We start from the raw sequence: 144,179 nt of genomic DNA on the forward strand, positions 1-144,179 counted from the left end.
ACTTGGGGTCAAGATGAAGGTCAACAAAGGTCACCTGCTTGACCTTCGGCATCCTTTTTGGTGACCTTCACCTTGACCCCGAGTGTTCATTTTCGATCTCGTCCAAGATTTTGGCCATATCTTGATACCCTGAATGTGTCATGTTGATAGCACAAACCTTTCATGAGATATCTTGTTTATTCACACACAAGCAAAGCCAGTCATTCAATCTCACAACTGAAAACAGTACCACCCTGCTCACTTTGGAACACAGGTGCTAAAGAGTGGTATGAGTGGAAAAGATTATGCACGACGAGCTGGGATGACGGTGTAGGGGAAACAGGGTGGAGCACACCAACAACAAATATTTAGCACACGTAGCTTCCATGCGCTATTGTAGCCAGGTTTAGTTATCCACCCTTGTCCAGCCAACCTTTGAATGTCGCTGCACCACAGTCGTGATCATCACAGTTGTCTGCTATACATTTCCCTCTGTTATAGCCCTTAAGCTCAATATCTGCTTTAACATATAAAACTGAAGTAATATCAATAGCGAGTACTAGACTCTGGTAACGTGATTATATAAAATGAAAATTTTAATAATGCATTGTCTCACCTATGCAACAAAGAGCATGGTGGAATGAAGAGGTGAGACAGGCTGTGGCACAAAAGAAAGCATACAATGAATGGATGAGAAACAGAGGCGTGGAAGAAGTTGAGAGGCAGAAGAGAGAGTTATATGTAGAAAGGAAGACAGAGGTGAAAAAATTTGTAAGAGTAAGAAGTGAGTGGATGAGGAATTTGGAGTGTAATGTGGAGGAACTGTAAGAAAATGTTTTGGAAAGAGGTGAACAGAGTAAGATAGGGTGGCAGTGAAGTTAGTAGGGGAGTGAAAGTTAAAAATGGTAGATTACTAGTTGAGAAGGGAGAAAAAGTGAGCAGATGGAGAGAACACGTTAAGGAATTGTTGAACATAGAGAATGGAAGTAATGCAAGAATAAGTGGCTGGGGAATGGCTGGGAGAAGGAGGAAGGTGAGAAGACAGGAAGAAATCAGTATGATAGAAGTTGTGGAAGCAATGAAGAAAGTCAAACTGGGGAAAGCCCCAGGAATTTATGGAGTGTGGTTGAAATGCTGAAGCATGGGGGAGAGATAATAATAGAATGGATGTGGAAGATGTGAAGATTGGCCTAGGAGGAAGGTAGAGTCCTGGAGGATTAGAAGTCAAGTATAATTATTCCCTTGTACAAAGCAAAAGGGGAAAAAGAAGTATGTGGTAATCATAGGTCTTATTGGTGCAATAGGAAAAGTGTATGGTAGGATACCTATTGACAGAGTTAGGCAAGTAACAGAGGAATTAGTTGGAGAAGAACAGGGAGGCTTTAGGAAGTGAAGAGGTTGTGTAGATCAGATATTCTTTCTTAGATCTTTAGTGGAAAAGTTTCTAGAGAAGGGAAAGAAGTTGTATATGGCCTTCATGGATTTGGAGAAAGCATATGACAGGGTGGATATACAAGGATTGTGGAAAGTATTAAGAATATATGGAATGGATGGGAAGTTGTTGAATGCTGTGAAGAGTATGTATGATGGTGCTAAGGCTGCAGTTCGTGTGGACGGTGAACTGAGTGAATTTTTCTCTTTGAAGGTTGGCTTGAAACAGGGATGTGTCATGTCTCCATGGTTGTTCAATCTGTACATGGATGGGGTAATAAAAGAGGTACAAGGTAGGGTAGTGGATGTTGGAGTGCCCTGGTGAGAGAGGGTAGTGTTTGGAAACTCCCTGTACTGTTGTTTGCGGATGATACTGTGTTGTTAAGTGAAGATGAAAGGGAGCTGCAAGGCTTGGTGGATGAGTTTGGGAGATTGTGTAAGAAATGGAATCTAAAGGTGAATGTAGGGGAGAGTAAAGTGATGGTCTTTGAGAGAGGTGAAGTCAGTGAATGTACAATGAGGTTGGATGGTGAAGAAATGGAAAATGTGAGTATGTTTAAGTACTTGGGTAGTGTGATGAGTAAGGATGGAAGTTTGGAGGGTGCAGTGCTTGAAAGGGTACAACAAGGAAAGAAAGGTTGCTGGTTTCTTGAAAGCAATGATAAGAAATAGGGAAGTGAGCATTGAAGTGGAAAAGTTACTACCTGAGAGTATTGTGATACCAACTCTAAAGTATGGAAGTGAAGCTTGGACGTTGTTGGAAGGACACAAGTCAAGAGTGAGAGCAGTGGAAATGAGTTATTTAAGAGGAGCCTGTGGAGTCACATGGAGAGACAGGCTGACAAATAAGGACATAAAGAAGCATTGTGGTGAGGATGTGGATGTGATAGGAAATGTTAGGAGGAGCTCACTGAGGTGGTTTGGCCATGTGGGGAGGATGGAGGGTGAGAGACTGACGAGGAGAATGTGAGTGAGGTGGAGGGGGGAGAGGGAGGGGGAGGCCGAGGATGGGAGGGGGGAGAGGGAGGGGGAGGCCGAGGATGAGATGGAGGGATGGAGTGGAGAGGTATATGAGAGACGAGGTTGTGAGTTGGGAAGAGGGTAGTGAAATGGCGTGGGACAGGGCGACGTGGAGGCGATTTGTTTGTGGTCACCCCGTACGGGAGTAAGGCGTCTGGCAATAGATAGGTAGATAGATTCACTTATATTACAGTTGGACAACAAACCGACATAAAAGCATAGATCTGACTCCCCTCCCCGGTTACCACTAGAGCTGAACCTTTCAGACATGACGAGTGAGCCGAGTCAAAAACCCTTGTCACACACAAGTGACTCAAGGTCCAACCGTGGCGCGAGTCACGGTCGTAACATATTTTTTCATTGATCCTCCCTTAATTTGCCACCAAAGCCCGGACTGTTCAGGACGCTGGTGAGCTGCTGGGACGACTCATCGGGCCTCACTACTTGCCAAAATTGTATCACACTTGCGTCGCAGTCAGGAGTGTCGTACATTGGTCATGAAGCAGTCTCAGCTCAATCGGATGCATCTTGTTGCGTGTCTTGATGCTGTCGCCGACAAAAAAAAACGTTACGACTGTGTGTCCCTCATCAACTGACTAGACACAGGAGAGATTCACGGTGATGCACTGGGTGTCATTGGTGGTACAGGTGTGATGCCCTTCCCCATGCTGGGTGTCATTGGTGGTACAGGTGTGATGCCCTTCCCCATGCTGGGTGTTGCTGGTGGTACAGGTGTGATGCCCTTCCCCATGCTGGGTGTCGTTGGTGGTACAGGTGTGATGCCCTGCCCCACACTGGGTGTCATTAGTGGTCCAGGTGTGATGACTTGCCCCACGGGTTGGTAGTCAGGAACTCCTGGGGGTTTCATGGGGAGGTCATGGTGCATTCCCCAAATGCGTCATGTAGTCATGTTGCATTCGTGGGGGGTCGTGTGAAGATCATGACTGACAAAAATCTGTTAGATTTTAAATTTGAAGACTCGTAGCTCCATCGCCTCACGGTCGCCTCACAATCTTGTTGCATTCTTGAGGACGTCACGACTGGTCGTGAGGCAGTCGTGATGCAGTCGTGAGCACAGCATACTCGGGGCCAGTCAGGAAACGTGGGAGTCAGCTAGGGCACAACTTTAAGTCACGCCGAGGTCGGCCCTTAAGTCGCGTATGTGACGGGCTTAAGGGTTGATGTCACACACACACACACACACACACACACACACACACACACACACACATACACACACACACACACACACACATACACACACACACACACACACACACACACACACACACACACACACACACACACACACACACACACACACACATACCTCGAGACCAATTTTTTCCCTGTCTCTCTCTGGAGGTTGCTTTGATTTGTGATGGAATGGTATGTTATATAAGAAATTCTATAGGTCGGATATTGATATATGAAGAAATGGTAGTTTATTTATTTATTTTTTTTATTACCAGACGCCATAATCCCGTAAGGGGCGGCCATTTGACTTTGAGTTATTTGTTTTACGGGGAGGGGCACTAACCCTCCACCAACCCACTTGCTGACACGCAGGGAGCACCTATGATTTGGTTATATGGTTACCACCCAGCATTGTAAATGGTTTCTTGGCTTACAGGAAACCATTTGGCTTGTCATTCAATGTAAAGCCACCTGCAAAGGAAAGAAAAGCAATAAGAAGTGAAAGGTAAGATGGGAGAAATAGGAAGAGAGGAGGGCAGGCACAGAAAAAGAATGATGTGATTTAGATAAATATAAAAGCATATGGCGGATGAAACTTCTTTTGACTAATTTTTCCACGAGGGATATACATTTAACGAGTAAAATATTCAGAAGTTAGCCGGACTCGTCCGGTGTTAGCCAGAGGAAAGACTCATACTTTAAACGATACCCTATTTATTGAGGTTTATTAATCTTGGTCAAACATGGCTTTTCCCTCCTTATGACAAAGTCATCTGGTGTTAACCTGAATAAATCTCACATATTTTATTTTGGGTGATAATTACTCCTGCAATGAGTAAGTCCTATGCCATTTGCCTAAATAAAAATCATTTAATTGTCCGGCAATTAAATTCCCCATAACGTGTAAAATCATTCGGCGATATCGTGAATCTCTTTTCCTTTATGGGATGCTATTGCCTGGTCTTAGAGACAAAGCAAACTTTTAAAGTTTCATAGCTGAAGACTGCTTAATTTCCTTCCCGGCTCCGTAATATTATCAAGTTTAGAGGAAGTTTTTAATAATTTTCAGAGTTACAGAATACTATATTTAAATTCCACAATTAAAAATGTCTGTTAGAAGCTGCAAAATTATGCATAGTAATACAAGAAGAAAATAGAATATTTTACCTTCCAGTTGCCAGAATATATTTTACGGCTAACTTTCTTTGGTTACGAGTCCCCTAGAAATTGTTTGGAGTCACCCAGAGCGAATTTAGTAATAAAAACTGAACACTTACTTGATGAAGGATAAAAATATTAAATGAATATAGTTTATTAAGATTTCTGTTAAAAGGGGAAAAAGAAGTGTGTGGTAATCATAGGGGCATGTGTCTTCTTAGTATAATAGGAAAAGTGTATGGTAGGATACTTATTGACAGAGTTAGAGAAAGAACAGAATTAGTTGGAGAAGAACTGGCAGGCTTTAGGAAGGGAAGAGGTTGTGTAGATCAGATATTCATTCTTAGATCTTTAGTGGAAAAGTTTCTAGAGAAGGGAAAGACGTTGTATGCTGCTTTCATGAATTTGGAGAAAGCATATGGCAGGGTGGATAGACAAGGATTGTGGAAAGTATTAAGAATATATGGAGTAGATGGGAAGTTGTTGAATGCTGTGAAGAGTATGTATGATGGTGCTAAGGCTGTAGTTCCTGTGGATGGTGAACTGAGTGAATTTTCCTCTTTGAAGGTTGGCGTGAAACAGGGATGTGTCATGCTCCATGATTGTTCGGTCTGTATATGAATGGGGTAATAAAAGAGGTACAAGGTAGGGTAGTAGATGTTGGAGTGGCCCTGGTGAGAGAGGATAGTGTTTGGAAACTCCTTGTACTGTTGTTTGCAGATGATACTGTGTTGTTGAGTGAAGACGAAGGAGAGCTGCAAGGCTTGGTGGATGAGTTTGGGAGAGTGTGTAAGAAACGGAATCTAAAGGTGAATGTAGGGAAGAGTAAAGTGATGGTCTTTGAGAGAGGTGAAGTCAGTGAATGTACAGCAAGGTTGGATGGTGAAGAAATGGAAAATGTGAGTACGTTTAAGTACTTGGGTAGTGTGATGAGTAAGGATGGAAGATTGGAGGGTGAAGTGCTTGAAAGGGTACAGCAGGGAAGAAAGGTTGCTGGTTCTTTGAAAGCAGTGATAAGAAACATGGAAGTGAGCATTGAAGTGAAAAAGTTACTACATGACAGTATTGTGATACCAACTCTAACGTATGGAAGTGAAGCTTGGACGTTGTTGGAAGGACACAAGTCAAGAGTGAGAGCAGTGGAAATGAGTTATTTAAGAGGAACCTGTGGTGTCACATGGAGAGACATGCTGACGAATGAGGACATAAAGGAGCGTTGTGGTGTGGATGTGGATGTGATGGGAAGCGTTATGAGGAACACACTGAGGTGGTTGGCCATGTGGAGAAGATGGAGGGTGAAAGACTGACGAAGAGAGTGCATGTGAGTGGGGTGGAGAGGGGAAGAGGGAGGGGGCGGCCGAGGATGAAATGGATGGTTGGGGTGGAGAGGTATATGAGAGGTGGGGGGTGAGTTGGGAGCAGGGCAGTGAAATGATGGGGGACAGGGCGACGTGGAGGCGATTTGTTTGTGGTCACCCCAAACGGGATTGAGGCGTCTGGCAATAGATAGATAGACAGAAGATTTCTGTTGAGCATGAAGTCGCCCCCCCCCCCCGCCATGCCTTTCCTTGAATAATTGCAAAACAAAACCATAAGTTCGGGGTTGGAGTGGGAGCCTTCGCTCGGTGGCATCCATATAACTGGGCTACAGAACTGTTATTTAAAAAATCAGTTAGTTCCCTTCCTCTCCTGTAAAAAGATGGTGTTGGCCTGTAGGAGAACGGGCAACTTTAGACTTTTGTCCATCGGGGTCAAGTATATTACGCCTGGAGCCACAACAACACCAACGAGAAGCGGTGCCCTGGCACAGCAAACCCGTCCCTGGCAATCATTCCAACCCTAGTGACATTGACCCCCCCCCTACCGCTAACCATGGGGTGACCCCCTGATGTAATGAAGCATATTAAAAGATGCGTATACAAAAGATGCACATTTAGGTTTTGGTTTCGTGTCTTATGTCGAATTTGAAAGGAGTCATGGCAAAAACAATTATTTTATCCCTTCCCCGTTTTTTTTTTTTCTTACATTTTTGGGCCTACAGCCTGGGCCTTGTCCCACTTTGCTCTAGCTTATTATCAGGAGGTCAGGTTATAGCCCAAAGTTCCTGTAATTTTAGTCAAAATTGCACTGTTAGTTTTTGCATAATGTTGTTAATGGAGAGACAGAATGACAGACAGACAGAGTGGAAACAATACCCGTCCCCGAGTCCCTCCCAGGTGGGGACGGGTAATAACCTGTAAGATCATGCTGTAAATCTTTAACAGGTCTGTAATTATTGTATACCTGCTCGTTAGGTGGTATAGCCAGTATTCATGATACACTGTAAAGGCCTTATATATTTAACCTAGAAAGATTATTCAGAGAGTGCAACACCCGTCACCTATATGATTTAAGGGTTGAATATTTGATATAGTTTTGTAGCCAAGATCTTCGACAGATTCTCTGAGAGAATAATTTCTGTAAGAAATTTTATCCACTATTTGTCTGATGACAGTTAATCTAAACACGACCAATACTATATTTAAATAATATGAGTCTCTTAGGAAATTCGGGTATAATTAATACTCCAACTCACCAGTAATTATCTCCTTGTATCCTAGCTGGTCCCTCCGATTTGGCCAAATCATAAAGGTTTCTTAGCTAGATACAGTCGGAATAACAGATGGCAACGGGTGTGAGGTCTCGGTCGGTTTGCCTGCAGCGTCCAAGCATCTTTACGTGCGTATTTTACGATGTGCAACTTGAACGAGTTTTGGGAACAGAGTGCAAAAATGGCGAGTCTCTCTTCCCTCAAAGGATTCAGAGATACCAACTATTTATTATTACAATTAGCTAAATGAAGTTGAATTGCTTCATGATATATACACGGTGAATCTAAGTTCATTTAATCTTAGTTTTAATTAAACTGAAGCCAAATATTCCCTTTATCTATGTAAATATGTATTAAATGCTTCCTCCATTTTCTCCTGAGGGTACACGTTATCCTACCATGCAGACGCAGTTAGCTCCATGGAAAATTCCTAAGTATTTACATTTATTTACAATATAGTTGTCCACAAGGGTTAAACACAGTAGCATTTAATTTATTAATAATAAGAATTATGAAACAGAATGTAATCTCTGGGTTATAAAATCGCTTGAATTAGTCATTAATGTTCTCCAGGTATTCCTCTAGTTTCAACAGCGACAACTATTTTCAAAGGTAAAGAGTGCAACCACTCTGGGAGAAAATATTTCCCATGGTTTTGGGGCCGGGAGAAAAATTATACACTGTGTCATGTAACGTGACCCTTAGCCAGGAGCTCTCTCCATAGATCTCGAGAACCCTGTGCTGCGGACCTTCTAGGTCTCGCATCTTGACCCAATTGCTTGCCACCATCCACTGTGTCCGGGGTAGCTGTTAACTCAAGGAGCACCAGTTTATCAATAATTTTTATATTGATATCCGTCTTGTAGGTCTCGAGACTGGTCTTGGACCAGTTTGATGTGGTCTTGGTCTTGATCTTGGTCTCACTTGATGTGGTCTTGTTCTTGATCTTGGTCTCAGTGTTTTGGCTCGAGACCAGGTCGAGACCAGCATTACGAAGTGCATTGCAGCTTGGGAAAGGTCGGAATTTATGATCATACACGGAGAAAAATCATGACTGATTCGATTTATGGCGCACCATACAGCGTTGTATTGTTTATAAAGACTGCCTGGCTAGTGCTACAGAGATGATGCATGAGCTGAGCTCCGCGAGCGCCAACAGAGTGCGTCCGAGATGAAAGAGCATGCATGACATGGCCATTCTCGCAGTGATAGTCTCCGTTTGCATGCATGCATGTTTGCAACTCTGTTCACCTCCATATATTTCATATACGTGCATGGTGTATGCAATCCTCGCACCCTTCGTACACGTACACCACAGGTTTAACTAGTTCGCTCGGAAAATGTAACGACAAATATTTCTATTTCCCTATGTTTCTGTCTTCATGCCAATGAAGCAATGAAAGCAGAAATATTTTACCTATATGTTCAGTTGTTCACATATAATAAATTTTGTAAATATATTTCTTCCCTTACACGGGCGAAGCCAGGATTCTGGAGTGATGGGGACCAAGTCAGACATCAGTGGCTTCCAACCGTTCGAGTTATGACCCTTCAGAGCTTCCAAATGGCTATCACGGAGGTCTACAGTGACTTCTGTGACCTTTTTAGAAGAAATCAGAATATTTTCTAGTGTTTCACAGCCACCCTCGTATTTCATACAACTTATTCACATATGAGCGGGGGGCCATGGCCATGTGGCCCAGTGGTGTTTCTAGCCCCACTAAAGTGGGGACGGCCACCTGGGGGCCGATAAATCATCTGTAGTAGCAAGAAGGGCAGTGAGCACACTCGAATGAGGGCCGCATTCAAGAGGGAAAGTTAGTGAAAACTGTTCACTTAAACAAATAGTGGGCAAGACCGTAAGAAGTATTCGGAGCACTTATAGAAGTAAAATATATATTTGATATTTATGAATTTTTTTTACTTCCCAGCACTGTCCCGAAACCCCTTCGGTCTCTTGCGTAAGTATTCTAAAAAATAGGTAGTCCCCCTCGACTGTTTACAAGAAACGAAAGATGAATATACTGTGTATGGAACGTTTGGGCACGGGTAAAGCTCAGAGAGAAGTGCGAAAATTAGTCTTCCGAAAACCACCTTTCGCATGAGGAAGTTACAGGTATGCATGAGTACGATGGCACTGACAAAGTATGCAACACAATACATTATAACATGAAAACCGTACCTTCATAAATTTAAAAACTTAAAAAACTTTCAAAAGCCGTAACATCAGTGTGCAGGGCCGTAGAGAGCTATGACCCTGCCCTGGGGTGCCTGGAAAATGTTTGACACGGACCAGAAAAAGAAGCAAAATTGTCACAGTCCTGGTGTGGGCCCTGGTCCCTCCATACTCTTGAGTTTTGGCCCCGGGGATCTCTCTCATTCTTCATAGTAATTGTCCTCCCAGAAACTCCTCGACCTCATTCAGCTCATGTGGGATAATCATATTCGTTTAAAAGGTGCTGAGTACAACATCGAAACATAATCTGCAACTGGGTGATTGGGGTACTAGTGCACTCACTCGAGGGGGCTAGACGCCCGTGAAAGCTGACCAGCAGCGCAGCACCTGCAGGCGGCAGCTACTTTTCATTCATTCAGCAGAAAAATAAGTTCTTGGTCTTGGTCTTGGTCTGGATCTCGAGGTGCCTGATTGATAATATGTCCCCTACATTTAATTTTTACAAGTCTCAGCACCCCCTGCGAATCTAGATGTGAGGAGATCACTTTAGCTAATGGCCATAGGGATCTTGGTTGTTCTGGTTTTTACTAAGACTACATCTCCTTTGTTTATGAGTGACTTGTTCCTGGCAGCCTAAGACCCATAAAATCTTTCTCTTAGGCTCAAAAGACATTCTTCACTCCAATGTCTATTCCAGGTGTCCAATACTATTTTTCAGACGTTGGTATCCCTCACGCAGATGTTGTCCTAGTTCATTATTTTCTATTGCAGGATCATCTACTTCCTGCTGGATCTCCACCCAAGGCACCGGAAGGAGCTTTCTGCCATACAACATATAAACCGGTGTCAATGCCTCTACTGAAACGCTAGTATCATCCAGATACGTTAAAGGTCTGTCATTAATCCTGGCCTCGGTTTCAGTTATCACCGTTCTCAGCTCTTCTCTGGTGATCTTAGTTCTGTGTAAGATTTTCCTAATGCAGTTCTTCACATTACCAATTATTCTTTCGGTAAATCCATTTTGCCATGGTGCTCTTGGAGCTATGAACTGCCAGATACAATTTCGGATTCCCAGCGCTGACTTAACCTTTGGGTCATTCATTATATTTAAAGGTAGAGGTGCTGCTCCAACGAAATTGGTTCCATTGTTGCTTATTAATTTACTAGGACAAGACCTTCTAGCTGCAGATCTTCTAAATACGTTCAGGAATGTCTCTGAACTTATATCTTCTGCCATTTCTAGATGGACTGCCCTTGTGTAAGTGCAAGTAAACAAACATATATACACCTTATGGGGAGTCCCCTCACCCGTAACAGTTATAGCCCGTGTAATCAACTCCAGTTACTTTGAAGGGACAACTTACATTTATTCTATCCTCTGGTAAAGAAGGTGGTCCTGGATAGTCATATGGTCGTTGTTCCTACCTCCTACACATAATGCAACTTTTACATCCCGTCTACCTTTAGGGATCCAATACCTTTCTCGGATTCGGGCCAAAGTCTGTGGCACACCTCCATGAAGAGTTAACTCATGGGCTTCCTTAAGAGTTAACTGTACAAAATAATCTTTCTTAGGTAGCAATATAGGATGTCTAGTTTGGAGAAGCAAATCAGCCTTTACTATTCTGCCATGGCATCTAATTAGACCCTTTCTGTCTAAGAAGAATCCTAAATCTCTTATCAGCTTATTATTATCTTTGCCTTGGCATAAAAAGTCAAAAATCGCTCCGTAACATTTTCTGTGAAGCTCTTTCAGCCAATATTCCATGGGATCAAACTCCCCAAACCCCAGTTTCCAATTCAAAAATTTTACAACTAATTTGATAGTGTTAAGAAGTTGTCATAATGATGAAACTTTACTAATGCCAGTCACATCTGACTCTGGTAATACAGGATCCAAGTTTACAACACAACCCTCAGCAATACTATATTGTTTCTGCTCAGGCCATTCCTTAGTAAGAAACCATTTAGGACCTTTAAACCATAAGTTATCTTTGATCAGTCACTTTACTGTCGACCCTCTCGAGAGCAGATCAGCCGGAATATGTTTGGAGGATACATGATAAATTTAAATTTGGAAGATAATTCTTTAATAGTCTTCACTCTGTTGTGGACAAAAGAAATTTTACTGTCTTCCTTTCCTATCCAGTAAAGAGAAATCTCACTGTCAGTCCATATATAAATATCCTCAAACTGAGTATCAAGAGTAGTAGTTAAATACCTGACCAATTTAGTTCCTACTATTATGAACGCCAATTCCATTTGAGGTAGGGTTCTTCCTTTAATTCCTGTAACTCTGGCTTTGGACATAATAATCTAACTATCCTTTCCTGTTGCACAACAATAAGCTACTGCCCCATTTGTCTTTTGAGAAGCATCACAAAATATATGCAAATGTGTCTTCTCATTACTGTATATTTTCTTAGGAATACACACACTAGATGTTTTTTCTCAAGCTCCTTTCTAATCTCTTCTCATTGTTCAGTATACATCTCACCTAATTCAGTGTCCCAGTCAAACTTTTCTCACCAAGACTCCTGCACTAAACATTCTACATAATAACCATAGGACTGACCAATCCCAATGGGTCAGATGACATGGAGTCCTCACTTAACAAGGACCTCTTGGAGAGAGACATCAGAGAATTTAACTGAATTTAAACTTATTTCATCAACCTTTGTATCCCAGTTAAGACCCAACACATTTTGAGCATTGGGAATGTCAGTATTTGGGTAGTCCTCTTGTATTCTATACCTTAAAAAATGTGAATTTGTATTCCAGCTCTGTAACGGCAAATTTGCCTTCCCACATTTGGAATTGGCTACTCTATAAACCTTCAATGCTTCCGATTCTGTATATGCAACATCTTGCAAATTATCTATATAAAAAGCCTGCCCTATTGCTGGGCATTTGTCATTTCCAAAATCATACTTCAAGGTGTTGCAAAGTAGGAAAGGACTAGCACAGGATACAGTAAGTTTTCAAGGGACTATCCTCATTTTGAGGGCTTTGAGGCCAGAGGAATTTTTTAAATTTCCTATCCTCCTCTCTCAATCCTACTCTGGGAAAAGCCTTACTAATGTCTGCTGTATAAGCATAAGTTTCTCTCTAAATCTTAGTAATACATTCGCTAACTTCTCAGTTAGTGTAGATCAAGAGTATAAGCAATCGTTCAAGCTAGCAAATCCTTTGGACGCTTTACTACTACAGTTGCAAACTATCCTTATGGGAGTAGTTACTGAATCCTTGCATACAGCATGATGTGATAAGTAGTGTCTTTCGTTATAGCTAACAGGGAATTCTACCTACTCTATAAAGTTCTTCTTCAATTGATCTTCTAAAATATTATCATATGTGATTAGATGTTCTGGTTTGTCTGTCAACTTTCTTATAAGAGAATTTAACTGATCATTAGCTGCTTGGTAATTTGTTGGTAACTACGAATGGTTTAGTTTCCATGGTAATCCTACCCAATACTGCCTGTCTCTAAATTTCACAGACTGGTTATACAAATCCAAAGTTATTTTATCTTCAGGGGTTGGTTCCTCAGAGTGTATTCCTACATTATCTGGGTCTCACAATTTGTGTACAGGTTCGATATTTTCATCCAGCAAATCGTTTATCTGAGTAGGTTCTAATTCTGCGCCTATTCTATCTACCATCAATGACTGTGTGGGGGAAACAAAGACTGAGTCTACTAGTTTGGCCTCTCATTTAGCTTGCTTTGAAAAAGGCAACTGACCCATAATAAGGTTACCTCCTGGACTCTCGAACAACTGTACTTTATTCTTCCTGAAAGTCATATGTAGGAATCTTCCAGAGTAATATGAACCAATTATCATTTTTATGGGACCCACAGTATCTGATTTCACATTCTGTTTTGCCAACCTTATCCCTGAGCTTTGCAGATGATCAGAGGATTCCCTCAGTCTATGTATATATATATATATATATATATAGATATAGATAGATAGATAGATAGATAGATAGATAGATAGATAGATAGATATAGATAGATAGATAGATAGAGAGAGAGAGAGAGAGAGAGAGAGAGAGAGAGAGAGAGAGAGATCCATCCATCATCCAATCCTACAATGCGCCATGAGGAGCGTAGGAGCCCGGGACTAGGCAGTTGGTCCCTACATTTAAGATGAAAGTGACCAGCCTCACTCATCCCTGAGTGGCAATACATGAGCAATGAACCCCAACCATCGCTTGGATATAAACCTTCACCGGCTCAATCCGATTGGAGCGTAATAATTACCCACTAAACCACCATTTGGTTACATGGTTACCAACCAGCGTAGTAAATGGTTTCCTGGTGCACAGGACACCATTTGGCTTGTCACTCAGTGAAGAGTCACCCACAGGCTGAAGGAAGTGGAAAGAATGAAGGAAAGGGAGACAGAAGAGGGAGTGTAAAGTCACCCGTAGGCAGAAGGACAAGGAAAGAATGAAGGAAAGAAAGACAGAAGAGAATGGAAGGAAAGAAGGATGGAGGAGAGGAAAGGGCAGATACCCGAGAGCAGCACTACATCGAGTGAGTGGTTGGTGAGCGCCCTCACCTACCACTATATATAGATATATATATATATATATATATATATATATATATATATATATATATATATATATATATATATATATATATATATATACTTGTTTCCATATTATCAAGTACAGCTCGTGCTATATGGCATTTATATCTGCCAAGTTGTATTACAGGTTTAACTAAATCAAAGGACTGAGCTTCTTTAATAGTTAAAAAACCCTGTAATGGCTACATTTACCTTATGATAGGTAACTTTAATTTCTTCACAATGTCTGCAGAAATGAAGGTTTTCTGTGCACCCATATCAAAAAGGGCGCATGCTAATATGTTTCCATTTTCTAGCAATACCTTCACATCTGCAATGGAACTGCAGCTGGCATTGTTACTGCTGTATTTGTTTTTGCAACTGTCATATTGACACTTGCGATTTTAGGAACCTCATATTTCATCATCCTTGGGCACAAAGCACTGTGATGATTGTCCTTTTTTCATTTGAAACAAAGATTTAGATCGATTTTACAGTCCGCGGAAGTCTGTCCAGAATTCATGCAAATCATACAACACCCCAATTGCTGAAGCCTCACTATTCCAGAAGTGTAATCAGGATAATGTTGACAAGATGCATTGGAATGTTGTTCACCACAAAACACACAGACCTTCCTGTCCTTTACAATGGACATTTTTACCTCCTTAATTTCATCAACTTGTCCATTCCCTGTCCTTAATGCATTATCCTTAGATTTTAAAGAGCTAAGAAATGTACCTATCTCTTCTTTAGGTACAGACTTAGCTGTCCCAGACTTAGGTTTCCCAGCCAGTTGGTTAGTGGTTCTTTTCCTTAATTCAGCCTCCTGTTTAATTTCAGCAGGCTTTACTGTTCGCCTTCAAATGTTTACAGAGTTGCATTAAGCCTTCCTCAATCTCCTCACAGAAGAAATAATCCTTTTGGTACCAACCATACCAGGCATTAGGTAGAAGCTTTAAGGACACAGTTCTAGAAAGCACCCAATCTGCTGCTTTAACATCTTCGTAAGTACCTAAAGCCTTAAAATTACAACTCACTGCAAAATTTTGCAACGAATCCTGTTTAGGTATGGGTGATTCAGTAAGAGCCTTCATTAATTGGGTAATGACCTTCTCTCTGTCTTCATAATGCTGTCCAAGGATAGCTAGTCAAAGCCGCCTCATAATTGTTTTCTTCCACAGGTAATTCCCTTATCAACTTGTAAGGCATCCCCTTGACCTGTCGTAACAGATTTGAGAGTTTACTCACATTGGGGAGATCTGTTCTGTCATGGACTAAGCATTTAAACTGATCCCAAAAGGAATTTCAATTCTGCTTCCCATCAAACTATGGGAGAGTAATTTGTGGTTGTGCAGCCTTACTCCACTGTTCCACAACTTGTGTATCTGTGGTAGTATTAGGAAATTTTGACTCAAACAGCTTCACAATTGTTATATGTTCCTCTAATTTAATTTCAAATTTGCTCGTCTCCGATTCCAAAAGATTTTAATCATCATCTTTCACTATTGCTGCTTCTAAATTAACGTAGCTTTCTTGATACTTAGTCCATCTGTCCTTTAGTATATTCAAAAGACTATTTAATTACTCCCTCGACTGAGGTATTTCGTCTAATAATTGCTTACAATCATTTAGGGCTCTCGTTACCCATCCTGCCTTACCATTGGATGACCTCTGTAACAAGGAAATAGACAATTTGACTGATTCCTAATTCACACGAATTACCATTAATTTCAATTTTACAACCATAAATATACCTGAGCTCCGTAACTATTAATCGTTTTAATTTTTTTAGAGTGTTGGGATTGGGTTTATGGTGTTAAATCTATCTCCCTGGGTTGTTAAACCTCTTGAGTTATGTCTTTATCCCCATTCTCATTTTCCAAAATAACCCAAATTTCTTTGAGCTCAGAACCAATTGGTATCTTAATGTAGCACAGGACCATCTAAAGCCTGTACAGCGTACAACTGTTTTTTCTTTAACTCAATGTAATTTTTTAATTTCGCCAGAACTGCTTCTCTGCCATGGTGATTCCAGTGTATACCATCAGCCCTTAGAGTTGCCTGAAAGGGTTGTGCATTAAAGTGGATAAAATCCTTTCCCTTTCGTATCCTCTGCAACTTCCTATTTACGGCCCTGCTAAAGAATTTACACGTACCGTAACGAACTGGCCAACCATATGGTAGGTTTCTAGGCTCAAGAAGGGTTATGGTTACCGGAGATACACATGAACCTTCACTGGCTCCTACCACGTCCAAAATGTTTTCAACAATTTCATTAGCTTCCACATCTTCATAAATATCATTTCTTCCCAGGAAAAAGATAGTACGATCATGCTCCCAGTCAAATACGGCATTTGGCCGCTCATCATCAGAAAAGGAACTTGCCCTTCCACCAGTAGCCCTGTGGATGCGTACTTCCGCGGAACGCGGAAGTAAACTATGTCCCACAAAGCCGACCTTGAACTCGTTCAGTGCCTCTGCACACATATGTTATCCTCACTCGAGACACCAAAATGTCAGAAATTTTATACACTCTTTGTCTGATGAGTGTTAGTCTAAACACGACCAGTGCTAAATTTAAATAATATAAGTCTCTTAGGAAATTAGGGTATAATTGATACTCCAACTCACCAGTAATTATTTCCTTATATCCTAGCTAGTCCCCTTGATTTGGCCAAATCATAAAGGTTACTTAGCTAGATAGAGTTGGAATAACAGATGACGACGGACGTGAGGTCTCGCTCGGTTTGCCTACAGTAGGACTTTCAAGCGTCCTTAGGTGCGTATTTACAACGTGCAGTTTGAACGAGCTTTGGGAACAGAGTGCAAAAATGGCGAGTCTCTCTTCCCTCAAAGGATTCAGAGATGCCAACTGTTTATGAATTACAGTTAGCTAGATACAGTTGAATTACTTGATGAAATATACACGGTGAATCTGACTTAATTAAACTTACTTTTAATTAAACTAAAGCTGAGTATTCCCTTTATCTATGTAAATATGCATTAAACGCTTCCTCGTTTTCTCGTGATGATACACGTCATCCAACCTCTCAGACGCAATTAGATCCATGGAAAACTCTCTTAGGTATTTACATGTATTTTTTTTTTTTTTTTTGGTTGCCCACATGGGTTAATGGCAGTAGCATTTAATTTACTACTAATAAGAATTATTAAACTGAACTAATTTATGGGTTATACAACCCGCCTGAATGAGTCATTAATGCTCTCCAGGTTTGCCTCTGCTTTCATCTGGGACAACTATTTTAAAAGGTAAAGAGCGCAACCGCTCTGGGGGAAAATATTTTCCACATACTGTATCTTTCCCTGACCCTCAAGCCTTGCACAAAGCTTGATCCACATCTGATCAAAACTCCTGATTAATAACCCTCCATAGATAAGGTGACCAGAGTCCCGCTTTTAGGCGGGACAGTCCCGCTTTTTTTTTTACGTCTGTCCCGTCTTTTAAATTGTGACTAAAATGTCCCGCTTTTTCAGTAAAGTATCTTAAATGTCCTGCTTTTATGAAATTATGATGAATTAGCAGATTTATGCACGATTCAAACCAAATGAAATACTGACTTCTTAATATAAAATGTGTAATACAATACTGTACTTACCAACTGGTAACTTTGGTTGGCCCATTCATCGTACCGTGCGGTATGTTCAGAGTTAGTGACGTTATGTTGATTAACAGCCTGAGGGTGAGGTGCAGCGCAGCATCAGTCGCTGTCACTCGCCTAAGTCAATATATATATATATATATATATATATTGGGTAGTGTGATGAGTAAGGATGAAGGTTTCGAGGATGAAGTGCTTGAACGGGTACAGCAGGGAAGAAAGGTTGCTGGTTCCTTGAAAGCAGTGATAAGAAAGAGGGAAGTGAGCATGGAAGTGAAAAAGTTACTACTTGACAGTATTGTGATACCAACTCTAACGTACGGAAGTGAAGCTTGGACGTTGCTGGAAGGACACAAGTCAAGAGTGAGAGCAGTGGAAATGAGTTATTTAAGAGGAGCCTGTGGAGTCATATGGTAAGACAGGCTGACAAATGAGGATATAAATGAGCGTTGTGGTGTGGATGTGGATGTGACAGGAAGGGTTAGGAGGAATACACTGAGGTGGTTTGGCCATGTGGAGAGGATGGAGGGTGAAAGACTGACGAAGAGAGTGTATGTGAGGTGGAGGGGAGAAGAGAGAGGGGGAGGCCGAGAATGAGATGAAGGGATGGAGGGGAGAGGTATATGAGAGAGGGGGATGAGAGTTGGGAGCGGGGCAGTGAAATGGCGGGGGACAGGGCGACGTGGAGGCGATTTATTTGTGGCCACCCCGAACAGGATTGAGGGGTCTGGCAATAGATAGATAGATATTTACACACACACACACACACACACACACACACACACACACGCGCGCGCGCGCGCGCGCGAATGTCCCGCTTTTAGCTCCAGCAAATTTGGTCACCTTATCCATAGATGGTGTTTGGTGTAAACTATGAGTTTAAGCTCAGGCCAACACTAGATGAGTGTGAGAAGCTTCTCATCATTTTACTCGTTGAATGGATGTCCCTCGTGGAACAATGAGTCAAAACAAGTTTCATGCAACAGGTACTTTTATTTTCAGTTTTCTAAAACACTTGCATTCCTTCTCTACATCAATATCCGACCTCTAGAAATTTTTACATAAAATACTACATCATCACAAATCAAACCAAGTTGCAGGGGGGGGGGGATAGGGAAAAAATGGTACCGATGTGTGTGTGTGTGTGTGTGTGTGTGTGATATCAAGGATTGAGTAATACAATGCTTTACTCCCAGTATTGCCCTTACCCTCTTTATTTCATAAATATTCAGTAGCACTTCAGTATTCTTTCACCCAACTGCTAATGGTAACAAATGAACCCTTCATCTCGGCTCACTCGTTGTGTCAGAAAGGTTCAGCTCTAGTGATAACCGGGGAGGGGAGTCAAATCTATGCTTCTGTGTCTGTTCGTTGTCCGACTGGAATATAAGTGAAAGAATGCATTATTTAAATTTTCTTTTTCATATAATCATTTTATCAGAGTCTAGTCCTCTCTGTTGATATTACTTCAGTTTTACATGTTAAAGTAAGTCTTGAGCTTAAGGGCTATAACGGAGGGAAATGTATAGCAGGCAGCTGTGGTGACCATGACTGCGGCACTGCCACATTCACAGGTTGGCCGCAATAGTACCTCATGTCTTGAGACACAGATGACAAACTGGGGTAAATGAATTCACCAAACATCACAACCTGTATCAAGAAACGAAAAGAATGAACATGATTAAAGACAAAAATGAACGACATCAAGGATCCAGTGATGTATTTCTTACATTTCTTAAATGCACTTAACTGTGAACCTAGAGGAAATAGTGGCTTTTTACCAAGGGAATGGCCAAATTTTGTGAGTGTTTAACTATTCTCTCACATATCCGTATAGCCACATAAGCCAATCGATCTCTCTGTGGAACAAAAGTAGGCAAATACTTAGGACAAGGGAAGATCCACTACTTTATTTGTATATGATTAAAATATACGTGATTAATAATTGTGATGCTTGTGAAACTTGTGGACTATGAGAGCTAACACGAGGAGAGTGAAACAGAGTTTCCGGTCCTAAGGGAAAAGGTGCAAGAAGGAGCTTTGGAGAGTGGGTTATTGTTTGAGTCATATTAAGAAGTTCCTAGGCTAGGCTGAGAAGTTTTGGACTTCATCTCTGGGTATTCCAAAGTCAAACTCTTGAATCCTGTGACATAATACTGTATACCATCTATAGACGGTAGTTTAGGAAATACACACCAGATTGGAGGGCTTCGTAGCATAAAGAAAATTGCCACCGGGCATTCCGAAAATAACCTCTTAAATCCTGTAAACGTATAATAATAGTATACTCACTAGAGTTATACTTTTTTTTTTTTCAAATAAACGATAACCTGTATCATAAACTGAAAAGCTTTTGTTTAAAAAACAAAGAAAAAAGCCCTTATTCCTCTCAGTTAAAAACAAAAAAGGCCACCCCCAAATCAAAATATGGATTACCATATATTTAATGTTACCACACGCAAGTTTTATCACTTTGTAAATCTTTACGTAGATTTTTTTTTAACTTTATAGACTTGCACAGATTTTAGAACTGTTTAGAGCTTTGTAGAACAGTTTGTAACGTTCTAGTATGGTTTACCATTGTTTAGAACATTCTAGAATAATCTAAATATTATAAAACGGGACACAGTATTAGCATGTAACAGCTATCTTCGCAGTTTCCAGGTGAACAGTCAGCAAAATAATTGTTTATTGTGTTACTGTTATACATTATCCCTTTTTTTCTCAGATAAGCATGATGTCGCACAGAAGTGATACTATCGTACAGGAGAACAAGGATGTCAGGACCAATAATTTGGTGCGGTTCAAGCAGTCACACAGAAAAGAGGAATTGTGCCTTTAGAAGAATCTTCTTGCTAAACCAAATGCAAAAGTTGTTGGACGTTACCAGTTTCTTGAAGCAAAAATCAAATTAAGAAAAGAACGAATAGTCGAAATTTCCAAAGAAGTTACAAAATTATGGGAGAAGAAATTGAACTTTCCTCATATGTCAGATCAAGCAATACAAGCAAAGCTTGACAAGGTGCTAAAATCTTACTATGAATGTGTCAAGAGGGGAAAGTATGATGTCCTAGGTAAACTTTTTATTGCAAAAGTAAATGGTCAGTGGATGTCCACTGAAGATAAACAACTCTACCACCTACAAGAGCAAAGCAGTGGAGAGGTGGGGTACTCAACAGATCAAGCTGCAAGTAAGGAAGCCATTCACCCTTCAAAAGGATGTAAACTGCCTGATGAACCTATGTTACCGTCAACATCTTACTATCTTTGATCTAGTGGTAGTTGCACCGAATGTGATGACAGCGAATATAAGGATGAAGAGACTATTCATCCACCAACCAGAAAACACAGAAGTAAAGTTGCAACTAACTCTGTGACATCCGCTGGACTATTGACAAATAAAGCTGCTAAGGTATGGAAACAGTTGTCACATGATGGTATTGACATTCCAGCACCAAGTCAAGCAGGAATTTACAAGTCAATATACAAAGAAGATGCAACACTGAAGGAGGAAATGATTGAAGAGTTACAACTGGAAACATGGTCTTTACATTTCGATGGAAGGTGGATTGATGAAAATGGGTACCAGGTAGTACTACTTAAAAATGAAAGAACCGAAATAAAATTGGATGCATTGCATTTGCAGAATGGCAAAGCTGAAATTATTGCTGAAGAAACTGCAAAATGTTTCATGAATACAACTTATGGTATGAAATAAAAAGGATCATTGCTGATACAACTAGCATGGACACTGGGAAGAAGAGTGGAGGTGTTGTCAGATTACAACAAATGTTCTCAGATGAGAGTTTCAGCAAACCACAATTTATCGGTTGTTAGCATCACATTCTGGACAGGATTCTCCGTTTGGTGATGGACGAAGAACTTGGCACTAACACCAATTCTTCAGTCATTGAATAGCCATTTGTGTCTCAACTAATAAGGAATTATGAAAAACTAAAATCACAGTTTGTTATTGGAACAGAAGAGATCCTCAATAAGTCAGGATGGAGAGATGACATGAAGTTTTTGTACCATTTAACACGAGTGTTTAGATTTTTTGAAGAAAAACGACTTTTTCCTTCGATTAATTTTCACAAAATTCCAAATATCAGTAATGCGAGGTGGAATTGAAGAGCATCTATTACTATCTTTGCATTCATTCTTATATGTACAACAACGAACTTTGGAGAAGATATGCAGATTCATTTATTACGAATGGGCAGAGTACTGACTTTTAAAAACTTGTCAGAAATATTGAAACCTTACAAAAAAGCACTAAACTCATTGCAGAATCACTAGAAGCAGGAGCCATCCTTACTCAAGACACCAAGAAGTAATCAGTGAGCAGAACGTGCAATCAAAGTGATGAAGGAACTTTATGCTGTCTGCAGAAGCAAAGCCAAAGTGCAATTTAGATTTTTTCTAGGTAATAAAGAGTGATTTTAAGTATTAATGCATTTGTATAGGCTCTTTTATTTATATTATACATCTTAATATAGATTTGAAAAAATATGTATTTTTTTTTTTTTTTATTTCAGGGTGACCTTTTTTTAAAATTGAGGAATAGTTTTTTCTTTTTTTTTTTAAGGAAAAGTTCATCAACTTGAGGTGCAGGAACATAAGGAGGTAAAAAAGTTATAACCTTAATACTCACTTTACCGCCATACGGTAGCTTTGGAGATACACATAATATTGGAGGGCTTCCTGCCATGAAGAAAATGGTATGATTATTGGAACGGCAGAATAGAAAAGACGTCACAGCATCGTATAGATTAACTGTTCATTATTGCTTATGTTCCTTTTCTTATATCTGTCTACTCGATATAGTAAATGGACATCTAGAATGGGATGGAGGGATATAATAATGTTAAGATGCGAGATTTGTCAGTTAGGTGCTCGAGAAGCATCCCGACTTTTCCCAATTTTTACAGTGGTTTCGGTACGAGTCAGAGTTGCCAGTTAGGCCGCTGTTTGTGAGTAGTTTTTTCATAAGTTATGCATTAATTTCTGTGCTCTTCTTCTCAATAATGTTTTAATTAAGTGATTGCTTGTTAAATTATGTAATTTAACCCGTCACGTCCCGAGGTTTTCCGCACCTCCGACATCCCCCAATCCCGAGCTATTTTGAAAATAAAATTTTTTGGCTAAAACTTCGGCTTTGGTTGAGAAACAAAGGAAGATCACCAAGAAAGGGCTTACCGTGGTCCATAAGTGGTCGGAACAGGTGAGGTCCCCCGCGCGCCAGGTATCGTATTCTATCATTGACGTGTGAGGCGTTCACGTTTTCTACGGTAGGAAATATTGGGAGAAACAACAAACAACACCTCTACATTCATTGAATTTGAACTAATAAATAATAGGAGTAGCAATATAATGAATTTCAAACACATATATATGAAAAACAAGCATTGTACCTTCGCGCGAGCATAGAGAGTTAGGTCCGACTGGTAACATGCTATGTGCTAAGTTTCTTGTGTCAGTCAACATATCATTTTTTCTACTTGTATACTTCTGTTTCATTGACAATTTACCTATTTTTACTGTTTGTAAATGTTTTCAGATGTTTTCATTCATTACGATGACATGCAGCATAAGTATAGCGCACATCGGCTTACTAAGTGCACTTGCTATGACTCGTATTTCAACATACCCAATTGTTTTATCACTTTCCTATTATTTTTTCCTTTACATAGAACCTTTCCTCCACCACTGTAAATGTTTTCAATTATTTACATTCATTACGAGGGCATTTAGCGAAATGCTAGCGCATATTCACGTGGCAAGCACAATCTCAAACACTCGTGTTTCATCTTCTACTTTATTTTTTCACCCCAATTATACTTTCCCACTTACATTACACACGTTTACACCCCTATACTGCACTATACATAGTTACTGGCATTATTTATTCAAGTGAGCGTCAGAATATCGCATGAAAATACCCAATACCCTCGCAATGAATGTTTCAACCAACATAATACTCAAACACTTACATACAAATTCTTCACATATTTTACACACTTACCCACTTGTTGACTTCTATTTTCATAATTACGGGTCTTATTCATTCCACTGAGCGTCAGGATATCGCATCTCTATACACACGCTAGGAATATTTTGACTTAGAATATATTTCAGCACTTACAATAATTTGAACTTATATTATACACTTTTGCATTTCCAATAATAATATTTACATATTTACGGGCCTTATTTATTGCACTGAGCGACAGAATATCGCATCAAAAAACCTTCGCTAGGTATGTTTCCACTTTCAGCATATTTTTACACTTACATACAATTTTTGCACTTATGTTATACCCGTATGCACTTTATACTAATATTTTCAGATCAACATGACTGATGATTTCACTGAGCGTCTGTTTGTCGCATTTACTTCATAGTTTCAGCGTCCTATCGCATTCACACCATATTAGAATTGCATCAAGGTGTGATATTCGCTGAAACTTGGGTGAGTACAGAGACCCACGTCACACTCGACGCACTCATAGCGAGTGTCCTTCCTCTGTGTCGTGAGTCTTACCAGGGAATTGCTACACACGTGACACCTGCGTTGGGGCCTAGGTCTGTTTGGCTGGGGAGGGATTGGAGTGGGGAAATGGCGGCCGGATATTCTCAGGGGAATTTGGGCAATAGGGGCAGTGCGGGTGCGATGTTGGGGCCTTTCAACAGCATACCGTGCAAACATCTCTCTTGTGAGCTTCCTCACAAACCCTTCAAAGGTTTCCTGAACTCTTGTTGTCATGGTGTGAAGGTGGTGGCAATTCAGAGCAGTGATGTCTAGCAAGTGAAAGAAAAGTTTCTTAAACCACTTCATCGTGGTCCTGGCACACACTACCGTCGATATCATGGAGTCTGACTGGTCCACGAGGCGCATGTTTATGTTATAGTCCATGACACACTCAGGTTTCCAAATGTGATGCCTGTTCTCGCTCCGGTAATCAACGGAATCAGTACGGTGCATCAAGGGGCGGTGAACCGTTGACAAGAGGTTTACTTCTCTATTATGGTTCCACACAGTTGCAAGGATGTTGTTGGCTCTGAAGAAGACAACCTCATTCCTGTCAAGTTTCCGCCCTACCTTGATCATGTGACGCCAGTTCACCTTCATGGTTCCACAGATTCCCGTTTCATGCATGTGTAGATAACGAGCGAGAAGAGGGCTAGTGTACCAATTGTCCAGGTAGAGGACGTGACCACGATGAAGGTAGTCTTCTATCATTGTCTTTACCACTGCTCCAGACAGTTCAATACTTCGATCTTCTATTATGTCTGTCTGTACACCGGTGTACAAGACTATGTCTTGCACATGTCCAGTCCTACAGTCGCACATAACAAAGATCTTGAACCCAAAACGGTGCCTTTTGCTGGGTATGTACTGCCTAAATGAAATATTACCTCTCCACAACACGAGACTCTCGTCTATGACGAGGTCTGTATAGGAATAAAATGACGAACGAAAGGTTTGCCTCAGGTGATCAAAGACCAACCTAATTCGCCTTATCTTATCTGTGTCGTTCGCATTTGCAGGATCATCAGCATCATAAAAATGGAGGCGACTTAGAATTTGTTGAAAGCGATTACGGCTCATGACTTGGCCAAATATTGGTGTAAACATAACAGGGTCCCTTGTCCAGTAAGCCGGAATTCTATTCTTTCGTATAATACCCATCAAAAGGACCAGGGCAAAAAATAGGAACATTTCTGAAAGGGAGACAGGGTAATCATATATGATAGAATGCCTGCTGTAACTTGCAATACTTTGGTGATAGAAACTCCGTGTACAAACAGCTAGTTAAGGAGTTTATTACGAGCTCTGACAAAAATAGTCTGCCCTTCTTGACTGTCTGCTCAGACCTGACGCAGTAACGCCTTCGCCCAGGCTTGGGCCCTGGGAAAGCGTGCTAGGTCAGCAAGTTTACTGGGGGCATGTATGCATTGGGGGGGGGACATATATACATCGGGGGTAGACATATTATAGGGGGGGTACACTACTCCCCCGGGTTAGCTGAGATGGTGTCTCCTGACACCAGGAGTTATATGGTGTTTGATTATATTACAAAGGCAGGGTCGGGGAGGTTTGTATAAGGGAAAAGTATGATACAGGGGCAGTAGGGGAGACATGGCCATGTTTAGGGGAGGGAATTAGAAAGATATATATACATATAAGATATACAAGGATTAATTGATAGGTATGTGCCCAGTAAGGGTCGAAGGTATACATAGACATAATGGGGATTATACAATAATATCTTGATACATGATAAACAAGGAGTAGATATGAGAATTCTTTTGTTTTTCTTCGTTAATTTTTTTTCTTTTGTTAGTTTCTGTAGGATACACTGTCACTCAATAATGCATTGAAGAAATACCATCATTTTCTAGTAGGAAGAGTTCTGTTCACAGTTTGGTTAATTGTCAGATTGCATTGGTAGTCACTGAATGTGAAGGCACTAAGTATGGGGAGTTTCTACGTCGTGTGTAGGGCGTACTATGTCTGTAGCGACTCTGATTACTTGGAGTTGGCGTTCCATTTTCCTGACACAACAATGCACTGCACATATGATGAGTAGAAAACCTATGAAAGCGATAACCACAGGGGGAAACACAACTGTTGGATGAACCCATGAACGGCTGAAGGCCAGAGAAAATTGATCCATAATGAAGTCACTGTCATTGAGGAATGTTAGCATGCGCAAGTTAGAGGAGGTGACGGTAATGTTGGCAGATGGCAGGGTTCAAGGCATGTCGATTGGTTGAAATATGTCATAGGAGTGTTTACGGACAGCTTGGTGATAGCGAGTGGCGTAAGTGATGACGGACTCTGATTTGACGGTACAATAGTCTGGTGCTTTGTAGAGACCACTAGCGGGGACGGATCGAACCGAAGAACCAGGACACATGATTGTGACAGATATGGGAACAGCAAAGAAGAAGTACTGGACATGGTTTAGGTGAGCATGGTGGACCGGTAGTTCAGGAGCTGGTACAAAGGAACAGGCCGAGTAGATGGAATGGTTGCGAACCAAAGCAGACTCACAGGGTGTAGCGCTACTAGGGAAGATAGTGAAAAGGTGGGGAGCACAGAGACGAGAGGTCGGAGTAAGGGAGGAACATTTCTGGAGGTCTGTGGAAGAAAGGAAGGCAACTGAAAGACGATTATGGGAGAGGAGGAAATATGCTGAAGGAACAGACCGAAGGTGGAGTAAGTCCATTCCAGGACAGAACGGAGAGCTGATACAGGTACTAAGTCGGCAGTGACACGTCCATTTATAGCATCGACCAGGATACGAACCAAGGTAGAGACTTGAGACAGGAGAGAGTCAATGGCCAGTTGGAGATTATCCATGTTGAGTTTGAGGTAGAAGAACTGAGAGATGACGTTGAGATCTGAAAGGTGTTGTCGTAAGATATCGGTGAAGTTGTTTAGAGTGGACGTTACTTCATTTAGGAGGGCCGTAATCTTCTGTAACATAGTGTGTTGGATTTTGATGACTCGGCATTGGGATTCTAGGGCTGAAGCTAAATGAACGAGATCAGATTTGAAGCCAGAAATGTCACGGGCTGTAGCAACGCCAAACAAGCCACTTAGAATCTCACCTCTGAAGTCGAAGAGACCTCGTTTCACACGAGAATGACCAACGGGTGTCTGAATGGAAAATGTGTCATTGAGCTCAGTGAATTTGTAACTTATGTATTGCAATTTGCCAGGAGAGTGGTAGGAAAAGGTTATAGAGATACTAATTTGGGTTGTGTGTCCCATGATGGCCGTGAGATGGGTCTTGATTCCATGGAGCTGGTGCACGTAGGCAGGTAGGGCAATGGCTACGTTGGCCAGGGGCGCAAGATCGTAGCGCAGGGAGACTACCTCGCCTCCTGAGCCGACCAAGGCCCCGGGACATACTCCACCATCGTTCTGACCCGACCCAGACCCCAGGAGGGTCAGCACTGCCAGCAGGTAGATTGCTAACATCGTACCTAGAAAATCAGGGTAGAGTTAATGGGAGAGGTCCTGAAGAGGTTAATGGGCAGAGTGCAGTTTGGACCGATATTGATTGGATGATGAATGAGTAGGTGTAGGTGGAGATGAAGGAGACTGAGGGATAGGTGGAGATGAAGGAGACTGAGAAATGTGTGGAGGGGAAGGGGGGTCAGGAGGTTGTTTAAGTGACTCTTCCAACACAAGGCCACGGGGTGCTCACTTTAAGTCATCGACGTGGACCCATCTGGTGTCCTTAGTGGACAGGTCCTGGAGGTGAAATTTGTTGCCTTGTTGAGTGAGGACGCGGTGGGGCCCTGTAATTTTGTCATCCAACTTAGAGGAACGCGTATGGGAATGAGCAAAGACAAGATCGCCTACATTGATAGTGATAAGAGAGGCGGATTTATGTTGGCGCTGCAACATGTCCTCCTGAGAGGAAGCTAAAGTGGATTGGACATACTGGTGGATTGTCTGGAAGTTGGCCAATTTTAGTTTAACATAATCATCCATGTTGTAGATGGGTTCTGGCTTTGAGGATAAGAGAGAGTATGGGAGGTCCTTGTCAAAACCAAAAAGGACGAAGAAGGAAGATTCGGCAATGGATGCATTGATGGAGCTATTGATTGAGGATGCCACTTGGGGAATCCAGTCATCCCAGGACGAACTATGGGAGCCTAGATGTCTAAGGCACTCTAAGATTTTTCGGTTGTGGCGTTCTACAAGGCCATTGGAAGCCAGATGGTTGGGCACGACATTGCACTTACTGATATGAAAGCGGCGACAGATCTCATCTAGGAGGCTATTGTTGAACTCTGTACCGTTGTCAGTAAGAATGGTATGAGGGGTACTGAACGGGCAAATTACGTGATCTACAAAGGCACGTGCAATGCTCTTCACGGTCTTGTCGGAGAGGGGTACCAGGACACAGTAGCGGGAGAAGTGGTCGACCGCTATGAGCAAGTACTCAGCGCCGGATTCCATGAAAGGTAGTTTTAAGAGATCGATTGAGACAGTTTCCCATGGTCGTGACGGGATTGGGTATTGTAAAAGCGGTGCAGGTAAGCTGGTTGATCCTTTGTGGCGGTGGCAGGAGAGGCAAGAGTCACAGTGGACATTGATATCGTGGCGCATGGTTGGCCAATAGTATTTGAGATGTGCTTGGTGCAAGCATCATCTTTACCTGGATGGGAAACTTGAGGGGTATTATGAACTATGTGAAGAACCGTTGGTATCAGGGCAGTGGGGACAACAAGTTGGCGTACCTCGCGATTGGGCATGTCTTTTCCTTTTAATAGTGTTTCCCTGTACAAGAGATTGTCATCTAGCATGAACTCATCTAGTGATACTGGCAGAGTAGGTAAGGTCGAGGCATCGCCAGATTCTAGGAAATAAATGACTTTCGACCACATGGGGTCTTAGCACTGAAAGTTTCGAACAACTTCTGCGTTAGTGTAGTGGCTGCAGTGATGTTATAGCTGCTGCTACGTGATGTGCGAGTGCGTCTGCCGCCTGGTACACATTGAAAAGTGGGATTGAAGTCCTGGATGATGAAGGACCATCTAGCTAGCCTACCTGTTAGGTTGCGGTTCTTGAACAAATCACATATTGGAAGGTGGTCTGTATGGATATGCACTGGATAACCATAGACTATATCTCTGAAATGTTTCAAAGACCAGACTACCGCTATCGGTTTGAGATCTGTGACACTGTAGTTACGTTCAGCGGTTGTAAGGGTGCGACTAGCATACGCTATTATGCGCTTCCTTGGTGCTTCATCGAGTTGCATCAAAACGGCACCAAGTCCAGTGCCTGAGGCGTCTGTGCAGAGAAGGAAGGGTTTGGTATAATCAGGGATTGCTAGAACAGGGGCATTTACAAGAGCTGTCTTTAGATTTTGGAAAGCCTGTGACTGTTCGTTAGTCCAAACAATGGGCACATTCTGCTTGAGTAAGTGGATCATTGGAGCAGCGAGCTTTGTATAATCTTGTATGAATCTACGATAATAGCCACTGAGGCCCAGGAAACTTCGTACAGCTTCAGTAGTGGTATGTTCTGGGAAGTTAATAATCGCTTTAGTTTTATCTTCGTTAGTATGAATGCCTTGTGCATCTACGACGTGGCCTAGGAATTTGATTTTCTTTCACAGGAAGTCACATTTACTAAGATTGGTTTTCAGGCCTGCGAGCTGGAAGCGTTCAAAGACTTGCTGGAGCTTGGTAAAATGGTCAGGGATGGATTTACTCACAACAATGATATCATCTAGGTAAGCAAAAAGAGAGTGTCCCATCATACCGCTGAAGACTGAATGGATAAGTCGCATGAACACGGATGGAGCATTTCTCAGACCAAAAGGGAGTCTCTTAAACTGAAAATGTCCGGAAGGGGTGCTGAAGGCTGTAACTGGGCGAGAGAACTCTTCCATTTCCACCTGCCAGTAACCGCTGAGGAGGTCTAAAGATGAAAAGACTACATTATTTTCACCAAGGGATTCTAGCAAATCATTGAGGACGGGTAATGGGAAACGGTCTGGAACGGTGACAGAATTGACCTTTCGATAGTCGACTACTGGTCTAAAGTTGCCATCCTTCTTTGGTACTAAGAAAAGTGGGCTATTCCATGGACTGACGGAGGGTTCAATAATGTCCTGGTCTAACATATTCTGTACCATTTGATCTGTTTGCTTTCTCAGGCTGTGAGGAAATCGATACGCTGGTATGTAAATCGGCTGAGTTCCTGGTAGTAGTTCAATCGTATGTTTGACAAGGTCTGTTCTGCCCATCGGTTCACCAGGTAAGGCAACCACGTTTCTGTATGAGGTCAGAAGGTCGAGGAGTTGTGGCGTATTTTCTGGGAAATCCGTGCAAGTGAGATGTGAGAGCATGTCGGGTGAATATGTCGGCGCAGATCCCGTAGAGTTAATTGTACATACACCGATTGGCGTACTATCATCAGTCTGAATAGTAGGAATTGAGGAATCCTGGCACACCTTTATGGCCGCTGGGTATACTAGGAAGTCTCCAATCTTTACACCACTTTTAAGTTTTAGTGGAGCATTTGTGACATTGAGCAAGTTCAGGTAGCATAAACTGTCCTCTAAGACTATGCACCACGCTGACTCATAAGTCAAGCCATTCATATAACATGTCTCAGGTAGTGTTAATACATCCACTCCTTCTTTCGCACCGGCAACACAAACAGAGACTTTGGTGAACTCACGCGGTAACAAAATTGTGCACGTATTCGTTACTGCACGTTTCGTCTCCGTGTTGGAGAAGATCATTCACACTGTGTGAGGTAGGTAACTGAGACATGTCTGAGTCAGCGATAGTGTTGTCGGGAGAGGAGGTAAGAGCCATTTCCAAAGGCTGAGTGGATGTATCAGGAGACATTGAGGAATTTATGTCCTTGCTCGCAGTCAGTAAAGGAATGATCTCTGTATTCTCAGATGATGATGGTGGTGGTTTGGGCTGGGTTGGACTTTTTGGTAGTGATAGGGACAGAGGTAATTGAAGGACTGATTTCATTGTAAGAACAGGACGGGGACATTCCCTACTGTATACTGGGAATCCAGAAATGTCTATACTACCACAGGCAGGTAATAATGCAATGGAGTGTTGTGCCATGGTGGAGAAACCAAAAAGAGCATCTGCGGGATACTGCAAGTCATTAGTGTCATGAAATTCAATTGGGATAGGGGGCAAATCTCTGTGTAGTTTGACTTCTAGGGTGACTCTTCTCTTAATCTTAAACTCTGAGCCTTCGACACCACATAGGCGAATGTCTGGTGGTTCTAGGAAACTGACGTGGTTATGATGTCGTTGAATAATATGTAAGCAATTGTCGGAGATCAGATTTACTATAGATCCTGTGTCCAAGAAGAGTGACGTTGGTATGTCATGACTGCATCCGAGAATGACTAAACCCGAGGATGGTATGGGACCAACATGCCGGATGGGGAGGTGGGTTTGTGGTTCTGCGTGATATGATACGGGCGCGGCGCTTCCCCCGACTGGTGGCGGTTGAGGTAACGACATTCCTCCGTGGTGTGAGTCGTGCTGGATTTGTGGTATTTGCATTTTGGACGACGGGAGCGGGAAGGCATACGCTGTCTGGTTTGGGAGTGAGGATGTCTGTATTTACGGTCGCAACTTGATTCTCGATGTCCAGGATGACCACAGTGCCAGCAAAGAATCAAAGATTGTCTGTTCCGTCGGACGCTAGATTGATCACGACCTGTGGTAGGAGAACGATGCGTGGCAGGTCTGCCGTGTATGGTGGGATGGGAGCGAGATTGGTCTGGGGTAGTGGAGGTGTGACAGACTGAGGAGGCCAAGGGTTGGGTGGTGCCCTGATGCGTGTAGTTCGAACCTGTTCTTTCATGAATGGCTTTAGTGACCTGAATAATTTTATCTCCTGGATTGAAACCTATTTCCAAGGCTAGCTCTCGCTGTTTAGGAGTAAGCCAGTGAAGGAATCTCAGGTAACCAAGTCAGCAAAGTTGGTGAGTGAAACCACTGGAACGCCATTTTTGTCTTCTAACTATTTTGTGCCTACCAGTAATTGGAGCATCTCACTACTAGTTGCTTTCATGGCAGCGGCAGCTTCACGGAGCTTGGCATGTTGCAATGGGACCCTCAAGTCCTCATCCATTTGGTTTAGGAGATTAATGAAACCCATGAGAGACGCGGTATTTGAATGCTGGCAACAAAGGCTAACGAGTTCCTTACGAAAATCAGCAAAGGTATTAATGCTATCGAAATGTCCTGCATGGATCGCGGATCCGATATCCGATTTGCCGTGGTGCAAGCGACCCATGAGGTAGGCTACTTTGAGCAATTCATCGGTAATCTGCCGATTGCGGATGTCAGTTTCGACTTCTCTGAGGAAATCATAGACAGACCAAGTTGGGTCCTGGCTGGTAAACTTGGGACGATTGGCATCGTCGAGATAGATAGACTGTGGAGGGGTGGCCATTGCTGAAAGTGCAGAAGTGGCGGAAGGAGAGGAGTGGGAGAGAGAGAAGGTAGTGATAGTTAAGGGCAAGCAACACGGGGTATGAAGTGAGGCAGGAGAGAGAACGATAGGGGAAGGAGTAGAAGAAGAAGAAGGGAGTGTAGAGGTAGGGGTAGAGGAAGAGGTTTCTGGATTTACGATTGTAAGATGGGTAGTAAGTGGTTCTGCGGGAAGGGAAACGGGAGTCTCAGGCATAGGTCGGTGGTACTCTTGCCACTTCTTAAGTGAGTGATCGTGTTAGAGTCGGCGGACGGTGTGTGATCAGGTGATGTTTCCAGGTCGAGAGGGCTGGTGTTAAGCAGTTGATGTTGAAAGTATGACATTTAATGCGGCAATGGAAGATGAGATGAAGGATGATGATGGATATGTAGGTGGAAATGTATAATATAATGATGAGAGAATGTAATACATGAGTAAGTGTGAAAACGAACGAAGGTGAGGGGATGGAGGGTTTAAATAAAATGCGAAGGATGAGATGGATAATAAATAACGTAGGTGAAGATGAAAACGGGGTAATGGAAGTGAGATAGAATATTTACAAAATATCCAATCTGTAGAGAAAATCGTGGATAATCTCTATAGAAAGGTAAGGTATACTATAGTTACACAGTAGAGACGGAATTGACGAGATGTATGACGTGCAGGTGTGGCTGGCCGTAGCGGGGCTGGGGCAGCGCTGAAGGGACAGCTGGTCAGAGAGGAGAGTGGCTGGGGATGAGACTGGAGCGATATATTGGATGAGTCTTAGAAGATGTGAAACCTCTCGCTGGGCTTAAGTCGAGATGGGAAGAGACGCTCCGATGAGTCACCGGCAGGGAGTTGCTGTCCTAGAAGGCTCACTTAATTCAGACCACATGTGAGGGCAGGGTGTGGCAGTGTCGGGGCCTGTGGTGGGGGTGAGGGCAGATGTTGATACAGTGCAGGTGTAGAGCTGTTGAGTTGCAAATTCAGAGAATGGCGGTGGGCAGACAGTGATAAGTGGCACCGTGGGGGCAGGATTTTTGATGAGTTCAGAACAGGCGCTGGGAACAGGTGAAACAGGTGCGTAGGTCGGCGATGGTGACACTTGCAGGCAGGAACAAGGTGTGTGGGTGAGGTTGTTTGAGAGGTGAGCACTGGTGAGAGAAATTGTACACCTGGAGGCACAGCCGGTTATTACACCACGAGAGGCATTAAGGGGGGGGGGTGAGGCTGTGAGATGCGAGACGTTGTGTACCTGTTGGTGTCACTAAATAGTGTAGGAGGCGGTCAGAATCTGATGGTCCGAAACACCGCTGCTACCAAATGTAACTTGCAATACTTTGGTGATAGAAACTCCGTGTACAAACAGCTAGTTAAGGAGTTTATTACGAGCTCTGACAAAAATAGTCTGCCCTTCTTAAGTGTCTGCTCAGAACTGATGCAGTAACGCCTTCGCCCAGGATTGGGCCCTGGGAAAGCGTGCTAGGTCAGCAAGTTTAGTGGGGGGATGTATGCATTGGGGGGGGGGGCATATATACATCGGGGGTAGACATATTGTAGGAGGGGTACACTGCTCCTTGTTCCCAATCTTTCACTCTCACGGTGCTGGGTGCTTGGAAAATGGTTGGTTTGGTCAACAATCTGCTCCATGAATGCCTCACTAAAAATCAGGTGGAAAAAATCCATCCTGGTGGAATTATGGTGAATTCTGGGAGAAATGCAGCCAGCGCGCCCCTGCTCAGTGAAGGGGTGAATGAGGGGGGGAAAATCACTCCCATCCTCCCAATTCCATCCCACTAATCCCTCATCCCCATCACCACCTTCGTCTAGGTGGGGAGGAGATGCTGGTGGGGGAGGTTGGGGAGAAGGAGTGTGGAGGGCTTCCCCACTCTCACTCCTCTTTCCTCTGCCATTACCCTTTCCCTTTCCCTTACCCTTACGACCTTGAGGAACATTAAGGGGCTGTGGGGATGAAGTTCGGGAATATTGGGGAGCATAAGACGTGCTGGGGAGTGGTTCCTCCCCACCTTCCCCCTCCATCACAACACCACGTGATTTTTCACGCACCCTAACTCCCCCACGTGTTTGGGGATATTGGGGAGCATAAGACGTGCTTGGGAGTGGTTCCTTCCCACCTTCCCCCTCCATCACAACCCCACGTGATACAGAATGCACCCACACTCGCCCACGTGATACACCCAGCCGCCTCACACTACCTAGGGAGAGCGATGACTCACGCCACTCTCACTTTCCAAACTCGTCCCTGCCTTTCCCTTTCACTCCCCACTCCCTCCATGGCACTTCCTACCTCCTCAAACAAAATACTAGGCCCATACCTGCTCGTCCGACGTGGTGTGTGCTCGGGGCCATTATGAGTAATCACCTCACGTCCATACCACGTGGCAGCACGTCCCATGGCTCCATCCTCGTCCTCGTCCTTGTCATCAGATTTGGGTTCCACATCACGTTGAGGCTGGGCATAGGATGTTGCACGTGGTTTTTTGACCGGCTACCCCTCTCTAGCAGCACGGTAAGTCACGTACTGCCACTTCCTGGGGAACGGGACTTCTTCATCACTGCTGGTGGTTTCCTCCTCCTCTGGCTGCACATAATCTTTGTCAACAACCTCATCGTCCAGTGGGGAATCACCGTCGCCTGTAAAGGCGTCCAGGGTGGCTTGAATTTCGACCTCTGAGAGACCTCTCGTCGCCATGTCTGAGTAGGACTTTTGCTAACAGGTGAGTGAACGAGCCACGGGTGAGCACGGATCGTGCGGGGTCGCCGAGTGGCAGGTAGGGGAAGGTCAAGCTACAATACGTACCGAAAATCAAGCGCGAAATTTGAAAATTGTGGAAATTATGCACTTTGCAATTGCACGACGTACCGGTACATTGCCGGGACTGGCAAATGCAAAACGTTGCAACGTACCCATATGTCGACAGGACGGGGAGGGTCAAGTTCGTCTGGTAAATGATTTATATTGTTATGTAATGTAAGACAGCTTTGGCATGTTTTAGTTGTCTCTGAATTGGCAACGGTTGCCTGATGAGAGTATACTCGAAGTTTCAAGAGTAATGCAAGCCTATATAAGGGTGGATAAGAGACTAGAAGGAGTCCAGTCGGTTTTGGTTAAGTTTGGGTGTAATGCAGTGCTGTCAGTGAAGTTTGTGAAGTGTTGCTGGCAAGCATTAAGTGTAATTGCTGTCAGTGAAGCTTATTTTCGGTACTTGTGTGGTAACTGTGAAGTGTTGTCAGGCATTAAGTGTAATAGCAGTTAGTAAAGTGTGTATAGTTCCACTGATTTTGAGAATAGTCAAGTGAAGTTGGAAAGCATTAAGTTTAACCATTTGGAAAATAAAGACAGTGAACTTTAAGAAGCCAGTGTTTATTTTACCCTCAGCTGATCTTGTGTACTGTACACCTAAAGGCTGATCATAGAAAGAACAGCTCACTGGGCAACGTCCTTCCTGTACTGAACTACTGCTGTTGTAGCCTGTGGCAATGTGGGGTGAGGACGTATCACTGGTGTCAGGAATGGGATAATTTCAGTGCTCTGCAGGGAGTCTAGCCTTCTACATGGAAGCAGAAGTTGTGAAGACAAGGTCTCGAGCTGGGCAGGAGGAGGAAATTGCCCTGGTGACAATCGTGAAGCTTATATAGGCACAAAATCAAGAGCTCAGAAACAAAATCAAAGAATAATTACAGGCACAGAATGAAGGACAGAAACAACTCCAAGAACAATTACAGGCCCAAAGAGAACAATGGAAAGAGCTACGAAACGAAATCAAAGAACAATTGCAAGCACAGAGTGAAGAACAGAAAGAACCATATGAACAGCTTCAAGAGGCTTGCAGGAGGAATAGAGGGAAGTACAACTGAGGGTGCAAGGACAGCTAGATGAATTCATGGGGGAAATAAAGGAAGAAAAGCAGCAGCAGCTTAAGCAGGAGGTATATGCTGAGCTACAGCAGCAGAAGTATGATGTAAAGAATAATGTGACCGAGTGCAAACAACATGTAGATGACCAGTTGAAGACAACTAGTGAGGAAATGGTGACAGAGTGCAGACAGCATGTTGATAACCAGTTGAACCATGTAGTCGACCATGTGAATCTAATTAGGGAGAAAATGGAGGCTATAGAGAAATATTGCACTGCTGAGCCTCAAGTTAGTGTACAGGGAGCATATGAAAGGATTGGACAGCATATGGTGAATCTTGACGGATCTCAGGCATGTAAAAATAGCATCACAGGGTTGAATAACCAGAATGTAGGGGAATTAAGTCCTGGTCTTAATTATGGCCCCAATTTTTAGGCCCCAAACCAGTGAAGTGCATGGCTATAATGGGGGTCTGATCAAAAAGAAACTCCAGGAATTTGATGGTAGAGTATCTTGGGAAGCTTACCGTGTACAGTTCGAGTTACTTGCGAATCAGAATGGTTGGGATGACAGGCAGAGGGCAGTGCAGCTTGCTACTAGCCTTAAGGGTGCTGCAGTGGAAATTCTGGTCTAGATGTCAGTGATAGAGAGGAACAGTTATCAGTCCCTAGTAGAAGTGCTGGAGCGTTGATACAGGATCACGTACCAGGCTGGGGTTTACAGAGCAAGATTCTGGAGCCGTGTACGGGCTTGAGGAGAACCACTCCAGCAGCTTGCTCATGACCTGGACAGTATGGCATACAAGGTGTACCCTGGAGCAGCACCTAATCTGTTGGCTAGTGAGGGACCAGTTCATCGATGCTTTTGACAGTGCAGAGTTGAAAGTGCAAGTGAAGTAGGCACAACCCAGAAGCATGCAAGAAGCACCAGCCAGGGCTCTAGAATTTGAGTCCTATGTCAGATCCAGTACATCCACTTTTCAGACAGGTCGTAGTGCAAGATACAAGGCAAGAAAGGGGCAGGTATGTGAAAAGGAAAAATTTGAGGGAAGTTGCTGGTACTGTGAAAAGCCAGAACACAGAAAAGAGGACTGCTACAAGTCGAAGAGAGAACAGAAGAAGACTGGAGGAGGCTACTGCTTCTGCGGGAAGTTGGGGCACAAGAAGGAGGATTGTCACAAACGGAAGAAGGAGCAAGAACAGAGCAGTGCAAGGAAATCTTCAATTTTAATAAAAGCATGTTGGACATTGTTATGTTAGGTGTTTTTAAGGCTGCTTCCCGTCCTACCAACACCTAAGGCATAGCTGGTTTCCCTTTCTAGACCGGAGCTTAGACACAGTATGAAAGAAACAGGGCATAAAAACACAGGACAACAATTTTACATGTATATTACAGAATTCTAGATACAGGGAAGCTAGACAATCCACGAGACTCTATCCACAGGCAAAAGCTGGAACTGGCAGGTATATATTACTGGTATCACGCAGAATACCGACATTCTCGAGAACAGACGGACAAATACTGTACTTACGTGGGGTTCGGATTACACTTTGTTCTAGGGCTGCATGTACTTTATGATAATTATACACATGTCCTGCATTACAACTGAATGGAGTAGGGTGGTGCAACACCGTTTATGTCTCATCTCACATTCAGTAGAGTTCTATCTATCTATCTATAGCCCGACGCCCTAATCCCGCAAAGGGTGGCCAGAGATAAAACGCCTCCAAGTCGCTCTGTCACCCACAGTTTGACTACACTCCACCCAACTCACCCCCCCTCCCTCAAATACCTCTCAACTCCATCCCTCCACCTCATCCTCGGTCTACCCTTCCCTCTCCCTCCCTCCACCTCACCTACGTACACCCTCATAGTCAGTATTTCATTCTCCATTCTCTCCACATGTGCAAACCACCTCAATGTATTTCTCCTAATATTCTCAACCACATCCACATCCACGTCACAACGTTCCTTCACTTCTTCATTCGTCAACCTGTCCCTCCATGTCACTCCACATGCTCCTTTCAAGTAGCTCATTTCGACTGCTCTCACTCTTGACTTGTTCCCCTCTTGCAAGGTCCACGCCTCGCTTCCATACGTCAGGGTAGGGATCGCAATACTATCATGCAGTGACTTCTTAACTTCCCTACTCACCTCCCTATTTCTCATCACTGCTTTCAGTGAACCAACTATCTTCCTTCCCTGCTGTACCCTTTCACGCACTTCATCCCCCAAAGTTCCATCCTTACTAATCACACTACCCAAGTACTTGAATGCACTCACATTCTCCATATCCTCACCATCCAACCTCACCGTACATTCTGTGACTTCATTCCTCTCAAACACCAGAACTTTACCTTTGTTTACATTAACTTTCAGCTTCCTCCTCCTACACACTGTCCCAAATTCATTCACCAAACCTTGCAACTCCCATTCATCTTCACTCAACAATACTGTATCATCAGCAAACAGCAACACCGGAATCTTCCAAATCTCATCCTCATTCATTAGAGCCACCCCCCCATCCACTGCCCTACCTTGCACCTCCTTTACAACCCCATCCATGTATATATTAAACAGCCATGGAGACATCACAGAACCCTGTTTCAGCTCCACATTGAGATCAAAGAACTCACTCAGCTCACCATCCACTCGCACCGTAGCCCTAGCTCCTTCGTACATACTCTTCACATCATTCAACAATTTCCCCTCCACCCCATATATTCTTAATACCTTCCACATACCTTGCCTATCTATTCTGTCATAAGCTTTCTCCAAGTTCATGAAGGCAGCATACACTTTCTTTCCCTTCTCTAGATACTTCTCCACTAAACATCTTAGAACAAATATCTGATCTACACACCCTTTTCCCTTTCTCAATCCCCCTTGATCTTCTCCAACTAGCTCCTCTGTCATATGCCTAACCCTATCAGTGAGTATTCTACCATATATATTTTACCAGTCATACTAAGAAGGCAAATACCCCTATGGTTACCACATACTTCTCTCTCCCCTTTTCCTTTGTATAAAGAGCAATTATACCTGATTTCCAGTCCTCTGGAACCCTTCCCTCTTCCCAAGCCAATCTACACAACTTCCATATCCACTCCACAACAATCTCACCCCCATACCTCAGCATTTCACAACACTGTCACTGTGCTCTGTAAACTGATAATCACTTTCACTTTCACCTCGCAGGCGTGGAGTCACAGTCAATGTAGGAATGTGGAGCAAGGGAACTGGCCGACCGAGGGGGAGGGGACGGCGGCTCACAGATGATGGCCGAGTGTCGGCTGCGTCCCCTTAGGGGTCCTTTCATCTAGGGGCCACAGGACTACTCATGGGGGCATCATCCTACAGAACCGGCTACTGTCAGGCGTGGTGAAGGGTCCTGCACTGGAGGGGATGGGTATAGGGCTTTGGCCCTTGGGACTGAGGCCAAATATCTACTCTCTGTGCTCCTGCAAGTGCCCGATTCGGGAAGGGCGTTTCTTCTTCTCGGGACTGGAGAGGTTGTACTAGGGGCGCCGTGGAGAGCCCGTCTGCTGCAGTCTTGCTCCCGTTGCTTCGCCGTCAGGGTAGGGCTGCAGCATTGCTGACGGCAGGAGTACAACAGGTGCTGTCTCCCTCTGGAGCCGGCTGGATGAAGTGCAGCCCTGAGGTCAGGACGGATCCTTTCCACCAGTCCTCTATCAGAAGGTTTTCATTCTGGAGGCTGCCTCTGTCTGGGGAGTTGAAGGTGGGACCTACTCTCCACCGGTGGGGCAGCTCGAGCAGGAGTCTCCCTCTGGCTGTGAAGTCACAGGGGGTGAGGGGCTTTTAGGGTGCCCCTCCCTGGTGTGGCTACTGGCTGTCGTCGAGGTCCCTTGGGCAATGAAAGGAGGGCGGCTACCTGCCGTCCCTTTCCTGTCAGTGTGGCAATCGGCCGTCACTAGGCATGATTTCTTGATGGGACCACAGACGAAAGGCAGCTACCGGCCGTCACCTGTCCATAGCCACAGCTACCTGCCTTCGCCAAAGTCCCGTATGAGGGGTGACGTGTAGGCAAGGGACCGCTACACGCTGTCCCCTGTCTAATGGTGTGGCTGCCAGGAGTCACTGGTATCGTGCCCCTCAAGGCAACTGCAGAAGAAGAGAGGGCGTACTGTTCTCTCTCCGCATTCGGCAACAGGCCGTCATGGGTTCTGCAGGGGGGGTGGGCAACACTATGAGCAGCGGCAGGCCGTCTGTTACAGGTGCAGCTACTAGCCGTCATTATTGCATGGTACAGGCCATTGCTTTTGCTATGCGGTTACCGGCCATCATGGTTGCACTGCTATGGGCCGTTGCAGGTGCACGGCTACAGGCCATTGCAGGTGCACGGCTACAGGCCGTTGCAGGTGCATGGCTACAGGCCACTGCTTTTGTTGTGCGGCTACTGGCCATCACTGGGGTGCTGCCTGGGGAAAGGTTATTAGCTCCACCATGATCCTGACGAAGGCAGGATCGGTTGGAGGGTAATGCACCCAGACTGAGATGTTCACGCTGGGTGCACTCCATGGAATAGGGGTGTGCAGCCGTATGGGATATACAGCTGCCATTATAGACATGTAGTGAGGTGGGACATTTCAGCTCTGAGTGTCTGAAGAAGAAAAAGGATGATAAGTTGAAGGTTGCAGAAGACCAGAAAGAAACGGGAAACTAATGGAGGCTGGTGTGAAGGGGCAACCACCAGCCCCACCATTGGAAAGATGCAAGAGGACGGATATCGACAGTGTGAGAATAGACGGAAGGATAGACGGAAAGAAGTGTCTTAAGAAGAAAAAGGATGATAAGTTGAAGGTTGCAGAAGACCAGAAAGAAACGGGAAACTAATGGAGGCTGGTGTGAAGGGGCAACCACCAGCCCCACCATTGGAAAGATGCAAGAGGACGGATATCGACAGTGTGAGAATAGACGGAAGGATAGACGGAAAGAAGTGTTCCCTGGTAATTAATTCGGCCTCAGAGCAGACGATTGTGAAGCCTTATGTGTTCCATTATCGGTATCTGCCTGAGTCATCAGAACAACTGTGTGGCATAACTGGGCACCATGTGGAACTGAGGGGACCCCTGGATGTCCGGACTGAAGTGGCAGGGCAAGAGGCTACTCTACCAGTCTAGCTGGCCAGCATGGAGGATCCTTGCCTTCTAGATCTGAACTACCTTATGTCCATGGGATGTGAGCTGGACTTCTGCTCCATGAAACTGAAGGTTCAGGGAAGGTCGGTTCTCATCACAGCAGTGGAACATACCAGTTCTGGTGGCGAGGTGAGGGCACTCAGCATTACGGTGATACCCCAAAAATTAGAACAGTGAAAGGTGGGTGGCTCTTTTGACAGCTGTGTAGAGCTAGTGGAGCCTGATGTACTGTGCAAGACAAAGGCCGAAGTGATGGTGGGGAGAACACTGGTGGAAACTGGCATAGGTGAAGTGCCGGTTGTGGTGGCCAATTTTTCCTGTGAGCCACAGAAGATCAACGAGGGAGAAATTCTGGGACTGTGCCAGGTGATTCACCCTGAGTGGCATCAGAGGAAGGCCTGTAAAAGGAGCGTAACCAAGGAAGACGGGTACGAGCCAGACCACCTACAAGATCTCTTCTCAAGAAGTTGCCAATGCCTGGATGGTTCACAAGTGCTGAAGCTGAGGCAGCTACTGACGGAATATCCTGATGTCTTTTCCACGGGAGACCTACACCTGGGGTGCACTGATCTGGTGAAGCATAGTATAGACAAAGGGGATCACCACCCAATTAACTCGCCCCTTCCTGCCAGATTTTTCACCAATGACTCCCCCAGTCCTGGCAGATTTTCGATATATATATATATATATATATATATATATATATATATATATATATATATATATATATTGTTACGGAACAGAGAAAGATAACGTACACTTTCAGTGAGAATGCTAAAAATCACTACTGTCCCGTAAAGTTCCAGGTTCAAAACAAAAGAGTTAGGTAAAATTACAAGTTAAAGTTTAATGCTTAAACTAACAACAAAACATTCAGGACTCATAAAGATAATGTAATGGCAAATAAACAGGTTAAATATATGGTTAACTGCAATAGCCTCTATTAACACGAAATTAGCAAGAGTAAATTTATCTAAGTCAGCCCTGATAAAATGAGATACCAGATAATACTCAGTGAATGCCAGATAAATAATTACAGATACAAACTATTATCAAAAATGACTGACATAAAGAACCCCACACGAATTACAAAAACTTCACTAGGCCTACAAATTAAACTTATGCTATACAGTACAAGAAAAAATGCAACAACAGTTATACTCAAATTACACACAGCTGCTAGATGTTTGGAGATTTCTTGAGCACTCACAATAATAATAATTGTACAGGGGAGGACAGAGATGTGAACAAAATGAGGAGCAGATCTAAGTGGCAATGATGCAGAGACTGAGCTCATTATATAGGGGCCAGGAGAGCTTGATACAACTTGTAATAAGGACGCGCAAATGAAGCGATGGGGACAAACGGTCGACAATCCCGCACTGAATAACAGAAAGGACGACTTACTCTACTATAACGGTAGAAGGGGGGGACTGAGGCAGAACACGCTCGTGATCAAACATGCAGCATACTGTGCGTTAAAATTACACAAAGGATGATGAAATCATAGGCTATGTAACACCTCCCCACAAAGAAAAAGAAATTTACAAAGGAAATTTCTTATTACTCTAAAACAATCTGTATATGGCATTACAGACCATGCAAAGGTCTTTCCTAATGTTACAAAAAATGAGATCTCCCTAGCACGTTCAGTCATAGGTATTTGCCAGTATCCCTTTAACAAATCAAACTTACTTATGTACCTAGCCTTTCCGATCTTGTCTGTGCAATCTTCCACACGAGGGAGAGGGTAAGTGTCTGTTTTGGTTATCTGATTAACACGTCTGTAGTCGATGCAAAGCCTCTGTGACCCACCTGGCTTAGGGACTAGAGTGACAGGAGAACTCCACTCGCTCTGACAGGGCTCAATCATCTTGTGGTCCAACAGGTAGCCAAGCTCCTTCTGGATGAGAGGAACTTTCACTGGGTTCACACGGTAAGGAGGCAATTTAATTGGCTTTGCGTCTCCAACATCGACATCATGCATCAACACAGTAGTTCTTCCTGGAGTGGCACGGAACACTTGCGGGTACTCCTGCAGTAATGCCGAAAACTCCTGCCTTTCCTTGGGTGGTAGATGAGAAAGCTTAGTCTGGAGATCATTCATGATATCAGGATTCTTCCCCAAACTATCACTCAGGCTCATACTGCATGGGAGAGCTTCACTTGCAGACTCGGGTGGAACAGCTACAGTGCAGACTGGATTATTTTCGTCCCGCCTGTGATATAACTTTAGCATGTTGATGTGACATAGTTGCTTGCTCTTTCTACGATCTGGTGTGGCGATGACATAGTTGACATCACTGAGTTTCTTCTCCACGAAATAAGGGCCACTAAACTTGGCTTGAAGAGGTTGCCCATGAACTGGTAGCAGAATCAAAACCTGATCTCCTGGCTGAAAGTGGCGTAACCTGGACTTCTTATCATACCAAGTCTTCATCTTCTCCTGAGCAGCTCCTAAATTCTCTCTCGCCAGCTGTAAAGCAGTGGACAGCCGTTCTTTGAACTTCATCACATACTCCAGCAGGTTGACGTCATCTTCCTCCGACAGCCAGCATTCCTTGAGTAACTTAAGGGGTCCTCTTACTTCATGGCCAAACAGTAGTTCAAAAGGTGAGAAGCCCAGTGATTCATTTGGAGATTCTCTTGCGGCAAACACAACGAATGGAAGACCTTTATCCCAGTCTTTCTGATGTTCCAAACAGTATTTCTTGAGCATCGATTTGAGTGTTTGATGATATCTCTCCAACGCTCCTTGGGTCTGGGGATGGTAAGCTGAAGACGTGATCTGGGTGATGCCCAACTCTTTCAGAGACTGCTTGAAAACATTTGACATGAAATTACTTCCTCGGTCTGACTGTACCTCCTTGGGCAGACCAAACTTTGTGAAGAACCCTAGCATTTCCTTAACCACGTTCTTTGCTGAGATATTTCTAAGTGGAATGGCTTCAGGATAACGAGTAGCCATATCAATCAGGGTCAACACATAAGAAAATCCTGAAGAAGTCTTAGGAAGAGGGCCCACAATATCCACCAACACACGGGTGAAAGGCGCCTCAAAAGGAGGAATGGGAACTAGAGGTGCAACCTTTTCGGTCTGATTACACTTTCCCACAACTTGACAGGTGTGACAAGACTTACAATACCAGGAAACATCCCTGAAGATACCTGGCCAGTAGAAGTGTTTCAAAATGCGTGCCACAGTCTTCCTCACTCCAAGGTGTCCTGCCAAACTGGAATCATGAGCCACTCGAATGATATCCTGCCTACAAACACGAGGGATGACAACTTGATGTACAACCTCCCATTCACAGTCGGCTGATGCTGTTGGGGGTCTCCACTTCCTCATAAGTACTCCTGACTTTACATAATAACAAGTAGAAGCACCGGCTGACTCTTCTTCACTGTAAGCAGAGTTAGCTAGACCTTTCAACTCAGGGTCAGCAACCTGCAACTCAACCAACTCTTGACGAGACAAATTATCAACACTACGGGGTACTGCCTCATCTGGTGAGTGGTCCAAATTAGCAAGAAAAGTGTCAGCTAGGATAACATCATCATCATCATTATCCTCTAAATCACCAGTAACTTTAGACTTAGCCCTAGTGACAGCACATGCAGGGAACACATCAGGGACATCACAATCCTGGGACGCAGCCACTGGCTCACTAGACAACTGAGGAGCTGGACACACTTGACTTCCACCAATATCATTTCCAAGTAAGAAAGTTACACCTGACATTGGGAGTGTCTCAACCAACCCAACCATAACAGAACCATTAACAAAACCAGACTCTAAATTCACTCTGCACAGAGGAACAGAGAAGTAATTATTCCCTACACCTTGTAAGATTACAGTTTCATCAGAGGAATTAACATTAGAGCCTAGAACACTGGTCAGCATAAGGGATTGGCAAGCACCTGTATCACGATATATTTGAACTGATTTCCTGTCATTACTGTCCAGAGGACTGACAAAACCATCAGACAGGAAATTAGCACATGAACTCTTGAGAGTGTCACCCACGTTACTGCTCAAAAGAGGAGCTCCATCATGAGAATTTAAGTTACCCCTCAAAGCAGGTTCAGTTAATTCAGTTAAAGAATTCTGGGAACTCTCAAGAGTGGACACTAGACCAATTGACTGAATGTTTAAAGACTCTTTTTTGTTCACATCACGCTGTCTCCTGAAACATCTCTCCGTAGTATGACCAAGCTTACTACAATAAGTACATTTACTTTTCTGAAATCTAGAGGTGAAGCTGGTATTTACTTCCTGAGAAACATCATCTTTATTCTCTTTCCTGTTACCTGTACTCTGAGTAGAGGCAACGTACTTACTCTCAGCTTTCCCTTTTTCTCTAGAATATCTCTTGTGAGTGAGAACATACTCATCAGCTAAAACTGCAGCATCAGACAAATTATCTATTCTTTTCTCATCAAGATATAGGCTTACATCTTTATAAATACACCTTTTGAAGTCCTCCAGCAAAATCATCTGCTTAAATTTGTCAAAATCAGAATCCACATTCTTAGAATTTAACCACTGCTCCAACAAATCTTCTTTGATTTTTGCATACTCAACATGGGATTTCTTATCTTGCTTGTAAGTTGTCCTAAATTTTACTCTATAGGCTTCAGGAACAAGCTCATAGGCCTTAAGAATCAAGCTCTTAACTACATCATAATTATCAGACTGATCCTGAGGCAAAGATACATAAGTTACTTGAGCTTTACCGGTGAGAACAGTTTGAAGGAGTACTGGCCAATACTCCTTAGGCCAATTAAAACCTGTAGCTACCCTCTCAAACAACTGAAAGTACTTTGTTAAATCAGATTCATTAAAAGGAGGGACAAGTTTAACATTTTTAGCCACATCAAAATCATCAGAGCTAGATGATCCAGTTCCACCTTGTTTCATGCGATACTCATGGTCTGCCTGAATCCTGGCAAGTTCAACTTGTGCCTCAGCCTCCTTAGCTTGTGCTTGAAATTCAGCTTCCTTCACACGAGCCTCCTGCAGGGCTAGCTGTAACTTAGCTAATTCAATCTGCGTTTGCTCATTTCGAGGAGTTACATTAAACAAGCTTTTATTAATCATGCCAACAATTTGATCTTTAGAATGATGAGAGTGAACTGCAATTCCCAATTGTTGAGCAACAAGCTTAAGTTCATTCTTTGTTCTGTTTTCTATATCACACACTGTTTGCACATTTGACAAAAAATCTTTGGCTTCATCAAGTGTAGAAATAGTAGCCATCATGAATATATCATAGTCACAAAATATCAAACAATATCCTTATGATAATATCCTGAATATCCTGATATGAGGTCGCCAAATTTATGTTACGGAACAGAGAAAGATAACGTACACTTTCAGTGAGAATGCTAAAAATCACTACTGTCCCGTAAAGTTCCAGGTTCAAAACAAAAGAGTTAGGTAAAATTACAAGTTAAAGTTTAATGCTTAAACTAACAACAAAACATTCAGGACTCATAAAGATAATGTAATGGCAAATAAACAGGTTAAATATATGGTTAACTGCAATAGCCTCTATTAACACGAAATTAGCAAGAGTAAATTTATCTAAGTCAGCCCTGATAAAATGAGATACCAGATAATACTCAGTGAATGCCAGATAAATAATTACAGATACAAACTATTATCAAAAATGACTGACATAAAGAACCCCACACGAATTACAAAAACTTCACTAGGCCTACAAATTAAACTTATGCTATACAGTACAAGAAAAAATGCAACAACAGTTATACTCAAATTACACACAGCTGCTAGATGTTTGGAGATTTCTTGAGCACTCACAATAATAATAATTGTACAGGGGAGGACAGAGATGTGAACAAAATGAGGAGCAGATCTAAGTGGCAATGATGCAGAGACTGAGCTCATTATATAGGGGCCAGGAGAGCTTGATACAACTTGTAATAAGGACGCGCAAATGAAGCGATGGGGACAAACGGTCGACAATCCCGCACTGAATAACAGAAAGGACGACTTACTCTACTATAACGGTAGAAGGGGGGGACTGAGGCAGAACACGCTCGTGATCAAACATGCAGCATACTGTGCGTTAAAATTACACAAAGGATGATGAAATCATAGGCTATGTAACACCTCCCCACAAAGAAAAAAGAAATTTACAAAGGAAATTTCTTATTACTCTAAAACAATCTGTATATGGCATTACAGACCATGCAAAGGTCTTTCCTAATGTTACAAAAAATGAGATCTCCCTAGCACGTTCAGTCATAGGTATTTGCCAGTATCCCTTTAACAAATCAAACTTACTTATGTACCTAGCCTTTCCGATCTTGTCTGTGCAATCTTCCACACGAGGGAGAGGGTAAGTGTCTGTTTTGGTTATCTGATTAACACGTCTGTAGTCGATGCAAAGCCTCTGTGACCCACCTGGCTTAGGGACTAGAGTGACAGGAGAACTCCACTCGCTCTGACAGGGCTCAATCATCTTGTGGTCCAACAGGTAGCCAAGCTCCTTCTGGATGAGAGGAACTTTCACTGGGTTCACACGGTAAGGAGGCAATTTAATTGGCTTTGCGTCTCCAACATCGACATCATGCATCAACACAGTAGTTCTTCCTGGAGTGGCACGGAACACTTGCGGGTACTCCTGCAGTAATGCCGAAAACTCCTGCCTTTCCTTGGGTGGTAGATGAGAAAGCTTAGTCTGGAGATCATTCATGATATCAGGATTCTTCCCCAAACTATCACTCAGGCTCATACTGCATGGGAGAGCTTCACTTGCAGACTCGGGTGGAACAGCTACAGTGCAGACTGGATTATTTTCGTCCCGCCTGTGATATAACTTTAGCATGTTGATGTGACATAGTTGCTTGCTCTTTCTACGATCTGGTGTGGCGATGACATAGTTGACATCACTGAGTTTCTTCTCCACGAAATAAGGGCCACTAAACTTGGCTTGAAGAGGTTGCCCATGAACTGGTAGCAGAATCAAAACCTGATCTCCTGGCTGAAAGTGGCGTAACCTGGACTTCTTATCATACCAAGTCTTCATCTTCTCCTGAGCAGCTCCTAAATTCTCTCTCGCCAGCTGTAAAGCAGTGGACAGCCGTTCTTTGAACTTCATCACATACTCCAGCAGGTTGACGTCATCTTCCTCCGACAGCCAGCATTCCTTGAGTAACTTAAGGGGTCCTCTTACTTCATGGCCAAACAGTAGTTCAAAAGGTGAGAAGCCCAGTGATTCATTTGGAGATTCTCTTGCGGCAAACACAACGAATGGAAGACCTTTATCCCAGTCTTTCTGATGTTCCAAACAGTATTTCTTGAGCATCGATTTGAGTGTTTGATGATATCTCTCCAACGCTCCTTGGGTCTGGGGATGGTAAGCTGAAGACGTGATCTGGGTGATGCCCAACTCTTTCAGAGACTGCTTGAAAACATTTGACATGAAATTACTTCCTCGGTCTGACTGTACCTCCTTGGGCAGACCAAACTTTGTGAAGAACCCTAGCATTTCCTTAACCACGTTCTTTGCTGAGATATTTCTAAGTGGAATGGCTTCAGGATAACGAGTAGCCATATCAATCAGGGTCAACACATAAGAAAATCCTGAAGAAGTCTTAGGAAGAGGGCCCACAATATCCACCAACACACGGGTGAAAGGCGCCTCAAAAGGAGGAATGGGAACTAGAGGTGCAACCTTTTCGGTCTGATTACACTTTCCCACAACTTGACAGGTGTGACAAGACTTACAATACCAGGAAACATCCCTGAAGATACCTGGCCAGTAGAAGTGTTTCAAAATGCGTGCCACAGTCTTCCTCACTCCAAGGTGTCCTGCCAAACTGGAATCATGAGCCACTCGAATGATATCCTGCCTACAAACACGAGGGATGACAACTTGATGTACAACCTCCCATTCACAGTCGGCTGATGCTGTTGGGGGTCTCCACTTCCTCATAAGTACTCCTGACTTTACATAATAACAAGTAGAAGCACCGGCTGACTCTTCTTCACTGTAAGCAGAGTTAGCTAGACCTTTCAACTCAGGGTCAGCAACCTGCAACTCAACCAACTCTTGACGAGACAAATTATCAACACTACGGGGTACTGCCTCATCTGGTGAGTGGTCCAAATTAGCAAGAAAAGTGTCAGCTAGGATAACATCATCATCATCATTATCCTCTAAATCACCAGTAACTTTAGACTTAGCCCTAGTGACAGCACATGCAGGGAACACATCAGGGACATCACAATCCTGGGACGCAGCCACTGGCTCACTAGACAACTGAGGAGCTGGACACACTTGACTTCCACCAATATCATTTCCAAGTAAGAAAGTTACACCTGACATTGGGAGTGTCTCAACCAACCCAACCATAACAGAACCATTAACAAAACCAGACTCTAAATTCACTCTGCACAGAGGAACAGAGAAGTAATTATTCCCTACACCTTGTAAGATTACAGTTTCATCAGAGGAATTAACATTAGAGCCTAGAACACTGGTCAGCATAAGGGATTGGCAAGCACCTGTATCACGATATATTTGAACTGATTTCCTGTCATTACTGTCCAGAGGACTGACAAAACCATCAGACAGGAAATTAGCACATGAACTCTTGAGAGTGTCACCCACGTTACTGCTCAAAAGAGGAGCTCCATCATGAGAATTTAAGTTACCCCTCAAAGCAGGTTCAGTTAATTCAGTTAAAGAATTCTGGGAACTCTCAAGAGTGGACACTAGACCAATTGACTGAATGTTTAAAGACTCTTTTTTGTTCACATCACGCTGTCTCCTGAAACATCTCTCCGTAGTATGACCAAGCTTACTACAATAAGTACATTTACTTTTCTGAAATCTAGAGGTGAAGCTGGTATTTACTTCCTGAGAAACATCATCTTTATTCTCTTTCCTGTTACCTGTACTCTGAGTAGAGGCAACGTACTTACTCTCAGCTTTCCCTTTTTCTCTAGAATATCTCTTGTGAGTGAGAACATACTCATCAGCTAAAACTGCAGCATCAGACAAATTATCTATTCTTTTCTCATCAAGATATAGGCTTACATCTTTATAAATACACGTTTTGAAGTCCTCCAGCAAAATCATCTGCTTAAATTTGTCAAAATCAGAATCCACATTCTTAGAATTTAACCACTGCTCCAACAAATCTTCTTTGATTTTTGCATACTCAACATGGGATTTCTTATCTTGCTTGTAAGTTGTCCTAAATTTTACTCTATAGGCTTCAGGAACAAGCTCATAGGCCTTAAGAATCAAGCTCTTAACTACATCATAATTATCAGACTGATCCTGAGGCAAAGATACATAAGTTACTTGAGCTTTACCGGTGAGAACAGTTTGAAGGAGTACTGGCCAATACTCCTTAGGCCAATTAAAACCTGTAGCTACCCTCTCAAACAACTGAAAGTACTTTGTTAAATCAGATTCATTAAAAGGAGGGACAAGTTTAACATTTTTAGCCACATCAAAATCATCAGAGCTAGATGATCCAGTTCCACCTTGTTTCATGCGATACTCATGGTCTGCCTGAATCCTGGCAAGTTCAACTTGTGCCTCAGCCTCCTTAGCTTGTGCTTGAAATTCAGCTTCCTTCACACGAGCCTCCTGCAGGGCTAGCTGTAACTTAGCTAATTCAATCTGCGTTTGCTCATTTCGAGGAGTTACATTAAACAAGCTTTTATTAATCATGCCAACAATTTGATCTTTAGAATGATGAGAGTGAACTGCAATTCCCAATTGTTGAGCAACAAGCTTAAGTTCATTCTTTGTTCTGTTTTCTATATCACACACTGTTTGCACATTTGACAAAAAATCTTTGGCTTCATCAAGTGTAGAAATAGTAGCCATCATGAATATATCATAGTCACAAAATATCAAACAATATCCTTATGATAATATTCTGAATATCCTGATATGAGGTCGCCAAATTTATGTTACGGAACAGAGAAAGATAACGTACACTTTCAGTGAGAATGCTAAAAATCACTACTGTCCCGTAAAGTTCCAGGTTCAAAACAAAAGAGTTAGGTAAAATTACAAGTTAAAGTTTAATGCTTAAACTAACAACAAAACATTCAGGACTCATAAAGATAATGTAATGGCAAATAAACAGGTTAAATATATGGTTAACTGCAATAGCCTCTATTAACACGAAATTAGCAAGAGTAAATTTATCTAAGTCAGCCCTGATAAAATGAGATACCAGATAATACTCAGTGAATGCCAGATAAATAATTACAGATACAAACTATTATCAAAAATGACTGACATAAAGAACCCCACACGAATTACAAAAACTTCACTAGGCCTACAAATTAAACTTATGCTATACAGTACAAGAAAAAATGCAACAACAGTTATACTCAAATTACACACAGCTGCTAGATGTTTGGAGATTTCTTGAGCACTCACAATAATAATAATTGTACAGGGGAGGACAGAGATGTGAACAAAATGAGGAGCAGATCTAAGTGGCAATGATGCAGAGACTGAGCTCATTATATAGGGGCCAGGAGAGCTTGATACAACTTGTAATAAGGACGCGCAAATGAAGCGATGGGGACAAACGGTCGACAATCCCGCACTGAATAACAGAAAGGACGACTTACTCTACTATAACGGTAGAAGGGGGGGACTGAGGCAGAACACGCTCGTGATCAAACATGCAGCATACTGTGCGTTAAAATTACACAAAGGATGATGAAATCATAGGCTATGTAACAATATATATATATATAGACGCGCTTGGAGGGCGTCCCTGCAGCTGTCCTGGCAGGGTGCCCCGAGGCCACTACCACAGCCACTGGTAAGCTGGTGGGCTAGGGGTCCCAGATCCATTGCCTGGACCTGGGATTGTGCGGTGAGTGGGACCTGTGCTGTGTCTGTCCCCATTTATTAATACTGAAGATGACAAAACAAAAAAGGTTTCAAAGCAAGCCTGAGGACAGTAAATCACCCATGGGGATGAGGGTGGGTTCATGGAATGTGAGAAGTTTGAGGGGAAGAGCAGGGGAAGTCGTTGAGGCATTCAGTAGGAGGTGGGTGGACGTGGCGTGTTTGCAGGAAGTCCGGTACAGGGGTGGATCAGCCAGAAAGATTGTTGGGAAGAACTGTTGCTATAAGTTGTTTTGGCAGGGGAGGACAGATGGATATGGAGGTGTTGGTGTGATGGTTGCGGAGAAATGGGTGGAATATGTTATGAATGTTTTGAGAGTAAGCGATAGGATATTGGTTGTGAAAATTCTGTTGGGAAGAAAGATAGCTGTGATTATATCGGCATATGCTCCACAGGCAGGATTGGATGAATCAGAGAAAGATAGATTTTGGGATGATTTAATACGTGTAGTGGGTGGTATGCGGGATGATGAGATAGTGATTTTGGGAGGGGACTTAAATGGTCATGTAGGTGAAGCAGCCCAAGGTTATGAAGGAGTGCATGGGGGCTGTGCATATGGTCTAAGGAATGCAGAAGGGGAAAGGATACTCGAGTTTGGGGAGGCAACGGACATGATTGTGTGCAACACATATTTTAGGAAAAGAGACAGTAGGTTAATTACGTATGAGTCTGGGGGAAATAGCAGTCAGATAGATTATTTTCTGGTTAGGAGGGCCGATAGGAGGTTAGTGAGGGATGTTAAAGTTATAGGAAGTGAGGAGTGTGTGCAGCAGCACAAACTACTGATTTGTGATATGGTGCTTAAAGAACAAATGATGAAAAAGAGGACTTATGTACCTAGGAGGAAAATATGGAAGCTGAAAAACCAAGTAGTAAGGGATGCCTTCTATAGCGAGTTGAGGAGAATGGTGGCTGAACAGGGAGCTGTAGACAGAGGAGTTAATGAACAGTACAGAGCCCTCAAGAACAATTTCTTGAGAGTTACTGATGTAACATGCGGCTGGACAAGAGGACCACCAAGACATAAAGTAACTTCATGGTGGGATGAGGGTGTAGAAGCTGCAATTAAGGAGAAAAGAAGGCTTTTCCGGGAATGGAAGAAGGGTGGTAGCAAAGAGGAATATTTGGCTGCCAAGCGTAGGGCTAGGAGAGAGGTATACAGGGCAAAGTCTGAGTCACAGAGACAATTACTTGATAACCTAAATCATGGGGAAAGGAAAAATATATTTAGGGTGGCAGGTCAGGTGAAGAGGGATAATCGGGATATCATAGGTGAGCAGTGTGTGAAGAATGATGAAGGAAGGGTAGTGGTGAACAGTGAGGATATTAAAGATGCATGGAGAGAGCATTATAACCGGTTGTTGAATGAGGAGTTTGACTGGGACAGGGAAGGTTTGGAGCCAGCAGATCCAGTGTCTGGCCCTTGGCCTTTGATTGATACTGCTACTGTGAGTGAGGCAATAGGCAGGATGAGGGTGGGGAAGGCAGCAGGTGTGTCTGGGTTGACTGCCGAAATGTTGAAGGCCTCAGGCGATATAGGGGTGAGTTTAGTCACTGACCTGATAAATAGGATTATATATGAGTGTGTTGTCCCAGATGATTGGCTGAAGAGTGTAATTGTAAATGTGTATAAAGGGAAGGGTGATGCCCTGGAAAGAGGGAATTATAGAGGTATAAAGCTTTTAGATCAGATAATGAAGGTAATGGAGAGAGTTTTAGAAGGTATGATTAGAGAAAGAGTGAATATTGATGAGATGCAGTTTGGGTTTATGCCAGGTAGGGGGACCACTGATGCCATATTCATTGTTCGACAGCTTCAGGAAAAATATATTGGTAGGAGAAGGGATCTTTATTTTGTTTTTGTTGATTTGGAAAAGGCCTTTGACAGAGTCCCTAGAGAGGTGGTGAAGTGGGCAATGAGAAAGCTTGGCTTGGAGGAGTGGCTGGTTAGGGTGGTTATGGCCATGTATGTGGGTGCTCACACCCAGGTGAGAGTGAATGGAGATTTGAGTGATGAGTTTTCCGTGAATGTTGGTGTGCATCAGGGGTCAGTCTTGAGTCCCATGTTGTTTATCATGGTACTTGAAGCCCTTTCACGTGACTTTAGAAACGGACTCCCGTGGGAGTTGTTGTATGCTGATGATTTGGTGTTGATTGCAGAGAATGAAAGGGAGGCGGAGGAAAGGTTTAGGAGGTGGAGAGATGGTATGGGGATAAAGGGTTTAAGGGTAAATACAGATAAAACAAAAGTGATGATATCTAGGGTTGGTGGCAGTACTGTCAAAGACGAGGGAGAGTGGCCATGTGCAGTTTGCCACAAGGGCGTGGGAAGTAATTCCATCTTGTGCGGTGTGGGTGATAAATGGGTGCATAAGAGATGTAGTGGTATCAGAGGTAGACTGCGAGATAATGCTGATTTTATGTGTACGGCGTGCCGGGGTGAGCAGGTGGAGATCGTCAGACGTGAAAGAATTGAACTTGCTGGTGAATCTCTTGAGTGTGTGGAAGAGTTTTGTTATTTAGGAGACATGTTGTGTGCTGGAGGTGGGGCTGGAGCTAGCTCTGTGGCTAGGGTGAGAAGTGGTTGGAAGAAGTTCAGGGAGCTCTTGCCTCTCCTGACATTGAGGGGGCTCTCCCTACGTGCTAAGGGGTCTTTGTATGCAGCGTGTGTTAGGAGTGTAATGCTGTATGGCAGTGAGACCTGGGCAGTGAAGGAGGAAGACATTCGCCGGCTCAGACGTACAGAAATGACAATGATTAGGTGGATGTGCAGTGCGTCCCTGCGTTCAAGGCCTGGAGGGGCTGGGTTTACAATGGAAGAGTTGAGAGGTAGGATGGGACTGGAGTGTATTGGTGTTGTGATGATGAGAGGTAGATTGAGGTGGTTTGGACATGTGGAGAGGATGGGGGATGATAGTTGGGTGAGGAAGGTGAGAAGTGTTAATATTGGGGGTGGGGTTATGAGGGGTAGACCGAGAAAGACATGGGACGAGGTCATTAAGTGTGACCTTAGGGTTAAGGGACTGAACAGGGAGGCTGCAATGGATCGTGCAGCATGGAGAGCCGCCATTAGGTGACCAAGGCCGACACATGCAAGCATGGTGGAGCCTTTAAAAACGAAAACGAAAATGAATATATATATATATATATATATATATATATATATATATATATATATTTATTTTTTTTTTTGGCTAAAACCTACGCTTTTTATGAGAAACATAGAAAATTCAGAAAGTACTCAGTTGAGTTTAGAAATACGGTAGGAGTAAGAGTATCTTTACCTTGTTACCGTGTTCTCTCAGGCCAGGCTCGAGAGAAAACGTTTTCTATGGGAGAGGTAGCTATTTCAAACCATTCATAACTGTTTAGATATTTTTTTTATTTGGTATGAATTTATATGTAGTACAACAGTATATTGGTTTTCAGACAATAATATAGGTGATATAAGCATTGTTCATTCACCAAAAACATGAACATATGGCACCTTCTTTTACAACATTACAGCCTCATCACTTCTTGTTTCTTCCTTTAGCTTTCTTCTTCCTTTGTCCTACACCTCAGGAATCACTTTCGCCTTGAATTTCATCATTGGAGAGACCATGGCATGACATGTCTTTACTGGCCAGTCACTGCTAACAGGTGAGTTGCCGAGAAAATGGCGTGTGGCGGGTGAGGGGGGGTCAGGTGGGGCCAGGCATTATCCCTGCCTGTCGTTGGGTACAGGAAGGTCTCCCACATATGGCTACCAAAAATCACCCATGATACATGAAAAATGTGCAGACAATGGACCTTGCAATTTGCAAAATGTATGGATACATCGTCGGGTGTCACCGTGACAAAACGTGATGACGTATCCATACATCGTCGGGACACCTTGGGTTAAACAGCCAGCATGGAGGATGGCACCAGCCCAAATGCAAGAAATGGAGAATGTGATGGAGAATCTCCACAGTCAAGGAGTAATAGAAGAGTCCAGTAGTCCTTGGGCATCAGCAGTGGTTCTGGTAAGGAAAAAGGATGGCTCAGTAAGGTGCTGTATAGATTACTGAGCCCTGAATAACGGTGAAGGATGCATATTCTTGCCAAGAATTGATGACACCCTGGATGCTCTGTCAGGTGCTAAGTAGTTCTCCATCCTAGACATGAAGGCAGGATACCACCAGGTCAATGTTGCAGAGAAGAACAAAGAGAAGACAGCCATTTCATTTGGTTGGGGTTTATGGCAGTTTAAAGTGATGCCATTTGGCCTATGCAATGCCCCAGCTACTTTTGAATGCCTCATGGACCACATACTTGAAAGCCTGCACTGGCAGATAGCTCTCATCTATCTGGATGATGTAACTGTGTTTCGACAGACTTTTGACCAGGAACTCAAAAGGCTGTCGGAGGTGTTGAACAGGATCCGCACAGCTCACCTCAAGCTGAACCCCAAGAAATGCTACTTGTTTCAGAAGGAAGTAAAGTACCTGGGACACACTGTAGGCGAGAGCGGAGTCTATACTGACCCAGAGAAGGTGGCAACTGTAGAAAACTGGCCAGTTCCAACTTGTGTGAGAGAGCTGTGGAGTTTCCAGGGCTTGTGCACCTACTATCGCCATTGTGTCAAAGACTTTGCAACGATAGCTGCACCTCTTCACAAGCTGCTGGGGAAAAGGCAGAAGTTTGCATGGACAGCAGAGACTCAGAAAGCCTTCGATGAACTGAAGCATGCATTGGCAAGCTCTCCAGTATTGCTTTAACCAGACCGGAATCAGCCATTTATCTTGGACTGTGATGCTAGTGACCATGGTATTGGTGGAGTCGTGTCACAGAAGAAGGATGACAAGGAGTATGTGGTTATTACAGAAAGAAGCTCAGCCCACCAGAATGGAACTACTGTGCGACCCATAAGGAGCTCTTGGCAGTGATGAAGAGCCTTGATTTCTTCCATCCCTACCAGTATGGGTCAAACTTCATCATCAGGACGGACCATGCGGCACTCAAGTGGCTGAAAACGCTAAAGAATCCAGAAGGACACCTGGCTTGCTGGCTCGGGAAGCTAGACCAACATAATTATGAGGTGCAACACCATTCTGGGTGGGTACATGGCAATGCTGACAGCCTGAGTCATCAGCCTTGTGATCCAGAGTGCCGGCAGTGTACTAAGAAGGAATATCATGTTAAGAAATGCAGGTGTACTGCAGTGATAGGGCCAGCATCAGATGAAGACCTGAAGAGGATGCAGATGGAGGATGCAGATTTACAATCAGTGCTAGAGTGACTGCAGCGGGGTACAGTGCGACCATCTTGGGAAGAAGTTTCCAGGTTATGCCCTGCAACCAAGAGTTACCGGAGTCAGTGAGGCATTTCTTCATCTGAACAACGGACAATTGGAGCGTTGCTGGGAGACACCCAATGGTCTCAGCAAGTATTGGCAACTGGTGGTTCTGAAGAAGATGAGGTCCGAGATCTTGGATGAGTCCCATAGTGAAGACAACTCTAAAGCAGCTGTGTCAGAGGTTCTACTGGATTGGCATGCGCCAGGATGTTGAAGAGTGGTGTCGAGCCTGTGGTGTGTGTTGTGCCAAGAAGGGACCCAAGAAACTTGGTTGTGCCCCTCTCCAGCCATACCAAGTGGGTGCACCAATGGAAAGAGTCATGGTGGACACTGCTGGACCTTTGCCACTCATATATATATATATATATATATATATATATATATATATATATGTGTGTGTGTGTGTGTGTGTGTGTGTGTGTGTGTCGCCATGGACTTCACAAAGTGGCCAGAAGCCTATGCCATCCCCGATCAAGAGGCCACAACTGTTGCTCAGGTGTTGGTTGACCAGTTATTCTGTTGTTTTAGGATGCCACAAGAGTTACATTCAGACCAGGGGAGAAACTTCGAATTTGCTGTGTTCCATGAGTACTGCAAGTTATTGGGGGTCAAGAAGACCAGGACGACCCCACTAAGGCCACATTCAGATGAGATGGTGTAGAAATTCACCTGGACCCTTGGACAAGAACTGGCCAAGTACTGCGTGGATGGACAAACGGATTTGGACCAGAAGTTACCTGCGTTGCTGATGACATATCGGTCTGCATTCCATGAGTCTGGGATGTCTCCGAGGATGTTGAGGAAGACCAAGGAACTGAAGTGCAAGAGGATGGTGACAGTTCCCCAAGAGAAGGAGCAAATCAAGAAGAGGACCAAGACCTTCCTGGAGGAGTGGACTGTGTGGAGGAGCAAGGACATCGTCAGAAGCAGAACAGAAGAAGGCCTGATAAGTTGAAGGATTATTTTGTGTATAGTTAAATGTTTCATAAAGATTAAGGTTTATGTTTGTATATACTGTGTAGTTATATTGGGACGACAAAGAACTAGGGAGGGGGTAGTGTTAAAAAGCGAGATTTGTCAGTTAGGTGCTCGAGAAGAGACTCGACGTTTCTCGATGTTTACAGTGGTTTCGGTACGAGTCAGAGTTGCCAGTTAGCCTGCTGGTTGTGAGCGTATTTATGTCGTAAGTTATGCATTAATTTTTGTTCTCTTTTTCTCAATAATGTCTTATTTAAGTGACTGGATGTTAAATTATGTAATTTAAGTTCGTATGGTAAATGATTTAGAGTGTTATGTGATGTAAGACAGCTTATTTTAGTTGTCTATGAATTGGCAACTGTTGCCCGTCGAGAGTATACTCGAAGTTTCGAGAATAATGCAAGCTTATAAAAGGACGGATAAGAGACTAGAAGGAGTCCAGTCGGTTTTGGTTCAATTTGGGTGAAGTGCAGTGCTGTTAGTGAAGTTTGTGAAGTGTTGCTGGCAAGCATTAAATGTAATTACTGTCAGCGAAATCTATTTTCGGTACTTGTGTGGTAACAGTGAAGTGTTGTCAGGCATTAAGTGTAATAGCAATTAGTAAAGTGTGTATAGCTCCAATGATTTTGAGAATAGTTAAGTGAAGTTGAAAAGCATTAAGTTTAACCACTTGGAAAATAAAGACAGTGAACATCAAAAAGCCAGTGTTTATTTTCGCCTCAGCTGATCTTGTGTACCGTACACCTAAAGACTGACCATAGGAAGAACAACTCACTGGGCAACGTCCTTCCTGTACTGAACTACTGCTGTTGGAGCCCGTGGCAGTGTGCGGTGAGGATGTAACAAATAGGATAGGTTCGATATGCATAAAGGATAAAGTCTTCAGTTCACCCTTTAACTGCAAAGTGTCAGAGGATATAATAATACTCAAGGAAAAGACGTACACACCCAAAACGTAAAAAACTATCAAGATGCTTATTCTAAGTTAAAAAATTACATGTTAATTTTTGCAGCTTTTGCTTCTTTATTCCCAGACACCTTAATCTCGGAAAGAATTGACAATCGCCTTCTCCTCTGCCGTTTGGCTGCCATCCCTCCACTTCACATCCCCCTCTTATATAACTATCCACTCTATCCCCTCCCCCCCTTCAAGCTAAAAAGACAAAGTTCTGTTCTGCTTATGGAACCTGACCACAGCCGAAGAATTAAATATTTGTATTAACTTTTGAAGGTGCAGCGTGTTTGTGGAGTTACCCTACAGCTCGGGAGACTCACAGCCACAAAAAGTTGCCTGGTGGACTCCCTCACGTGGTCTGGCTCCCACCTTCCTCCTCCCACTTTTTCCCGACAAGTTTTACAGGTGAGCGTACTGAGTGCGTTCTCTTCGTTACTAGGCTTTTACCTAAATTAGAGAAGAAACTAACATCAGCTGATTTCAGTAACAAATTCAACCTTTTCAATTCACTGAAGTCTTTATTATTTATACCTTCAGGCAAATTTATTCAGCTTAGAGGATTCACTTTGTTGTAAAGAGGCCAGTGAAAAAGCTACAACCGAGCCTTTAACAATGAACCATCCAAAATTATCCAAAACCGGATAAAAACGCACGGGGATGAGTAAGTGAATAACTTAACTCTTTCCTGGAGGCAAAACTGCCAACTTCTTGTGTAGCGGATAATTGTGAAAAAGGCGAGTATATAAAGGACAAAAGTTGACAATACCATAAGATAAAGGGATGAAAGTAAGATACTAAAACAACTAAGCATTAAATCTTACTAAGGAACTTGGGTGCCTCGACAAAGAAGAACGTTCCCCCTCTCATAGCAGAGACATCATCTCCAAGCATCTACGAAAAACGGTACAATCCCTCTCCTGCTATGTGTTTTGATCTGCCTGGAGATGGCAAGAATAAGAAACAAGTAGATGTCATCATTGTGAACATGTTATAATGAATGGTCAGGAGGTTTAGTCAGATAAACTTAAAATAATTAAGGAATAACCATTATATATACTCATGTCACTAAAGACGTATTTCTTCTTCTTAGAAGACTTTTTCTTCTTTAAGGCCTTTGAGATGTCATGGTACTACAATTAACAAACTTGAAGGCAAAGGGGTCGAAAAGACGGAATAGGGAAGAATCCTTGTGCATAATAATATAAATCCAATTATGAATTTTTTTTTTTTTGTGCAGCCGGAGGTCAGTAGTTCAGATAATATATGTGAGAAATTGGTAAGGGGTTCAAAGGGGAATATTAGGATAAAAAAAAATGATTTCCTTAATTAGTTTTGCAACCAACAGGCACAAATTTGAAACATGTTTATCAAACTGGTGCAGGATTTTAAAGATAGATAAGGGCTTGGCAACATTTGTTTCTTCATGACAAATACTGATCCTTTTCCTTAATGTCCCTTGCGCAGTCGAACCATAAATCTAAGTTTTCCTCTTCAGGTTGGCAAAAGATCCGCGTCTGCTGGTGGCTCATGTTCCAAAGTCGGTGTTCATAACAAAGGTGGTCGACGACCCTGACACGCCTGGGGGGAAGCGGGTCATCACCTTAAGCCCCAGAATCACACTGCTCGAAACTGTGTCAGAGGCTATGAACTTCACGTAGGAGATCAGACATGCAATGAATTGTGTGTGAGCGAGTGTGAGTGTGACGGTGACTGACTGTGTTGTGAGTTTGAGTGTGAGTGCGGGCGTGAGTGTGGGCGTGAGCCAAAGCTTGACTGGGTATGAGCGCGCGCGCGTGCGTGCGTGCCTGTACGTGTGTGTGTGTGTGTGTGTGTGTGTGTGTGTGTGTGTGTGTGTGTGTGTGTGTGTGTGTGTGTGTGTAGTAAGGTAATGACATGAATTCATTGTATCTTTCCAACAGCAATACGTAAATATTATAGATGGTTGTATATGAAAACACCCTCATATCAGCAGGTTGAACTGTTTCAGAAACCTTCAGCTTTAACAAATAATGTTAATGTGTCTTTCATTTTGCGTTCGCATGTGTGTTCTTTTATTAAAATGTTGACAGGGAATCAGGTAAAAAAAAAAAAAAAATCCTCATCCTCATCATTATCATTCCAAACGTAATTCCCATAAAAGAGGTGAGGTGAAATAGTATTCAGACCCTATTAAACAGACACCGCAAAAGTAGAAGTAGCACATAAAAAAGGTGAGGTAAAATAGTATTCAGACCCTATTATGTGTTTGCATGTGTGTTCTTTTATTAAAATTTTGACAGGGAATCAGGTAAAAAAAAAAATCATCATCATCATCATTATTATTATTATTCCAAACGTAATTCTCACCAAAGAGTTGAGGTTAAAAAGTATTCAGACTCTATTAAACAGAAACCACAAAAGTAGAAGTAGCACATAACATGGCCACTAAAATAAAAAACACAAATATTGACATATTGAAAACTTTGAACAAAAATGAATACACACATACTTTTGAATTTTTATTTATAAACGAGTTTCAGACACACCTGTGAAATAAGCATTCCAGTGACAACCAAAGTGAAAATGTGATGCCGCAGCTTTGGCAAGTGTCTCTTCTCACATACTTCATCCAATTTGAACCTCTGTCAGTTTCTTAGTTTTTTTTTTTTTTTTTTTTTAGTTTCCTTACATCATTTTCTTGTTTGGACACCTGCGCTGTCTAAATTGCTCGAAACATTGTAACAAACATTTATCAACATTTTATAATCTTGTTTTCGAATATGCTGCAAACATGTCCGTAGCAATGTTCCATGACAAATTTCGTGGCAACAGCTTCAGCATGTTCAAAACTGACATGCTGTCCACACAGACACATGTCTGAAGCAGTGCTTCCATTTTATTGGTGGGAGAAATTCTGTTGCTTGCTGTGCTTGCCTTAATTGTGATTTGTAGACAGGAAGCAAAACTTCTGGGCCGATATTAAGTATACCCTTCATGAAGGGTAGGAGTGGGCACAAACACAGTGTAATCAGTTATATAATACATGACGATACTGAACTTGTGCTGCACGGGTAAGGGAGAGTGGGTTATTCAGGAATTTTTTGAACCGAAGTTCAGCATCTAATGTAGTGCATGGTCTATTTTTGTCCAGCAGGAAGCTCTGACTTTTGAAGTAAACAATGAACCCCTATATACGACTTCTGCATCCTGGCATGATTTTATGTTTATTTATCTTTCATCAGAACTGTCCGATCAAAATATCGATCTTCATGACATCTGCACAATCCACCCACAGTGTGTGACTGATGTCCTTCCATGTTTCTAGTTTCTTATCCTCGTGTTTGTTTTCTAAGTCTGTCAGATCTCAGTACACACGATGTGCCTAATGAAGTTCTATTAATCATAACACCTGGCCCCTGGCCCACTTCATGATGTTGAGGCAATCCCTACTCACCATCTTTGGTACACAGTTAGTTTTCTAGCCAGCTACATTCATGCCCAGTGCTGGAAACGTCCACGCCAGGGATACAAACATGCTTCCAAACGACGTTATGAACATGTCCATGACAATCGTGCTTCGATCATGCATGCGAACTTAACCAAGACAATGTTTCATACATGTTCCAAGCACATGTGTCGAGCACTGGTATCTGGGTACAATATTCACTGACCTTCATGGTGTTCACTTCTCCCCTAATCTTATCATGTGTGTGAATGGTGAGCTCCCCTATCTATCACCTAAGAGGCTACTGTGTAAGGAAACTGGTGTCGAACTCTATCTATTGCCAGACGCCTTAATTTCATACAGGGTGGTCACAAACAAATCGCCTCCACGTCGCCCTGTCCCCTGCTATTTCACTGTCCTGCTTCCAACTCACACCCACCTCTCATATACCTCTCCGCTCCATCCCTCCATCTCATCCTTGGCTTCCCCTCCCTCTCTCCCCCTCCACCTCACTCATATACGCTCTCCTCGCCAGTCTCTCACTCTCCATCCTCTCCACATGGCCAAACCACCTCAGTGTGTTTCTTCTACCGCTTCCTATCACATCCACATCCACGCCACAACGCTCCTTTACATCCTCATTTGTCAGTCTGTCTCTCCATGTGACTCCACAGACTCCTCTCAAATAACTCATTACCTTTGCTCTCACTCTTGACTTGTGTCCCTCCAGCAATGTCCAAGCTTCACTTCCATACCTTAGAATTGGTATCACAATACTGTTATGTATTAGCTTTTTCACTTCCATGCTCACTTCCCCGTTACTTATCACTGCTTTTAAGGAACCAGCAACCTTTCTTCCTTGTTGTACCCTTTCAAGCACTTAACCCTCCAAACATCCATCCTTACTCATCACACTACCCAAGTACTTAAACGTAATCACATTTTCCATTTCCTTCTCATGCAACCTCACTGTATATTCACTGACTTCACTTCTCTTGAAGACCATAACTTTCCTCTTCCCTACATTCACCTTTAGATTCCGTTTCTTACACACTTTCCCAAACTCATCCACCAAGCCTTGCAGCTACCCGTTATCTTCAGGTAACAACACAGTATCATCTGCAAACAACAGTACAGGGAGTTTCCAAACACTGCCTTCTGTCACTAGGGCCACTCCAACATCCACTGCCCTACCTTGTATCTTTTTTATAACCATATCCATATACAGATTGAACAACCATGGAGACATGACACATCCCTGTTTCAACCCAACCTTCATATAGAAAAAAAAATCACTCAGTTCACTATCCACACGCACTGCAGACTTAGCACCCCCATACATACTCTTCACAGTATTCAACAACTTCCCCTCTGCTCCATATATTCTCAGTACTTTCCATAATCCTTGTCTATTCACCTGCCATATGCTTTCTCCAATTCCATAAGGGCCGCATACAACTTCTTTCCTTTCTCTAGAAACTTTTCCACTAAAGTTCCAAGAATGAATATCTGATCTACACAACCTCTTCCGTTCCTAAAGCCTTGCTGTTCTTCTCCAACTAATTCCTCTGTTATTTCCCTAACTCTGTCATTAAGTATGCTACAATATACTTTTCCTATAACCCTAAGATTACCACACACTTTTTTGTCCCCTTTCCCTGTGTACAAGTGAATAATTATACCGGACTTCCAGTCCTCCGGGACTCTACCTTCCTCCCAGGCCAGTCTACACATCTTCCACATCCTTTCTGCTACTATCTCTCCCCCATGCTTCAGCATTTCACCACACACTGCATCAATTCCTGGGGCTTTCCCCATTTTGACTTTCTTCATTGGTTGCATATGTTCCATCCTATTGATTTCTCCCTTTCTTCTCACCTCCCTCCTTCTCCCAGTCATTCCCCAGCCACTTTTACTCTCATTACTTTCATTCTCTATGTTCAACAATTCTTTAACCCCTAAACTGTGGGGTTGTTTTTGTTTGACTTGCGTGTCTCGCGGGCATATTCGCACTCCGACAGACTCTCTAAAAATATTTGCCAAAAATCAGTTATTAGTCCTTGAATATTAAATTTAGATATGCTTATGACACATACCTTCAGCTTTCTCCTGGGAAGTTTGTTGAGCCTTCATCAAGTACCGTAGGACTTGTGGAGACCTCTGAAGTTAGGTAACGAAGTCTTCACTTTACACTTCCTGACAACCCGTAATATGATTACCACACCTTGTTATTATCACTAGAAACACCATTCCATGATTCTTAAATAGTTTGGAATCCATACTCCAAAAAATATATACACTGTGAAAGCAATGAAAATTAAGAGCACGTATGACCTTCCCACTTGCACTCGTTCGCCGCTGGTGTTCTGTCATTTATTATTCATAAAAACACTCACACTTTATATTTCTATTACTATATAACACTCATATATATCTACAGTCTTTATCCATAAGTTTCCTTCAGTAATAGTAGTTTATTGTCACTGTAGGCATTCAATTTCTCTTTCAGCAAAATACGTAGCATTCACTTTCTTGTCCTGTTTACTAGTGTTGAGAGTGAATCTGTCACTTTCACTTCCACTTTCACAACTCATAGTATTCATACATGCTACAGTGAAACTTTCACTTTCATTACTCCTAGTATATATCCTCCTCGTATTCTTATATTACTACTCATTAACATTTCTATTTACACTCTATTTTATTTACATTATTTGCATTTCTACTTTATTTACACTGTGTTATGCACTGTCACTTGCAGTAACTTATAAAACCATTTTCCACTGTTCACTTACATTTACATTCATTGCTTTCACTTGCTGTTAACACATTATTTACACATTATTTACATTTCCACTTGCACTGTTTTACTCACCAGAAAGATCGTAGTCACTGTCTTTCATTTTCATTGACAAATTAGGCAGTTGATGTTCCACAGCAGTCACTTAGCCCTTTACCCCTTTCCACACGAGGTTTAGTAGGGGGTAAAGGTCACAGGGCCCTTTGCATGGGGCTAAAAAGTGGCGGAATTGGACAGGCACGAATCCGACGTGGTTTCACCTTGAAAGATGACAGTAAACTGAATACAGTGTGGTGGCCTAGGGGGAGTGCAATGTTGCCAATGTCAGCATGGTGACAGCTGCTAATATATACGCTATGAAATGATTAGCAGGAAATTTAGACAATACATAATAAATTAGGTAGTTCCAGGTGAATGTAAATATCACTTAGGCTTCTCCCTTACTTTCTTATATATATTTTTATTACGAGAATAGATTATACTCCATAATTCAAGGGGAAATCAACAGCGAAAATTAGCAAACGAGTGCACGTGAGGTGTTGTCAGGTGATAATTAGCCAATTCCAGGTGTATGGAACTATCACTTACCTTATTTCTTTTTTGTATATATTATTTGGTATAAGAATAGAGCATAGGGCTTATTTCAATCAATGAAATCAGTGGAAAATTCCAGGGAAGATTTACTTAACATAGCACGGCCATGGAGGCGAGAGGAGAGGGTAATGGAGGGGAGGTAGGGAGGGTAGTCAAGAACGGGGAGAAATGGGTAAATTGTCAACAATGGATGGGAGTACAGATGAGATTAGGAGTGCTGACTAGGTTGGACATTGGCAGTACTGATAGTTGATACAAGCCACCACTTGAAAGCCCGGGCGAATTCAAAATAACACAGAATCACAAAAGTGATGCCCCGCGGTGTGATCCCTTGCTCCCAAGCATCATGAAAGTGACGCCCCATGGTTAAGGGGTTAAAGTGTTCTCTCCATTTGCCCACTTTTTCTCCCTTCTCCACTAGTAATCTACCATTTTTATCTTTCACTCCCCAACTAACTTCATTGCCACCCTGTCTAACTCAATTTACCTCTTTCCAGATCATTTTCTTGCATTCTCTCCACTTTACACTCAAATTCCTTCCAAATTCCTCATTCACTTTCTTCTTACTCTCTCTCACTAATCTTTTCATCTCTCTCTCCTTTCTACATTTAAGTCTCTCTTCTGTCTCTCAACTTCTTCCATGCCCCTATTTCTCATCCATTCATTATATACTTTCTTCTTTTGTGCCACAGCCTGTCTCACCTCTTCATTCCACCATGCTGTTCCTTGCACCCCCTTTCGTCTTGTCTTCACCCCACACACCACCTCACATGCTGCACAGATTTCTTCTGTGAATATCTTGCACACACCTTCCACGTGTCCTATCTGCTCCAACCCATATTTAACCAATCACTCCTCCACTTTTCTTTTATATTCTTCCTTATTCTCATCCTCTTGTAACCTTTCCACTCTCCTTGCATCTACTCCTTCCTCCCGTCTTTCCCTTCTTCTATTTCCCCATTTTACTTGAACCTTAATTCTGACCACCACCAAGTGATGGTCAGAAACTCCACTCCCCAACCTCTAAAATAATGCTCTGGCATCCATTACACATCTTCACATTCTTTCATCTACACACACATAATCGATCATTGCCTTCCTTTCATTCACCTCACCACTCACCCTTCTCATCACTCGCTATGTATAATTATGGGTTATTTTGTGCCTCAAGAGAGTATTGGCTATCACCTACCCCCTCCCGGCACAAATGTCCACTAAAGCACTGCCATTCTCATCTATCTCAGCATGCACACCCCACTCAACAACTACTCCATCCACCTTCACATTCCCTACATTACCATTCATATCACCAATCAAAAACAGTCTCTCATTCCTTTCAAACTTTTCCATGCACACTTTCATATTTTTCCAAAACTTTTTTCTCACTCTGCTTGCACGATCTTGCGTTGGCACATATATATACACACACTCGCCCACATTTGTAGTCCAACTTTCAGTTTTACCCACACAATCCTTGAGCCAACTGATCCATACTCTTACATTCTCCTTCCATCTGTTACTCACAACACTACACACTCCTTCTTTTCCCCTCTCATTCTCACCTACTCCTGCACATATACCTCATCAATACTCCCATTCTCTCACACTCTCTCCTCCTCATTTAGTTTCAGTTAATCCACACACATCCACTTTCGCACCCTCAAGCACCTGGACAATCTCTCTTTCACCTCATGATTTGCACTCCTTACATTCCATGTTGCCATCCATATCATGTCCTTTGTTCGGTCCTTAGTCGTTATCATTTGGTCAGTCCTGGTCCGAGGCTTCTTGCTCGTATTTTTGGTTAGCTGTTTTCTGGGGAGGGGCACTAACCCTCCGCCAACTCACATGCAGTCAGGAAGAGAACACGTGTTGGTTGGTTATAAGGTTACCACCCAACGTTGTAAATGCTTTCCTGGTTAATAGGAAATCATTTTGTTAGCCATTCAATGTAGAGCTACCCTAAAAACAGAGTACCACTACACTAAGTGGGTGGATGATCGGTGCCCCCACCTAATACACAATCATGAATTGCCAATTAGTGTCCGTACTGTCTAACATTAGCGTGCAGACACACACACACACACACACACACACACACACACACACACACACACACACACACACTCATACTCACACACACAGGGGAGAGCGGGCATTCACACTCACACGCAGGCATGCAAACTCAGACGCGCGTGCACTTATACTGTCAATATTGTTTTCTATCTACAGTATATCAATATATATATATATATATATATATATATATATATATATATATATATATATATATATATATATATATATACTGTATATATATAAATATATATATATATATATATATATATATATATATATATATATATGAAATTAAAGTAGGAATGGTGTTTGATTCGTTTTCTGTCATTAACTTTGCAGATACGACTATGTGACCCCCGCTGATAGAGCGTGGGGAGTGGAACAGCTTGACGGATCCTGGACTGGCATGATCGGAATGTTAATACGGGAAGTAGGTCCATTGAGATCCTTGCATCGATATGTATCGGATGTGAATTAAAACACTGAATTTTCTGTATATTTTGCCATTTAATCAATTCATTGAATGTCAGCTTCATGGTGTCAGACTAAAATGGTATTAGAGATGCAAACACAGTCTGAAAGAAGGACAGATAGATGAAATGACCAGCACAAAGCAAACAGTCATCATAGACTGATATAAAGAAAGATAGTTTGGAAGGTATGTGTGATTTTGAGGTATCTGACAGCATTCCACTTCAGATACTAATCATCTCTTCATTTCAGGAAGTGGACATCAGCCTTGGCCTCTTTGACATGACACCCGCGAGAGCCAAGGTAGTGGACTTCACCTTCCCTGTCGACATCATGTACAACAGGATGATCGTGGGTCGTGGCAAGCCTGAGGTGAACCCCTGGAGCTTCCTACTACCCCTGGGTCCTCGTGTTTGGGCAGCTCTTCTTACGGCTTTGGTGGTTGTCCTTGCAGTAATGACAATATTTCCCTCCTGTCTACAAACCCAGGCTTGTCATCGTACAGGGCTAATGGTGAAGGCATCCAGCTGCGTTCGAGTGCTGTTACAACAAGGTAAGACCTGCACCTTGTCCTATATATTATGGTGGAAGTCGTCACTTTTAGTGTAGTACTGCCATCCTACCACCATGTGTGGTCGTACAGTTATAGTGGACTATTGATCATGGCATCTAATTGCATTTGCTCGGTCCCTTGCAACAAAGTCTTAACAACAAAATCTCATTACCTGCACTATTGCAGCAAGGTGTAGCACTTCTGTGTCCTAATTATAACAAGTCATTCCCTGCATTATGTTTTATTTCGATCTCAAGTGGTGGCAGGGATAAGAATAATTATCATGAATACCTATAATAATTTGCACACATATGTATGCAGAAGTCATTATTATTATTTAAAAAAAAAAACATTTCTACCACCAAATTATACTAGTGAGAATGAGAGAAATCCCTCTTGAGAAGACTCTCGAGATGGCTTCGTAGGTAATATTCGTAGCTGTTATTCACACTGTATGGAGTCCTGAGATCAGAATTACAAACAAACTGCTCGTTCAGCTGGAAAGTATCGTAATGAGTTGTAAGTCAGCCTTGATTTATGGTTACTACTTAGCAGCGTAGCAGGACAAAACTTGTGACAAAATTTGTAGTTAAACACCCAAAAGAAAAAAAATTTCATTTGCACTTCCAAAGCTGGGATATCATTTGGTTAAATAATAATAACATCACGTTGGTTTGTCTCTTGCTTACTGTTAACAGTTGAAGTACATCAAAACTAATATACATACAAATATTACCTAGTATCAGTAGGTTCTTCAATTACCATTCATGACAAACCCTAGCACTCTAAGGAAAGTTGTCGCTGAAGGCAATGTAGGACGGGTCCATGAGAGCAAAAGATTATTTTGATGCATATATGGATCGAAAATAATCGTATTAAGTATGATTACAGTAAGAGATAGGAAACAAGATACCACATATGAAAACTATCAGAGTGCAGTAATAACTCAGTAATACTTTAATTCGGAATAAATTCATGTGCTTATTTCAGATGTCAGCCCTGACAGGACATGGTGGGTATGGGAGCGTGTGGTGTTGGGTGTGTGGATGCTGACAACTGTGGTGCTGACACGTAGCTATGCAGGCAACCTGGTGTCCCTCCTGGCCATCAGATACATCCCAATGCCCATACAGTCTCTGAGGGACGTGATCGATAATCCTATAACATTTTTAATGCAGAAGGGAACTAGGCAGGCTTACACTATTCAGGTTGGTATCTACCTCATAATGGCTTGTATAGTAGCACATAACGACATTGGACATTGATGTATTACTTGGCTCTCTTAGTCAACGGACCTTCTGTGACTAAAGCCAGACACGTACATATTCTGAGGTAAATTGTCTGGCCATGTAGGTCACGATAAACGTAGGAAATTACCATATTCCGTATCAGTAGGTCATGTTCTGGGCAAGCCGTTCTCAGTACCAGACGTATTGCAGGGGACAATGAGAAGCCATATGCCAACAACGCGAACAGCTTATACGGGTTATTCTTCCAGTTATAATATAAACATACACTGTCGAGGAATTTATGTTGCAGTATGTCTCGTTCAGAGGTAACTGTAGAAAGGCTATATAAATCACACTTTAAGACATTCGTTCCATTACTTCCAGACGTTTAAGGTTGGTCATTCGGCGACATAAATACACGACGAGCACTTTACGTTATAATATGTCCAGCTTTAGCCTAGTAAAGGTGGGTCCTATAAATACCGCCTTTAAGACACTTATTTGCTACCTGCAGACGGCTGAGAGTGGCGTTTTACGAGACATAAGTAATCTGCAGAACGAAGGTAGATTTCAAACCTTCCACGTCTCTGAGCTGATGAAGAACCTGGATGTGAAAGTGAGGAGGGGGGACCACACCCTAACACAAGTGGAGGAGTTGACCAAGATGATTATGGCACAGGACTTTTCAGTGACAGGTGGGTTAGAAAGAGAGAGAGAGAGAGAGAGAGAGAGAGAGAGAGAGAGAGAGAGAGAGAGAGATTTTGTGTGTGTGTGTGTGTGTGTGTGTGTGTGTGTGTGTGTGTGTGTGTGTGTTCATCATTAAGTTACCCTTACACTAAGATATCTATATGAGATATTGAGTGTGTTATGTACCTCAGAATATTCACATAATGAAATACTGACTCACCTAAACTGCAAATAATGGCTCACCAGTATCAAGAATAGACGACAAAAAGGGTCATCTTAACTCTATTCCCGTAGAATAAAACATTTGCATATTGTTTTTTTCCTTATATTTTGGGAGCTGTCACACAATTTTCAGGTTGACCTTGACCTGGAAATATACATGTGTTCATTTGTTATTTACAAGTAAGAAAATGGGTGGGGGTGCACATCATCCACCCACTTAGTGTAGTGGTACTCTGTTTTTAGGGTAGCCCTACAATGAGTGGCAAGCTAAATGATTTCCTGTAAACCAGGAAAGCATTTACTACGCTTGGTGGTAACCTTATAACCAATCAACACGTGTTCCCTATGTGTCAGCAAGTGGGTTGGCAGAGGGTTGGTGCCCCTCCACGGAAAACAACTAACTAAAAATATGAACAAGAAGCCTCAGACCAGGACTGACCAAAATGTAACGACTAAGGACCGGACAGAGGACATGGTACGGATAGTTACTTGGAATGTAAGGGATGCAAATGATGAGGTGAAAGAAAGAGAGATTGTGCAGGTGCTTGAGGGTGTGAAAGTGGATGTATGTAGATTAAATGAAACTAAATGGGGATGTGAGAGTGTGAGAGAATGGGAGTGTGGATGGGGTATATGCGCGGGAGTTGGTGAGAATTAGAGGGCAAGAGAAGGAGTGTGTCTTGTTGTGAGTAATAGATGGAAGAAAATATATTCATCCAAAAGTTTATTTGGGTGAATAGGATAGTATGGGTAAGACTGAAAGTTGGACTACAAATGTCAGTGATTGTGTGCATGTAATCGCAAAGGATCGTGCAAGCATAGTGAGAGAAGAGTTTTGAACAAATGTGGAAGCATGCTTGGAAAAATTTGAAAGGAATGAGGGTTTTTTATTGGAGATATGAATGGAAAAGTAGGGAATGTGAAGGTGGATGGAGTATATGGTGAGTGGGGTTTGGCTGCAGAGATGGATAAGAATGGCTGTGCTTTAGTGGACATTTGTGCCAGGAGGGGGTTGGTGATAGCCAATACCCTCTTCAGGCACAAAATGATCAATAGGTATACTTGGCGAGTGATGAGAAGGTTGGGTGGTGAACTAAATGAATGGAAGGCAATGATTGATTATGTGTGTGTGGATGAAAGGATGAGAAGGTATATAACGGATGCAAGAGTATAATGGAGGTTGGAGGAGTGGATGTTCTGACCACCACTTTGTGGTGGTCAGAATCAAGGTTCAAAAGAAATAGAGAAATAGAAGAAGGGAAGGACTGGAGGAAGTAGTTCATGCAAGGAGAGTGGAAGGGTTGCAAGAGGATGGAAAAAAAAAAAAGGCAGAATATAAGAGGGAAGTGGAGGAGTGTGCAAGATATTCACATCAGAAATCTGTGCAGCATGAGAGGCGGTGTGTGGTTTGAAGAGAAGATCGATGGGGGAGCAGGGAACAGCATGGTGGAATGAAGAGGTGAGAGAGGCTGTGGCACAAAAAAAGAAAGCATATAGTGAGACGATGAGAAACAGGGGCGTGGAAGAAGTTGAGAGACGGAAGTGAGAGTTATATGTAGAGAGAAAGAGAAAGAGGAAAAGATTAGTATGAGACAGTAAGAAAAGAGTGGAAAAGGAATTTGCAAGGAATTTGTGTGTAAAGTGGAGGGAACGTAAGAAAATGTTCTGGAAAGAGGTAAAGAGAGTTAGATACGGTGGCAAAGAAGTTAGTTCGGGTTTGAAAAATAAATGTGGTAGTTTAGTAGTAGAGAAAGGAAAAAAAAGTGAGCAGATGGAGAGACCAGTTTAAAGAATTGTTGAACATAGAGAATAAACGTAATGTGAGTGTAAAAGGCTAGGGAATGGCTGGGAGTTGGAGGGATGTGAGAAGAGAGGAAGAAATCAGTAGGATGTAAATTGTGGAAGCAATGAAGAAAGTCAAAACGGGGAAAAGCCCCAGGAATTGATGGACTGTGTGGTGAAGTACTGAAGAATGGGGGAGAGATAGTAGTAGAATGGATGTGGAAGATGTACAGATTGGCCTGGGAGGAAGGTAGAGTCCCAGAGGATTGGAAGTCAGGTATAATTATTATCCTGTACAAAGGCAAAGGGGGAAAAGAAGTATGTGGTAATCATAGGGATATTTGTCTTCTTAGTGTAATAGGAAAAGTATATGGTAGGATACTTATTGACAGATTTAGGGAAACAACAAAGAAATTAGATGGAAAACAGGAAGCTTTTAGGAAGGGAAAGAAGTTGTACGCAGCCTACATGTATTTGAAGAAAGCATATGAAAGGGGGGGACAGACAAAGGTTGCGGAAAGTAGGTTATTAAGAATATAATTTGGAGTAGATAGGAAGTTGTGTAATGCTGTGAAGAGTATGTATGATGGTGCTAAGGCCGTAGTGCGTGTGGATAGTGAACTGAGTGAATTCTTCTATTTGAAGGTTGGATTGAAAGAGGGATGTGTCATGTCTCCATCGTTGTTCAATCTGTATATTGTTGGGGTTATAAAAGATATTAGACAGGGTAGTGGATGTTGAAGCAGTCCGAGTGAGAGAGGGCAGTGTTTGGTAACTCCCTGTACTGTTGCTTGCAGATGATAAGGTGTTGTTCTGTGAAGACGAAGGGGAGCTGGAAGGTTTGGTGGATGAGCTTGGTAAAATGTGTAAGAAATGGAATCTAAAGGTGAATGTACGGAAGAGTAAAGTTAGTGTCTTTGAGAGAAGTGAAGTCCGTGCATGTACAGTTAGACTGGATGAGGAGGAAATGGAAAATGTGACTGCATTTAAGTACTTGGGTAGTGTGATGAGTAAGGATGGAAATTTAGATGGCAATGTGTTTGAAAGGGTACAACAAGGAAGAAGGTTGCTGGTTCCTTGAAAGCAGTGATAAGAAACTGGTAAGTGAGCATGGAAGTGAAAAAGTTACTACATGGCAGTATTCTGATACCAACTCTGATGTATGGAAGTTAAGCTTGGACATTGTTGAAGGGACAGAAGTCAAGAATGAGAGCAGTGGAAATGAGTTATTTGAGAGGTGCATGTGGAGTCACCTGGAGAGACAGACTGACAAATGAGGAAGTGAAGGTGCATTGTGGTGTGGATGTGGATGTGATAGGAATCGTTAGGAGAAACACATTCATGTGGTTTGGCCATGTGGAGAGGATGGAGATTGAGAGATTGACGAGGAGAGTGTATGTGAGAGATGTGGAGGAGGGGAGAGGGAGGGGGAGGCAAAGGATGAGATGGAGAGATGGAGTGGAGAAGTACATGAGAGAGGGGGGTGTGAGCTGGAAGCAGGGCAGTGAAATGGCAGGGGACAGGGCGACATGGAGGCGATTTGTTTCTGGCCACCTCTTACGGGTTTAAGGCGTCTGGCAATAGGTATATAAACAGACCACGTAAGAAAGGAACTATAGTCAGCATTATTCCGAGACAAAGTTTGGTAGTTTCAGCGCCAGGACGGTTTGTATTTTGTTGACAATGATTACATTTTATATCCATTTTTTTCTTTTTGCCATAATTTTGCATCATATATTGTAACACCGCAGACCGATATTCCGGAAAGGTCATATAGTGGATTCATGGAGTTAATTTAGCCTATATTTAACAATTTATTTGGTGTCAACAGGAAAGTGTGACTTCTATCTAGCACGTGAAGAGTTCCTAACCTCGATGGGTGCCATGACGGGGCCCAAAGACAGCCCACTCATTAACGCTGTCAGCCGCAGGTCAGCTATCATACATCAGTTTTAACTGCTTGATCTGAAGTTACTTTGAGGTGATCAAGATCATTCTGCTTTATCAAAATTAATATTTAAAAAGTTTATTTGGATGAATAGGTTATCAGTTTGCTATTCTGTTTGTGCCTTAACCCTACTCGGTGCAACCCTTGGCGATTTCCCACACTTACGACCCTCGTATCGTGAAAAAAAATCTTGAGTAATGTTATTGGTTTGACGAAGTGAAAGGAACGCATTCGGACACGTCGGCGCCGTTGCAAGGCAAGCGCCGCCAAACATATCGTACCGCACCCACGCGCGCGCGCGTGCACACACACACACACACACACACACACACGTTTAACTATTATCAAATTTGAAATTAATGTAAATATCAAATGACCAAATATTTTACCATTCACCAACGCTTATCATGTTTGCCATATATAAAAGCTGTAGGCTATATTTTCTGTCTGAGGACTGCGTATCAATGAACCGTTTACTGTTGTCACACACACACACACACACACACACACACACACCATAACACGGAATTGATAGCTTACACATCTTCCTCATCATCATCACCACCCTTCCTCTCTCACACTCACCACCTCCCATCTTCCTCCCTCACACTCACCACCTCCCATCTTCCTCCCTCACCACCACCTTCCCTCCCTCCATCACCCTCACACTCACCACTATATTCCCTTCTACCCTACTCTCCCTGGCTCACCACCACCGCTTTTTTCTCACCACTCTCTCTCTCACTCACTCTCCACCACTAATACTCTCCCTTTCTCCCTCACCATCACAACTCCTAAACCCACTTTCAGTGGATTTACTTTTTCCACTACTAGGTAGACTAGTTGATGGAGAGAGAGGTATTAAGTCAGGGAAATCTAATAATGTAGGCATGTAAATAATTACTGGTTATACATATAAATATTTTGTTCATGCAAGAAAGAAGGAACCAAAGGGCAGGGCCTGCAAATTGCTCCCTCCAAGAAGAAAACAAGACAGCAGAGCCAAATTCAAGATCCATTCATATCGAGATGCCTGGACACACTGCGTATGAAAGACTGGAGACCGTAGGCAATAAGAAAAACAGAGATGGAGACAATTCCAGAGTTGACCTGTTGCATACATGAATGACTGGAGCAACGGTTAACTCTTGCATTAGAGAGTTGGACAGAAAAGAAAGGAGTTTGTTGGCTAGACGGGTGCTATGTGCCCGCCGTGGTGGTGGAGGGATTCAAGCAGACAGTTCAGAGGAGCAGTGACCATTGAAGTAGCGATAGAAAAGAGACAATGATGCAACAGTGCAGCGAAGAGACAGAGGCTGAAGGGAGCCAGTAAGAGGAGAGTTAATGAGACGAAAAGCCTTCGACTCCACCCTGTTGAGAACTGTGTGTGGGGAGCCTCCCCAACACATGAGAGTTGTGCTCTACACAGGGGCGAATAAAACCCGAGTATAAAGTCAACTGTGCACGGCCGTGGGTTAGGGCTTCCTGACTAAAACCTCCCTAAGTAAAGAGTCCAGTCCTGCTGTGGAGTAAAAACGGGAAGTACATAATGATGATGATGATGATGATGATGATGATAATACAACCTTTACTTCTTTCTAATGACTGAATACAATATTTAGCTAAGCGAGTTTCAGCCACACTCAAAAAAAGTGTTACCAGGATACGGGACGAGGCCCCAACTCGCTATGTATCCCACCAACCACTTTCCCCAACCTCCTTCCTTTAGAAAGTGGTTACATTAAATTTTCAAATGTCATTACCATTATATAATAATGAATTACAGAAGTAAAAGATTATCCTTATTAATTAATTATACACGTGTGTGGTGTGTGAGGACTGTGCTGGTGTGTGACGATAGTGTTGGTGTGTGAGGACTGTGTTGGTGCGTGAGGACTGTGCTGGTGTGTGAGGACTGTGCTGGTGTGTGAGGACTGTGTTGGTGTGTGAGGACTGTGCTGGTGTGTGAGGACTGTGCTGGTGTGTGAGGACTATGCTGGTGTGTGAGGACTGTGTTGGTGTGACGATAGTGTTGGTGTGTGAAGACTGTGTTGGTGTGTGAGGACTGTGCTGGTGTGTGAGGACTGTGGTGGTGTGTGAGGACTGTGTTGGTGTGTGAGGTCTGTGGTGGTTTATAAGGATTGTGTTGGTGTGTGAAATATAATCTATTCGTGAGAACAAAACAGACTCGACCTTTTCATGGACCCACTTCACGTGTAACTAAGGAGTGAGAGACAGGTAGACCTTTGTCATACAAATGGATGGCGAGTGAGAAAGGGCCGGGGAGAACAGGAGATAGATAAGGCACAAGGCGGTAGATGTACAGGACAAAAATGCTTGAAAAGACATAATAATTGCAAAATTCCACATCAACAGCCTTGTGACTTACCTACCTCCTGTTCTGCCCGCCCCTGTGTTGTATAATAAAGGTCTACCTGCTTCTCACTCCTTACTTACATCTGAAGGGAGTCCTTGAGAAGGCTGAATCTGTCACAAATATATTATATAGGAATTTCTAAATTCGAATACTGCAAATTGAAATTGAAGGGCACAGGAAAATATTCAGTTATAACCAAATATTCAGAGGGCACGGTAGCTCTATCTGCTCATGCAACGCCCCAAGGAGTATTCTGAACAATGCAATAACAAACATTCAATTATATATAGTTATATCCAAAATATCATCAGTATATATAAATTGTTACACAGTGAGGCAGTCAATCCCTAAATACCTACAACTCAGTCAGTAGACTGTCCTTCTGATGTCAGTTTATTAGTAGTTTCCCACTGGTCAATCACTAGTCTATCACTGAGACCTTTGTCGGTCAGCCAGTCTCTCCAGAAGTCAGTCCCTTGATCCTTTGTTACTAGTCACCACGAGGAAATGCAGCTGCCAGCCAAAGCTCCGTACATGTGAGGTCACCATTAAATTCTTACGAGTAGACTATTAACCCTAGAATACATATGCTACTTTTACTGCATCTTAATACATACGCAGGGTTTGATAAACCCATTTTTCGGAAAGTCATACACCTATGTGAAAATCAAATTTAGTAAAACCAAGTACATATATAAAACATACAAGCTTTGTACTTTCATTTGAACCTTATGTAAATGGGTTTGTACAATATCTTAGAGGTTAAGTGGTAACTTGAAAAAAAGTATCAAAAATGAGGAAAAATTTTGATGTAACTAAAAAAAAATGTGGAAAATTTGAATCAGGAGCTGCGGACTTCTGCACTTGCACACACACTCCTTGGTCATGGGCGCTGCAGCACATGGCACTCTAATCCTTACAGACTCACGGTGGGCCGTGGTGGAGGTAGACAAAAAATGGGGTATTTTTTTAGATTAAAAAAATGGAGTACGAAGATTGGCAATTTTTCATGCAATCCCAGACCCTTGAAATTGAACATTACATGGTATATGGACCTCTCTAAGGCTTTATCCAGTGATTTTGACCACTCACCCACCCCCACAACCTTGTTTTAGGGGGTAACTAAGAATAGAACTTACAATTATCAGGAAATGTAATTTCTTGAGTAGTGAATGTTATTATTTTACTACTGAAACCTCATAACTACAAAACACAGTGGTATGCAATCCAAAATATTTGCTATTTGTCATTTGTGGTGTATTTATGGCCGTGAGAAAAATAATTTGTTCGAATTTTCCTTGACAATTCTCAAAATCATGAGCACTTACTTGGACTCACAAACAATCACCACAGACAAGGTAATAATGCCCCTGGCAGACAGCCTTCTGACATTTGGTGCATCGGACGCATGTCTTCCTGTCAGTCCGAACAGGGCACTCCCGGCACTGGACAGGTGGACTCTGATTCTTAGCACCCAATGGTGTTCATTATTTTATCAAGTTCTTCATCACTCAAAAAATGGTGGGCCATGATTTCACAGTTCACAAAGAAATATCTGTGTTCTAAGAAATATTCACTTCCTGCAAGGAAAAGCACTTTAGAAATCATACTCAAACTACTTGCTGGATATGACAAACCCTGTGTCACATATGTACGGGAGTACATACGATGGGTGTGAGATACCCAAGGGTGCCGATATGGAAATTTCCTTCAAAGAGAGCAGAGCAACACTACCTCTCCCTACTAGGGCAACACGTGGAAGGAGGGTATCTGGGTGCCCAGCCGTCTCAGACAATAACCCACTCGGTGATCATGTGAACTCGGGTACGCATCGGGCGTGATACGCCCGCGTATGTATTTAAGGGTTAACCAGGAATCGTGCCAGTCCTTGGATTACTAAATCGCTTAGAGCAGCCTGTAGCTTTCTGGTTAAACCCTATATCTCTATTAACCGGAGAACAAGCTGTTCCCTGATTAATGCATAGGCACAGTGTGGATATGAGGGGGGAGGTCCAGAGCCTTGCCTGGCGCTTTCAAGGGAGACAGCAGTCAATCAGGCCCCAGCTCCTTCTCTCCACTGCGAGACCATGCTTCATTTCAGCTGATCCCACCCCCTGCAACATCGACCACTGGTACGTTAAAAAGATCCCAACGGGTGCCAATTAACTAACAGGGCCCTCAGTGACCCACAGCCCGTCACAGGTCGAAAGTAATAGTAGTAACCGTTAACTCGAGGCTATCCATGCATGTGCTCCTAGTCTATGCATTGTTCGACGGTATTTGATCCTACACACTCGAACATCCTTATTACTCTATACTTACAACTCATATAAGTAAGCTGGAGGATTCTTATGCTGCAAAATCCTCACCTTCCGTATCTCTATTTACATCTATCATATAAGGAAATTTTTTAAACATAAAAACATAATCCGTAATAATGTAAACTCAGTCATAATCTATACATATTCGCAGACGTGCACATTCATTCTTAATTTCCAAAATAAGACTTTCACTGATTGGGCATGTTACCATAGCATATCGTACATACTTTATTTATATGCTGATCACAGGTGTGCTTGTGACATACTTGACATTGTTTTGTGGACAATTTTACTTTAGGGCGATTCTGAGTGTATCCTGGACCATAAATAGACTCCAGGCATGAACGACATTTGCGCCGCTTCCCTGACCTATTCTCATGCGTTACTTCTGGGACGGCCTCCTCTACATCTCCCTGTCTGAGCATCAGATTCATCTTAGCTATTGTATTCCTGGTCAAACCACAAACCTGAACTTTTCGTCTTTCAATTTGCGGATTACTTAATGCCTTCACTAACTGCCAGCCATAGGAGATTGAAGCAATTTTTCTTGGGTCCTGATTATTATCTAATGAATAAATTGTCTGTGAATTTACTCTGGCAGTGTCGAGAATGTAGCAAAGGGCATTCACTGTCCATCTTCTAGATTTAGTGTGTACTGTATGAAAACTTATTCTCTGATCCACAGCCCGTCAGTGCCTCCTTTAGTGAAATCATACAATTTAAATAGTTTTTTTTGTTTTTGTTTTTTTCAAATCATCATCCTTGGTAATGCCTAATATAGGGGAGACTGTGCTCAGAAGTAACACATTTTTCTTACCATTGCTTTTTGTGGGTGTTACATAGGAGTTCAGTGTCATTTCCTCCCCGTGTTTCTTCCAGTAAACTTGGTATGACCTATCTTCCCTTTCTGTGACTGCCTTTATCTCTGTTGGTATGCCTTTCCTGGTAAAATCTATACTACCTAAGGCTGAGATACCTTGTGTTTGAAGCCACTCCAATAACTCTATACTGGTGTACAATCTATCCAGACTAATAATCCTACCTCTAAGGTCGAATGAGTCTTGTAACTGACTTACCAGAGTTTTCACTGTTGGGACTGTACTGCGTATGTAGTGTGGTCCTGGCTCTCCAGAAGGTTTACCTGAATATACAGCTGTCCTAAAGGTAAATGGATATCTAACTGCATTAATAGATTTATATAGGAGGCCGTAGCATACGGGTTTACTCTTATTGTACTGTCTGAACCCTATTTGTGTTCTACACCCATACAACGTTTCATCAATGGTCAAGAAGTTACTTGGCTCTAGCACTGAGCAACAACAATTACTGAACTGTTCAAAAAGCTCCCTAATTGCTGCAAAACGATCGTGTACCCATCTCTGGTGTCTGGTATCAATGTTGTCAAAAGTTATGTTGGCATGTAATAAACCAAATCGTTTTACATACATGACGGCTCCAAATATTGGGTGACCAAACCCTTCCATGATGAGACGTTTATAGCAATATTTATTTTGTCCCAACAAGCCTCTTGCATAGAGCATGCCAAAAAAGCTTTTCAATTCTATGGCATCAGTCACCTTGACGTGTGTGTTTCAGCATTGTCAGTATTAGAAATTTCGGTAATTATGCCTTGAATCTTATTGTTAGTATGGGTTACAATACCATCAATCATATTAGATGTTATGGACAACTACCATGCCATTATTTCTGTATTAGCTGACCTTGCCTCTCCTAACAAACATCCTTCACTGGGCAATATCTTCTCAACATGCCTACCTTCTGTATGAATGGTCCATGTTATTGACTTACCGACATCTGATTTTCTCTGGGGTTTCTCTAAAATGCAGGTATATTCCTTGAGCTCGTGTGGCAGGACAAATTCGTCATAATTTTGTTTGTTCAACCATTGGTCCAAAGAACTGATTAATCTATTTTTCACCAGTGGCTTTCTGTTTCTGACTGGTACCCACTCTTCTTCAACCATTATGTCATCATTCTGATCCTCATCTTCATCGTCGCCCTCAGCTACTCTATCCAAGGCAAGGTCATCATCATCATCATCGCCAACTATTTCTGCCAAGTAATCTTCGTCTGGGTCGTCAACATAGTCGAAAGTAAAAGCCATGACTGCGTCTGTCAGCACGTCCACCCCGTCCCCTAATTAATGCCTATACTAACTGTCCTACGACTCCTACGGTCCTACCCGAGCCGCGAGGTTTGTGTTGTGTGTGTGTGTGTGTGTGCACATTACAATGCACGTGTGCGTATCTGTGTGCGCAATTCAATGCACATGTGTGTATCTGTGTGTATGTGTACGAACAATCATTTCATTGGGTATGAGGAGACATAGAGAAAAAACAATGAATAATATAGATAAAATTAGTGCATGGAATAACCATTTCACTAGGTATGACGAGCCATAAAGGATGAACAATGAATAATACATAGAAAATAAAGTAGTTTTAATGAAAATAGGAAACGTATCGTACGTCTGGAAGCTGTGTTGATGCCCGTTAGGCTTGCGTAGGCTAAGGTCCCAGATATTCCACTCATCTTCGAGCGTTTTCTTTTTGTTTAGCGCTCTCCACGGGGAAAAATCGTTAATTTTAGAGAAAAGGCTCGTTTCAACCCAGTTTTTTCGCTCAGAATCACCATTTGTTGTGTTTCCAGTGATTTAATAAGAAAACAATCGTCAGACTATGCATTGCTTAAAAACTAGAGTTTATTGGTAAAAATTAGTTAGGGCGTATCAAAAATGAGACGGGTTGCACCGAATAGGGTTAACTTAGGCTAAATCTGCCATCTCAGCATTTTGAATGCACAATGGTAATTGTTACTTATCACTAGTATTGTGCTGGTTATGAAAGAGTAGTTACATGAACAAAGCAACAAAAGGACGAAAATCTAGGGCCAAGTTAAGGTGAAAAGTTTATCGCAGCACAATCATAATCACGTGCTTCCAGGATCATAACAGTGAGAGAAGCAGGTATCTATGACCACTGGATCAACAGCTACACCCCCAACATGACCACCTGCCTCAACCCACCCACAACCATGGCCGTCAGATCCTCACTCAGCCTTTCCAATATATGGGTAACTTCCTCATTGTGCTTTCGTGAACCATACTTTCTACTCATCCGTCCATCTATCCATGCACGTATCCATCCTTTCACGATCTATCCATCTCTCTCTCTCTCTCTCTCTCTCTCTCTCTCTCTCTCCGCTTATCTATCTGTCTGTCTATTTATGTATAGCCAATGTATTAAGTGAACCGGTAATAGTAAATATGTTGCAGTTTCCTAAAAGTATATTCTCTCACATTGCAGGGAACACTGGTGGTTTACGTGGCTGGCCTGGCAATTAGTTTTCACGTGTTCTGCTTCGAGCTCATCTACTCACACCTCCGGTAATGTGTCCGTGATGAAGGATGTGAGGCTGTTGGAGTGGCAGAGTCGAATCAGTTATCCACCGGCGTTTGGGGTTTCACAATGCAAGTTACTGACCACGTTGTATACTAGATATTTTGCAGACTTAATAATGTTGCGAGATCGAGTTTACAAGAAAAATAAAAACCTACATTTCTTCAACTCGTCTCATTTTTATTTCATTTTTGCTATTAAAGAAACTTTTATTGAGAGAAGGATGATCTCGAGTTGGATTGGACACATTCCGAAACTCTTCTAAGCTGACGGGAACCGTCTAGAAATTTCAAAGACAAAATAGGTGGAGGGGGTGAGAGGAAGGGTAAGGCCAAGGAGGAGATGGAGGGATGGACTGGCGAGGTATATGAGAGAGGGAGGTGTGAGCTGGGGGCAGGGCAGTGAAATGGCGAGGGACAAGGCGACATGGAGGCCATTTGTTTGTGACCACTCCTTACGGGATTAAGGTGTCTGACAATAGGTAGATGGACAGATATTTCAAACTTGCTGCAGACGATTTATTCACCTTACAAGTTTTTCGAAAGCAAGCGGGTTACATATGACCTTCATTAACCACTTTATCTTCGGCACGTCTCCCCGAAGCTGAATTAATCGTCCAGAGATTGCAGGAATAAAACAGAATAAAATGTCACTGGTCTGATCGGGTTAAAAAAAAACAATGGATGTTGTTTGTAACCTCTGTAGTACACGAAATGCTGTATATACTAAGATAAATAAAATAATTTAAAAATAACAAACATTTAATGAATGGTTCCATAATAAAGAGGACACCTGAGTTTCTTTATACTCCCTTCCAAGCGAGAGCTGTCTTAAAATTAACAGACTCATCAGAGCAAGGATCTCTGCATCTATATGTCTGTCTGTCTAATTATCTACTGTCAGACGCCTCAATCCTGTAAGGGGTGACCACAAACAAACCACCCCCAAGTCTCCTTGTCCTCTACCAGCACGCTGTCCTCCCTCCAGCTCATAACACCCTCTCTCATATGTCTCTACACTCCATTCACCCATATCATCCATGATCTCCCCCTTCTCTCCAACACCACCTTACATGCATACACTCTTATAGTCAGTCTCTTATTTTTCATTCTCTACACATCGACAAAAGAAACAATGAAAGCAGTGATGAGAAATAGGGAGGTGAGAATGGAAGTTAAGAAGTCACTGCATGATAGCATTGTGATCTCTACTCTGACGTATGGAAGCGAGGCGTGGACCTTGCAAGAGGGGAACAAGTCAAGAGTGAGAGCAGTGGAAATGAGTTCCTTGAGAGAAGCGTGTGGAGTGACATAGAGGGACAGGTTGACGAATGAAGAAGTGAAGGAACGTTGTGGGGTGGATATGGATGTGGTTGAGAAGATTAGGAGAATTACACTGAGGTGGTTTGGACATGTGGAGAGAATGGAGAATGAAAGACTGACTAAGAGGGTTTATGTAGGTGAGGTGGAGGGAGGGAGAGGGAGGGGTAGACCGAGGATGAGGTGGAGGGATGGAGTTGAGAGGTATATGAGGGAGGGGGGGGGTGAGTTGGGGGGAGGGTAGTCAAATGGTGGGTGACAGATCGACTTGGAGGCGTCTTATCTGCGGCCATCTTTTGCGGGATTAGGGCGTCGGGCTATGGATAGATAGATAGACTATATTACCTAATAATCTCAAAACATTTTATTCTCCAGCAAATGAAGCCTTTGCTATGTTGCATGAAAACGACTAGAGAAGAAAAGAATCAGCTGTGAAAGGTAATCGCATGCTGAAGACTCATGTGCTCTGGTACCCTGACTTGCTTTGCTCCGGCGAAAATTAAGTTATACTGTACAGTAACTACTTTTGTATGTTTTCAGAGATTTTGTATGTTTTCTTGCGGTAATTCATTGTATACAGTTATTTCTTCAGAATATTCAAATGCACACACACACACACACACACACACACACACACACACACACACACACACACGAACATTTGTAATATACAGTATTCAGACTACCAGAGAGGATATTTTACATTAGACGTCAAGTTATGGAACACAAATATCAAGGCAAATAGTCTAGCAAGACGATTTCTTCAGACAGAATCAGTGACATCAAATATAAGCCTCTCATTAAGCATCAGTTTATAAAGCAGTCTAGCAAAAATTTAAGCTTTCTGTATATTCAGTAAACATTGCAAAACCGAATACACGACTTAATCCCGCTGTTTTCCTAGGCTATTCAATATACCTTCAAGTCATACAAAAGTTAAGTTAATCATTTTTCATAAACATAATATTACTATATTACTATCTGGCTACATTTTACGGACGCCAATTTGGTAGTAGGCATATTTGAATTATTAAGGAAAGACTATTTGTGTTGGTGTTAAGGATCGATTCAGTCAAGAGGCACCGTAACGCCTCTTCCTAAGCAGTTTCTTTTACTTATTACACCCATAAAGTCTTGTCTGAGCAGTTTATATCACTTTCTAAAATGACATGCCTTCCATCAATGACGTATGGCGATATCAGATGGATTTATGTAAAACAGAATAGGGTTTGAAAGTGTAATAGGCAAAATAAATTCCTTAGGAAGAGATGTTAGGAAGCTCCCTTACCCGACGAGAATACTGGCGTGGATGACATTGTTGGTTTCGTAATAAGTTTACTAATGTTTAATAATTTGTGTAAAGGAACAATTATACCTGATTTCCAGTCCTCTGGAACCCTTCCCTCTTCCCATGGCATTCTACATAACTTCCATATCCACTCCACAACAATCTCACCCCCATACCTAAGCATTTCACCACACACTCCATCAATTCCTGGGGCCTTTCCCAACTTAATCTTCTTCATCGCTTCCACTACTTCCACCCTACTGATCTCTTCCTTCCTCCTCTCATCTCTTCTTCTCCCAGCCATTCCCCAACCACTTATACTCGCCCTGCTCTCACTCTCTACATTCAACAAATCCTCAAAGTGCTCCTTCCATCTCCTCAATTTCTCTCTCTTCTCGACCAACAAGCTATTGTTCCTATCTTTCACTCCCCTACTATTTCCCCTTTCACACTGCCTTACTTTCTTTACTTCCTTCTAAAACAATTTCTTACTTTCCCTCCATTTCACACTCAGAATCCTCCCAAACTCTTCATCCACTTTCTTCTTACTCTCCTTCACCAGTCTCTTAACCTCCCTTCTCCTGCTCACATATACATCTTTCTTCTCTATCTCATCTTCTCCCCTACCTCTACCCGCTAACCATTCACTATATGCCTTCTTTTTTTGTTCCACAGCTCGTTTCACCTCATCATTCCACCATGCTGTCCCTTGCACACCCTTGCATCTTCTCCTCACTCCACAAACCACCTCACACACTGCGCCTATCTCTTCCGTGAATATCTTACACACGTCTTCCACTTAATCCTGCATCATCCTTGAACATGCTTGGGGTTTCATTTACTCGGGACTTATCTTGGAAAGATCATATTACATCTCTTGTAAAATCTGCTTCCAAGAGATTGGGTGTGCTAAGCCGACTCCGTTCTTTCTTTACCCCTGCACAATTGTTGACTCTATACAGGGGTTTTATCCGCCCCTGTGTGGAGTACAACTCTCATGTGTGGGGAGGCTCCCCACACACAGCTCTTCTCAATAGGGTGGAGTCAAAGGCTTTTCGTCTCATTAACTCTCCTCCTCTTACTGACTCCCTTCAACCTCTGTCGCTTCGCTGCACTGTTGCATCTTTATCTCTTTTCTATCGCTACTTTAATGGTCACTGCTCCTCTGAACTGTCTGCATGCATTCCTCCACCTCTACGACGGGCGCGTAGCACCCGTCTAGCAGCAAACTCTCATCTCTTTTCTGTCCAACTCTCTAATGCAAGAGTTAACCGTTACTCCCAGTCCTTCATTTATGGAACGGGTCAACTCTGGAACTGTCTCCCTCTGTCTGTATTTCCTGCTGCCTATGATCTCCAGTCTTTCAAACGCAGTGTGTCCAGGCATCTCGAAATGAAATGAATGGATCTTGAATTTGGCTCTCTCTTGTATTTTGTTTTTCTCTTGGAGGGAGCTCTTATTGCGGGCTCATGGCCTTTGGTTCCTTCTTCCTCGCATGAAAAAAAAAATTATCCTCTTGTACGTCTCTGATGCATAAAATACCAATGTAACAACGATATAAAGCACTTTATTTTTCTTTTGAAAGGTATGATTTTTATGAAAAGGAAAAATTTTGCAATATACAGTGATCCATTGTTGACTGCTGCGTGTTGGCTGTGTGGTAGGGGAGTGTGGGTGTGCTGACACAGATAAATAATGAGCCTCTGGCCTGTCCCCCTCACTGGCCGCCTGACCCTGCGCGGCCGACTGCCTCACCCGCAGCTGCCTGACCATCGCCTCTCTGCTGGTAAGTCTTGAGAGTGTGGTGCCGTGCTGGTGTGGCTGACGGTGTTAGTGTGGTGGTGGTGTGGCTGATGGTGTTAGTGTGGTGGTGGTGTGGCTGATGGTGTTAGTGTGGTGGTGGTGTGGCTGACGGTGTTAGTGTGGTGGTGGTGTGGCTGACGGTGTTAGTGTGGTGGTGGTGTGGCTGACGGTGTTAGTGTGGTGCTGGTGTGGCTGACGGTGTTAGTGTGGTGCTGGTGTGGCTGACGGTGTTAGTGTGGTGGTGGTGTGGCTGATGGTATTAGTGTGGTGCTGGTGTGGCTGATGGTGTTAGTGTGGTGCTGGTGTGGCTGATGGTGTTAGTGTGGTGGTGGTGTGGCTGACTGTGTTAATGTGGTGGTGGTGTGGCTGACGGTGTTAGTGTGGTGGTGGTGTGGCTGACGGTGTTAGTGTGGTGGTGGTGTGGCTGACGGTGTTAGTGTGGTGGTGGTGTGGCTGACGGTGTTAGTGTGGTGGTGGTGTGGCTGACGGTGTTAGTGTGGTGGTGGTGTGGCTGACGGTGTTAGTGTGGTGGTGGTGTGGCTGACGGTGTTAGTGTGGTGGTGGTGTGGCTGACGGTGTTAGTGTGGTGCTGGTGTGGCTGACGGTGTTAGTGTGGTGCTGGTGTGGCTGACGGTGTTAGTGTGGTGCTGGTGTGGCTGACGGTGTTAGTGTGGTGTTGGTGTGGCTCACGTAGTGTGGTGCTGGTGTGGCTGAAGGTGTTAGTGTCGTGCTTGTGTGGCTAGCGGTGTTAGTGTGGTGGTGGTGTGGCTGACGGTGTTAATGTGGTGGTGGTGTGGCTGACTGAGTTAGTGTGGTGGTGGTGTGGCTGACGGTGTTAGTGTGGTGTTGTTGTGGCATTAGTATGGAAAAGCTTTTATGTAATACAGATATGGCTTGGAGTATCTGTGGAATATTTAAGTTGTGAACTACGTTTGTGGTCAAGAGACATTATTTAGCAAAAGTACATCCGAATTGTAGTTTAACGGTTTCTGTCGTATTAATTTTTCATATATTAACAACTGCGCATTAATGCAAGTATCAGAACAAAGAAATTTATTCCTCAGAACAAACAAATGTTTTTAATTGAAAATTCACTGACAATATCTTAGAGGACTGTCAGTATACTCTTTTTACTCTTATCTAGATTTTCGTGTCTTTGCAGTTTAATTCACATAATCTAGAATCCGAAAAAGACAATATTACGGCTATACGTTCTCTCTAAACTACTACTTTGTGACTCGCGCCGATTTTTTGTGTTCATTTCTCACTACGTCTCAGAAGTCAAGGTGGAGAGAGATCAGTTTTATGCCGGACTTGAATAACAACTGTATAGTCAGTATATGTATTAGTAATCAATATCGGAAAATATATAGTGCCTCACAAAAAGTGTAAACACATTTTGAACTTATTTTAGGGCTGCTTTTGAGGAATGAATTCAAGCAGCACATGATGGTCCACATTTGAAGAGAGCTACTTTTACTGGTGGCATTTTGGAAGAATTATGAGAGAGATTTCTTCGCCTGAATCATCAACATAATACCGAGTTATCATGGACACTGGTGAGTGGTGATTGTGATATCAGAACCTTACTCAATCGCAGGAAAAAGGTCCTAGGTTCGATTCCCGGAAAACCACGAGGCCTCTAGACAGGGTCGCCTTTATTCTAGTCTGTTGTATCTATAACTGAATTAGGGACCTGGATTTAAAGCGCCGGATGCGTGTCTTAATGTGGGGAAATGTTTTCGTGTTTTCCTTATCTGTCTTGCTCATGTGGATGTGTTTGTGCCTGACCCACAAAATACTGCAAAGACATATCAGGGCAATAAACCTAGTTCTTCCCATGGCATCCTCATTCTTTCCTTCATTCATGGCCTCTGGGGCTATCCTTCTCAGAAACAGCAATGGTGGTGTAATCGTGACCAAACCTGGGTTCCTCTTCTCGCCCGTTAAGGAAGCTCCCAAATACCTCTTATTTGTGCCTAAATTTTAATTGTGGCTAGTTAATATCCTTTGGTACGATATAAATGGAGAGCATGGTGATATTCGAAATATTCATCGCTTAGTTATAAATGCTAGAGTGCTTCCTCACTCCTATGATAATATGGGTCCTGGTCCGCAACACAATGGTCCCTGGTACTATTTCGTGGTTTACCAGACAACTGAGCAGGCTCTCCTTACCCTAGGCTGTTTGCGCTTAGAAATGAAAAAGTACATGGTTTTGTAAGGGAGCGTTTGTGTATTGTAGTCTGAGGGAATGGTTTTTGAGTGTTTTCCTTTTCACACACGCTAGTATGCAACTGTGTGTAAATGCTCCTTGCCCACATAATGTTGTAAACAAAAGTGGAGTTAAGGTTTGACACTCGTCCTCTGTCTTAAGAATCACTTCCTATCCAACTAATCCTTTTTCTAACCCCGGCCTTCATTCCGATTTAACGGTAAGCTTAGCAACAATTTTGGTGAGTGTTTCCTTCACAGAAACAGTCTCTTCGGCATGGTATCTTTACCTTACCCTGTTGGAACCTACAATTAAAAGAGGAGATCTAGTTTATAAACCAGCGTTTGTGTGTTGTACAAGGGGAGGTTTTTCTAGTGATTTCCTTGCCATTTACTCAGTAACGTTAATCTTTTACGAAATTAAAGTTCTTGTTGTCCCAGTGAGTGAACTGGATAATTATGAGGTATATTTTCACCCGTAAAGCAATCGGTAACTGTAGCTCCATAATAGCAATGTGGGGTTCATGCTAATATAGCATTTATCACTCGAAATTAGTGGCTGCAACAGCGAGGTGGATGTGTGTTTCTCTTGTTCAACATCTACATCGACTCTAAGGTTAGAAACGGAAGCTGCAGCTGTCATCAAAAGTGTGTGGTGGTAGTTTTTGTGTTGTAGGTGTGGACGCTCACCATCCACTCACTCGATGTAGTGCTGCTTTCGGGTGTCTGCCCTTTCCTCTCCATCCTTCTTTCCTTCCATTCTCTTCTGTCTTTCCTTCATTCTTTCCTTGTCCTTCTGCTTACGGGTGACTTTACACTCCCTATTCTGTCTTTCTTTCATTCTTTTTTTCCATTTCCTTCAGCCTGTGGGTGACTCTACACTGAGTGACAAGCCAAATGGTTTCCTGTGCACCAGGAAACCATTTACTACGCTGGGTGGTAACCATATAACCAAATTTTGGCGCCTGGTGGTTTAGTGGGCAATTACTGCGCTCCAGTCGGATTGAGCCGGTGAAGGCTTATATCCAAGGGATGGTTGGGGTAGATTGCTCATATAATGCCACTCAGGGATGAGTGAGGCTGGTCACTCATCTTAAATGTCGGGACCAACTGCCTAGCCCCGGGCTCCTACGCTCCTCATGGGGCAATGTAGGATTGGATGAAGGATGGATGGATGGATGGTAGTTTTTGTTATCACATTGTATACGTTCACAGTCCGTGGTTTCATATTGATGACACACACACACACACACACACACACACACACACACACACACACACACACAGCACCAATCCAATACATCAATTTCCATATGTAAGATTCTAACTACTGACACCAAGTCTCCATTCTTACTTGTCCTGCAAAGGAATGGGAAAGTTTTGGCTACCACTCTCCCTTCGACCAGCTTAGACCCTGAAGCAAATTTCATATGATCTGTTGCAGTACCATTATACTACACTCAAAACTGACCTTTGAAAACCGGCTTATGCTTGATAGCTTATACTTTCCACGGGATACCCAAATATATTATACATCTGCAAATAAGTTTTACGTCCGAGTCATCTATTCAATTATGATTTCTAGTTCAAGTGCTTTGATTTACACAGACGAGGATGCAACACCTCCGCACCTATAGGAAAACCGTGATTGCTGAACGAGAGATGTTTATATTGCTGTGGCTGAGTGGGCTGTCGTTCCGAATGATAGCGAAAAGGATGAGAACAAGCGCAACCACTGTGTGGAGGTGGGTGAGGCACTGGCAGTCGGAAGGGGACTTGCGATCGTCATTGGCAACGAAGTCAAACAACACGTCTTCTACTCAGCATTATTATCAGTCTCCAGCAACACCGTATTATTTCTGTAATATGAATATCGAAGTATCTGCTTTTGCTATAGGTTCCTGTCCAATAGCAAATGCTTTTAACTGCGCTTACAGTTACAAACACCATGCGACAGACATAAGATGAAGTTAGGTTTCAAGTTTCAACACACACACACACACACACACACACACACACACACACATTCACAAGTTTGTAATGTTTCACCAGTAACTAAAATAATATTCGGCTACATTTAAGGTCAAGTGACTGTATATTACACATAATAATTACCGTGCATTGATTACCAATCTTGAAAGTCTAGTACTGAAGTTAAAATAAACACGTTCCCATGTGATTTTCTTTTATCTAACCTAGAAAGTGAGGCTTACTTTGCAGGAAAAAGAAACCCTAATTTACGAATCTTACAGTTACAAATAATTTTAGATTCAGTGATACGATTTGATTTTCAGACTAGAAGCCATTGCGTGATGGGATCTCACTACTGGCGTAGCTTGAAAGTTTTTTTTTTTCTCGGCAAATAAGTTTGCACCTCCATTTCTGATTTGACGCAAATTCCGGCTGTAAAACACACACAAACAAAGCCAGCCAGCCACCCTCATAACTGAAAACATTACCACTCCTCTCGGTTCGCAGTGCAGGTTGTATGCAAGTGGAGCGGTAATGTTTGCAGTTGTAAGGTTGGCTGACTTGATTTGTGTGTGGATAAACAAGATGTCTCACGAACGGCTTGAGCAATCAATATGAAACGGTCATTGTATCAAGATATGGCCAAAATCTTGGACGAGTTCAAAAATGGGCACTCAGGGTCAAGGTCAAGGTCACCAAATGTCAACTAGTTGGGCTTTGTCATCCATTTTGGTGACCTTGACCTTAACTCCGAGTGCCCATTATCCAATCTGTCCAAGACTTTGACTATATCTTGATACCTTAAAAGTTTCATGTTGATAGCTCAAGCCGCTCTTGAGATGTCTTGTTTACCCACACACAAAGCCAGCCAGCTAGCCTCATAACTGAAAACGTTACCACTCCGCTAGCTTCGCTAAGCGGGTGGTAATAACTGACCAGCTACACGACCACATAAAAGACAATAATTTCTGGCTGATGTTTTAGAATGATTTTTTTTTTTTTTTAATAACAGAGCAGAGAAGAGAAAGACAAATAAAAAAAATAATAATTCCCCATATTACTGGAGTCCTCCATTCATAAAATATCTGTAACAGTTAGATTTGAACAGCTGTTGTTGAATTTTCCAGGGAGGCAAATCCAGGGAAGCAAGTTCCAGTGAGATGCAGTTTGGAGAATGAAAAAATTCAGAAATGCAGAATTTTTGCAATATGGCTGTGTGACATTCCAGTCATGATCGCTACCAGATGGCCGTGTAGCACGAGGGAAGGCATGGAGAGGTGGCACTAAGGACGCAACTTCGTCTGAGCATTTGCCGTAAAAGTATCTGTAAAATAATGCAAGGGATGCAAAATTTCTTTTTACTTGTAGGGGAGGCAGTATAGAGTAGCAGGGTTATTAATAACTCAACAGCTGTGTTCTGAATTTTGTCTACTTTTGGTGCAACCTCTGCACATCCATTCCACAACCCTTATAAATTATAGCTAAATGCTCGTCGGCGAAAAGGTTAAGGACTCTGTACAATAATCCAAGTTTCTTTGAGCTGGTTTTAGCATGCAATCTGACAAGAGAGGTCCAGCTTAACCTGCCTCATCCCGACGTTTTCTGGGCAGTGGTACGCCCCAGTCCCGACATTTTTGGACCTTTTCTTTTTTGGCTCAAACATCCACTTTTGGTGAGAAACATCGAAAATTCATAGAGAAATCGCTCACTTGAGGTTTAAAATACTCGATTCAGGTGCGAGTACCTCCTTACCTGGCTGGGTTTTCTAACAGGCTGGCACCAAAGAAAACGAGTTTTATGGGAGGGTAACTATTTTATCCACTCATAAACAGTATTTATTTATTTACTTGGTACGAATTTATACGTAGTACAAGAGTATATTGGTTTTCAAACAGTAATATAGGCATTATAAGCATTGTTTTACTCACTAACTCATCACCATTCATGACCTTTTTTTGCCACATTACCTGATCATCATTTCTGACTGTTTCTTCCTCTAATGCTATGTAAACTTTGTCCTCCACATTGTCATCGATTGGGGAATCACTCTGGCCCTGAATGTCTTTATTGGCCAGGTCACTGGTAACAGGTGAATTGCCGAGACAATGGCATGCAGGGGGGGGGAGAGGTTATGAGGTGTAAGGCATTGTCCCTGCTTGGCATCTTGTAGAGGAATAGAGGAAGGTGTCCCGTGTATACGTGCCAAAAATTACTCGCGAAATCACTGGCAAAAATTGAAAATTGTGCAAATTAGGGACCTTGCAATGTTCCCGCGTTAATTTACATCTCTGGGATATGAGTGCACATCATGTGAGGACGTGAATTCTCGTCTCCGGGATGCAGCGGGTTAAAGCATTGTTAAGTGAAACACCTAGAATTTCAAAATTTTTGGAGATGGAAATATTAGTAGCATTGAAGGTAATGTATGAATCTGGCAATATCTGTCTATTAGTAAAATGTGTATAATTGGTTTTACTAGCATTAAATAAGACAAGGTTATTTTGTCCCCATTCAATGATCTCAGATAATTTATGGCTTGATTTATGGAGATGGCTGTATTTAGTTATGGAGCCAGAGATAATGGATTTTATAAATGGGTGTTTGAGTATGAATGAACTGTGAAGTGTTGAGTCATCTGGATATGAATGGATGGGATTGTGAGTGGCAGATAAAAGATCATTAATCTGAACTAGGAATAGGATTGGCGCCAGAACTTATCCTTGTGGAATGCTGGTGTTGATTCAGAGGAAATTGGAATATACATCATCTACTTTTGTTTAGAACACTTACATCAATGAGAAGGATATTGCAAAGTTGTAATTTAGTTTTTCTGAAATTTTTTGGTATGAAAACATTACTGGGATGACCCGATCATTCAGTCGTACCTATGGATTTTCACACGCAAGGTAGTGAAGGTGGTGCACTATAACACATTATTCTTACACACAAGGTGATGTACTCCAACACAGGATTCTTACACATCAGGTGCTGTACTCGAGCGCAGGATTATTACACACAAGGTGGTGCACTTTAATGCTGGATTTTCACGTGCGAGGTGGTGCACTCTAACAATGGATTTTCATGTGCAGGGTTGTCCACTCTAGCGAAACCCAGTAAAGTCATTCATTTTCTCTCTGAAGATTTTCACGTGAAAGATGTTTCTCTCTAAATCCATAATGTTCTTTAATTTAACCCATATAGTGTTTAACTTTACCGAATACCTTTTCAATCCTAAATTATTTAATACTTCTGTACCTATTGCTCCTGTAGTGGCCCCTGACTTCCCTAACCAGAAATGCATCGGACCTCAGTATAGGATAGTTTAGTTCATCTGCCAGTCATTTAAAAGAAATTATTGTAATAGGAAAGAGGTACAGCTGGCCACATTAAAACTTTGGACAGTTTCTGTGTGACGTGGAGGCCTATCTAGAATTTCCGACGTTCATGCATCACCGTTATTTTGTAATTTCCTCTAATGTTTGATATGTTAGTGCAACCAATAAACAAGTGATTATGACAAGGTTCTCATGTGTACCAAATGCCAGACCTGTATTACACATTGATGCTGTCCCAAGCTCATATGTTGCCATCTGTTCATGATATTTGTGTGTTATGTTAAAAGAAACAGCATGACACCGGGAGAATTATGTGTGGGATGTAAATTGTCTCAGATCTGGTGTAAAATCTCTGATTAGTGTATTATTAATTTCAACTAGAATAAGAATCTGTGATGGCTATTATATCAGTGGAAAGGAAATATATTCAGATGTCAAGATGGGGTTAGGGGAGTTAAGGAAGACCAGAGCCCGTATCTCTTTCGGTTAAGCAAACTTCCTAACACCTCTCCCTATGCGATTTATTTTGTTTATTATACATTATTACCCATGTGATGAGGCCCGAATTCTGGCCAGTTAAGGAAGCACCATAATACCTTTTCTCAAATGATTTACTTTGCTAAGTATACGTTACTATCGCATTTTCTTGTTGCTTACATCATTTTAATACCGCCATACTTTCCATAAGTATGGTACAAAAGGATATTAACCAGCCTGATCCAAAAATAAATCATGGAGGAAGAGGTGCTACGGAGCCTCCTAGACTGACGAAAATATGGGCCTAAATCTACATCAAGTTCGAGGAGTCTCTCCTAAGCTGAATAAAGTAATACAGAAACAACAACAACAAAATACAAAACTTCTGTAACATGAAGGGGGCATTGCAGTCAGAATATGGAGAGCAGTGTCATTCGCCCCTTCATTCCAAGTACGTCCTCTGTATGGTGAAGATAATGGCTTGAAGAAAACAAGAACTATAATAAGACACGGTGCTGGAAAATAGTATGTAGTAGTAGTAGTAGTAGTAGTAGAAGTGGTGGTAGCAGTGGCAGTAGAATAGTAGTAATAGCTTGGAAAATGTGAAAAAGTTTTAAAATTACGGTGTGAGGGGGAGGAAAGGTGATGTGTGTGTGTGTGTGTGTGTGTGTTCTTACCTAATTGTTCAAACCTAATTGTATCTTTACAGGAATGAGTCAAGCTCGTACTGTCCCGTGTCTTAAACCATATTTATCGTACATATCCTTAAATTTGTGAATTGTTTTGACACACACTATTTCATTCGGTAATGCATTCCAGTGATCAATTGCTCTATTTGGGAAGCTGAATTTCCTTACGCCTTTATCACCTCTCTTCTTATGCAGTCCTCTTCCTGATGCTTCCCCATATGTTAAGTAATCATTTATGTCTATTTTCTCCTTCCCTGATATGCATTTATATAGCATTATCATGTCACCTCTTTTCCTTCTCTCCTGTAGTGTTGGTAGATTCAGTTTATTTAGTCTTTCTTCGTAGCTTAGATCCCTTAAGCTTGGTATCCATCTTGTAGCGGCCCTTTGAACTTTTTCAATCTTGTCTATGTGTTTTTTGAGATGAGGACTCCAGACTACTGATGCATACTCCAGGGATGGTCTGATGAATGATGTTATTATCCTTCTTAGCATGTCTTCATTTATGTATGTGAATGCTATTCTCATATTTGCAAGCAGTATATACATGTTCCGTACCTTCTCACTGATGTGGTCAGCCGGAGTTGGTCTGTTATTGATAATCACACCTAGGTCCTTCTCTCTTTCTGATGTGTGTAGGGTTTTATTTCCTAACGTATAATTCCAATCAGGTCTTTTTCCACTTTTACCAAACTTGATTACATGACACTTGTCCACATTGAATTCCATTTGCCATGTATTACTCCATTCATGAAGTTTATTTAATTCTTCTTGTAGCTCTTTACAAGAGTCTGTGTTAGTAATTCTCCTTTGTATTTTTGCATCATCTGCAAACATATTTAGATAGCTTTCATTTCCAGTGTTACTGTATATATCATTTATATACACTAAAAACATGATTGGTGCCAGCACTGAGCCCTGTGGTACTCCACTAGTCACTTCTTTCCATGATGAGTAGTTTCCCCTTAGTACTGTTTTCATTTCCCTTTTTATGAGAAAATCTTGCATCCAACAAAACAGTTTGCCTCGAATTCCTCCTTGATGGTACAGTTTCCATAAAAATCTTTGGTGTGGTACTGTGTCAAATGCTTTCTTGAAATCTAAATAGATACTGTCCACCCATCCTTCTCTTTCCTGTATTGTGTTTGTTACTCTGTCGTAGTTGCTCAACAGATTAGTAACACATGATTTTCCTTTTCTGAAACCAAACTCTCTTTCTGTTATCATATTGTGTTCTTCTAGATGATTTACCCAAGCTTTTCTTATAAGCTTTTCTAATACCTTGCTTACAACACTGGTCAATGATACTGGTCGGTAGCTGAGTGGATTTTGTCTATTCCCTTTCTTGAATAAGGGGACAATATTTGCTTTCTTCCAAATACCAGGTAGTTTACCTTGACTTAAGGATTTCTTGAAAATTAAAAATAATGGTTTACTTAACTCCTTTGCCCATTCTCGTAGTACCCAACTTGAAATTTCATCAGGACCACTTGCTTTTCCTCGGTCTAATTTACTTAACTCCTCCTGTATTACTTTTTCTGATATTTGTATATCTGGTAGTATGTGTGGGCATGCATGTTCCACATAATCCCTCTCAAAATTTTTTTCTTCTGTAAAAACTGATTGGAAATTCTTATTTAGTGCTTCACAAATATCTTTCTCTTGTGTATAGGTGATTCCCTCGTCCGTAATGGATTGTATTTTATCTTTTACTTTGGTTTTGCTTCTGATGTTGCTGTAAAATAGCTTCGGTTGATCACTACTTTTATTTATGATATCCTCCTTAACCTGTTTTTGGGCTTCCCTCCTTATTCTTGTATAATCGTTTCTTGCCTGTTTGTAATTATTATATGCCCTTTCACTATTGTGTCTTCTGTATCTATTCCACAACAAATCTCTTCCTTCTTTTGATTTTTTACATTCTGTATTGAACCATTTCTGTATTTTCTTATCTACTTCTTTGTGCTGTGGGATGTACTTCTGGACTCTTATTTCATAAAAATCACAGAATTTTTTATATACAGCATTTAAATCTTGTCCTCTAAGCTCATTTTCCCAATCAACTTCTAAGAAATAATTCTTTAGGTCATGATAATTTCCCTTTATATAGTTTAGACTCTTTTTGTAACTTTCGTTGCTGTTAACTATGTCATAAGCTATCCTGAAGTTGCAATTTAGTACTGCATGATCGCTTTTGCCGAATGATGGGTGATATATTAAATTGTCAATATCATTTTCTTGCCTAGTAAATATGAGATCTAGAATTAAAGGTACATCGAGTCCTCTTTTTCTGGTGGTTTCCCTCACATGTTGCATTAGGAAAAACTCTTGCAGGAGATCCAGGAGATTTTGGTCCCAACAGCTTTCTTGGCAAATTATATCTAGAGTATTCCAATTTATATTTGTATTAAAATCTCCAGTTAGTATAATTCCATTTTATGTAGTAATGCTCTTAAACTCTGAATTGTACTCTCTGCCAAGTCCTCATATTCGTCTCTTTCCCATGTGTTTGATCTGGGTGGCATGTACATATTGGCTACAATTACTTTCCCTTCAGATGTGTTGATCTCTACTGGAATCAGTTGTACTTGTGATGGTATATCTAGTTTTATCTCATTGACTTTTAGAATTTTCTTAGTTAACATTATAATTCCTCCTCCTTTTTTTTTAAACTTCTGTCTCTTCTCCATATATTATATTCCTCTAAGTTTAGTATGTCATTGGTGTTAATTTTGTTTCAGTTAGGCATATTATATGTGGTTCATTTTCTCTGACATAATCATTCATCTCTAATAATTTAGATACCATTCCATCCACATTTGAGTACATCAACTTAATCATCTTGTTTATATACTTGTCATGACATGGTTCTACTACCTTCCTCCTTTTTATTCCCTCCTGGTTATGTACCACTTTCGTACCTGCAATCCTATTACTTTGTAAAAAAATGTGTTCTTCTCCTCTGATCTTCCCTCATTTTTTGTTTTTGCTTCCTCCCTCTTCTCTTTCAGTAATTCCAGTTCCTCTTGTGTTAGGCATCTTTTTATCCATACATTTTTGATCTCCTCTTTTTCCATAAGATTCTTTACATTTTGTAGTATCTCCTCCACAGTGTTTACACTCTGGAAAGTCACCTTTAGAGGTCTTGACTTGCTTTTCTCGTATTTCCCTAACATTTTGTGTTCTTGTATGTCTTTACTAGAGATTTCCTCTGTTACTTCTTTCAGTATGCTTATTACATTTGCCATCTCGTTTTTGTCTCTTGTGATCTTGTTTTTTACTTCTTCCTCTTCTATATCAGTGATTACTATAGATTTGTTGATATCTACTGAATCTCTGACTAACTTTGGGTTGTTTTGGATTATTCTTTTCACTTCCTGTTTAACCCGCCCCATCCCGTCGATGTATGGGTACGTTGCAACGATTTGCATTTGCCAGTCCCGGCGACGTACCAGTACGTCGTGCAATTGCAAGGTCGCTAATTTGCACAATTTTCAATTTTTGCACGTGATTTTTTGTATGTATACACGGGACACCTTCCTCTATTCCTGTACAAGATATCAAGCAGGGACAATGCCTTACACTGCATAACCTCCCCCCTCCCCCCCTCACGACGTTGTCTTGGCAAAGGACCTGTTACCAGTGACATGGCTAGTAAAGTTATTCAGGGCTAGAGTGATTCCCCAATCGATGACAATGTGGAGGACAATGTTTACATAGCATTAGAAGAAGAAACAGCCAGAAATAATGATCAGGTAGTGTGGTAAAAATAGGTCAGGTATGGTGTAGTTAGTGAGTGAAACAATGCTTATAATGCCTTTATTACTGCTTGAAAACCAATATACTGTCATACTACATATACATTCGTACCAAGTAAATAAATAAATACCATTTATGAGTGGATAAAATAGTTACCCTCCCATAGAACTCGTTTTCTTTGGTGCCAGCATGTTAGAAAACCCACTCAGGTAAGGAGGAACTCCTACCTGGATTGGGCACTTTAAACCTCAGGTGAGCGATTTCTCTATGAATTTTCGATGTTTCTCACCAAAAGCGAAGGTTTTAGCCAAAAAAAAAAAAATCGAAAATACCTCGGGACTGGGGGATGTCGGAGGTGCGGAAAACCTTGGGACGTGACGGGTTAATGCTTTTTTCTTCCACCCTTGTTTCTAAGTCTTTCTTTACTTTCACCATAAGAGCATAAGTGGTTTCCACATCATTTTTGTAGCTTTGCACAACTTCATTCACCTGTGTTATCTCCTCAATATCACTGCTCTGGTCTATCAGACTGCTTACTTGCCTAATTGTCTCCATATCATTTTTGAACTCTTCCATAATACTCTCGTGATTGATTACTGTACTTGCCATTTCACTCATTTTCCTCCTAAGTGTACTCAATTCCACTGTTAATTCACTGATGGTTGTTTCTTTCTTGTTGACCTCCCTTCCTAATTTTTCTATTTCTTCCTTTTGCAAGTGCATCTGCTTCTTTATTTCATCAATTTCATTTTTGAAAGCCATCTCTAGTTTGTGTACACATTCAACCAGTCTATTGTGAGTCTCCATTTCAACCAGTTCTTGGTAGAAATCATCATCTTGCTATCTACCTTTATCTCTTTTCTTTTCCAAATTTGCTTTACTAAAGTATGTATCCATTTTGCAATACTAAAAGTACGGAGTACTTACATTCCCTGGGGCCTTTGTAGTCTAAACAAACATCAGCTGACTGAACGCATTCTTTTGCCGCTCGGTTCTCTTTTCTGTTTAAACAAGTCTTGTTTAAACTTTTTATTTTTTATTTCTTTTTTAATGATAAAAAACCATTTAGTCTAACTTGGTACAGAGCTTGACTCATATAGAGATACTAATTTAGGTAATGCCACTGGCCATGCTGGCTCGGTGAGCGCTGTCGGCGAACGTCTTCACTGCTTGGTGTCTCCCGTGTGTGTGTGTGTGTGTGTGTGTGTTTATTGACGGTTCGCGAGTAAGAGGTTATCTGGACTGCTGTCAACACCATACATTATATCATCAGCCACCACTGACCCACCACCACATGTGCGCTGACCACACATCCACAATAAGTATCCCCACCCTCAGTTACAAAATAAGTACCTCTCTGAAGCCTATTTTATAATTATTAATTTTGTCCACAAATAACAAGGAGAGGTGGGATGTCTGTCACACACCTCTTGCTCACTCCATTATCCTTCGAGCAGTAAGTCCATTTCCCTAACACATCAGTTTTTACCACACACTGAATATTACCCACTGATCACTAGCATACACACCACCTAATATGATTTATAAACACTGTATCAAACACCAAATATTAAAAAAAAAAACTACCACTAACTATACAATAACCTCTTACATACACATCACCAGCATGGCCAGGTGGTATAGAAGTGTGGCATACAAAAACATTTAGGTTGGCAAGCTTACACACACCTTAGTTGACACTATAATGTAAACACATCATAAATACAGACACACACACACAATGACTGTTCTTAAATTATTATAAAACATATTGTACATAAAGTATCACCATACATATATAGCCAATCACAGTAGATAAGTCAATAATATAATAATAATAGTATAGTAATTATTAGAACGCTAAATTTAATGTATATATAATTAATATATGTAACTTCAATTAAATAGCAAATTTAATCGTTGTACCCTAGTTTTCAATACACTATTATTATTATATACAGTAGTTTAAAGGGTAATTTTAATATAATTTCAATGTAATAGGGTTAATGTAAACTCCATAAAATTACGAACTAGAACTACTTACTCAATCCTCCCAAAATTCTCTGTCACAATCATGTAATTAAAACCAATACTAAACAAACCTTGTTAATGCCAATGTGCCTTACTAAACCAAGATACCTGCACCTTACTCCCACAACAAACCACAACATGACATTATACGTCACCTGTCACAACACCAGCACAGACACACTCACACTGTCCCAACACCACACACCACACCACTCTCACCCCTATGCAATAACGTCTGAAGATCCAATACCACACACACACACACACACACACACACACACACACACACTGCCACTACACCACACATCACTCTCACCCCTACACCGTAACGCCTGAAGACCCAATTCCACAGAATAAGGCTCCGCAGTATTGCACCACGCCCATTGGACACCTATTTAACTTTTAAACAAAGAAGCGTTGTTTTACTTCATTGCAAAACTTTAAATACATAACAGTATCAGTTCAGTCGAATATTAGTATAAGACAAACCAAATGGATATTAACTGATATGCAAAACTAGAGAAAAACGAACAAACTGCTTCATAACTTCATCATATTATTTGCAAAAATAGAAGTAAAACAAGCACATATTTCCATTTGCATCAAATCTCAATTTAAGAATCGTGTAGCAAAACAGTAGTTCTAGTAACATTATATGTAATTTTCATTTAAAAGTGCTACAAAAAGTGACCATAATTATTATTATTAATACTATACCACGGAATAAAAACTTTACTAACACCATGGCCATGTCACAGCATTGTAGTCAGTGCTCCAGTAGGCAGCATAAGTGTATCAGGTGCTCATGTGCAACAAACAGGTCGCCATGTACATTCTGTAGACTGGGACTTTTCTATACGAATGTGTTAGGGAATCACAGCCCACCAGAAGCAGCACTAGAGCACTTCAAACATGGCAGGCGACAGAATGGTGACATCGTATTTAATGAGGCGGTCACTAACAATATGCACGATCTCACGGACATGCGTGGAGGCAAAAGATTGCATGGTGAAGCGATGGACGCCAAGATACGAGAGATATGGAAGTGCTGGGTGAGTTAAATCACCATGGAGAGGTGAACAGTAGTGAAGTTGGGGGTGAGGAACATCAGGAAGTTTATTAAAGAAATGAAACTCAGGATGAAAACCACCATAGAGGAGTGCATGAAAGAGGGAATCATCCAGGTATTATACGTCCCCAGAACGGTAGTGACACAAACAACGAGGAAGCAGAACAACCTCACAGGTCTATGCAAGAAGGTCATCCCACATACTGGACGGGTAAATCCAGAGAAAATGCAGTGATCTGGGTGAATACCACGTATAGTGAAATTGTTGGCTGGTCATTAAATAACTTTTTCAAACCTCCCAAATGCAATGCTACAACTGACATGATCAAGGAAATCACTCGCCTAATAGCCAATTACAACAATAACTCACCCATTGCCTCATTCTTTCTTAGGGTCCTTGCACTGATATCACATCTCTTCCTCAACTAGACCCGCCCAAAAGCTAGCATTATGGAAAATATTAAGGCCATCCATAGGCGGGTTCAAACATGGAAAAGAGGTGAAATCGACAATCTACTTGAGGAAGCAAGGGCCTTACAGATGAGAATAAACAACCGAGGCAGAAGAAACCAGAATATCAACGATGGGGCAAGGATTCTTGGCAGCAAGATGAGACAGGGGAAGGTCTCGATGGCGACAAGATCCATGTCAGCTGAATCGCCAAACGGAGTACTTGACCTGACAGAAGAAACAATGCAACAATTAAAAGAAAAACACCCGACTGCACAACACGGAAGTGCCCGGTCAAAGCTTGACGGGAACTATACTCCTCCCAATCCCATGATATATGACAGGATAACTGGAGACATGGTGTTGCAGAATGCAATGGACACATAGGGAGGGGCAGAATGGACAGGCCTGAATGCAAAATCTTGGTGAGAAATCCTCAGTAACATCAAGTTTGCGGAGGCAGCAACAGACCTGTGTAACACCATTGCCTCACTGGCGAGGAAGCTGGCTTCAAGTCAGTGCAATAACATTGAAGCACTTACGGTTTGCAGACTAATCCCTCTTGATAAGAATCCTGGATGTACTGTAGGCCCATCGGGGTGGGTGAAGTCTTAAGACAGATTATAGGAAAATGCATCATGAAGGTGGTGAAAGATGATATGAAACAGGCAGTTGGCAACCTCCAAATGTGTGCAGGCCAGCAGGCAGGAGGAGAGGCAGCAGTTCGGTCCATGAAGAAAGTATATGAGGAAGCGGAGTGTCAGGCAGTGTTATTAGTTGATGCCTCAAATGCATTTAATTCCAATAATCAGGAGGCAACGCTGCACAGGATCAAGGTTAAATGCCCAGCATTTGCCCAATATGTGGAAAACACCTACAAAGAACAAGCAGACCTCTACACTGTGGGTAAGACAGCTGCTCACGATGTCGGTATAATCCAGTCCACAGAAGGAACTGCCCAGGGAGACCCCGTTGCCATGGCTATGTACCCCCTTGCTATGACAGTGCTGCAACAACAGATCAAATACAAGGCCACCAATGTAAAACAAGTAGCCTATGCAGATGATTTCATGGGTGCTGGCAAGGTCGAGGATGTGAGGAAATCGTGGGACTTTGTAACATCACGTGGCCCTGAAATGGGTTGCTGCCTAATGCAAGTAAGTCCATCTTGATCGTGAAACCAGCTTACTGTCAAGTTATACAGGAGGCCTTTAGAGACACAAACGTGATAGTGACTAAGGAAGGTCAGAGGCATCAAGGTGCTGTGATTGAAACTAAGGAATTCAAAGACCAGTATGTGAGTGATAAAGTAAAGACATAGGTAGAAGAAATGCATGTATTATCCAGCCACACAAAAACAGAACCCTATGCAGCATACAGTGCATTTATCTATGGTGTAAAGCACAAGTGGACCTTCGTCATGTGGACCATACCAGACATCGAGTTGCTGCTACAACCCCTAGAGGATGATATCCGAGATTCATTCCTCCCATCTCTAACCAATGCCCACATCCCCACACCAGAAGAGAGGGACGTTCTAGCACTACCACCCAGGATGTGAGGCCTTGGTATTATAAATCCAGCAGCCATGGCAAGCTACGAACACAGTAATTCGCCCAGACTCATCGAATCCTTGTCACAAAAGATTTGCACCCAGGATGAAACGAGTGGAATCGACCACCAAAGGCAGAAAGATATAAAGACACTGATAAGCAAGGAGCGAGAGGCTAGACAAAAGGAAGCTGCAGCAAATAACGGAACATCTAACACCATACCAGTGCAGAAGAGTTGAAATTGCACAGATTAGGGCAGCGAACTGGCTGACAACCCTGCCTTCCATTTCAACAAACAAGAAGTTATTGACGCCATAGCCTTGAGATATGGTTGGCCAATAGAGAACCTACCTCAACACTGTGCTTGTGGTACTGCCATTGATGCAAACCATGCAATAGTTTTTAAGAAGGGAGGCTTTGTTTGCATCCGACACGATGAAGTACGCGACCTCACTGCCAAAATGCTGCAGGAAATATGCCATGATGTCACGAATGAGCCAGCTCTACTACCCCTAGACGGCGAGCACTTCACCCACAGAACAGCAAACACATCAAATGATGCAAGAGTGGATGTCAGTGCTAGAGGTTTCTGGACACGTGGGCAGAGGGCATTCCTCGACACCAGGATATTCAATCCCATGGCAGCATGTCATATGAACTGTCTCTTGAAGCTCCACACAAAAGGAATTAACAAGAAAAAAATAACAGAAACTATCAAGAAATGATCCAACATGTGGACCACGGTCGATTCACTCCCCCCGTGTTCACAACATCAACTAGAATGGGTCTAGAGCCAGTGAGATTCTACTCGAGAAGAGGTTCTTTCTGAGAAGAAACGTCAACTGCAGAGTTCTGTTATGGCCTGGATAAGATGTCCACTGTCATTCTCCATCATGAGGTCTGCACTTCTATATCTCAGGGGCACAAGATCATCAGCCCTCAGGCCTGTCTCTCCGGCGGGTATGGATTACGAAGCAACTGTGGTCGAGAGTCGCATAGACCAGCGACTCCAATAGTTCAATGTCTTTATTTACTCTGTAACATCAATAATATAAAATAGAGTAATAATAGTAATAGTACATGGTTGGTAACTACAGCTGTTGGCATGAACTGTATTAGGAAGGTTGGTTTTGATCTTCACAATTCTCCAAAGGATGGAGGTGATTTGAAAAAAAAAAAGTAGTAGTAGTTGTAGTAGTAGCAGTAACAGTATTAGTATTAGTACTAGTATTATTATTATTAGTAGTAGTAGGAGGAGGAGGAGGAGGAGGGGGAGGAGGAATAGTCCTAGATTTATGCGAAAAAGAAGGCGATAGACTGGAAGCCGAAATTACCGTCCTCCCGCAGCTTACCATCCTCCTCTCGGAGGATAGAGAAGTTAGTGTGGGACGTTTGTATAACCGAGGGGTTCCGTCATCCAGTAATATCAGTGCCACAACGTGAAGGCTTCCCTCTTCAGCACCTGTTGCCAGAGGTAGCGAAGACAACCGAATTCCATCACTTCAATGGATTTCTCTAAAGGTAAACTAAAATTGGGTGGATTAGAATATAAATAAAAATCATGTGTTAATAGCCAGAGTGAACACTGGAAAAATATCCTTTAGCTAGGTTTTAATGAGAGCATGTAATATGTGGATGTTTGAGACAGGATGTAGAGAGAATACTGCGTGTGTGTGTGTGTGGGGGGGGGGAATCTGTGAAAGGTACACCTAAAGTGACCTGGCAAATGACATGGACGAGTCCGAAGGTGTCTCTCATATAAAATAAAATTATTCAAATCTGCAATTGCCTTCAATTCTCCCGTTCTAACTCCCTGTGAACACATGACTCTTCAGCTCAGTATTTCCAGGACTCTTGCTCTGAACGGATTTTAATTTTGGCTTTCTTTTGCTCAATTTTCTGTTAGGAGAAAGATTTCGCCGGATCTCAGTTTATTTTTTCTTCCTACATAATATTTTATACATATATGGAATGCAAAGTAGATAATCATATTTTTTCAATGTTCACATGATTTTTTAACTGCGTAAATGGATGGTTAATTACAGTAAGGGAATATTTCCGTTCAATAGTATGTGCAGCAATTCATTCAGGCAGAGGCCATCATTTGAGTTTGCTCCAGCTAATGTCTGATACTAATCGTTAAACAGTTCATGGAGGAAGAATCTAACCCGACTCATTTTGAAGGGTTTCTGCAGAGTTATATAGAGGTAGCTGGAGGTACGTAACATGGGTAAATAATCAAAATAATCAAAATAATCAAAATAATAATAATAATAATAATAATAACAACAACAATAATAGAGGTTTGGGGAGTGGACTTTCTGACCACTACTTGGTGGTGGCCAGAATCAAGATCCAAGTAAGATGGAGAAATAGAAGAAGTGAAGGACGGGAGGAAGGAGTAGTTGCAAGGAGAGTGGAAAGGTTACAAGTGGATCAGGAAAAGGCAGAATATAAGAGAAAAGTGGAGGAACGATTGGGTAAATATGAATTAGAGCAGATGGGGGACGTGGAAGGTGTGTGCAAGATATTCACAGAAGAAATATGTGCAGCATGTGATGTGGTGTGTGGGGTGAAGAGAAGACGGAAGGGGGTGCAAGGAACAGCATGGTGGAATGAAGAGGTGAGACAGGCTGTGGTACAAAAGAAGAAAGCATACAACGAATGATTAAGAAATAGGGGCATGGAAGAAGTTGAGAGGCAGAAGAGAGAGTTAAATGTAGAAAGGAAGAGAGAGGTGAAAAGATTAGTAAGAGAGAGTAAGAAGAGAGTGGATGAGGAATTTGGAAGAAATTTCAGTGTAAAGTGGAGGGACTGTAAGAAAATATTCTGGAAAGACGTGAAGAGAGTAAGACAGGGTGGCAGTGATGTTAGTCGGGGAGTGAAAAAAAAAAAAAAAAGGTAGATTACTAGTGGAGAAGGGAGAAACAGTGAGGAGATGGAGAGAACACTTTAACCCGTCACGTCCTGACCGATTTCGCACCTCCGATACCCCCCAATCGCAAGCCATTTTGGAAAAAAAATTTTTGGCTAAAACCTCCGCTTTTGGTGAGAAACATCGAAAATTCATAGAGAAATCACTCACCTGAGGTTTATAATACTCGATACAGGTAGCAGTACCTCCTTACCTTTCTGGGTTTTCTATCAGGCTGGCTCCAAAGAAAACGAGTTCTATGGGAGGGTAACTATTCCACACCACTCATAAACGGTATTTATTTATTTATTTGGTACGAATTTATATGTAGTACAGGAGTATATTGGTTTTCAAACAGTAATATAGGCATTATAAGCATTGTTTCACTCACTAACTCATCAGCATACCTTACCTTTTTTGGCAAAATTACCTGATCATCATTTCTGACTGTTTCTTCCTCTAATGCTATGTAAACTTTGTCCTTCACATTGTTATCGATTGGGGAATCACTTTGGCCCTAAATGTCTTTATTGGCCAGGTCACTGGTAACAGGTGAATTGCCGAGATAATGGTGTCCGGGGGGGGGGAGGTTATGCGATGTAAGGCATTGTACATGCCTGGCATCTTGTAGAGGAATAGAAGAAGGTGTCCCGCGTATATGTACCAAAAATCACGCTCGGAAATTGAAAAATATCCAAATTATGGACCTTGCAATTGCACAACGTACCAGTATGTCGACAGGACTAGATATGACAAAACATTGCGACGTACCCACACGTCGATGGGAAGCCTCGGGTTAAGGGATTGTTGAACATAGAGAATGGAAGTAATGTCAGAGTAAGTGGCTGGGAAATGGTTGGGAGAAGGAGGGAGGGGAGACAACAGGAAGAAATCAGTAGGATAGAAGTTGTGGAAGCAATGAAGAAAGTCAAATTGGTGAAAGTCCCAGGAATCGATGGAGTGCATGGTGAAATGCTGAAGCAGGGTGGAGAGATAGTAGTAGAATGGATGTGGAAGATGTGCAGATTGGCCTGGGAGGCAGGCAGAGTCCCGGAGGATTGGAAGTCAGGTATAATTATTCCCTTGTACAAAGGAAAAGGGGAAAAAGAAGTGTGTGGTAATCATAGGGGGATATGTCTTCTTAGTGTAATAGGAAAAATGTATGGTAGGATACTTATTGACAGAGCTTTGGAAATAACAGATGAATTAGTTGGAGAACAGGGAAGCTTTAGGAAGAGAAGAGGTTGTGTAGATCAGATATTCATTCTTAGATCTTTAGTGGAAAAGTTTCTAGAGAAGGGAAAGAAGTTGTATGTGGCCTTCATGGATTTGGAGAAAGCATATGACAGGGTGGATAGACAAGGATTGTGGAAAGTATTAAGAATATATGGAGTTGATGGGAAGTTGTTGAATGTTGTGAAGAGTATGCATGATGGTGCTACGGCTGCAGTGCATGTGGATGGTGAACAGAGTGAATTTCTCTCTTTGAAGGTTGGATTGAAACAGGGATGTGTCATGTATCCATGGCTGTTCAATCTGTACATGGATAAAGTAATGAAAGAGATACAAGGTAGGGCACTAGATGTTGGAGTGGCCCTAGTGAGAGAGGGTAGTGTTTGGAAACTCCCTGTACTGTTGTTTGCACATTCTACAGTGTTGTTAAGTGAAGATGAAAGGGAGCTGCAAGGCTTGGTGGATGAGTCTGAGAGAGTGTGTAAGAAACGGAATCTAAAGGTGAATGTAGGGGAGCATAAAGTGATGGCCTTTAAGAGAGGTGAAGTCAGTGAATGTAAAGTGAGGTTGGATGGTAAGGAATTTGAAAGTGTGAGTACGTTTAAGTACTTGGGGAGTGTGATGAGTAAGGATGGAAGTTTGGAAGATGAAGTGCTTGAAATTGTACAACGAGGAAGTAAAGTTGCTGGTTCCTTGAGAGCTGTGATAAGAAACAGGGAAGTGAGCATGGAAGTGAAAAAGTTACTACATAACAGTATTGTGATACCAACTCTAGCATATGGAAGTGAAGCTTGGACGTTGTTGGAAGGTCACAAGTCAAGAGTGAGAGCAGTGGAAATGAGCTGTTTGAGAGGAGCCTGTGGAGTCACATATGGAGAAATGCTGACAAATGAGGATATAAAGGAGCATTGTGGTGTGGATGTGGATGTGACGGGAAGTGTTAGGAGGAACACACTAAGGTTGTTTGGCAATGTGGAGAGGACGGAGGGTGACAGACTGACGAGGAGAGTGTATGTGAGTGAGGTGGAGGGGGGATAGGGAGGGGGAGGCCGAGGATGAGATGGAGAGATGGAGTGGAGAGATATATGAGGGAGGGGGGGGGTGAGTTGGGAGCAGGGCAGTGAAATGGCAGGGGACAGGGCGACTTGGAGGCAATTTGTTTGTGGCCACCTCTTACGGGATTAAGGCGTCTGTTAATAGATAGATGTGATAAATAGAATAATAATAATAATATAATAATACCAGTAATAATAATAACAACAACAATAATAATAATAATATTAATAAAAGTTCTCGTAGTCAAAATATTAACCCTTTTAGTGTATCACGTTCATTTTTAGTTTTACAGAAACTAGTGTGAAAATGCAGAGGGCAGTGGCAGCAGCAGTTACGCTTTGGTTTATTTTTGTTATGGCGGCGTTAGAGACTGAGGAACGTGATCAGCTGCATCCAGGTTAGCATAAGCACATTTTCCAGTACATGAGACGAGCTTTTTCCTTATTAATACCAGTATCACTAAACTGGTAAAAACCTCCTTAACTTTCGGCTAAATTGTCATGCATGGGAGTGCATATAACATGAGAATCAAAAACTACTTTATTTTATATTTGGCAACATTCTTAGGCACACCACTTAATACTGCATGACAATGTTTCATTAAGGACGTGTTTTGAAAGTGCCATAAATACTTCAACTGAAAAAGGTTACCCACATATTTATATTGTCATATGATGAAGATACAAAAGTTTCTGCCCGATTTATCCCTTCTCAGGTAGAGCGCCCAAGTCGTTTTGGAACTGTTAAACACTATTTCAAAAGTTTTTCATGTTGAGCCATAAGTCAGTAAGTTCCTTTCGTTTCGTTTCCCTTATCAAGGCTCCAACATGCTTGCATGCGTCGGCCTTGGTCACCTAAAGGCGGCTTTCCATGCTGCGTAATCTGTACCAGCCTCCCTATTCAGTCCTTTATCTCAGTTTTTTTTCAGTTTAACTCTCACAGCCCTACCCCTAACGATAACACTTCTCACTTTCTCCACTCAATTGTCTTCCCCCATTATCTCCACATGAGCAAACCATCTCAATCTATCCCCCTTCATCACAACATCAATAAACTCCAATTACATCCTTCCTCCTAACTCTTCCATCGTAAACCTAGCGCCCCCTCCCCCAACCCCAGGTCTCGCATCCTAGGACGTACGGCCCGTCACCTAATCATTATAATTTCCGTACGTTTGTCCCTAGGAATATCCTCTTCCTTTACTGCCCAGGCATCACTACCACAGACCATTACACTCCTAACACATGCCACAGACAAAGATCCCTTAGCATGACGGAAGAGCCCTCTCACTGCCAGAAGAGTAAACAGCTTCCTGAATTTCTTCCAACCACTCCTCACTCTAGCCACAGAGCTACCTCATGCCCTACCTCTAGGGCATACCTCTCCCAGATAATAAAGTCTGCCATATACATGACTTACCAGCATGCTCAATCCCTTCACGCCTGATCATCTCGACATGCTTTCCCTGAAAACCGCACACATGAAATCAGCATTATCTCACTGTCTGCCACTAATACCACTACACCTCTTTTGCACCCACTTATCACAAACAGTGCACAAGATGGAAATATTTCCCACGCCCTTCAAGTAAACCATACATAGCCAAACTCCAGCTTATTTGACAGTATTGCCACCAAACCTAGATACTATCACCTTTGATACCTGCGTCAACGAAGCTGGAGGAGGTTATGTATTCTCATATGTTTTCTGATTGTCTATCTGTTTGTCCAGGGGCTACCTGTAAAAATTGACAATGAATTCCAATGAAATTTTGTGGAAGGGTGGGCTATGGACAAATAATTTTTAAATTTTGGGGCGGAATCGGATCCTGATTCCATCTTCATGGATCCGGATTCTTTTTAATTGCAATGGCATTGGGTGAGGTATGCGCTGTTTTAATCCTTTCTAGTTTATCTGCATTTACTTTCAAACCCGTGTGCCTCATACCATCTCTCCACTGCCTAAATCTTTCCTCCGTCTCCATTTCATTCTCTGCAATCAACACCAAATTATCGGCATACAACATCTCCCACGGGAATCCATTTCTGAATTCACATGAAAGGGCTTCAAGCACCATGATCAACAAAAAAAAGGTTCAAGACTGTCCCCAGCTGCACAACAACCTTCACGGAAACTCATCACTCAATTCTCCATTCACTCCTTCCTGGCTGCAACCACCAGCATACACGCAATTACGACTCTGACCAGCGTCTCATCGATCCCAAGTTTTCTCATTGTCCATTTCACCACCTCCCTATGGACTCTGTCAGAGGCCTTCTGGAAATCAACAAAAATAAAGGACAGACCCCTTTCCTTTCCTATATATTTTTAATGAAGCTATCGAACAATGAATATGACTCTAATGGTCCCTTTCATGGCAAAAATTCGAACTGCATCCCATCAATATTGAGTCTTTCTCTAATCATACTTCTTAGAACTCTTCATGACCTTCATTACCTGGTCCAAAAGTTTTATACCTCTATAATTTTCTCTTTCCTGGGCTTGTACACATTTACAATGACACTCTTCAGCCAATCATCTAAGACAACACCACTAGTATACAATCATATTTATTAAGCCCGTAACTAACGTAACTCCTTTACCTCCTGAGGCTAAAGCATTTCATTAGTCAACACAGACACTCCAGCCGCCTTCCCCACCTGCATCCTTCCTATTGCTCAGGTCACAGTAACAGCATCATTCAATCAATAGCCAAGGGCCGATTACTAGATTTGTTGACTCCAAACCTTCCCTATTCCACTCAAACTCTTCACTGAACAACCAGTTATAATTCTTTCTCCAGGCATCTTTATTATCCTCACTGTTCACCATTACATTTCCTTCATCAATTTTCACGCACTGCTTACGTATGATATCTCTGTTTTTCCTCTTCATTTGATTTGCCACCTTAAATATCATACTCTTCCTTCCCACACAATTTAGGTAATCCAGTAAAAGTATCTGAATCTCAGATTTTGCTTTTTATAAAAATATTTTCTAGTTACATGCTCGGCAGCCAAGAATTTCTGTTTGTTACCAACCCTTGTCCATTCCCAGAAAAAGCCTTCTTCTCTCCTTAACTGTAGCTTCTACACCCTCATCCCACCACCAAGTTTCATTGTCTTGCGGGGGAAGCCTTCTTCATCCACACACAGAAGTAGTGTCTCTGAGAATAACTCTCAATAAATGGGTATAGTGTTTTCCATCGTTACAAACTGGCTGCACAGAACAATGATATTCTTGCCAATGCTGACCTATAACACATATAGTCTTCGACGTTTTCTTATTAAGGGTTAATAACAGAAAGTTAAGTTACAGACAAACATAATCTACGTCTGTGAACACCAAAAGAGTGAAATACGACAAAATAAAAGGTACTGAGGAACCCGGGGATATCAGTGAATATATTGTTCATATTCTGTGTGAGTCGTTTTTTATATGATTAACTGTCATGGCTAGTCATTATATCACTGAGACAGAACCACAGAATGAACACAGGTGGAAATTAAATCATGACAGGCGGGGCAATACTGCAGATATTTTTTAAACCAAACTTCAAGGCCCAACAAATTTACACGAATGTTGAAATTGTACCTATTGTTCTGGACATGTAGTGAAACATCTCGTTCAGAAGTTGAGCCATCACTTCACCAAGTGGTGGTGTCACAGGACTGGAAACTGATAAATGTTTCGTCGGTTATGAGAAAGGTTAGTAATATTTAAACTTAAAAGTAAACCAGGCAGTTTCACGCTGGTTGTATGGAAATTGCTCAGTCCATTATTGAGAGATACAAGGATTTTACACCTAGACTGCCTGACACTAATTAGGGGTAACCCAATAGCCTCAGAAGAGGAAATAATGTCTGAGTGATCTGCTCGAACAGCTCGTGTTCATGACGACAATATACTTAAGTTTCCAAGTTATTTGATAAGGTATTAAAAAATAAAACGGGCTGACGAAGGAGCTTGGAAACTACCGGTAAATTACATAACTGGTTAACAAACTGGCTAACAGAGAGGAGACTGAAAAGCGGTTGATGTTTTATCTTCCCCCTGGATGACCTTCAGCAGTGTGGTTCCACACGGCTCTGCCTTTAATTCTATTGTATATTATTTGAATAAAGGAAGTGACGTAGGCCTAGGGTTAAGCAATACATTATCCAAATTTGCGTATTATGTTAAACTGGAAATGCCGTCTTTTATAATGGTGGCATATTAACAATATAGTAATAATAATAAAAAAAGTATCTGTTTCGTCTTCCAAGAAGCAATCACTTTTGAACTTGAGTGTTAAATGTTACATGCTGAAAGTCTTTATAATATTTCTGAATATGCCATGATAATACAAACACAACATAAATGTGCATTTCCACCGACAACACAAGGCAATGAAACCGAGAGGCTCACAGTAAACACACATAATACCACAGTTGTCCCTAAGAAACGTAACCGTACTAATACCATAGTTAGTTCAAAAACTGTTTTCTGTAACACTTTTACTTAGAGAGCATCGTGATCATCATCTCTCTGGGGCCAAGCTACGCCTTGCCTACCGAGAGTGAGTTGTAGACTGGGCAACACACACACACACACACACACACACACACACACACACACACACACACACACACAAACACTTTGTCAAATACTATGAGGTTCATGTTTCAGAAAACATAAAATGCTCATATATCGGTAAAGAAACCGTTTTTCCTCTATATAGAAGGTTAATCGGACAAGTTTTAGAATTCACAGTTAAGGTCGATTCAGAATTTGTTCAAGGACAGGTTACTCAATTAATTCCTTCATCAAAAACTTAAAACTATGAAGAATGGCTAAGGGAAATGTAATTATCTTTCTTTTAGAAAGTGAGATAAGAGATAAATTGATGTTTCAAAACTGTAGAAGGATTGTATAATGCTGACTTATATATATTGTCCCGAATATTTCCTGAGCATACCACTGTAGGTAAGGACTTAATGTTAAAGTATATCAGTAGTATAGATGTACGTATTATTATACGCACATCTATACTACTGTTTAAAGGCAGGTTAATTAGCTGTTTATATGATGGTGCCATTGTATATATTTTCCATCATTATCTTAATGTAGATGTTCCCCTTCAATAAAAATAACCATAATAATTAAATGGAATGCCAAATGAACACATTATTTCTGCTTTAATTTACTAAAGAAACAAAAGATGCACCAGAAAATAAATACGAAAAGTAAGGTATGCCCATTTTATATCGTTCTCTGAATAGTAAGACAGCAAGAAAATATTTTAAATTTTTGTTTGGCCATTGAGATGCAAGATTCCTCGGGTATTTTCTCCCTATATCGCTAATCGCTAGGCTATTTATGGTGAACGAAGTCTTCATGCTGTAATATTTACTCTGTGTCATTTAGTTCTGTTTATATGATGAATGTTGGACCACCACATTGAACTATGTGGTGTGTGTGGTCTATGTGCCTAATTATCTTAAAGCTATTGCTAACGCAGAGCACAAAATCTATCTAACTATTCCCAGACGGATTATTCCCGTAAGAGGTAGCCACAAACAATCCATGCCGCCCTGTCCCCCGCCATTTCACTACCCTGCTCCCAGCTCACACCCTCCACTCTCATATAATTATCCACTCCATCCTTCCATCTCATCCTTGGCCTCCCCCTCCCTTCCCCCCCCCCCGCCACCTCAGTCACATGCACTCTTCTCGTCAGACTCACTCTCCATCCTCTCCACATGCCTAACCACCTCTATATGTTTCTCCTCACGTTCCCTATCAATTCCAAATCCACACCACAACGCTCCTTCACTTCCTCATTTGTGAGTCTGTCTCTCCATGTGACTCCACACGCTCCTCTCAGATAACCCATGTCCACTGCTCTCACTCTTGACTTCTGTCCCTCCATCAAGGTCCAAGCTTCACTTCAATACAGTGAAGTTGGTATCAAAATATTGTCATGTAGTAACTTCTTCACTCCTCTCCTCACTTCCCTGTTTCTTATCATTGATTTCAAGGAACCAGCAATCTTTCTTCCTTGTTGTACCCTTTCAAGCACTTCACCCTCTAAACTTCCAACCTTACTCGTCACACTACCCAAGTATTTAAACACACGCACGTTTTCCTTTGCCTCCTCATCCAACCTCACTGTATATTCACTGACTTTATTTCTCTTGAAGACTATAACTTTATTCTTAACTACATTTATCTTTAGAATCCATTTCTTACACACTTTCCCAGACTCATCCACCAAGCCTTGCAGCACCCCTTCGTCTTCACTTAACAACACAGTATCATCTGCAAACAAATAGTACAGGGAGTTTCTAAACACTGCAAAGTCTCATTAGGGCCACTCCAACATCCACTGCCCTACCTTGTATCTCTTTTATAACCCTTTCCATGCATAGATTTAACAACCAGGGAGACATGACACATCCCTGTTTCAATCGAACCTTCAAACAGAATATTTCACTCAGTTCACCATCCACACGCACCCTCATACATACTCTTCACGGCATTGAGCAACTTCCCATCTACTCCATATATTCTTAATACTTTCCACAAGCCTTGTCTCTCCACCCTGTCATATGCTTTCTCCAAGTCCATGAAGGCCACATACAACTTCCTTTCTTTCTTTAGAAATTTTTCTGCTAAAGATATAAGAATGAATATCTGATCTACACACCCGATTTCCCTACTAAAACCTCCCTGTTCTTTCCAACTAATTCCTTTGTTATTTCCCTATCTCTGTCAATAAGTGTCCTGCCATATACTTTTCTTTTCCAATTGTACTAAGAAAACAAATGCCCCTATGATTACCACACACTTCTTTTTTCTCCTTTTTCATTGATCAAGGGAATAATTATACCTGACCTCCAGTCCTCTGTGACTCCACTTTCTTCCCAGGCCAATCTGCACATCCTCCACTTTCAATCTACTACTATCTCTCCTCCATGCTTCAGCATTTCAGCACACACTTCATAAATTCCCGAGGCTTTCCCCATTCTGACTTTCTTCATTACTTCCACAACTTCCATCATACTGATTTCTTCGGCTTTTCTCACATCAGTCCGTCTCCCAGCCATTCCCCAGCCACTTATACTCGCATTACTTTCATTATCACTGTCCAGCAATTCCATTAAGTGTTCTTTCCATCTGTCCATTTGTTTCACTGCTCCACTTGTAATCTACCATTTTTATCTTTCACTCCCCAACTAACTTGTTAGACACCCTACCTAACTCTCTTTACCTCTTTCCAGAACATTTTCTTACAGTCCCTCTACTTTACACTCAAATTCCTTTCAAATTTCTCATCCACTCTCTTCTTACTCTCTCTTACTAATCTTTTCACCTCTGTCTTCTTCTCTACATATAACTCTCATTTCCGTCTCTCAACTTCTTCCTCGCCCCTGTTTCTCATCCACTCACTATATGCCTTTTGTGTCACAGCCTGTCTCACCTCTTCATTCCACCATGCTGTTCTCTGCGCCTCCTTTTGTAGTCTCTTCACCCCACACACCACATCACATGCTGCACAGATTTCTTCTGTGATTATCTTGCACACCTTCCACGTCTCTCATCTGCCCCAATCCATATTTACCCAATTGCTCCTCCATTTCCAACCATTACACACCTTCTCATCCTATCATCCATACACACACAATCAATCATTGCCTTCCATTCATTCAATACACGATCCACCCTTCTCATCACTCTCCAAATACGACAGTACCTATAAATCATTTTATGCCTGAAGAGGGAATTGGCTATCAGCACCCCCTCCCGACACAAATGTCCACTAAAGCACTGCCATTCTCATCCATCTCTGCAGGCATACCCAACTCACCAACTACAAAAACCGTCTAAAATTATTGTGCTTTGAGGTGGCTCGGGACACTGAACCGATGTTCGTACTTCTTTGTGTAACACTGAGTACAAAATGAGCACTATTTGCAGTAGCCTAATGTCAATAATTGCTTTTATTTTCATTTTTTTTTTATATCACTAGATTCTTATGCCTTCCAGTACCACTTCTGTAATTCTTGTTAACCACATCCAGATGCGACCGAGGAAGACGGACTAGTAATCGAAGTTCTCAATGCAATACTTGGACCTGCAAAAGAACGGGATCATTGCATTGTCTTCATTACAGAGAATTACTCGGTACGAATTTTCATTCTATATTAAAGGTGTATTCGATAATGGTCTACTATACAGTACTTTAATGCATGAATACGAATTTGTAATCCATTATGATATGAGCTGGAGGATGAGAAATTGCTGTGTTCTAATGACTTACAGTTCAGTGGTGTAAGTGAGGTGGCAGAGCCATGGGGTGTGGGTGTGTTCAAAGTGACAGCGAGTGGTCAGGACGCTAACATGACGCATGCACAGCTCTCCCAAGTGGTTGGCCAGGTGGGCTTTGTAAGTTAATATTCACATTTTACTGCTGAGGAAGGTGGACCACTCTTCCGTCCTCAGTAATGTAATCAAACATCGCTGCAGATTTGGAATCAGATATGGTACTTCACAAACGACAGTGAAGAATAAAAAATCGAAACATTGACACACACAGAACCTTGTATTAATGTTGCTTTGTCACCTGGGTTCACTTGTGCAAAGCAGTACCGACGTCAGTGAGATGGGAGTCCATGGCGGTGGAAGAAGGGGGGGGGAGACCAAAGTAACCTAAGAAGAAACAGGAGGCACAATAAACACCTCCTACAGGCCATTCTCAGAGGCTTCCTTGCTTCTACTCTTGCAATAGCATTTTGGCCGAGACCAGACCACTTTCTAATTTAACTGCATGGATAAGTTTAACAGAGCTCTCTGAGAATGACCACCACAAGACATCATTCAGTACACTAGCACGCTTCCTTAATCCTCTCAGGCCACAGGTGGTTTGAGTCGTTAGATTGTTTAACAACCTGTAAAGCGCACCATAACACGAATCGGGTAAAAATAACATAACAAAATATGACACACATCAGAGGGAAACTTGTGTCCTCCTTTGTTTGACACGATGTGCATCATGGCGCATTGTACAAAATGGTATTTAATGACTCGATTGGAGTCTGCATGAAAGGGTTAAAGAGGTGTTAGACAGAGTTACTTGTAACATCAAACAAATCCTCTTCAAACCCACTGACTTCAATGGCACTGACAACATGGTGCCTCATGGGGAAGATAAAGCAGCCGACCCCTTTTTCACCATGAAAGACCCCACTGCACTCCCCACTGCCTGGACTGACCAGCCAGACTCCTTACCCATGAAATCACCAGTACATTATAGCACTGTCTGGCAAACATCATCAAGATTCCAGCAACCACATGTCAGTTGCCTTTGTCACAGCCACAGTGCCGCCCTGGCAAAAATTTCAAGAGTGTATCCCTGAGACAACTCAGATAATGACTTACGGGTAACTAGCCAAGCCGTGGGTTAGCTTGCTGCTGTCAACTTATATTAGGAATGACTGCTAGAGATCGAATAGCATGAAAAGCCACCATTAGGTGACCAAGACCAACGCATGCAAGCGTGTTGGAGTCTTAATAAATGAACGAGTGAATGAACTGGGAAAAGCTTAAGAACAGACATAAAACTGACTTGCTACATCCGTCGTAATGGCATCTTATACTGTATGTTTGGCAACTAATGGTAGTTTACCTTTGACATATTATTTGAACTAAAAAATATGCTTTGACATATTATTTGAACTAAAAAATATGCTTAAGGGTAGATTATGCCATACTGTTCTTCCAGCTAGGTCACCACTGTGCAAGTTTGTGCTTAAATTACAACTATTTATTTAAATTTTTTTTTTTTTTTAGTTTTTAAACAAGAGTCCAATGGCATTTCTTTTGGTACATAAAAGCTGTCCTTTACATCAATGCCCGACCATCCCAATTCTATATACGTCCTCGATCACATACTGTAAGAGGCCCTGTTCTCATTCAGTCACATCAAATTAAAAGTGCCAACAAGTTCAGATATAATTATGAGGACGTTTATTTATCATCTGATGCTAAAAACTGTCCTTAATAGCTGATATTTGTTCTCACTTCCTGATTCATTGATAACTACCTCCTTCAGAGAGTTTACTCTGTCCATGGATACTCATACCTGGTTTTGTGAATGCCAGAGCTACCCAGTCATCCCTTCATAACCTGTCAGATTATATTACTGCAACACCATCACATCATACATTCCAAATGTCCTTGAATTTATTTTTGTTTTTATATTTCCTTGTGATATTCTTTCAGATGTTTCCCATTTTACACAACTATTTGGACTGGATCGTGGCTCGGGAATGTATCCATATAATTGATTTCTGACATTTTTTCTGCATAACTGGACTTGACTTCAGTATTCATAAGTACATTTTTAGACTCATTCTTGTAAAAAAAAAAAAAAAATGCTCTCTCTCTCTCTCTCTCTCTCTCTCTCTCTGAGTGTGAGTAAATATAGATCTGTACACACACTTGCATATGAATATGTCGTCCTTTTGCAGCTAAGGAAAACCTCAAGATCCATAACAGTGGTGGTGGTGAGTGACAACCCAGCCTTCCTTGCCGCCTTTGCAGAGTGGTCTTTCAAGGGTCGCCTCCAGGTGTGGTCGACGAGGTTCCTTGTCCTCTCCCGCCTCCCTCTCAACCGCCTTCTTCTCTTGCGCAGCACCCTGGCAAAGAGCAACTCAATGCTTATCATCATAAACCATGAACCCTCTCCGAAGTAGGTCTTGTGCTGTACATACTATTTTGCATGTAATACTTATGCATTGTTCTCAAGCTGCTGATCACTAATTGCAGCAGGCACAAATATGACTGGATATTATAGAAGAAAGCATTATATATGACTTAATAAGAGCTCTATCTGTGTTACCACCTTGGATCACAAACAAAAAATTATATACCCGCGCAGCGGGGTGAACCTGACACCACCACCCCAGGAGGAGAGTATGAGGGGGTGATACCCACCCCACAAAGGGATGACGGAGACGCTGGGTTACCTAGCTCACTGTCCAGGCAAAAGCAACATATTCTCCCCTTGATCCGACGCCCCTCTTCCCCACAGCCATTCCATCCGGCAGTGAACAGGAAAAGTATGCTATTCTTCAGCAGAGGGAACGCCCACCAGAATCAGGGTGGGACTTGCAGTGCCCAAGTCCCAAGTAAACCCAAGGATACTGAGTCCCCTGGATCAGCCTCCTATTTGACAAAGGACTCATGAGGAGCCTTATGGGTCGCTATCCCCCTACCCCAACGGAAGGAGGACATGCTCCACCGGAGCTGTGGCAGTAGCCGAGAGAGTTTACCCCACCTCTTCCTCCTGACATCACCAGGACAGACCCTTCCACGAGGGAAGGAGAGCGCGCTCCACTGGATCTCTGGCGTAAGCTGAGAGAGTTCAACCGACCTCTTCCTCCTGATGTCGCAGGGACAGGAATCCCTGCCCCAACGGAAGAAGCATATGCTCCACCGGAGCTGTAGCTTAAGCTGAGAAAGTTCACCCGACCTCTTCCTCCCGACGTCCCCAAGGGCAGGTGTCTGGTCACTACAGCTCCTCCCTCCCCAGGTGCTACCGAGCTCTGCCAGGAGGAGAGGCTGCAGTCCAGCCCTGACAGCCTCCACCCATAGATGAGACCACAGTTCTCAGAGTCAGCCGGCCTCCCCAGACACCCAGTGAGGCAGCTGGACCTCCCCTGGCACAGGTGGCCGCAGTTCCTCCCTGACAGCCGCCCCTGCCGGATGTGATGACAGCCCAGCCAGGACACCGCCCTCCCCCCGGCCGACCCTGGGTCCGGGCATCACCAGATCCTCCCCTAGGACCCCGACAATGACTAAAGGCCAGCTCTGAGCTGCACATCTCCTGGCCCTCTTCGGCCCTAGCCTGGAGAGCCTTGCTTCCTGCCGGGCCGTAGCAGCTAGGGACCTGCCCCCACACGCCACCTGCCCGCACCTCCAGGACTAGTGGCGACCCCACGGACCACGCTGTCCTGTACCACTCGGCCGACGGCCCTCCTCCCACGCCCAGTCGCCAGCTGGAGCTTCCAGTGTAATCCTTCCCGCCTCGTGGGCCGTGTCCTATCCTCCACCAGAATCGTGAGTAACAGATCCTATGATTGTTTGCTCCCCCAGTGCTGTGGACCCCTCCCCCAGTGAACCAACCTTTGTGACTCTTCCTCTGCAGCTCCTCTCCCCAGTATTGTCCAACCCTCCCCAGTGCTGCGTCCCCCTCTCTCCTTCCCCTGGCAGCCTCTGCATTACCCCTCTAGTGTGCCATAGTGAACTCTACCCCCTGTGATCTTACACGTGGAGTGCTCGACACTCACCCATGAGCCGGTTCCCTGACAGTGCCAATTCCCCCCCCCCCCAGTGTCGCCCCCTTAGGATAATATACATCAGTGTACCCCTCCCCAGTGTGCACCCCCCCTCTCTCCCTCAGGCCCCATCCCCATCCCCACGGGAATAAACACACTCTAGACTCACTAACACCCCCTCCCCCCCCTCGACCAAGTGTGGAACACTATACACTCTCGTCATATATGACGAATACATAGCCTAAGGTTAGCTAGGGCATCGTCCATGTCACGCCGATATATTGTACTAGCTAGGACCTCGTCTATGTAATGCGAATACCTAAGACTTATGGACCTGAATATATATTGTCATCATTGTGGCACGCCTGTCATACTGAGTATACTGTATTATGCTGTCTGTGTGTGTTGAGTATGATATATCTAACATATTTGTGAAATACCGTCTGTGACACTGTGTTGACATAACTCTATCTCAAGAAGGTGTAATTCCGTGTACAGGGCAGATTTACTGAACTAGGTGGAAGGCAATTGTTGTGCTACTTTAGTCATTGTAATACAGTCTTTCAGTTTTGTTTATTGAACTGTGTGTGTATTTGTCTTTTGATAATACAGAAGTGTGCCTCTTGACCAGTGGTGTTTGTATTTACCTACCTTTAAAATCTTGTCACCAGTTTGATATATATATTTCAGATATATGGCTATCCGTTACAACAGTTATTAAGGAAGTCTATTTTTAACATCCTAATATTCATACTGCAGGGCTTCCCAGCACGGAGAAAATCGGCTTACTGTTTGTAGAGCAGAATACAAAAGTCGCCACATCATCGTATAGATGAACTGTTCATTATTGTCTATGTTCCTTTTCTTTTATCTGTTTACTCGGTATACTAAGTGGACATCCTCAATGGGATGGAAAAAAATAATAGCATAGATTCGATATGCGTAAAGGATAAAGTTTTCAGTTCACCCTTGAACTGCAAAGTGTCATATCTCCAGGGAAATGATATACACACCCAAAACTTAAAAAAAAAAAAAAAAACTATCAAGATTCTCATGCTATAGCATGAAAAATATATTAAGTTTTGCAGCTTTTGCTTCTTTATTGTCAAACTCCTTAATCTCACAAGGGATGAACAGAAACAAACCACCTCCACTTCGTCTTTTCCTTTGCCATGTAGCACCAATCCCTCTAATTTACACACCCCACTCATATAACTACCCATTCCATCCCCTCTTCCCCTCTTCAGCTAAGGAGATAAAGTTCTGGTCAGCCTACGGAACTTCACCGCAACCCAGAAATAATTTGTTTCTATTTTTGAAGGTGCAGCGTGTTGGTGGAGTTGCCCTACAGCTCGGGAGACTCACAGCCACTGAAGGTCGCCTTGTGGACTCCCTCTCGAGGTCTGGCTCCCACTTTCCTGCTCCCACTTTTTCCCGACAAGTTTTACAGGTAAGCGTACTGAGTCTGTTCTCTTCAATACTAGGCTTTTACCTAAAATAGAGAAGAAACTGGCATCAGCTGTTTCAGTAACAAACTTTAGCTTTTCAATACACTGAAGTCTTTATTTATTTATTTTTTTTCTTTCGGGCAAATTTATTCAGCTTGGGGGTTCCACTTGGGTTTAAAGCCGCCAGTGAAAAACCTATAACTGTCGCTTCAACGAGGAACCCAGCAAATATCTTTAAATCAGGAAAAAAGGGCATGGAGATGAGTGAGTGAATAACTTAAAATAAAAACTATTGGCAATACTACCCGGGTCTTGTGTAGCGGATAACTGTGAAAAAGGCGACAATATAAAGAACAAAATTCAATAATACATTAAGATAAAGGGTAAAAGTAAAAAACTAACCACTAAACATTAAATCTTACTAAGGATTTTGGGTGCCTTCACAAAGAACGTTCCACCTCTTATAGCACAGGCATCATCTCCAAGCACCTACAAAAGACGGTAATAATCCCTCACCCGCTCTTTGCTTTAAGTCGCCTGCAGATGGCAAGAATAAAATACAAATAGACGTTATCATTGTGAACGTGCTATAACGAAGTGGCCAGGTTTTATCAGATAAACTAAAAATCATTAAGGAATAACCATTATACAATCTCTTGTTACCAAAGACGTATTCTTTCAACTTAGCAGACTTTTTCCTTTTTAAGACCGTTGAGATGTCTTCGTACTGCGTTTAACAAACTGGAAGACAAAGTGGAAAAGATGGAATAGGAAAGAACTCTTGTGAATAATAATATAATTCCAACTATGAAGAAATTATTTGTGTAGCCGGAGGCCAACAGTTCAGATTGTATGTGAGAAATTGGTAAGGGGTATTAAGGGGAATATTAGGATATTAAAAATAGACTTCCTTAATAACTGTTGTAACGGATAGCCATATATCTGAAATATATATATCAAACTGGTGACAAGATTTTAAAGGTAGATAACTTGCCAACATTTGTGTGGACATGACAAATACTGATCCTTTTCCATAATGTCCCTTGCGCAGCGGAGCCATAAAACTAAGTTTTCCCCTTCAGACTGGCAAAGGGTCCGCATCTGCTGGTGGCTCATGTTCCAAATTCGGTGTTCAAAACAAAGGTGGTCGACGACCCTGACACGCCTGGGGGGAAGCGAATCATCATCTTGAGCCCCAGAGCCACACTGCTCGAAACTGTCTCAGAGGCTATGAACTTTACGTAGGAGATCAGACATGCAATCAAGTGTGTGTGAGCGAGTGTATGTGTGACGGTGACTGTGACTGTGCTGTGTGTTTGAGTGTGAGTATGAGCGTGAGTGTCGGCGTGAGCCAAAGCTTGACTGGGTATGAGTGTAAGAGAGAGAGAGAGAGAGAGAGAGAGAGAGTGTGTGTGTGTGTGTGTGTGTGTGTGTGTGTGTGTGTGTGTGTGTGTGAGGAATGTAAGACGTTTCGGCCATGGACATTTGGTCCATGGGCCACCAACCTAGGATGTTTTGAAGTGTGAAGTGTTGTGAACCATATTTAACCTAACCTAACCAACCTAACCTAACCTATGCCCTACCTTCAGTGGGCAAAACGCCCATTGCTCAAACGTCCGTGGCCCAAACGTCCGTGGCGGAAACATCCGTGCACGGTGTTCTTACCTTATCTAATTGTTCTTACCTAATTGTATCTTTACAACAATAAGTCAAGCACGTACTGTCCCGTGTCTTAAACCATATTTATCGTACATATCCTTAAATTTGTGAATTGTTTTGGCACACACAATTTCATTCGGTAATGCATTCCAATGATCAATTGCTCTATTTGGGAAACTGAATTTCCTTACGTCCTTAGCACCTCTCTTCTTATGGGGAAGCATCAGCAAGAGGACACTGGAAAAAACTGCATATGTTAAATAATCATTTATGTCGATTTTCTCCTTCACTGATATGCATTTATATAGCATTATCATGTCACCTCTTTTCCTTCTCTCCTGTAGTGTTGGTAGATTCAGTTTATTTAGTCTTTCTTCGTAGCTTAGATCCCTTAAGCTTGGTATCCATCTTGTAGCGGCCCTTTGAACTTTTTCAATCTTGTCTATGTGTTTTTTGAGATGAGGACTCCAGACTACTGATGCATACTCCGGGGTTGGTCAGATGAATGATGTTATTATCCTTCTTAGCATGTCTTCATTTATGAATGTGAATGCTATTCACATATTTGCAAGCAGTGTATACATGTTCCGTACCTTCTCACTGATGTGGTCAGCCGGAGATAGTCTGTTATTGATAATCACACCTAGGTCCTTCTCTCTTTCTGATGTGTGTAGGGTTTTATTTCCTAACGTATAATCCCAATCAGATCTTTTTCCACTTTTACTAAACTTGATTACATGACACTTTTCCACATTGAATTCCATTTGCAATGTATTACTCCATTCATGAAGTTTATTTAATTCTTCTTGCAGCTCTTTACAAGAGTCTGTGTTAGTAATTCTCCATTGTATTTTTGCATCATCTGCAAACATATTTAGATAGCTTTCATTTCCAGTGTTACTGTCTATATCATTTATATACACTAAAAATATGATTGGTGCCAGCACTGAGCCCTGTGGTACTCCACTAGTCACTTTTTTCCATGATGAGTAGTTTCCCCTTAGTACTGGTCTCATTTCTCTTTTGTATGAGAAAATCTTTCATCTAACAAAACAGTTTGCCTCGAATTCCTCCTTGATGGTACAGTTTCCATAAAAGTCTTTGGTGTGGTACTGTGTCAAATGCTTTCTTGAAATCTAAATAGATACTGTCCACCCATCCTTCTCTTTCCTGTATTGTGTCTGTTACTCTGTCATAGTAGCTCAACAGATCAGTAACACATGATTTTACTTTTCTGAAACCAAACTGTCTTTCTGTTATCACATTGTGTTCTTCTAGATGATTTACCCAAGCTTTTCTTATAAGCTTTTCTAATACCTTGCTTACAACACTGGTCAGTGATACTGGTCAGTAGTTGAGTGGATTTTGTCTATTCCCTTTCTTGAATAAGGGGACAATATTTGCTTTCTTCCAAATATCAGGTAGTTTACCTTGACTCAAGGATTTCTTGAAAATTAAAAATAATGGTTTACTTAACTCCTTTGCACATTCTCGGAGCACCCAACATGAAATTTCATCAGGACCATTTGCTTTTCCTCTGTCTAATTTACTTAACTCCTCCTGTATTACTTTTTCTGATATTTGTATATCTGGTAATATGTGTGGGCATGCATGTTCCACATAGTCCCTCTCAAAATTTTTTTCTTCAGTAAAAACTGATTGGAAATTCTTATTTAGTACTTCACAAATATCTTTCTCTTGTGTGTATGTGATTCCCTCGTCCGTAATGGATTGTCTTATATCTTTTACTTTGGTTTTCCTTCTGATGTAGCTGTAAAATAGCTTCGGTTGATCACTACTTTTATTTATGATATCCTCCTCAAACTGTTTTTGGGCTTCCCTCCTTATTCTTGTATAATCGTTTCTTGCCTGTTTGTAATTATTATATGCCCTTTCACTATTGTGTCTCTTGTATCCATTCCACAACAAATCTCTTCTTTCTTTTGATTTATTTCATTCTGTATTGAACCATTTCTGTATTTTCTTATCTGCTTCTTTGTGCTGTGGGATGTACTTCTGGACTCCTATTTCATAAAATTCACAGAATTTTTTATATACAGCATTTAAATCTTGTCCTCTAAGCTTATTTTCAAAATCAACTTCTAAGAAATAATTCTTTAGGTCATGATAATTTCCCTTTTTATAGTTTAGACTCTTTTTGTAACTTTCATTGCTGTTAACTATGTCATATGCTATCCTGAAGTTGCAATTTAGTACTGCATGGTCGCTTTTGCCGAGTGGAGGGTGATATATTAAACTGTGAATATCATTATCTTGCCCAGAAAATATGAGATCTAGCACTGAAGGTATATCGAGTTCTTTTTCTGGTGGTTTCCCTCACATGTTGCGTTAGGAAAAACTCTTGCACGAGATCCAGAAGCTTTTGGTCCCAACAGCTTTCTTGGCTTATTATATCTAGAGTATTTCAATTTATATTTGTATTAAAATCTCCAGTTAGTATAATTGTTTCCGATTTCTCTTCCATTTTATGTAGTAATGCTCTTAAACTCTGAATTGTACTTTCTGCTAGGTCCTCATATTCGTATCTTTCCCATGTGTTTGATCTGGATGGCATGTACAAATTGGCTATAATTACTTTCTCTTCAGGTGAGTTGATCTCTACTGCAATCAGCTCTACTTGTGAGGGTATATCTAGTTTTATTTCATTGAGTTTTTTATTTTTCTTAGTTAATATTATAATTCCTCCTCCTTTTTTTAAGTTTCTATCTCTTCTCCATATATTATATTCCTCTAAGTTTAGTATGTCATTTGATATCCTTGGTGTTAATTTTGTCTCAGTTAGGCATATTGTATGTGGTTCATTTTCTCTGACATAATCAATCATCTCTAATAATTTAGATGCTATTCCATCCACATTTGAGTACATCAACTTAATCATCTTGTTTATATACTTGTCATGACATGGTTCTGCTACCTTCCTCCTTTTTATTCCCTCCTGTTTATGTACCTCTTTCGTACCTGCAATCCAATTACAGTGTACTTTGTAAAAAAAAAATGTGTTCTTCTCTTCTTCTGATCATCCCTCATTTTTTGTTTTTACTTCCTCCCTCTTCTCTTTCGGTAATTCCTGTTCCTCTTGTGTTAGGCATCTTTTTATCCATACATTTTTGAATTCCTCTTTTTCCATAAGATTCTTTGCATTTTTTAGTATCTCCTCCACGGTGTTTACACTCTAGAAAGTTACCTTTAGAGGTCTTGACTTGCTTTTCTCGTATTTCTCTAACCTTTTGTGTTCCTGTATGTCTTTACTACAGATTTCCTCTGATACTTCTTTCAATAAACTCATTACATTTGCCATCTCCTTTTTGTCTCTTGAGATCTTGTTTTTTACTTCTTCCTCTTCTATACCAGTGATTACTATTGATTTGTTGATATCTACTGAATCTCTGACTAACTTTGGATTGTTTTGGATTATTCTTGTCACTTCCTTTTTAATCCTTTTTTCTTCCACCCATGTTTCTAAGTCTTTCTTTACTTTCACCAATTCAGCATACATGGTTTCCACATCATTTTTGTAGCTTTGCACAGCTTCATTCACCTGTGTTATCTTCTCCTCAATATCACTGCTCTGGTCTATCAGACTGCTTACTTGCCTAATTGTTTCTGTATCATTTTTGAACTCTTCCATAATACTCTCGTGGTTGACTACTGTACTTGCCATTTCACTCATTTTCCTCCTAAGTGTACTCACTTCCACTGTTAGTTCACTGCTGGTTGTGTGTTTCTTGTTGACCTTCATCCTAGTTTTTCTATTTCTTCCTTTTGCAAGTGCATATGTTTCTTTATTTCATCAATCTCATTTTGAAAGGCCATCTCCAGTTTGTGTACACGCTCTACCAGTCTATTGTGAGTCTCCATTTCAACCAGTTCTTGGTAGAAATCATCATCTTGCTTTCTACCTTTATCCCTTTTCTTTTCCAAATTTGGTTTACTAAAGTATGTGGTCATTTTGCAGTACTAAAAGCACAGTGTACTTACATTCCCTGGGGCAGTTGTAGTCTAAACAAACAATCAGCTGACTGAGCCCATTCTTTCGCTACTCGGTTCTCTTTTCTGTTTGAAGAAGTCTTGTTTAAACTTTCTTTTTTTTTGTTTTTTTAATAAAAAAACATTTAGTCTAACCCAGTAAAGAGCTTGACTCATATAAAGATACTATACCTCATACCAATTAATTTGGCCAGGCATGTATGGAACAAAAGAAGAAGGCATATGGTGAATGGTTGGCGAGTAGAGGTAGGGGAGAAGATGAGAGAGAGAAGAGAGAGGTATATGTGAGCAGGAGAAGGGAGGTTAAGAGACTGGTGAAGGAGAGTAAGAAGAAAGTGGATGAAGAGTTTGGGAGGAATCTGAGTGTGAAATGGAGGGAGAGTAAGAAATTGTTTTGGAAGGAGGTAAAGAAAGTAAGGCAGTGTGAAAGGGGAAATAGTAGGGGAGTGAAAGATAGGAATAATAGATTGTTGGTGGAGAAGAGAGAGAAATTGAGGAGATGGAAGGAGCACTTTGAGGATTTGTTGAATGTAGAGAGTGAGAGCAGTGTGAGTATAAGTGGTTGGGGAATGGCTGGGAGAAGAAGAGATGAGAGGAGGGAGGAAGAGATCAGTAGGTCAGAAGTAGTGGAAGCGATGAAGAAGATTAAGCTGGGAAAGGCCCCAGGAATTGATGGAGTGTGTGGTGAAATGCTTAGGTATGGGGGGTGAGATTGTTGTGGAGTGGATATGGAAGTTGTGTAGATTGGCTTGGGAAGAGGGAAGGGTTCCAGAGGACTGGAAATCAGGTATAATTGTTCCTCTGTACTAAGGAAAGGGAGAGAGAGTATGTGGTAACCATAGGGGTATTTGCCTTCTTAGTGTGACTGGTAAAATATATGGTAGAATACTCATTGATAGGGTTAGGCATATGACAGAGGAGCTAGTTGGAGAAGAACAAGGGGGATTTAGGAAGGGAAAAGGGTGTGTAGATCAGATATTTGTTCTAAGATGTTTAGTGGAAAAGTATCTAGAGAAGGGAAGGAAAGTGTACGCTGCCTTCATGGACTTGGAGAAAGCTTATGACAGAATAGATAGGAAAGGTGTGTGGAAGGTATTAAGAATATATGGAGTGGAGGGAAATTGTTGAGTGCTGTGAAGAGTATGTACGAGGGAGCTAGGGCTACGGTGCGAGTGGATGGTGAGCTGAGTGAGTTCTTTGATCTCAATGTGGGACTGAAACAGGGGTGTGTAATGTCTCCATGGCTGTTTAATATATATATGGATGGGGTCGTAAAGGAGGTACAAGGTAGGGCAGTGGATGTGGGGGTGGCCCTAATGAATGAGGGTGAGATTTGGAAGCTTCGGTGTTGCTGTTTGCTGATGATACAGTATTGTTGAGTGAGGATGAATGGGAGTTGCAAGGTTTGGTGAATGAATTTGGGACAGTGTGTAGGAGGAGGAAGCTGAAAGTTAATGTAAACAAAAGTAAAGTTATGGTGTTTGAGAGGAATGAAGTCACAGAGTGTGCAGTGAGGTTGGATGGTGAGGATATGGAGAATGTGAGTGCATTCAAGTACTTGGGTAGTGTGATGAGTAAGGATGGAACTTTGGGGGATGAAGTACGTGAAAAGGGTACAGCAGGGGAAGGAAGGCTGTTGGCACACTGAAAGCAGTGATGAGAAATAGGGAGGTGAGTATGGAAGTTAAGAAGTCACTGCATGATGGTATTGTGATCCCTACCCTGACGTATGGAAGCGAGGCGTGGACCTTGCAAGAGGGGAACAAGTCAAGAGTGAGAGCAGTGGAAATGAGTTACTTGAGAGGAGCATGTGGAGTGACATGGAGGGACAGGTTGACGAATGAAGAAGTGAAGGAACGTTGTGGGGTAGATGTGGATGTGGTTGAAAAGATTAGGAGAAATACACTGAGGTGGTTTGGACATGTGGAGAGGATGGAGAATGAAAGACTGACTAAGAGGGTGTATGTAGGTGAGGTGGAGGGAGGGAGAGGGAGGGGTAGACCGAGGATGAGGTGGAGGGATGGAGTTGAGAGGTATGTGAGGGAGGGGGGGGTGAGTTGGGGGGAGGGGAGTCAAATGGTGGGTGACAGAGTGACTTGGAGGCGTTTTGTCTGCGGCCACCCTTTGCGGGATTAGGGCGTCGGGCTATAGATAGATAGATAGATGTATGACAACACTGTTCCCACCGAGAGTCTGATTGGCTGGAGGTGTTTGTTCGATTTCGTTGTTGCTTAAACCGATAATCTCTTTATTATCAGATGTGATACTGAGTTTGTCGACAATACAATCGTCAAAAGCAATAACAAATTCGTTATATACTTAACAACAATGAAATCTTCGTAGTAAGATAGAAGTATGAGTCAACAAATTATTATAACAGTCCAAGTCAAGGTCAGCATTCGAACAATTCCTTTAAATCGCCGACACTCGATAAAATTACAGAAAATTAAGGAAACCTGCTTAATCTAAGCGCTGGTGTAACACATTTAAATTTTAAGTCCAGTCCGTACCCTTAAATCGTGCCACAACTCTGAATAATTAAAAATTCTCATGAAAAGACGAGTTGTGCGGGGAGGGAGGTTTGAAAAAATTGCGAAAATCAAAGTAGGCTAAAGGAAACTATTTCATTACATCTCCTCTATTATCATAGTACGGACTGGACTTAAAATTTAAATGTGTTACACCAGCGCTTAGATTAAGCAGGTTTCCTTAATTTTCTGTAATTTTATCGAGTGTCGGCGATTTAAAGGAATTGTTCGAATGCTGACCTTGACTTGGACTGTTATAATAATTTGTTGACTCATATTTCTATCTTCCTACGAAGATTTCATTGTTGTTAAGTATATAACGGATTTGTTATTGCTTCTGACGATTGTATTGTCGACAAACTCAGTATCATATCTGATAATAAAGAGAGTATCGGTTTAAGCAACAACGAAATCGAACAAACACCTCCAGCCAATCAGAATCTCGGTGGGAACAGTGTTGCCATACATGCCTGGCCAAATTAATTGGTATGAGGTATAATTTAGGTAATGCCACTGGACGTGCTGGTTCGGTATGGAGCGCTGTCGGCCAACATCTGCACTCCTTGGTGTCTCCGGTGTGTGTGTGTGTGTGTGTGTGTGTGCGTGTGTGTGTGTGTGTTAAAAAAATGGCATGATCGATTATCTCTTTCCTATAGAAATACGTAAATATTATAGATGGTTGCACATGGAAACATCATCATATCAGCAGGTCGAACTTTTCAGAAGCCTTCACCTTCAGCAAATATATTTAATGTGCCATTAATTTTGCATTCTCATGTGTGTTCTTTTATATAAATGTTGACATGCAATCATATAAAAAAAAATCATCATCATCATGATCACTATCATGCTGACTGTAATTTCCACAAAAGAGTTGAGGTGAAATAGTATTCAAAAACTATTAAAGAGAAACCACAAAAGTAGAACTATCAAATAACTTGGGCAATGAAATGAAAATCATCAATATTGACATTTTGAAACCCCTGTATTAAAAATACTCATATGTTTTTGAGTGTTTATTTGTAAACGAGATTCAGATACGCCTGTGAAATAAACATTCTCATGATAACGAAATTGAAAATATGATGCCACATCATTAGCAAGTGCTTCACCTCACATACTTCCTCCATCCAATTTGATTCTTTCTCAGTTTCTTCGTTTTCTCAGCTTCCCTACATCGTTTTCTTGCTTGGACACCCGCGCCGTCTAAATTGTTCGAAATATTGAAACAAACATTTATCAACATTTTAGAATCTTGATGCCGAACATGCTGCAAACAGGTCCGTAGGAATGTTCCATGGCAAATTTCGTGGCAACAGTTTCAGCATGTTCGAAGCTGACATGCTGTTCACACAGACACATATCTGTAGCAGTGCTTCCATATTATTGGGGGGAGAAATTCTGTTGCTTGCTGTGGCTGCCTCAATAGTGATTTGTGGATATGAAGCAAAACATCTAGGCGAATATCAGGTATGGCCATCATGAAGTGGTAGGAGTGGGCAAAGACACAGGGTAATCAGTGCTATAGTACATGATGATACTGGACTTGAGCTGCACAGGTAAGTGAGAGTGCTTTATTCAGGATTTTTTTTTTTTTAATGGAATTACAGCATCCAGTGTAGTGCGTGGTTTATTTTGTTCAGCAGGATGCTCTGGCTTTTGAAGCATACGATGATCCCCTATATACGTCCTGTGAATATTGCCATGAGTACCTGATTATTTACTCTGTCTCTCACTGAAACTGTCCGATCAAAATATCGATCTTCTTTACGACATCGGCACGATCCACCCACAGTGTGTCACTGATGTCATTCCATGTGTCTAGTTTCTTAATCTCATGTTTGTTTTCTGAGTCTGCCGGCTCTCAGAACACACGATGTGCCTGATAAAGTTCTATTAATCCTAAAACCTGGTCCCTAGCCCACTTCATGATATTGAGGCAATCCCCACTCACCGTATGTGGTACTCAGTTAACTTTCTAGCCAGCTACATTCATGCCCAGTGCAGGAATCGTCCACGCCAGTGCTAGCAACATGCTTCTACACGATGTTATGAACATGTCGATTACGATGGTGCTTCGAACATGCATGTGAATTAAATCAAGACAATGTTTTATACATGTTCCAAGCATATGTGTTAAAAACGGGTATTTGGGCACATATATACCATATGCATTGACCTTCATGGTGTTCACTCCTCCTATGATCTTATTATATGAGTGAATGGTGAGCGCCTCGTCCTATCGCCGAAGAGGCTATTGTGTAAGAATACTGGTGTCGAAGTCAAAATCATGAATTGCCAATCAGTGTCGTTACAAACATTAGTGCGTGGGCACACACACACACACACACACACACCTGCATGCGTGCGCTTCTACACTCATTATTGTTACCTATCTACATCCATATATATATATGATATAAATGTGGATGTGGTGTTGCATTTCTTTCCTGTCACTAACTTTGCAGATACAACTACGTAACCCCCGTTGACAAAGCGTGGGGAGTGGAACAGCCTGACGGGTCCTGGACCGGCATGATCGGAATGTCAATGCGGGAAGTAGGTCCATTTACGGCCTTGTATCATTATGTATCGGATGTGGATTAAATCACTTTATTTTCCGTACATTTTGCCATTTAATGAGTTCATTGAAGGTCAGCTTGACTAAACTGGTATTAGAGATGCATACACAGGCTGAAAGATGGATAGATAGATAAATTGGCCAGGCATAAAACGGACAAAAAGTCATCAGACACTGATTTTACAAAATGTAGATAGGAAGATATATGTAATTTTGAGGTACTTGACAGTATTGCATTTCAGATACTAATTAACTCTTTACTTCAGAAAGTGGACATCAGCCTTGGCCTCTTTGGTATCACTGCCGCGAGAGCCAAGGTAGTGGACTTCACCTTCCCCGTCGACATCATGTACAACAGGATGATCGTGGGTCGTGGCAAGCCTGAGATCAACCCCTGGAGCTTCATACTGCCCCTGGGTCCTCGTGTTTGGGGAGCGCTTCTTACGGCTTTGGTGGTTGTCCTTGCAGTAATCACAATATTTCCCTCCTGTCTACAAACCCGGGCTTGGCACTGTACAGGGCTAATGGTGAAGGCATCCATCTTCGTTCGAGTGCTGTTACAACAAGGTGAGACCTGCACCTTGTCCTATATATTATGGTGGAAGTTGTCACTTTTAGCTAGTATTGCCATCCTACTACCATGTGTGGTCGTACATTTATACTGAACTATTGATCAACGCATCTAATTCCATCTGCTCGGTCCCATGCAACAAAGTTTTAACAATAATATATCATTACTTTCACTTTTGCATCAGCGTTTTCCACTTCCGTGTCTTACTGTAATCATAACATCTCTTTACTTGCACTGTTGCAACAGGGTGTTCCACTTCCGTGTCTTATTCTAATTATTACATCTCATTCCCAGCATTTTGTTTTGTTTTGATATCACGTTGTGGCAGGGATAAGAATAATTATCATGAATACATATAATAATTTTCACAAATGTAAGCAATACTGAATTATTATTATTATAAAAAAAAAAAACTATTTCCACCCCCAAATTATATCACTGAGAGTGAGAGAAATACCTCATGAAAACACACTCGAAATGGCTTCAATGGTAATATTGGTAGATGTTATTCACACTGTATGTTGTCCTTAAATCAAAATTACTAGGAAATTGCTCATTGTGCTGCGAAGTTCCTTAACGAGTTGCAAGCCAGCCTTGATTAATGATTACTGCTCAGCAGTGTAGTGGGACAAAGCTTGTGATAAAATTTGTAGTAAAACATCCATAAGAAAAAAATTCCAATAGCACTTCCGAAGATGAGATATCATTCGCTTAAATAATAATGACATATCACGTTGGTTTGTCTGATGCCGATGGTTAACGTTTGAACTACATCACAATGAATATACATCCAAAAATTACCAGTTATTATTATGTTCTTTCTTTACCATTTATAACAACCCCCAGCACTCTAAGGAATGTTGTCGTCATATATGAAGGGTACGTGAGAGCAAAAAAATATATATATTAATGCTTATATGCGGCAAAAATAATCTTAATATATATGGTTACAAAAACAGTAAGGAAACAAAACACCATATAAGATATATCAGAATGAAGTAATAACTAAGTAATGCCTAAATTTGGAATAGACACATATGCTTATTTCAGATGTCAGCCCTGTCAGGACATGGTGGGTATGGGAGCGCGTGGTGTTGGGTGTGTGGATGCTGACAACTGTGGTGCTGATACGTAGCTATACAGGCAACCTGGTGTCCCTCTTGGCCGTCAGATACATCCCAATGCCCATACAGTCTCTCAGGGACGTGGTCGATAACCCTATTACATTTTTAGTGCAGAAGGGAACTAGGCAGGCTTACAGTATACAGGTTAGTATTTACCTCATGAAGGCTAATATAGTAGCATATAACGTCATTGGGCATTGATATATTTCTTGGTACTGTGACTGAGGACAGACTCGAACATATTCTGAGGTAAATTGCCTGATCATGCAGGTCAAGATGGGTAGAGAAAAACATAATCCATATCAGTAGGTCATGTTCTGGGCAAGCCGTTTCTCAGTACCAGACTTATTGCAGGGGACAATGAGAAGCCATATGCCAACAACATGAACAGATTATACGGGTTATTCTTCCAGTTTTAATATAAACTAACACTGTTGGGGAATTTATGTCACAGTAAAGGCTATATAAATTATACTTTAAGACATTCATTACTTCCAGACGGTTAGGAGTGATGTTTTCCGTGATGTAAATACACGATTGAGCACTTTACTTTAAAATATGTCCAGTTCTAGTCTATTATTAGTGGGCACTATAAATACAGGCTTTAACCCGCCTCGTCCCGTCAACATATGGGTACATTGCAACATTTTGTATTTGCCAGTCCCGGCGACGTACTGGTACGTCGTGCAATTGCAAGGTCCCTAATTTGCACAATTTTCAATTTTCGCGCGTGATTTTTCATACGTATACACGGGACAACGTCCTATTTCTCTACAAGATGCCAAGCAGGTACAATGCCTTACACCGCATAACCTCCCCCCCCCATTGTCTTGGCAATTCATCTGTTACCAGTGACCTAGCCAATAAAGACATTCAGGGCCAGAGTGATTCCCCAATCGAAGACAACGTGGAGGACGAAGTTTACATAGCATTAGAGGAAAAAAACAGTCAGAAATGATGATCAGGTAATGTGGCAAAAGAAGGTCAGGAATGGTGATGAGTTAGTGAGTGAAACAATGCTTATAATGCCTATATTACTGTTTGAAAACCACTATACTATCGTACTACATATAAATTCGTACCAAATAAATAAATAAATACCGTTTATGAGTGGTGTGGAATAGTTATCCTCCCATAGAACTCGTTTTCTTTGCAGCCAGCCTGATAGAAAACCCTGTAAGGTAAGGAGGTACTCCTACCTGTATCGAGTATTTTACACCTCAGGTGAGCGATTTCTCTATGAATTTTCGATTTCTCACCAAAAGCGGAGGTTTTAGCCAAAAAAAAAGAAATCCAGAAATGCTCAGGACTGGGGGGTGTCGGAGATGAGAAAGTGCTCGGGACGTGACGGGTTAAGACAGTCACTGTGCTGCTTTCAGACGGCTGAGAGTGGTGTTTTCCGTGAAATAAGTAATCTGCGGGTGGAAGGTAGATTTCAAACCATCGCCACCTCTGAGTTAACAAAAAACCTGGATGTCAAAGTGAGGAGGGGGGACCACACCCTAATAAACTTGGAGGACATGGTCAAGATGATGATGGCACAGGACTTTTCAGTTACAGGTGGGTTAGAGAGAGAGAGAGAGAGAGAGAGAGAGAGAGAGAGAGAATATGAGTGTGTGTGTGTGTGTGTGTGTGTGCATCATTCATTTGCCCTTATACTAAGATATCTATGAGAGGTAATGGGAGTGTCATGTACCTCAGAACTCAACCATAATGAACTAGAAACCCACCTAAACTGAAAAAAAAAAAAAAAAAAAAGGGATCAGCGGTATTAAGAGCCAACGACAAAAAAGGGCACCTTAACCCAATTGCGGAAGAATAAAACCATTGCTTTTTTTTTTTTTAATTATATTCTAGGAGACGTCAGACAATTTTCAGGTTCACCTTAAGCTGGAAATATACTTGTGATCCTTTGTTATTTACGATTAAGAAAATGGACCCCATAATAAAAGAACTGTAGTCAGCATTATTCCGAGACAATGTTTGGTAGTTTCAGCGTCAGTCCAGCTTGTGTTTTGTTGACAATGATTTCATTTTTATCATCCAATATTTTACGATAATTTTACTTCATATATCATAAGACCGCTGACAGATTTACCGAAAAGGTCACATAGAGTATTCATGGCACTAATTTTGCCTATATTTAACTATTTTCTTGGTGTCAACAGGAAAGTGTGACTTCTATCTAGCACGTGAGAAGTTCCTAAACTCTATGACTGCCATGACGGGGCCCAAAGACAGCCCACTCATCAACGCTGTCAGCCGCAGGTCAGCTGTCATACATCAGTTTTATATGCCTAATCTGGCAAGTTACTCCTGAGGTGTTTAAGATCATTCGGCTTTATCAAGATTAATATTTAAAAAGTTTATTTGGATGAATAGGTTATTAGTTAGCTATTCAGATTTTACCTTGACTTGGCCTAAAATTGCCTCTCCTCATGTTGTATGCGGAATTGTAATATTTGCTTATCACTAGAATTGTGCTGGTCATGAACAAGTAGGCTAGGTAAGTGAACAAAGCTACAATAGGACGAAAATCTGGGCCAAGTCAAGGTGCAAAGTTTATGGTAACATATTCATAATCAGGTGTTTCCAGGATCATAACAGTGAGAGAAGCCGGCCTCTACGACCACTGGATCAACAGCTACACCCCCAACATGACCACCTGCCTCAACCCACCCACAACCATGGCCGTCAGATCCTCAATAAGTCTCTCCAATATATGGGTAACTTCCTCACTGTGCTTTCGTGAGCCATACTTTCTACTCATCCATCCATCTATCTGTCCATCGTTGTTTCATCCATCTATCCATCCACGTTTCCATCTCTCTCTCTCTCTCTTTCTCTCTCATATATATATATATATATATATATATATATATATATATATATATATATATATATATATATTATATATTAACTAAGTGAACCGGTAATATTTGTACTAAATATGATGCAGTTTCCTAAAAGAATATTCTCTCACACTGCAGGGAACACTGGTGGTTTACGTGGCTGCCCTGGCCATTAGTTTTCACGTGTTCTGCTTCGAACTCATCTACTCACACCTCCGGTAATGTGTCCGTGATGAAGGATGTGAGGCTGTTGGAGTGGCAGGGTCGAATCAGTTATCCACCGGCGTTTGGGGTTTCATATTGCAAGTTACTGACCAGGTTGTGTACTAGATATTTTGAAGACTAAATTTTTAAAGTTGCATGATCGAGTTTATGAGAAAAGTAAGGAAAATAAAACTTCAATTTCTTCAACTCAAGCCTCATTTTTATTTCATTTTTGGTATTAAAAAAAGTTTTATTGAGAGAGGAGGAGGATCTGGAATTGAATACATTCTGAAATTCTTGTAAGCTGAGGGATAATCTGGCAGACACAAAATAGGAAGGATATCAGCGTATGTAACCAGTTTATGTCATCCTTGCTGCACACGATTTATTCACCTTACAGGCCTCTCGAAATGAATCGGGTTTGATATGACTTTCATTATCACTTTATCTTCGCTACGTCTCCCGGAAGCGGAATTAAATTGTCTAGTGACAGCGGAATAAAATAGAATACAATGTTACCGGTCTGAAAAGGTTAAAAAGCAAATGGATGTTTTTTTGTAACGTCCTTAGTACACGAAAACCTTTATATTATTAGCTAAATATAATCGTGTTAAAATAACAATAAAAGATTTCTTAATTAATAGAAGAATACTTGAGATTCTTCACAATCCTTTCTATACGAGATCTGTCTTTAACTTGACAAAACAGCCTCGACAGAGCAAGGATCTACCTGTCTCTGTTTCTCTATTCATCTACTAATGTACCTATCAATTGTCAGACGCCTCATTCCAGTAAGGGATTACCACAAATATATCACCTCCAGATCTCCCTGTCACTGTCATCTGGCTGTTCTTGTTCTATCTCATAACCCCCTCTCAAATATACCTCTACAATTCATTCCTCCATCTCATCCTTGTTCTCCCCCTCCTCTTCTCCCAAACCACCTCACTCGCATACAGACTTCTAGCCAGTCTCTCATTCTCCATTCTCTCCACAGTGACAAATGATACAATGAAAATTATCGGCATGTCACTGCGTTTCTCAAGTGCGCGTCAACACGTGTGCTCAAACATATGTTATCAACACAGCTGGGAACATGTTCGGGAACATGTTTGCAGCAATATTCGGACAGATGTACGCAAATATTGTTTCAGTGCAGCTTCGAACACAGGCAGCAGAGGTGATGGGACAAGTGTGTCCATACGAGGCAGCTGAGACTTCATCCTGATGTTGCCAACATGTTCTGGATGCTGCTGCTCCCAACATGTTTGCAGCGTGTTCATTACAGTGTTGTTTCCATGTTGCCAATACTTTTTTTAGCAGATGTGTGGATGCGCCATAATAAACTCAAAGCATTTTCCTCTCCAGCAAGGGAAGCCTTTGCTATGCTGCAGGACAACGTCTGGAGACGGAAAGAAAAAAACTAGGAAAGGTAATTGCATGCTGAAAACTCAGGCACTCTAGTACCCTTATTTGCTTTGCTCTGGAGAAAAATAAAGTCGTACTGTAACTACTTTTGTATGTTTTCATTGATTGTCTTTATTTTCTTGGTTGATTCAGTGTATATACTTGATTTAGAGTCGAAGAATAATTGTTAAATGATCAACAATGTGGCTTCCGTAAATACAGAAGTTCACTAGATCCTTTAATGAATTTGGAGCATTGTATTGCAGAGGCATTTGCCAATAAAGAATTCATGATAGGGGTGTTCTTGGACATCCATAAAGCCTATACATGACATGGCGACACGGTATACTAATGAAGTTCTATGCTTATGGTTTAAGAGGAAATTTGCCTATTTTTATTTCAAATTTCTTAAGGGACAGGACTTTCTCTGTCAAATTGCCCCGTAACGTAACATCGGATATATTCATCCAGGAAAACGGGGTGCCGCAGGGAAGTGTGCTTAGTGCTACTTTATTTAGTATTATGATCAATGATATTCTGTCATCAGCTCCCATCCCCAGGAATCTTAAATACTCGCTCTATGCTGACGATTGTGCAACATGGCACTCCTCTCGTAATGCACAATTTTCGGCTGGGCGGATTCAAGCAGCCCTTGACTCTGTCCACCAATGGGTCTTGCAGTGGGGATTTAAGTTTTTCGTCCATAAGTGTGCCACTGTAATCTTCACTAATCGTAACGTCCCCGATTTGCGTTTATTTTTAGATTATCAAGCGGTACCTTTTCAAAATTCTGTAAAGTTTTTGGGCCTCAACTTTGATTGCAGAATGAATTTTAAACTTCATGTTAATACTTTGCTTGCTCGTTGTGATAAACCATTAAATGTCCTTAAGTACCTAGTGGGTACTACATGGGGAGCCGACAGAAAATCTTTATTAATGGTGTATAAGTCCCTTATTCAATCAAAGCTAGACTATGGCGCACAGGTGTATGGCTTGGCATCTGATGCCACGCTGAAAGGATTGGATGTGCTACAGAATAAATGTTTGCAAATGTGTCTTGGAGCCATCCGATGTACCCGTGTAGCTCGTATGGAAGTGGAGGCGAATGTGCCTCCCCTCCGTATTTGCCGTGACCACCTGGCCTTTTCGTACGGCATACGAACATATAGGAAAAGTAATATCGGCAATGTGGCCTGTACCCCCCTGCGTCAATACCACCATCTCATGCGGGGGGTGCGTCGCCCACTTGCCGTTCGTCTCCACTTACTGAATCAGGAGCTTGGTGTGGACCTCAGTGACTGTGACAAGTTGGTGCTTAAAAATATAGCGCCTTGAGAGCCACCTGGATTTACTGTTGATGTTACATGGCTCCCAGCACCAAAGGCCAAGGCGCCTGAGGCGGAGGTCCACCACTTGTTTCGTAACATCATCGTTCGTCACTTGGGGTTCCATCAATTGTACACCAACGGCTCCAAGTCGAGTGAATGTGTGGGTGTAAGTGTGTGGTCCACTGAATGTGCACTTAGGTATCGGTTGCCGACTCAGACATCTGTGTTTACCTCCGAACTTTTTGCTATTGACAAAGCCATAGACTATGCTCTCAATTCTAGGCATGACTCATTTGCCATATTTTCTGATTCAAAATCAGCCCTTCAGGCAATTGCATCTTGTATTACAGACTCTCACGAAAACCAGGGCCGCATCGTTAATAAGTGGCATTCATGCAACAAGTCATTCACGCTGATCTGGGTGCCTGGTCACTGTCGTATCTATGACAATGAGCAGGCTGACTTACTTGCAAAGTCGGCTGTTGAGCTCGAGGAGACTTGGGACGTTCCTCGTGATCTACGGTCGAGTCTCTCTCTCGGAAAGAAATCAATAAATCTTCTGTGGCAAGGTCAGTGGACCAGACTAAATATTCCAACTTGGAAGCCGCACCTGGGCGACTGGGACACAGCCAACCACCTCAGTCGCCTTGAAGAAAAAGTATTGGCACGGCTACGGCTCAATGCCACCATTTTAACTCACATGAAACCATATATGGAAAGACGCTTCCCACCGCACTGTGACATCTATAATACGGTGTTATCTATTAGTCATATCATGCTGCGCTGTCGGCAATTTATTCGTGAACGTGGTTCACTTATAAATTACTGTGGCGCAGCAGACTTCCCCTTCACCCTTTCCACCACCTTGGGTGATGGGGACACTGTTATGACTGGTAAATTGATGGCTTTCTTGAGAGAGACCGGACTGGTCAGAGTGATGTGACTTTTTTACTGTATGGTTATGGTTTTTATCAACTGTAAATATGTATGTATTGTACTGTTAATTAGGGTTGATTGTTGAAGTATTTGAAATAGTTCCTCCACCCACTGTTCTATTTCTAATATTGATGTCCCCTACATTAAACCCCGTTCCTCGCCTGACAGTCACCAGCTGATGAGTGCAAGTGTGCAATATAGAAAGGTA

General features: G+C 42.0%; 1 protein-coding gene across 1 annotated transcript; it reads left to right on the plus strand.

Annotated features, from left to right (window-relative positions):
- The first annotated feature begins 41,753 nt into the window (after positions 1–41,753).
- On the plus strand, positions 41,754–83,835 carry LOC145397052 (putative glutamate receptor). The gene is made up of 10 exons (XM_080270266.1): positions 41,754–41,845; positions 60,215–60,343; positions 61,434–61,592; positions 69,175–69,265; positions 69,559–69,859; positions 70,850–71,067; positions 71,603–71,783; positions 75,611–75,710; positions 83,389–83,518; positions 83,752–83,835. Exons 1-10 carry the CDS (start codon positions 41,754–41,756, stop codon positions 83,833–83,835), a joined length of 1,485 nt encoding a protein of 494 aa, XP_080126392.1.
- Positions 83,836–144,179: the final 60,344 nt, after the last annotated feature.

The sequence above is a fragment of the Coenobita brevimanus genome, chromosome 40, assembly GCF_032717465.1.
Source record: "Coenobita brevimanus isolate Jiangsu-jjx chromosome 40, ASM3271746v2, whole genome shotgun sequence".
Taxonomy (NCBI): domain Eukaryota; kingdom Metazoa; phylum Arthropoda; class Malacostraca; order Decapoda; family Coenobitidae; genus Coenobita; species Coenobita brevimanus.

Excerpts from the sequence above, each read along its gene's own strand:
- LOC145397052 (XM_080270266.1), top strand. The coding sequence starts at position 41,754 with ATGGAGGATCCTTGCCTTCTAGATCTGAACTACCTTATGTCCATGGGA. Across the intron at positions 61,593-69,174 it reads TCAGAGGCTATGAACTTCAC|ATACGACTATGTGACCCCCG; the intron begins GTAGGAGATCAG and ends TTAACTTTGCAG. Across the intron at positions 71,784-75,610 it reads ACAGGACTTTTCAGTGACAG|GAAAGTGTGACTTCTATCTA; the intron begins GTGGGTTAGAAA and ends TGGTGTCAACAG.